The sequence below is a fragment of the Nilaparvata lugens genome, chromosome 3 (assembly GCF_014356525.2).
Source record: "Nilaparvata lugens isolate BPH chromosome 3, ASM1435652v1, whole genome shotgun sequence".
NCBI classification, from domain to species: domain Eukaryota; kingdom Metazoa; phylum Arthropoda; class Insecta; order Hemiptera; family Delphacidae; genus Nilaparvata; species Nilaparvata lugens.
The window spans coordinates 50,604,038-50,748,216 of record NC_052506.1 but is presented as its reverse complement, the minus strand read 5'-3'; the positions used below and the strand labels follow the sequence as shown (position 1 = coordinate 50,748,216).

The following is a 144,179-nucleotide window of genomic DNA, read 5'->3' as shown; positions in this document are numbered from 1 at the left end:
TCCTTTATTAAGACTACAACCTTAGAATGTATGAATGATTACACTGGAAGCCTCATTCATGATTTCAACATTCCCAACAGGTAAGAAATCACGGCTCTAATATAGGTCATACTTCGTTCATGGATATTGAAGAATCTCAAACTTACTAAAATTATCAAAATTTGGCAGGATATTCGTGTTTTCATGAATGAATGGAATTTAATGATAAAATAACCATTTTAATACACCATGTGAAGTAATTAGCTAGTTACTTCTGGAGATTCTTCTCCTGCTGCTATCGAATGGAAAACATTAAGTTGCAACTTCAAAATTCTTAATCAAAGTTGTATACTCAAAAGATATTGTTAGAGAGTTCGTCAAGTTCTGATTCTACTCAATAAAGGAAACAGTATTCTCTTCACATTCTTCATTCTCAGCCTGATAGAGGAAATGCTGCAGTTTTCCAAATGAATTGAATTCGTGGAATAAATGTAATACAGGATAAAGTTTTCTTATTAGTCAGGCGATATATTGATGGAATCTCAACGTCAGTCCTTGGAATACACTCAAACGAACGGTAGAAAACAACTTTGCTCCCGAAAATACAGGAGATTATAATTTGAGCAGAGGCCATTCTTTTTACACGCCTCGTTTCCCTTTTTCTTGAAACTCTGTTTCAGAAAGAGGATAATTGCTGTTTCAGCCGGCCTAGTCGGAAAGAGAATCCAAGGAAGAAGGAGAGTGCGCAGGATATAAGCCCCTGGGAACTCAAGGTAATCTGCCGATACAGCCGACAAAATAGTGGTGCGGAGGGGTGGTTAGCTGTCACCAACATACACAAGCACAGGGTTCAGCACTCGAGAAAGAGAAAGACGGTGAGAGAGTGAGAGAGAGAAGGAAAAATACCGTAATTGAGGCTCGGGTCGTCGCTGTGCGCTGAGAGAAGAGGAATTTGAGAGGAGAAAAGAAAGCCCGCAGCAAAATCTCGACAATTTTCTCTCGAGAGATTAAATTTCAGCCGGAGCGGATAAAGGTCTGCCAACGTTTGATTGACAGAGGTGGAGGCCAAGGATTACCGCGCTCTACCTGGACCAAGGGCACCGAGGGCTCAGTCCTCAACCTCATCCGTATCCTTATCCTTAGCTTCCTGGGCATCCTCGACTGGCCCTTCACCAAAGAGTGGTAGCCGCCAATCTACTCGACGGCGATATCCCATCACCACTGACAGAAGTTCTCTCTCACTCTCTCTCACTCTCTCACTCTCTCTCTCTCTTCAACTCTCTGTCCTCTCACTCTCTCTTCATCTCTTTCTGGCAACAAAATCATTGAGCCGAAACTAAACTACACCTTCCTCTTCTCAACTATCTCACGCATAGTTGGACCGAGCAAATAATCATATTGCAGAAGTAGCCTTGGAAAGAAGAGCATCTACTAATGGCTCAAAATAATGTGCAGTTCCAAGTGTGAGAGTTTCCTCTGATTGTGGAGTGCAGTGTTTATCTCGATCCAAGGTGATGTCGAAGTTGGTTGTAAATTCTCATTCAGTCCTCTCCATACAGTATTTTTATATATACTGTATTTTGGATACTTTTCATTTTATGAAATTGTTGTTATGTTGTCTAGAAAACTTAAATTTGTTGGACAATTTGACCACAGATTGTTCTCATATTCCTCAAGTTTACTAATATAACTATCACCAAACGATTGCCATCAAATGCTTGAAAAATTGCAATATCCATTCAGTGTATTATCACTATTTTCAGTGATTTTTATTACTACATTTCCTTATTTCTTAGTCGCATGCATTGAAAACTGTGATCCTTATAGGTATGTCTCTGTCTGAGATTCATTTTGAAGTGTGAATAATTGATCAGAATACTGAGTAATATAAATTTTATTCATCTTGATTTATAATTTTAGAATGCGCGAATGGTTACTGATCAAATTTACCATTTGAATCATAGTATCCCATTTTGAAATAAGGATCAAAGACCGTAATTTCCCATTACGAAGCAGAGATCATTGAGTATAGTTTCAAAAACCCATTGTTACATTGATGAATGTGACTGGATGTTATTCAATCAGGGAAATTACTTAACTTTCAAATGCTTGTACAGTACTGCATTGCCTCGTTGAAATCTATGAATATATATTACTCAAAAAATCAAATAATAGAATGCCATGTAGGTAAATTTATGTGTGTAGCACAGATGAATGAGTGCAGTAATTGACTTGAAAATGTCTACTGGACTATTTCTCGTCTTTTTACTTTGTAGCAACAGTGTTTATTCATTGTAGATGTGATCTATGAACCATATATGGTCAACGATGAACTAGCCGGTGACTAAAATCACTTCAATGATTTGGGTCGGCAACCGAATAGGCCTGCAAGTAGCAACACTATTTTTTCTGACTTCATTTGCAGTTTTGTAGCCTACACAACCAGTCCTGAGTAAATATGTACACTGAACTTTAGTATTGCAGGCAAGTACGCCTATGTAAATTTGAAAGTGTACTCTCCAACATAACGCAGTTTAAACAACTGTGAATGCAACTGGAAATTCACTGGAAGACTGTGTACATTTACCATGTCATTATTGACTTTGATTTCTTCAATTAAACATAACAAGTAGAATGCACTTCTACCAGTACAGAAATTTGGTTTGTGAGTGGGTAAAATATTCAATTACGTATTACTCCTGAATAATGCAATAATTGATTGAGTCACACTAATTTTATTTATTTATTATTTATTTAATCATTCGTAATTACACAACGTACATAAAAGTACCACAGGCTTATAAGCCCAAAACGGTTCCAATTCTAATTTATATACAACAAATTTAAAATAAAATAATAGTGATTGATGTAGTCAAAAAGTATAGAAATTGTACAATGGATAATTTTGTGTGTGTTTTTTGTTATCACCCGGTCTTGGTGTTGAACATTGGAACGCTACACTAACATGTATTATCTCATTTGAGTGAATGAATTTGCTTGAATGGTCAACACAATGAATTTATTTCCCATTTTCAATTTCTTTTCTTACAGAGTTTTTTTTTAGCTATTACTTCTCTCATGAGTTTGTTATCTTGATTACAACATAGCACAGCAATAACACCTGGATAACTTTCAATTGATACAATATTATCGCTTTTAGAAACAGAGCATTTCATTTCTGACAATTACCACTCATGACAATCAAAAATTATGTCAATAAAGTGATATCAAGTGAATGCACAGCAATAATGTCTGAATAATTTGTAATTAATGCAATATCCTATTATACTAAGCGAGCAATTCCTGTATATCTGTTTATATTCATATATCTGGTTATTTATGTTCAACGGATCTCGAAAACGGCTCTAACGATTTTTACGAAATTTGGAATATAGTAGGTTTATGATATAGGAACTCGATTGCACTAGGTCTTATCATCCCTATGAAAACTCGTTGAAGGACATGGAAAGGATAATTCATCCTTGGAAAAACAGATGATTATTCCGTCGTCTGTCGATAACATGCGTGTGCCTATGTGGGAGATCAGCTGTGTCAAAATCAAATCAATCAAATCAAATATTTTTTATTGCCATTAACAAATACATGTATCGACAACGTCAATGTAACATAGAGCTAAGCTAAAACATTACACATTAAAATTTGTGCACATGACAATATAAAAAAATAAATTAGAAAAGCAGTACAGGCATTCTTACTCAAACCTAAAAGTTTACATTTGTATTTTCAAAGAACTCCTCAATACTATAGAAAGGATTTTCAACCAGCCAAACATCCAATTTTCTTAAAAATACTTTTTGATTATAAGAGTATTTGCAAATGCTATCAAATAGCTTATTATAAACTTTTTTGCTAATTACTATGTGACTCTTGAGTGACTTTTCCAATCTACAGTACTGAAAACTCATTTTTGCTTTATTTCGTGTATTATGTGAGTGGATGTCTTCATTAAGAGTAATGTAAGGCATTTTTTTCAAAGAGTATACAGCTAATTCAAAAATGTACAGATTAATAATAGTTTTTATTTCCAGTTTAACGAATGAAGGCTTGCAATGATCCAAATACTTTGCACTGCTCATAATCCTCACAACCTTTTTTTGTAACTTGAGTATTTCGTCAACCCTAGCAGAGTTACCCCATAAAAGTAAGCAGTATTTGATAACCGACTGAAAAAAGGCGAAATAAGCCATTCTTACACAGTTTGCTGTAACACAATTTCTCAGACGTCCTATAAGATACACCACTCTTGAAAGCCTCGTTTTCAGATAATCGATATGTTTCCCCCATGTCAGCTGATGATCAACATGAACACCCAAGAACTTTACATTATTAACTACACCGTGTTCAATGAGTTCTTTATCATAAGGTCTCAAACTAAAGATAACATTTTCAGTTTTCCTTTCATTTAAAAGGTAACCATTAGCCCTGAACCACACTTCTGCATCCGCCAATGAAATGTTTACAAGATTTGAGAGTTCTGCAAAATTATCTGAGGTATTCAAGAACGTTGTGTCGTCAGCATATGAAACTGTTTTACTCAATACATTGTGAGGCAAGTCTTATCAGAAACTTATACTTATACTTATCAGAACTTAAACTTAAACTTATACTTATCAGAAACAGCAGAGGGCCAAGAACAGAACCCTGAGGTACCCCATATTTTAAATTTACAAGTTCAGACCACTCACCCTTAATACAGACTGCCTGCTTTCTATCTTTCAAATATGAACCAAATAGTGAAAGTGATTCACCTCTGAATCCATAATAATCAAGTTTTTCCAACAAGTCAGAATGGTCAACACAATCAAATGCTTTACTCAGGTCACAAAATGTGACCTGGGTATAGCACCTGTTCTCAAAGGCCTGAATAACATCAGAGACTAGACTCTCCACTGCATCTACTGTTGCCTTACCCTTTCTAAAGCCACACTGGTCTCCAGATAATACCTTCTTTCGTTCTAAAAATTCATTTTCTTGCTCGCAAATCAGAATCTCTATGATCTTGGATATAACTGGTACTAAGGAAACTGGTCGGTAGCTCTCTGGTTTACCTTTATCTCCTTTTTTGAATATGGGGCACACCTTAGATATTTTAAGAATATCTGGAAAAATACCCTCTAGCAGTATTCTATTAATACACAGAGTGAGAGGAGTCACAATGAAAGGTATTATTGATTTTAAAAAACTGTTAGACATGTTGTAATAATCGTCACTATATGAATTACTTAAATGCTTTGCAGCTCTCAAGACATCTTCTTCAACAATAGTTTTCCACTTGAAAGATTCATTTGACCTATTATTTGCTTTATGAAGACAGTTCTTTGCTGACTTATTTGGCTTTACAATGTCACTTTTTACTTTGTCTACAGTACATATTAAAAGAATTTGGTGATATCATAGGCTTTATTCCACCCGACAGGTTACAACTACTTTTAATTAGATCCCAAGCAGCCTTACATTTATTTTTGCTACTATTTATTAATGTACTGTTATAGGAAGCTTTGGCATTAGACATTTCTCTTGTATACTCTTTCTTCAGTGCTATCAGCTGGGCTTTAACTACATCACTACCGGTGCTCTTACTACATCACTACCGGAAAATCGAGAGACAGAATTTTATCTTTAGTCTTAGCAAGGTTTGGGGTGTACCACTTTCCTTTTGTTTTAACTACTCTATTTCTAGTATTGCACTGTTTTGAAACCAAGTAACAATTAAGAATGCTGGTCAAGGAATTAAAAAAATATTAAACATTGTCGACGCATCCAATGAATCATTGAGAGCCAGCAGGCTCCAGTCAGTGTTTCTCAGAGTTTCAATGAGAAGAGGAACGTTTTTAGAAGGTAACATGAGTTTGGTAGTACCACTTGAATTATCGGAAGCGTCAGAATCAACTATACATGATATTTTGGGTGTTATCAGACTCACCAACAATCCATCATGGTCAGAAAACGGAAAATCCTTAACCACAGAACACTTAACTTGACAGCGTTGACAATTTACAAAAACATTGTCTAGGCAGCTATCACCTCCGGTCGGCTGCGAATTGATACAAAAACAGTTATTCTGTCGAAGGATGTTGAGGAACTCCAACGCGGTAGGCTTTGTTGTTGTAACATCAAAGTCCGCGTTGAAATCACCTCCAGCTACAATGATATAACCCTCCCATTTAGATAGGTGAGTTAGAAGACTCTCAAGAGCGCTTAGAAATACAAATGGATCATAACCTGGCGAATGATAGATACAGATTATTATAATCTTAAATCTATCAACTATGATAGCTGATGCTTCTAGGTTGAATTCAGAAATAAAGCTATCTATATTCAAAGCTCTTGCTTCAATGCCATTTGCTAAAAAAATAGTGGTGCCTCCTCTAATGTGGTTGGTTCTACAAAAATAAGAAGAGCAATAGTATCCCTCAGGGTGTGAGTATTCTATTTCATCGTTACACAACCAATGTTCTGTCAGACATAGAAACAGAATAGGAGCCCCTGAACCACTTTTTAAATCTGAAACAAGACTTTCCAAAATAACTGATTTTTTATTCAGCCCTTGTACATTCAAGAACAAAAATCCAATACCTGCCTTCTCAAAGTCGGTGTTATTCAAGCTATATACATCTATATTTACAGGTTCCACCTCACTACAAATCAGACCTTGATGAGGAGATGATATATTCACAAAATAACCATCATCACCTTGACTACAACTATCCACCAGCCTTAGGGTGTCAGGCCTAAAAAAGAATTTGTAAAAGCCCCTAATGGAATGGATTTCTGCTCATCAGCTACTCTATTTACTACTTCCATTATTTTACTACAGACATATTTCTTTCCCCAAGTGTTCAAATGTAAACCATGTGAGGTGTGAAGTCTTCTACCAATGTCACTAATATTAATAAATGAAACATTTCTGAAGTGTTTACATAGATTGAAATTTTCCTCATTAGCTTTCTTAATTTCTTGATTGATAGCAGACCAATTTGGAAGGTCATGCCTGTGAGGCACTGAGAACACAATCACATTTTTTGCCCGTCGATTTTGCAGATCGTATAGGCTGCTGCGAAGTGCTGAGTGAAGCTCCTTCCTCTCATTGCAGGCGATATCGTTTCCACCAGCCAAGAAGACGCTCACATCGTTGTCGCTCAGCTCACCCGACTCCTTTGCCACATTCCTGAATTTATCTCCCGGCTTCACCATGGCAGAGAACTGATGTTTTCTAGCATTGAAGTGCTTATATACGTCCCTACCCTGGCTGCTCGCAAACAATCGTACATTTAAAGACCTTGAGCTAGTAGGCCTAGTCCTGGAATCAGTTCTCTTAGCCGGCAGCAAGGGCTGTGATTCTTTCTCCTCCAATACAGAGAATCTATTTTCAGTCTGTGTAAATGAACTGAAAGCACTAGTTCCAGGTCTTGATGTATGCTTGGGCATGACAAACTCAGATCTCGAATTTGGAGACTTGCAATCTTCTAATTTTTTAATAGAATTTAGTTCTGACTGCAATTTTTCAATTTTTTCTGTAGCAAGTTGAGAGTCGCATTGCAAAATATTAATAATAGCATCTCTCGAGCTAATATCCTCCTTCATCTGTTCTGAATTCTCCTTCGATAATTTTAATTTGTATTTGAGGTCATCAATCTCAGCATTCGCCCTCTCTTCATTGTATATAGAGTCATCGAGATTATTTTTCCTACTATTCTTTTCTTGAAAGAGTTTTAAATGAAGTGACTTTAATCGAAGCATCATATTTGTTAAGAAGGGAGGTAATTTCCGGTATTAAATCAATTACTGCATCCTCTGAGTACGTTTTTGAGATGTATTCAAGAACAGTATGAATTTTCACAGCAACATCCATGATTTGTTCATCAATCAATGTAATCAAATAGCTTACCGTATTTCGCGAGAAATCTAGAAATTTTAATTGACTCGATCAAAATAATCTGATTTGTTGATATGAGATGGTATATATCATAATAATATTCAAAGTTAATCATTGTTTTACAGTGTAACGTTATTTTTGACGTCACATGTGCCCTGCTTGGCCGCAGTCGGTAGAGCAAAGATTTTTGAATAGATAGTCCCTCCAATCCTTTACAATTTGATATTGACTTTACCAGCTTAAGTGCATTTTCATAGATAAAGACCCAAGTGATTTCATTATTAATAGAATTACAAAATCCATAATGAATCTTATACTGGATTGGATTAGGATATCTGTTTATTTTAAATTAACTATATCCATTATGTAGTGTTTCATTCTTATGTTATAAATTTTAAAAGATATTATTGTCATGGCTTCCTTGAATTGGTCTTTTTTAGTTTGTCACTTGCTTGTGATTTTGTTACTTTGTCTTATCGTTTGTAAGTATTGAGATGTAACCTGGTTTCCATAATTTTAGTTATTCTAGTGGTTCGAATAAGCTCTTTTTCTTCCTAATGACATGTTTGCTGTACCTAGTTGTTCGAACTCACTGCCGGCGCACAAGTTTTCTTTGCCGGTAGAGCCATTTTTGTAAGTTAGAAAATTTATTTTATCAATCTGTATTATTTTATGGCAAATAAATGAATTTGAATTTGATATTTTTTGTGACTCCTGAAAGAAAAGTAACACCAGTTCCTTACCAGCTCCTCTAGGAGCTCAAACAATTCTCTGCTTTCGATGGCTGCAAACGTCGGCCGCTTTAACAGTTCACAGTTCTTATGACTGATTTGGTTGACTCCACAAATATAGATGCAGGAGAGGTAGATAGATATAAGGGCTCCGATTCTTGTACCAGACAATATGGTATCGTCACCAATGCCACTCGCCACCATCCGACAAAGGGGTCAGCAATGTAAGATGATACCGAGCGGAATCAAAGGCGATACTGTATCAGAATACCTTATAAATTCTATTAATTTGTATTGCTGCTGCAACTTAATACTATGACCCTTGAGTTTTTTTCCAAATCGGCTGAAATAGTTCTGAATAATTTAAACAAGTCTTGAAAATGTATTATTTCCAAAGATTTAATAATCAATGCTGTATATCACCGATTTATCCAACTTATTCGGTGAAGAATACAGTTGGTTGATAATTTAAATAATAGGTCAATACTGACAATAGAATAGACTATAACAAGATTGGTCATGCATGAAGACAGGGTAATAAATAAAGGGTACACCATTCAACAAACATAAAAAAATATAATTACATGAAATATCAATGAGCAATAATAAAAAATAGAGCAACAAATATAAAAATAATATGAGAATATATATGTATAAAAATTATCACAGATAGCTCACAAAGGATTTTACTTTGCTTATTTGCATCAATTAATATCATGTGCTTCTTTAATCAGCATATATACTATCAACTTATACAGCTCAGTTGTCGACTTGCTGTTGCTTGTCGAATAAAACTTATAAATCTTATTTCCAATAAATATGAAAAATATAATATTAAAATATATATCTCAGGGCTTGGGTTCGGCCTCTGGTGGAAATCATATAAATCAATTCATCTTATGAACATGAGCTTCATAAAACTTCTAATAAATTACTGATAAAAAAGATATATGAGTGAGCATATAATTATAATGAATCAAATATTAATAAATATTCCATCTGTGCAAATTTAAATAGTTAATCTCATAAATAGTTCTTAAGAATATTCCCTTTATGTTTTAAGACTTGCGCAAGTTTTGATATTATTTTTAATATTTAAATAAACCTTCGATGAGCTAGCTTTATTCAATTGTGACTATTTCGTAGCATTGAGGGCCCTCCTTAAAAACTTTTCAAATAAACTCACGTGTCGATTTTTCACAATTACGATGGCAAAAAGAATCCATTTCGGTGTCCTAGGCCTTTTCTGGTGGGCTGCTGCCGTCTTTTCCAATGGAATTATTCAAATTTAATGACTCATTTCATACTATGACTTCACTGAGTCTTATGAAATTCAATTTTTAATTATTCAAACAACTTTAAATTTTTAAACGTAAAAAATTATTTAAAAACGGATCTAGTCTTGTGCTCTCTAAATTGGTGGATGTCTCTGGTGACCTCTGGCAAGCAAGTGGGTTTGGATCTTCCCCTATTCTTTTACAACCACACTTCCGACTTTTCAATTTACATAAAATTTAAATATCCACTCTCATTGGTGGATTTAAAATACTCCACTATGACGTAATTCAAAACTGTCAAATAGTCCAAACAACAATATCATATTACTACCCAATGAGTGAATATTCTATTCTTAAATTCTTATTTTACATTAATTACATAAATCTGTATGTTCTATAAAGATTACAATTTCTTATTGTTTATATAAAGAATATGTGTATATTTTAGATTAATTCGCTTTTACCACCGGTCAAATACTGCATTGTGATTGGTACATCCCAAAACTACATCATGTATCCATGTGCTGAATAAAGTTACATCCCATTTCCTTCATCTTTTTGTTTTGTTTTTTATATTTTGTTCATGCTCGTTTGACATAATAACTATTTTTGTGTTTTCTTAATCGCTTTTCGTTTACATTGATTTGGCATGCTTGCTTACTAAACCCTCTGATCATAGTTTAAGCGAATGCTATTTATACACAACTAATTTGCCACAAAAGGTGTCTACTAATTCTCAAAATATACGGCTCGACCGATTACTAAGGTCGCCGACTAATAAATACCAAAGAACCTAACCTCAAAATAATATATATTCTATATTATTGAATAAATAGCAATAATACTTTTATTTTCATTTGGCTGTTCAAAATAATAGCCTTGAGAGCCGTTATTATCTAATCTAGACCGTTGACACCGTATCTGGTGATAACAATACAGCTGCTTGCTCGAGACCTATCAATTTCCTTTCATTACAAGATTTTGGGGAATATCCAAAATTATATTCTTACAACAGTTTCAAGTGATTAGTGAGTGTTATTTTGTTATTCAATTTGGTTTGTAAACAATCTAAATTAGAACTTTTATGTTTTCAAATATTTGGACTGAAAATTTGACCTGAATTCAAATGTATGGAACACAACCTACTTTGTGGAATATTTAGTGTATAAATCAAAATTCGGGGAAGAAACAATTTGGGCTGTGCCTGTTAGTCCTTTTCCAATTATTTTAAAGAATTGATTTCTGTTTATCAATAAATAAATAACGAGCTAAGCTCGGTGCCCCGATATTCATCTCCTGGAGCATTTTCTTGCTGACTACTTCAATCAAGTGACTCATTGATCGAATGATCATTTCAATCGAGTGATCAAGTGGTTATGTCGATAAATAATTTCTGAGGCTATACTTAGTTTGTTGTAGATCACTAGTACAAAATAAAAATTAATATTAGGAGAATATACTCAGATATATCTATTGTTCAGTTTTGTTTATCAATTGATGGAACTACAAATTTCTAGAGATTGCATAGGGGACACCATAGTATCAATAAGGTCATATGAGATACGAGAGGAACAGTACAGATGCTGGCAGATGCTATGCAACACTGGAACTGGAAACTTTGACAAATGATTGATTCGAGCCAGAAAAAGGCGGTTGTCAGGGAGAATGAATTTGCCCACAGGTGACCTTTGCAATGAGTGCATGCAGCTAGCTCATCAGTTCTGTTGCTATTCAAGGGTTCCATTGGAGGGTATAGCCTTGAGCAAAGAAGCCCGAGTACACATACAATGATTGGAATTTGGAGTGAAAATGTCAAACAAACAATGTTGTTGTCCAGTCAACAGGTAAGGTTCGCATGATGTGAGGCTGCAGCCTCATTGAAGCGGGGAAACAGACAACCAACAACCGACTGATCACCAGTAATCAACACTAATTAACTGCGTGCGCCAAAGTTCAGTTAGGTATCGGCTGATACGCTCGCAAACGCGTGCGTGCGTCACGATCGGCCATTATGCACAGCACAAAGCACTGGCTGGCAAGTGCATAGTGCATCCCTCGGGTGCATTCTCACCCAACAATGAACGGTATCAATTATTTTTGCGACCAGCAAATAATGTTGAAGCCGCCGGCCCCAAACAGCAACTCATAAAATATTCTTGAACTTGGGCCTTGCTCTTGCAAAATTCCATTCCATTTGAATTAGCATCTAAAAACAGATCACCTTCCTTATTCACGAGTTCAGGGGACCTGAATTATAATTATGATGCAGTTACAGTAGTAGCTTCGAATGATTATTCTGGGATGATATCAACTAATTATCTAATGAAAATTAATTAGAATATATCTGACAATAAATTATTTTCAAACGGTCAAATAATTTTAATAAAGCTTTTTTATCAACAAATGTGACATGCTCATGTGTAAGTATCAGTTTGTAATCATAGTAATACAGCTTTGCAATCTCCATAATAAAAATTATATAAAATAGTGATAATAATCTGAATATTAATGTCAAAATGAAAGAACTCCTTACTTTAACAAACTCCATTCGTCGAATAGACTTAGGATTTATCATAAAGTTAACCATCTATGTCCACTTTGCTATTCAGGGCTAATTGTGTGTACAACAATCTCCACATTTGAAAATGACTAAAGAGATCGGAATATGTTATGTTCATATAAATATTAGAAAGGTGCTATAATTTTGAATTTATATTTTACTGTAATTAACAATCTAGTATCACCACTCTCTGGATTAGGATAGGTCCAAGCGAACCTCGCTCGCACTGTATGTGTATGCAGCTACAATAATTTAGGAAACTTTTCGATTATGATGAATTTGTTCGATTTTCAATAATGAATAGGAGAGTAATGTTAACAATTCAATGTGCCATTACTGTATCAATCTTGATAATATTGCTTGATAACAAACCTGTTCCCTAACTTTTTCACTGATCATGCTACGCATTTACTATGCTCATCAACCTACTTTTCAAAGTAAATCATTTGCATATCATCAAGATTTATGCGTGTATAGCAATATTACACAGTATAGCAAAGATGTACAGTATTATTCGCAGATCACAGGTATTCTGTGTTTTTTCGGTAAAAAACGTCCATTTTCAGGTCACACAACAAACTTCGCCGGCCCAAACAAGAAGAGCACGGCCATGTTTGTCTGAGAGAGAAGAAAGTAATGAACCTATTACAGTCGGTAGCCAGCGGAGACAGAGATGGAATGTATGTACTAGAAGAGTAGTAAGAGATTAAAGAAGAGGTGATAGGAGAGGAGTGCAAGTGATGGGTGATGGGAGATGGGAGAAGGGAAACAGAAGAAGAAGAATTGAGAGAAGGCAATCAAGAATAGTGTATAGCATCCTTGTATATAGCATCCATAATGTATATACCATCCTTGGAAGGCAATGACCCACGACGGCCTCTTCTCCACACCAGTGCAGCGTACGGCAGGCAGCTCCAGCTCTATTTGCTACATCTTCATTGCTGCTTCTTGCCAATTGCCACTCCTCTAGAAACACACAGATCCCCGCAACCAGCAACAAAACACATAATCTCATGCAGAAAATGCTCCAAAAGCTTTCGGTTGAAGAGTTGAAGAGTTGAAAGCAGCATGACTGTTGCGAAGAATTATATTTTGTTTAATTATTGTTTTTTTTTTAATTTTTGTTCCCTTCTTGACTACAGACTCAGGGACGAGTCTTTCAGCGGGATGTGTGATGTGTCACCTGGTCATATGGAACATATATATTAATCATATATTTATCTCATATTGATCAGGATTTTAGAGCAGGACGGTAGCTTCTCTCTGTTTTTAATAACAAACGTGTGCTTGTGCGATAGATAGAAGAATATTATCATGTATTCGAGGTGACGTTCATGTTTGGCATTGACTGATAGTTTATTCATACCCCAAAATTATATTTTGGGGCAGAGTTCGTTTTGATAGGACTGACAGTAAAGTCCGGCTGTTCTGGTAAAAAGGATAGATATTGCTCTTGTTTTATATTACAGTTTTCCTGTCGCAGTTCGGGCAGTTTAAAGAGAATTGTATTATTGAATAAGACGGGATCTAAACCCATTTCACTAGATCAGTTATTTTGATTTCTAAATAATAATTAACGTCGTGAATAATTATCAGTGATTGCCAAGCAGGAAACCATCTTCGGAAAGGTAGGTGTCATCCTTTCGAGTTTTCTTTTATATTTTTTATTATCCACATTTTTTCATTCTTTCCACAGCTACAAACATCATCAAAATTTGAAAAACTATTCAGCACTATAGTCAGTTATCGGGGATTTGTCCCAATAAATAATTGCTACTGTTTTATTATAGTAGGCCTACATTAAAATTTACATGATAATAGTTGATGTTGAAACACAATGAGAGTTATCAAGTAGATATGCTTTTTTTATTGCAACATAACTAGTTTCAAGAGTTCAAGAGCCAATTTAAGTGTAAATGTAGCTACACATGTAAATGGTTCTTGAAGAGTTGAAACTAGTAGTGATGCAAGAAAATAGAGGGTACTTGATCATTTTTATTGTGTTTTATAATTTGTAGCCATTGAAAGAAGAGAGAATAGTTGATATTGTTATTCCATAAAACTTCCCAGAGTCCAATATCAGCCGAAAAGTCAAGTCAATTATATCATATGCATTTTTCTCAGGTATAGAAAATTTATTGAAAATAACTTTGAAGTTATAAGTATTAGAGGAGTACTTCATCAAGTAATGACCAGAATATCTCCTATATTTATTAATTTCATTAGTGATGCCATTTCATTTCTAAAAGGTTGGGATCACAAGGTAATTGATCCGCATTTTATTCTTCTATTTAATAATTCTGTCTGTAAAAATAGAGAATCGATTCATCATTAAAATTGTAATAATAATATATTTTATCCGTCCATGTTAGAACTCTACAAACATGCACTGCTTATCTGAACATAGATAGTTTCCGAAATCTGGGAATTTCGTATTCCCATTGATCAAGAACAAGCAATCTTCAGGTTTTTAGGTGTAATCTATGATTTTTATACTCTTGAAATTCATTACTAATCGTGATTAGCCACTGCAAAGTTTTGATTGGATAATCTGTTTTTGGAAAATACTGAATACATACAGAGTCCAGATATTCAGTTTTTTTTAGATGTGAAGATTTCTATCAAGTTTTCTCTACTTTTAGAACTTGATAATTTAAGAATTCTCTACACAATAATGTATAATATGAATTTGAAATCATTGTAGAATTTATTTTTTCCGTTGAGAATTCCAGATGTGACACTGAAATAGAGAACCTTCTACTACAACTGAAAAAAACAGGTACGCTACGCCTCGTTTTCGCTGCATTGTTTCTAAACTCAGGAATTGAGTAATTCTATTGTTTAAAGGTGAAACCCTCGAACTTTTTACTGTGCTAAAGACAATGATTCGGGGGGAATCCTCGTTTTTTTGGTTCTTCTCAGGTATAGAGAGTCGAAAAGAAGTGCGTATCAGCTCTACTCACTACTACACCGTAAATTGTCCATAACAAATTGGGTTTCGAGCAACAACTGCTGAGAGAGATAATTACATATGCTTTCAAAATAATAACAACAAGTAAATCGATTGGTCTTGCCTTCACACATCATCGGATACTCAGAGTTTTTTTCTTTTTCATGTTGATGTAGAGGAGCCAAGATGCGTAGAGAGTATGCGTCGCTAGTTATCTGGATGCCAATTTGGCCCGAGTACCCTAAACCAAATAATATACAGACTATAGTACATTAATACGTTATCACGTCAGTAATATCTCATTGTCATGGATATATCATCTATCAAGATCAATACATTCTATCAATATAACCTTGTTTCAAGTCACTATTATTTAACCTCTTAAATTTTATCAACATACAACTCGCAATAGTGGGACAAGTTGAGAAAAGCTATGAATTTCCCATGATGAAATACTTGGATCAACATCTATATTATTTCTATTATTCAGGTTAATGAATGGCTTCTTTGGATTATTTTGTAGACTACACAAATTCATGAGTCCTACATGTTAAGGATAATGAGATTCTCCTTGAAAAATAATCATATTTGAATACAAGAAATATTCTAGTATCGATAAGATTTTTAGTTTATTTGGAAAACATTGGAGAAAGAAACCAGTGCCCAATATTCGTTCATACTGTGATCGAATGATTTGATCAATGATGTGATCATGTTTCCAATGGAGGTGCACTGCGGTTTTCAAATAGATGGTTGATTATTTTTTGAATAGGGCATTCATAAGAAGGCAGTTCGTGATCCAAACATGAGATGATTGAAATTGGTCTTCAATTCAAACTGCATCCACTATATGCAATGCACCCACCAATTTTCACTGTTACTTCTCATTCTAAGCTTATTTGGAATACTCAGAAATATTCGAATCAATTGAAGATTTCTTCGTATCTGTTGCGCGAAATTCAAGGCCTTTGCAATCTTATCTCTTTTCAAGCATTTCTAACAAAATTTGTATCATAGTATCGACCTCCTCCGCCCTCAATATGTAGAAATCAGCAAATTGAGCAAGATCACTTGACTTCATACTGACTCAGTTCTATTCTTCATGTGCATAACAGGTGTCTTATTGAAATCTCTTTCCATGATAAATTGATTTCTCGAATGAATTGATATTCTGTTCTAGATTTCGAGGTTTTCACCCTTTTCCAAGCTCTATACAATTAGAATAATCTCTTATTAGTTGAAGTTATCACAAGAATGTAGGTAATCAGATTAAATTATTAAATTCTATGAATGTTGATTTCATCAATAAAATTATTTCATCATGCAACTTGGTAGAACATGAATTCTTAAGTATAATTGTTAACCAAATCTTAAATCAGTATTTTTGTGATTGATTTGAAGGTTCATTTTTCAATTGATATAAGTTATGTGATAAAATACCAATAGTTCTACAGTAGTTGTTACCAAAATCTACCAAATACCGAAATACCAAAATCTACAGTAGTTGTTATTTCTCCTCATATTGTATTTTAAAATGGAAGGTGGCTATATAATTTTAATAAAAATAAAGTTCACATAACAGACTTTTGGTTGAGAATTTTGATACTACCATTATATTCGATCACATACTTGAACTTGAATAATTTGATAGATATTATATTGGTAGGAAGAGAAGCTGATCTTACTAGGCGGTGAATCTGCGAAGACCCTAGATTCCAAACTGAGAACCAAAAACAATTAAAAACACTATCAATATTCATAAAGGGATTATTAGACAAAATTCATCACAATCTCTTCATCAATGATTATCGCAGATCACAGGAAATGGTTGCCAAATTGGTAGCATGAGCCGGAGTGGAGTGGGCATGTATTGTTGTGGTGGACCTCATCATTGAACCAGTTCAGCGCCCCAAGCCATCGCGTCTCATTGGCCGCTCTTGAACGAATTTCTAATTGCAGCCAAAACAGCAGCAGCAGCAACAGCATCATCACCAGCAGCGGATGCGACAGTCACGGCGACCGCTCAGAGCTAGTACTTCTCCTCCTCCTCGTCATCATCGTCCTCCTACTTTTCTTCTTCTCCTTCTTCTTCTTCTCTTCTTCTTCTTCTTCTTCTTCTTCTTCTCTTCTTCTTCTTCTCCTTCTTCTTTCACGCTGGCGCCAAAGGGTCGCTCTCATTAACTGAGCCCAGGACTTCACTCAATCACACCACTAGATCCTAATAGTGATGAATTTGTTGATTATAAAATATCAATGTCGTTACGAGTCAAAACTAGGAATCTACTGTGATAGTATCCCACAACAATAATATGTAATATTACAAAGAAACGAATTGGCTCATACATGCGTACGGGATAAGATATACACAAATGACGCATCATCACGTCTGAACTACTCAACTGATTAAATGATAAACTTGAAATTTTGCATTAAGATTCTTAATTTAGCGAGGATGGAACTACAGTGTAAAACTGAATTCAATCTATTTTTGTTTTAAACAGGGCCTTGCGGAACACGGGTTGCCTGCTAGTCTATGATAATTGTGATCAGTTTTATGATTGTATGAAAGAAATCAAGGTTTCTAAAAATTTATAAGTCTCTCTGTATGGTAATCTGAGGCTTAGTAGAGCTCATATTGGATATGGTTTTTGGATTCAGTCAAAAGTTTAAAAACTACTTCTACTGCATTATTGAAAGGTGGTTTGAAAGATGATTATCTGATCAGATCCAATGTAAGTTGAGGCTAGATTGTTATTATTATGATGAAAACTTTGTTTTTTAATCTAACTGGGCAATCATTGCTTTTGAGCCGCTAAGCTAGATGGTACGCAGAAATACAGTTTTCTGAATCTTCATGAAAAATTAAACATCACGAAAATACTGTTAGTTTAGGTTAAAATATTGTATGTTGTGCTGTATACACTGTCCGTACTAAGATACTGAGTGTATCTGCAATCTACAGATGCGAACATATTTGAAAATTATTGAAATATCTCAAATAGATGAAGATTCAAGAGAGCATAATTAGATTTGGAAGTTGAATATCGACTATGTATTCTCTAATTCAGTATTGTATTGTTATCAAATCAATACCGAGGATGCGATTGTACGTGACGAAAACGTAATACAGCCAGTCACCCCAATTCATTGAACACATTCATTTTTCATCCCTCTGTCTAATCCCATGTCTGTCAAAATACAGATACCTAAAGCCGAATTTCTTGAATGCAGAATTTTTTTTCTTTTTATTTGGTGGGGTACTTATGATAAGTATATTTTCCACTACAATAATATAAGATGTACAAATAAAAAATCATGTCAGTATTCTGTTATTCATTTTGCATTGTCTGAATATAATAGATATGTGAAGCTTCCATAATCAATATTTCAATCATAGATAGATCAGCAGCAATCATAGAGCAAATCCCAATCTATATTAGCAAATTTCAAAATTAATGTAGAGTCTTCAAAAACATTGATTTAGATTTTTGAAAAATCATCCGAAATCACATAAAAATAGATTCAGATGTTATTGCTATTGGGGATGTATAAAGTGCTGGCAAAGGTAATTATCATGTACAATGAAAATAAATATAATTATTTAATATTGGAACTGTGACTACCACAATGTAGAAAAGTAATGAGTTTTACCTTTGCTTTTGAGGTGGGCTCACTAACCAGTTGCTGAGAACGAGGTCAATGTTCAGTTTTAGAGCCTCTCTCCAAATTTAAGAGACAATGAAATAGTAATTACAACTATCCTAGCTGGCAAGCTGTCATGCTTTCTCTGTCATTACTGGAACAGGAAGCAAGTTTCTGAATTGGAAGAGGATGAAGATGGATAGAGCAAGAGAAAGAAAGTAGAAGACTGAGTAGGAGAGAAAAAATATTGTGGAAGATAATTTACTTCAACTACCACTTGGAACACCTTCCAAATGAGTGAGAGATGGCTTTTTAGTCTATTACCAATTCTAGTTATTGCAAAACTGGCTGTAAACGTGCATGAATCACACTTTTGTACCACTAATAACAAAACTCATCTGCTGCAGCTTCCTGACTGTTTCTAAAGTTTTCTACTATTCACGCTAATAAGTCACACATCCCGTGTCATTCATTACCATGTTTTGCAGCTCTGAAACTTTCCTGAGTGCTGTAACCCTGTCGTTGAACGCTGTTTCATTCCAATAACTCACTACAACTGAGTTCATGAGCGAATCAATTGTAAACTAATGAGATCGTATCATCATTGTTTCTGGAACAAGATAATATTCATTGTGTGCGTCTAATTAATCAACTGGACCCATATACCAATCAACCAATCACTCATTATTCAATGAAAATAACTCAGAGCCAATTATTCACTGTTGTTCACTGTTCTATAATAATTTACTCATTCACTTCTGTAGAAAGCAAGAGAGCGTTTTTAAAAACACAGTTTCCAAAGTGTTATTAGAATTTAAAGGCTCTGAAGATTGATAGGATTAACTGGATCAATTAACTCATCAACTATAGACGGATTATGGTTGGATTAATACAATTCTTTTCAATATCTTTCCCCACTAATTTTTATCCTGGAATTGGTGTATAGAGTATAATGTATCCAATTCTTTTCAATATCTTTCCCCACTAATTTTTCTCCTGGAATTGGTGTATAGAGTATAATGTATCTCATTGGTTTATTGACCGAACGAAGTGAGGTCTAAGATTCAAGTCGACGGTTTAGCATTTACGGCGAAACGCGGTAATAGATTATCATGAAATTTGACAGATATGTTCCTTTTTTAATTGCGCGTCGACGTATATACAAGGTTTTTTTGGAAATTTCGCATTTCAAGGATAATATAAAAGGAAAAAGGAGCCTCCTTCATACGCCAATATTAGAGTAAAAATCAGACTATAGAATTATTCATCATAAATCAGCTGACAAGTGATTACACAGATGTGTGGAGAAGCCAGTCTATCTTCTTCTTCTTCTTCTCTTCTATATCTATAAAAGACTAAGCCCCGACAGACTGAAATCACACCACAGCCCAAACTAGTAAGCCTACAAACTTGAAATTTTGCACAATTGTTTATGATAGCCTCAAAACATTCACTAAGAATGGATTTTCAGAAATTTGCCCCCCTGAGGGAGCTGGGGCCCCCCAAAAATTTTGTACTTTTCAACCGCTCATTGCACAGCAAAGTCATGAGGAACTTTTTTGTTCAGCTATGAAAAAAAAATCAGATTTATGCAGAAAAATCTGTCCAGGTGCAGAGTGGGGGGTCCAGGAGAGGGAATTTTTTGAAAATTTTCATGTAAAATCACTAACATACATATATATTCTAACATATGTTGTAATCATTGAAAAGCTTAAAATAATTTTATCAATCAGCTGATCGAATTTAATTTTCTGTGGATCGAAAGCGCGAGCTTATTGCCACGTGTTTGTTCCATTGTTGTATGCTTATGCTTGGCCTTCTGTGAGCTGTATATGGAGTCTCATACATTCCGATTAGAACTGAGCACAGAGATTTTCTTTGGTTAGGAGTTTGTTGATGATTCTTTTTTCAAATTTAAATTTTATTTCAAACAAAAAAAACATTGGAAAATTTCTTAATAGACAACAAGATTACAAAAACAATATGTCAAACATAAACCTACATTCATTTGTAGCACGGCCAGAAAAAGACAATTTGAGTACTATAGGCGTGAGTTCATTCAATATAGCTTATATTTTTGTGTTAATATTTTGTGAACAAAAAGTACGAGTTGATGAGAGATGTGAGTAATTTCTTTTATTTGATCTAAATGGTTATTCATATTCTAGTAGTCTGGGTCACTTCAATCAAAGTTTTTCATTTTGTAGCTAATAAATTTCATACCCGTATTGATTGTCCATAATGTATCCAGTGTCCATAATGGAAGTGATTGAGCTACTCAAAATTATTGGCTTACTGGTCCTTCATAGAATTTATAGTATTCCTGGTGATTGAGCTTGTCTTTTTCCAGCGTTGACTATTAATAATAAAGCTTTATTTACAACTAGCTTACCTGGCGAACTTCGTACCCCCAAAAAGTCAATGTATCTCATGTCACACTTTACTTTATTATTTGGTGAATCATGAAATTTATCAACTTAGTCATGCAGCATTCATTATTCCCAAAACATATTCAAAGATGAATTCAATGTTTTCATAGTTGTTGATTGTCAAAAAGAAATATGCTATGTACGATGAATCTCACCGAATTACATATTCTTCCCATCTTCCATTTTAGGATGAATATAAGCTAAGCTGAATTTAAAAAAAATGGAAATAAATTATTCTGCATTAATGAATGCAATATGAACAACTCTCTTCATCAGGTGAATAATTTTTTTTTCAACATTTTCCGGTTACTCAAAGATAGGGGAGTGATAATAATTATTATTTGTAGTATTCTAAGGAACCATTATCTACAGCTGGTACCAATCAACTACACTTCAACTCCGAACTACCGTTGTAATACCAGTAGCCTACACAATTTATCATAGGGTGACGTGTTTATTACAGCTGGTAACTTTAGATGCTAAATCATATTATCTCAATATGATCTTGAATCATGATCATCTTTCCGTTCTTCGGTAGCCGCTAGGCCGACAATTTTGAAAACATAGGTCTGTAGAAAATGGATTTATAAATAATCATTATTAGCCACCCTATTAAAATTTCTGGTCAGAAACCATCCCCAATACACAACATATTCCCAAAGTTTCATGCCGTTATGTCAAATATTTTTCAAGTCATAGGGAACAAACACACAAACAGACATTCATTTTATATATATACTAGCAAGAACCCGTGCTTGGCAAGGATCTATTTTAAAACTTGACAAAATGAAAACTAGACGTAATGAAATTTTGAAGAATTTAGAATAGGCCTATAACCATCCTTGGTTAATTAAGAATCTATAAGCAAAATTTCAAGTTAATTAGTCCAGTAGTTCAGACGTGATGATGCGTCAAACATAATTTTACTATCCCGTACGTGCATAAGCCAGCTCTTCACTTTATATAATTATTATAGATATAGTTAACGACTGCAAGAGATAGGACTGTGGAACAGAATAGTGGTGAAACTATGATAGCGCCAGAAGTGTCTCAAACACAATAGTAGGTACTACATGAACTTTTTGAAAGTGATTTGAAAAAATGTGAAAACAACAGAACTGAATCCTTATCATTCTACCTTCATTTAGAGAGGCTTTTGTTTGAGCCGAATGGAAATCTATTTATAAAAAAATGAATGTCTGTTTGTGTGTTTGTTTGTTCCCTGTAGACTTGAAAACTACTTGACATAACGGCATGAAACTTTGGGAATATGTTGTGTGAATATTGGGGATGGATTCTGAACAGAAATTTTAATAGGGGGGCTAGTAATAATTATTTATTAATCCATTTTACAGACATATGTTTTCGAAATTTTCAGCCGAGTGGCTACTGAAGAACGAAAAGATGATCATGATTCAAGATCATATTGTGATAATATGATTTAGCATCTAAAGTTACCAGCTGTAATAAACATATCACCCTGTGATAAATTATTGTGTACTGGTATTAAAACGGTAGTTTGGAGTTGAAGTGTAGTTGATTGGTACCAGCTGTTGATAATGGTTCCTTAGAAGACCTATACAAATAATTATCACTTCCCTATCATTGAGAAACTGGAAAATGTTGAAAAAAATTATTCACCTAATGAAAGAGAGTATATATATATTGTATAGTATATATGTATAGTATTCATATTGCATTCATTAATTACTGAAGAATGAGAGAATAATTTACAATTTATTGAATTTAGCTTAGCTTATATTCGTCCTAAAATGGAAAGAATATGGAATTCTGTGTGATTCATCATACATCGCATATTTCCTGGACCATATATCGACAATCTACAGCTATGAAAACATTGAATATTTTTCTTTGAAACACTGATATAACCTTTTTTTTAATTGAAAACTTTACTGATAGATATTACTACCGATTGATTGAGAAGGATAATATGTTTTCGGAATAATGAATGCTGCATGACTAAGCACATAGGAAGTCCGTATTGAGATGTAAATGAACATGTTGATTGTCAGATAAATTTCATGATCCACCAAATAAAGTCAAGTGTAACATGAGATACATTGGCGGTGCGAAGTTCGCTGGGTAAGCTAATTGTAAATTAAGCTTCATTATTAATAGACAACGCTGAAAAAGACAGGCTCAATCACCAGGAATACTATAAATCTGTAGAACGTTTACCACGTAAAACACGTGGTAAGCTCGCGCTCTCAATCAACGCAAAATCAATTCGATCAGCTAATTGATGAAATTGTTTTAAGCTTTCCAATGATTACAACATATGTTAGAATATCATGTGTCAATTATCTCAGTTCCATATGGAGTTCACCTTACCATAAGCTTACTATAAGCTTAATAGTATCCTTACTATAAGTACCTTATAGTAAGGTATCCTTACTATAGTATCCTTACTATAGTTCACCTTACTATAAGCTTAATAGGATCCTTTTTCATCCTTTGAAACCCTTAGAGGCAAAATATCTCAAAATCCGTTCTTAGTGCGCGTCTAGCATGTTTGAAGAATATTTGTGCAAAGTTTTAAGCTTGTAGGCCAATATTAGTTTGAGCTGTAGAGTGATTTTACATCAAAATTTTCGAAAAGTGCCCTCTCCTTAACCCCCCTGTGCTCCTGATTGGAATTTTTCTGCATAGATCTGATTTTTTTCGTACCTGAACGGAAAAGTTCCTCATGACTTTGCTGTGCAATGAACGGTTAAAAAGTGAAAATTTTGGGGGGCCCAGCTCCCTCAGGGGGGGGGCAGATTTCTGAAAATCCTTTTGTAGTGGATGTTTTGAGGCTACAATAAACAATTCAAGTTTTTAGGCTTAGTAGTTTGGGCTGTGGTGTGATTTCAGTTTGTCGGGGCTTAGCCTTTTAGATTGTAACGTTTTGACTTTCGGAGTGATAAATAAAAATTCCTATTTGAAGAAATTTATAGGTCTAAGTGGAATAATAGGCTAATATCGCCAAAGATGATAATGTTTGATGATAATGTTTAAAGATTAGATAATATCAGGCATCATGGCTAAATTTACAACGGCCGAATAGAAATGAAAATAATTTTTTGCTATCTATATAATATTATATAAAATATTGAAAATTTGAGGTTAGGCAGAAAATATCTATTGATCGGCGACCTAATGATCGACTGAGTCACATAACGTAGAATCTTCCAAACACCTTGGCAGGAACTTATTGTAACGAAATAGTATGCAACTTGAGGAACCAAAAGATCCAAGTGGCTAATTGTTGTAATATGAGAATCAATCTATAACCTTTAAAAAATTACTTTGCATGTAAAAAACGTATTAAAAAATCCAGACGAAAATAATTTAATGTATTAAGGAAGTAGGAGGTTCCTAGGCGCATGTATACTATAATAATTTGCATGCACCAATCAAATGGTAGCAATTGATAGGCGGTAATTGTGAGCCGATTCAAATATATTTGTATATATTTCTATAAATGTTAAGAATTTATGAATTCTGGTTGTACAGTTTATGTTTTGTATATGGCCCGAAGGCAGACAAATTATCAAAGATGTAACATAAGTAATAATTCAATAGATCTGCACGAACTATTTGAGCCAGGAATGGCGGAGGAACAGATTATTTAAATTTTATGTAAATTTGGAAATCGGAAATGAAAAATTGTTAATTATAAAAGAGAACTTCCCCACTTGCCTGCCAACCACCACCATGAGATGTCACCAAAAATTATAGAGCGCAATATCTTACTGTACCTTTTAATAACTTAAAGTTAAATCGAATTACTAAATTTTCTCATAAGACTTTGTGATGCTATTGTAAAGCAAAAGTCATTTAAATATTTTTAATCCCTTGGAAAAGACAACTTCGGCCACAAATAATCCAGGACCAACAGGAGTTTGGATCGCCATCAGCAGTTCATAGAAAAACCAGCACGTGAGTGAATAATATTGGAATAGTGATAGGGCGCCCTCAGTGCTTCGAAATGAAATAAGAAATCAAAGCTAGCTCGTCGAAAGGGTTTTATAAATTAAGAAATTGGTAAAAATACTTGCGCAAGTTTAAAGATTGTATAAGAGGTATTTTATTGGATAGTAATGAGTCAATTCATATATCAAAAGATACACCAATCAAAAGAATACTAAGTTCTAGGCTGATAATACAAATGTCCCTATGATCATTAATTTTTATAATATAATCTGCGATAACATAATGTAGCTCTGATTCACTAGATGAATTGATCTATCTATTTCCGTCAGGTGCCGAATCTCGCACCCTGAGATAAATATATTTATTATAAAGAAATCTATTGGAAACCATAAAAATTAATATATATTTGGATTATTGATTTGTCAATTTATCATGCTCTGATTTGAGAAGTTTATATTTGAAATAGAATTATCCAAGTCGACAAGCATCAGCAAGTTAATGTCGAAGCTACATGCAGATAAATGCATATGATCATGAAAGGAAAGCACATGGTAGCGTTTCGTGCTATGGAACTTAAATAATAGTAGGCTATTAACCTGTGATATTTTATTGATTTCGTTTCTTGTTATATTATATAGTTTTTGTTGCTCCATATATTTTTGCTCTGGTTTATTTTTGGAGATATTTGTTAATATATGTATCAAATTTTTTATGGTGTATTATTCATTTTATTCCTCAATACTATAGGATATAAGCTTATATATATATATATATATATTTTTTTTTTTATAAATTATCAGTATTATTGTGAAAGCTCATGTCTGGGCCTATGAAGATTTTAGTGAGATTATATCCTAGTAAAACCACGACCAAATTTTATAATTATTAAAATAACTCTCATGCTCTACCGATTGACGCCAAGCAAGAGGCTAAACGTACTCCACCAAAAGTACGTGACAAGATATAGGTAGAAGAAGAAGAAGATAAGAAGAAGAAGAAGGAGAAGAAGAAGAAGAAGAGAAGAAGAAGAAGAAGAAGAAGAGAAGAAGAAGAAGAAGAAGAAGAAGAAGAAGAAGAAAAAGAAGAGAAGAAGAAGAAGAAAGAAGAAGAGAAGAAGAAGAAGAAAGAAGAAGAAGAAGAAGAAGAAAGAAGAAGAAGAAGAAGAAGAAGAAGAGAAGAAGAAGAAGAAGAAGAAGAAAGAAGAAGAAAGAAGAAGAAGAAGAAGAAGAAGAAGAAGAAAGAAGAAGAAGAAGAAGAAGAAGAAGAAGAAGAAGAAGAAGAGAGAAGAAGAAGAAGAAGAAGAAGAAGAAGAAAGAAGAAGAAGAAGGAAGAAGAAAGAAGAAGAAGAAGAAGAAGAAGAAGAAGAAAGAAGAAGAAGAAGAACCACGCAGCAAACCGAGCATTCCTCCGAACATCTTGCCTTTCAACGAACATGCGAACATGAATACAGAAGTATGGGCAATTTTTTATTTGATTAAATTCATGTTTTGAAGAATTCATTGTTACGAATGATAAATTGATAGGAGCTTATAAATATTTTCTAATTCAAATGAAATAACTTCTGAAAAAAAAATGATTGGATAAAAAATACCAATATTGAATTATTGTTGACCAAGAACTCAGTACATCGACAATATTCATTCAACTAATTCTGTATTGATGAAATTTTAATCATTTTCTCTATTGATAATCAATTTCATCAACTAACTGAAAAAAGTACTTCAATTTCCATGAATTTATTAATAGAATTATATAAATATAAAGTGTAGGTCATATCTAAATTCACAAAGAGTTCGATTCTTGTTGGCAAGATACATGTTATTCAATGCAGAAATCATAGTTATTTTACTAAAAGATAGGATAAAATGGATAGTTCTCTTTCAGGGGGAGTTTTGACAACCAACAAAACTCATTTTTCATTTGAAGAAATAATATCAAAAAGGTGCATAGGACCTTACTTTTTTGTTCAGCTTGCCAAAATACCCCTCATTTCAATATTAAAATTTTCGACTGACTGTACAGTGAGTCAATCATTCTATCAAGGCTTGAATAATTTTAATTAAATAAAAATGGTAGAGAATAATTATCATGTAGTTATCAACACCTTTATTTAAAGACATATTAACTGCATGCGTTTTCATATTTCCGACACAGCATTGATAAAACTGTAGACGTTTATTTAGCAGTCTCAAAAAACTGTTCTAGCTGAAAAATTAATAATACATGCCACGTGTAGGCTCATAAGGTGCGTACAGATATACGCGCTGCGAACATGAGCAATTCACTTTTAATCAGCTGACTATATCTGTATTTTTACAGAAACGGTAAGATACAGATATAAAAAGCTTGGCATCAGCTGATGTTTTTGAGATAATTTCTTTGATGCAGCTGTTTCAAATTCACCATTATAAATTATACAGAGTTTGTGAAAATAAAAATATTTATTGATTACCAAAACAATACTATTATTATATTAATGATAATAATTAATTATTAAAACAATACTTTTATTATATCAATAAAAATAATAATATTATTAAACATATTTATCAATTATCAGAACAATATTATTAAGGTTGAGTGGAATCAGGTAGAAAGCAATAATAGAACAGATGTTTGAATTTCTATCATATTATTTTGTTATTTCCAATGATTACAACATATGTTAGAATATCACATGTCAATAAATAAATATTATCTCATTTCCATATGGCACTCACCTTACCATGTACATAACCTTACTTAATAGGATCCTTTTTCATCCTTTGAAACCCTCAGAGGCAAAATCCGGTCTTAGTGCGCGTCTAGCATGTTTGAAGAATATTTCTGCAAAGTTTCAAGTCTGTAGGACAATTAGTTTTAGCTGTAGTGTGATTTTACATAAACATTTTCGAAAAATGCCCTCTCCTGGACTCCCCTGTGCTCCTGATCGAAATTTTTCTGCATAGATCTAATTTTTTTCCGTAGCTGAACAAAAAAGTTCCTCATGACTTTGCTGTGCAATGAGCGGTTAAAAAGTACAAAGTTTTGGGGGGACCCCAGCTCCCTCGGGGGGGCAAATTTCTGAAAATCCTTTCTTAGTGGATGTTTTCAGGTTACCATAAACAATCGTGCAAAATTTCAAGTTTGTAGGCTCAGTAGTTTGGGCTGTGGTGTGATTTCAGTTTGACTTAGCCTTTTATAAGTATATATATCTATATCTATATCTATATATATATATATATAGATATATATATGTAGAAGATAGAAGATTTCATTCGGCTCAAACAAAAGCCTCTCTAAATGGAGGTAGAATTATAAGGTCATTTTCAAAAAGTTCATGTAGTACCTACTATTGTGTTTGAGACACTTCTGGCGCTATCATAGTTTCACAACTATTCTGTTCCACACTCCTATCTCTTGCAGTCGTTAACCGTTAACCATAGACTATCTATAATAAAATAAAGAGTTGGCTTATACACGTACGGGATAGGAAAATTATGTTTGACGCATCATCACGTCTGAACTACTGGACTAATTAACTTGAAATTTTTCATGTAGGCTAGATTCTTAATTAACCAAGGATGGTTGTAGGCCTATTTTCAATTCTTTAAAATTTCATTACGTCAAGTTTTCAGATTATCAAGTTTGAAAATAGATCCTTGCGAAGCACGGGTTCCTGCTTGTCACTGTATATTTGTATAAGGTATATAGAGTTTCAATCAAAGACATTGAAGTATGCATCTTTAAGCTGGGTTTACACCAAAGTTATTAAAAAAATGGTTATAACTTAATCCTTATAGATTCTATTAGATTAAACGGAAGTTGACAAACACATATGTTCATCATGTTAAGTTATGTTGATAAGTTATGTTCAATCTAATATAATCTGAAAGGATTGAGTTATTAACATTTTTTTAATAGATTTGGTCTAATCGCAGCTTTAAGGTCTTTGGTTTCAATATTTTGTTTTGCATATATTATTATGCATGCCCATCAGTATCAATATTCTCACATTCGAAAAAACTAATTTAATAGGTGAATAAAAATAAACAAATGAACTAAATAATGCTGGAGAAACTAAAATATTTTTGATTCTAAAAAAATAATTTTCATCAGATAGAAAGATCATCACGGAACTGGATGAATTATATCATATGGAATACAAATTCAAACGTGAATTGAGTTTGTTAACATTTAAAACAGTTGACATCTGGTACTTGTGGATGAGAATACTGCGTGAGGTCTACTGTTCACAGAACTACTAGTATCATGTATTCATATTTAAATGAGGCAGAAAATAGTGGAGCAGTAAAGATAGGGTAAAGAGAAGAAGAAAGAAGAGACATTTAGATACTTCATTCAAAAACTGTCAGCTTCCTTCTCTGATACACTCCAACTTCGCCGCTGTTCTGACTGAGAAATGATAGAAGATTTTAATTCAATAAAAATCATTCTCATTCATGAATTTCAATGTGAAGATATATTCTTATTTCAATATTTGTTTAATGATTCCTTTGTATTCAATTAGATTACAGAATGCTGCATTCAGTGAAAGTAGATGTCAAGCATGTGACAATGTGAAGTTTTTATCTGGATGGATCTGGCTGTTGATTTGTGTTTGCAATATGTGATATCCTGCGCTGCGCTCCGATTTGACAGGTTATTGTAAGTGACATTGATGGGCAAACACAGCGGATCATGTGTAGGCCTACCCTTCAACCGACAGACGGATCTGTTTCTAAATGACAGGTAGTAAGTCATTAAGCTCACTTGTCTCATCAACAAGGCAATACAATTTCAAAACTATTATCTCACATTAATTGGGCGTCGTGAGTTGGGAGTAGCGAAGAAAAGGTTGGGATGGGATGAAGAGGAAAGGAAGATCGAGGTGGAGTGAAAGAAGAGAAGCGAGAAAGACGTGAAGCATTGTTTCCAGGTTTCTTTCAATAGAGCACATTTAATAGGGGATTACAGTTGACAAGAAGGTGTGAATGCCGTAGCTTTTGTCTATTTTCGACCGAAGAAACAAGCTAGGTGTGGGTGTGAGGGGAGACGCCACCAACCAAACCAAGTCCCATTCACTAGCACAAGCAAGCAAGTACGAGGCGTCTATTCTTCACCTCACAAAACCACACATTCAGCACCGATGAATTGAAAGAAAATTAGGAAGACTTCTCTCATTGCAAACTATGTACAATCTGAATGACTTGTTTCAAACTTACCTGGCGTTCCTTTTTATTGAGGTGGATAGTTTTGCATGTGCACAAAGGTCTTATTATGATGCTCTTCTCTTCTTTTCTAATACTTTGTTGTATAGAAATCTCAAGTTGTATTGTATGTGCGTTTTTAACGCAAGTTCTTGTTTAGTTGTACGTTTGATGGCACCCGGGTCACATCGCGTCAGTTCGGGTACTCTAGCTTGCAATAGTTATGTTTTGATAGCAGTAGAGTTAGGCTGTAGATAGCCTCAATCACTTGATCGTTCTTATTTATTTCGAATAATATGATTAAACTTCCATTATCATCTTTCAAGAGTATTTGCTGTGGTTTTTATTCGCTATAGTTTGAGTTTATTGATTACAAGTTGAGGGATTAGTCTAATTTTTGCAATTATAATTTTTTAGATGATATCAATAACTTTTAACAGGGTGCATCATACGAAAAGTGATTCTGAGCTCTTACAGTATCAATAACTAGAAATTATACAAGATCAATAGATCAATTACAATTGATTATATAGTGGTGTGTCTGGTGGATAAATTGGTATTTTGACGCGGGGATGAAAACGTCCTCTTGTTGGAAATATCTTTTCAGGTAACATCAGTAGCTATGATTATTACTTATCCATTCCACTTATATCACTTATCCATATCTTTCCACGCTGACCACACCAATTATAGAATCAACTTTCCTTGCTCTATCCAAAGAAAATCTAGACTGCATGACGCAATCAAAAACTGCACCCGGAGTTCTTTGAGAAGTGAATTATTTGACATTCTGGATCCGCACTAATTCAGAGCTTTGAGACTCTTGTTTCAAAATGGAATATGATAACATTACATTCCTCTCAATAAAAATAAAATTTCTAGTGTTTTTTCTAAATTTAGGCTGGTACTATTCAGTTTGGATATCTCATTTATTATTCCATTCAAGATGTAATTATTTAACAGAGCGGTGCAGTTACAAACAGTATTTGTGTAATTTGTGTTGGAGTTGTATTCAATTGTGAGTAATGTTTGGTGATGAAATAATACAAGATTATGCGTTGTTATCTTCCTTGCATTATCAATATTTCTTTAAAAAAAATCCTACTACATTATACATTGTAATACACATGAATGTCTCTCATAAAGTACTAAATCTTAAACCAACACGAAAAATGTTGATTGTGAACAGCTTGTATAATGTTGTAATGGTGAAACGTACACCACACGTGTGTTGTGTAACCCAATGTGCAGTAGAAAATGGCGACCAGAGTGAGCAGTGTAGGGCATTGGACGGAGCACCATGTGTGTCTGTGTCCATGTGTGTGTGTGCTAGTGCTGGTGTACAGGAAATGGGACCACAGGGCGGGCTGGCAGAGGCAGAGGCTATCTCACCTGGCTATCCTGCCAGGAAATGAGATGCTCCCATGGGGACCCGATGTTGGGGGGGGGGATGACGTTCAAGTCGGAAGCTCCTATCTCGACTACCCCCTCCTCGTCCACCCCTGGAAATGTCAATGGGATTATTATTAGCGCGCCGTGTTCGTAAAACTGACACACAACTGCAGCATGTGCCAAATTTCCTCCTCTACGAAAGATAGTGACGAAGCTGCTCGACTTTGCTGTGGTCACAATGACACCTCCGGGGGTGGCACCGGATGCCGCCCCCACTGGCCGAAAGGCGGAAGGCGGCAACGCACCTTCGAGGAAATTATTGTCACCCCGCTGGAGCACCTCTCTTATCGTGTCCTGTTGAGAAATTATTGTTCCATGCAGACTGCAACCAATGTCATGGAAGCAATTATTTGACCGGCATTCCAAAGCACTAATAACTACTACTAACCTATATTGGTAACACAGTATGAAACTTTGCAGACAGATAGCAAACTAAGAATCATTTGATTGACAGTATATTTGCCAGAATTGGTGTAATCGATTTAGGATTTTGGCTGGGCAGTAAGACATTTTCAGGTGGAAGGGGGCATGATTGATGAAGTTATCTCATTCATACAGTACATTTTCTGCCTTAATCAGTAGGCAATATTCAACTGAATATTTCCAGCAAATCAGTGTTCAAGTATACTATAATCTTGATAGTAGATAATATTTAATTAGGCATTCATGCGGCAAATGAGTAAGTAATGGAGTTGGTTATTCCCTTGTTATGTTCTGAATTAACGCTAATGACAAATCAATTGGAAACTAGCTTACTAACTACTACTTTGATTGTAGGCCTAATCAAAGAATTAATAATCTCTATAAACTTTTTTAGAAATGTACTTTAGTTGGAAAAGCTATCTTAGGGTGTTAGATGCGTTTATGCAGATATTAGGAAATAATTATTTGAAAGTGAATAATACACTACACAAGTCTAAGATTTTCTCATATATTTTGTTTTTTTTTCTATTCAACTGCTTCCATATTCTTTACTTCGCATCCCATGTAGTATTTTCGAGCAGATAGCATTGATAGTGGGCGACAAAGGGTAGAGATGTTGCGAGAAGGTAGGAGCGCACTTCTTTTTCTGTACACCTTGGGGATATAAAAAGTTTGGAGCAGTCAGAAGTTGTGCTACAAATTGCGACGCGGAGGGTGATGGGGCATTGAGGCATCAAGGGCAGGGGGCATGAGGTGGGGGGGCAGGAAAAGGCTTTGCCAGGTCGGCTGCTGCCAACAAGATCAGGGAAGTCGTGTATGATGTAATGGAGGATCACAAGCGACTTCCGTCGAGCGGCGCTAGGATAATTTAACGTTTTACGGTGTCGCAGACGTCACAATTTGCATAACTCGGTCGTCGCGACGCTGCTTTTACGACATCGGCTCTATCATTTTTATGTTTACGACGCATGTGAAAACCTTCCCCGGTTATTTAGTGAGCCGAACGTCTTCCAACCTTTCTCTACAATTGTTACCCCATTGTTGTTTCTGCACTTTGCTCTACTCAACTGCTCACACGTGATTCTCTCAAAGAACTGCATATATTTTCAACAGTCTATATATCCTGGCTGCATGTCAACTATTCCGTAAAGCCGCTCCAACTGAATGTGGGATCTCCTAATCTACCATCACATATCACATCAATAGGGGATGTAGTTAGTAAGCTCAAGGAAGAGCTTGTCGTCGAAAAAAATATCCTGATCCATGGCTACGTTTTGTTTTTTTATATAAGAGGATATTTTGTACTCTTTGTAGAACACCTTTATTTTTTGCTTCGGACGATGATTTTCTAATTCTCTGTAGACGTTCTTGTCTTCTAGTAGGTCTTCTACAGTAGTAGCAGTCTTCTACTATAACTGGAAAGGAGAAAACATATTATTGGTTGTGAAAGTTGACCCCCAGACATAAAACATGGTATACAAATTGGAAATATCGAACTGGTTGAAGAGTGGAAGAGATAAAAATCTAGATGATTTTTTGATTATTGTAAGAACTTGTTCACTGTAATGAAAAACGATTTACCTCAATCTAAGTTCATTATTACTAGGTTGCAATCGAGAGAGAAAAAATCAAATCTATGTTCAGATCAAATCAAATTTCATTCTCTCTTCGAAAAAGAAACAGTTCACAAAGTAAAAAATATAGCCTACATATACAAAAAACAAACAATATCTAACAAACAAAAACAGTTCATCATTATCACGAAATCAGGAAAAAAAACATTCAGCACACTAGGTTTACTTGTGGAGGGAGTCGTAAGTAGACAGGTAAAGTGAGAAAAAAATAAAATATTAGGGGGTTTTTCAAATTCTTGTTGATTTAAATTCAGCTCAACAACTGAACTTTCCGAAGTAGCTAGTAAAATTTCACAAAACGGTCAAATCAGTAACTCCTTGAATTTTTTTTAACCATTTGTTTCTTCTAACACTTTCCTCTCAGTATCCTCACAATACTCATAGATTATTGTGAGTAATACCTGATACACTTATTACTCTATCTGATTTCACTGTTTGAATGAGCGAATGTCCTTCGATTTTTACTCATCCAATTTTCATGGTTATTTTTCAATCATAAGAATGCAGCGTTAGCTTTTCCTAAAGGGTAGATGCTCTATTCTTCAAGTATCATATTTCCACAGTTTTGAACTTTCAAGAAGCAGACTCATTTTAAATTTTATATACTTCCAAAATTCTTCAATGTACTTACTCATTGTAAATAGATTATTTATTCAGTATTGACAAATACCATGGGATACTAACAATATTTCTATGATTTTTTCAGGATACTCGAATGGATAACTCTCTCTAATCATTTAATTAAAGGTAAGAAAGGATACTTCATTCATAAATTATTATTTTCAGTTTATCAGTTTCATTCTGCTTGTGCCATTAGACAGACTAGGATTAGAAGCATTTGAAGTTTTATTATATGAAGCAGCCTATCTAAAAACTACTCGAGTTTTTAATTTCGTTCTCATTGCATCTGTAAAATATCTTTGATACAGTAGTAACTTGAGAAAATAATAGAAAATAATACAATGCCTACTCCCATATTTTCGGGTTGATTTTTTCGTTTTTCTTTTGTTAATATATGGCGCCTTCAATTGTTAGAAACAATTGAAATGCAGACTCTATTGATACTATGATCAGGGAAACTGATAAGAAGTTTTATCTATCGATTACAAACAATTCTCAGAACAATTAATTTTAAAAGAGTGGAGCAACAACCATTATCACTTTGAAAAAAGTTGAAGATAATAGTGGAGTTACAAACGTAATACACTAAGTCATCTCGCATGTGTTAATAACAGCATTTGAGCCTAAAAATTGCAATATATTTTCATTTATATCATTAGGGCTGCTAAGCTATGCAATGTTATCTTATTCTCTGTGAAAATTGTGCTTAAAGCATAGCTGATAAGTGACAAATTATAGATTGTGAAATCTCATCAATCTTTGACTGGAAGCATATTATTATCCTGTTAGCATTCATAATTTCAATGTTGACGCTACTTTTGGATCTTCACATTCAGCCAAATCTATTCTGCAATTGGATTTCGTGCAAACGTATTCTTGAATGAGGAAGAGTGCTATGATGCAATTGTGATGCAGTATTTACTTGAGAAGCGCTGGCAGGCAGCAAGCCGTTCAGGAAAAAATTATTAATGTCTCTGTTTTTAGTGGAGACGGACTGCGTGGGCATGCACGACTGACGACGCCTACGTGACGTCATGCATCGGCTTCCATCTCTCTATTCTCCTCCCTCAACACCTTCCCCCCCAAACATGGGGAGACCATCACCAAATATATAATTATTTCGAAATCCACTATCATGTAACATCATCAGTAATGAAGGTTCCAATGAAGCAGCTTATTAGTTCTCGATTAGGTGCTGGGAAACCAATTAGCGAAAATTAAAATGTTGTTAGTATTCAATGTTTTGCAATGTTATGTTGATTATTACTTACTCGGTCATTTGCAAACTCATCAAATTTAATAGGTACTCCATGTCCCGAACAAAATGGTTCAAACCACGAGGTGAACTCAATTATCTAAATGAAACGTTGCTAGGGTTACTGTGTGAAACTAGGTGTCTGTCGTCGAATTTCGTTAGGCTGCTATGAGATTCTATACATTACTTTTGTTCTGTTAGCCTATATTGAAAAGTTGCCGCTAAAGAGTTTGTAAATATGAATAAATAAATTACAAAATAAAATATGAGGATGATCTTATTGATTTAGTTCGGTGTTGTGTAAGGATAAGGGTGACAATAACATAATAAACATATGCATTGGAAATTCTTGAAAAATTATATGGCTCTCAAGTAATTTGGCTCAATGTGAGATCTCTTCACTAATAAAAATATCCAAGTTTCTAATACATGTTGAGTATGTAGGAATTTCGGGTCTGATGACCACCATTGGCACCTATAGTACGGTCCACGTTATAATGGCAGTGGGAGAAGAGTACAGCGTTGCTGATTCTCTGCCTTGTCACTGCCTTCTATAGAAAGGTGATATCAGTATACTCCATGAAATATTAACTGTTCATTCTTGTTAAGAATGATCAATTAAATTTTATAGTTGAGAAGAAGAATTTTTCAATGATTAAATAATAAATTTTCACAATAAATTGATTTGAAATATTTTGTTCATTTATTATATTTCTACATTGTTGTAAACGATCTAGCAACGTTTTAGAGCTAAAAACGGATAGCGCTATCTGCTCTGTTGGATAATAGACAAAGGTAAATATAATCAAATACTGCCATTATAACGTGGACTTCACTCAAGTGTAAGTTTATATTGATGAAACATCTTTGAATACAAATAAACTTATAGATGAGCACAGTTGAAACTGAATAACAGAGATAATAATGTGAAAAATACAAATCAGAACTGCATTCAATTAATAAATCGTATAGATAACAAATAACATGATGATTACTGAAAATGATTATAACTTAATAAAAACTATATAATTCATCAGCATCAGCATCACTGTAATCCCACGTTTATGCCTAGAAAAAGCTAATACTGGTGGAAGATGGATAATATTTCGGCATACTATTGTGCTCTTATGGGAATATGAAAAAAATCCGTCTGAATCGGACGTTCCCAAACTCAAGGCCAATAAGATGAGAAAATACGTCATCTGAATCATTGTGTGTCAAAAAATCGGCTCGTCAATATCGTGTCGGCAGAATCAAGATGTCCACCTCTGTGAAAACTCAGTCAGGTCTTGGGTAATAGTCTGCAAAGACAATCCCACCGCTCGAGAACTGTACAAGAAGCACTTTGGAAAACTAATCTGTTTTTTATCTCTTTTTTCATTGCACACTCAATTTAGAATTAGCCTGCTCGTTGCGTTTTTCGGTCTACCCGGCATAATTTTACACTCAATTACGTCGAGCTCCAATTCCTCTTTCCTTCCTGTTGTTTATGCGCTTACGGCGAATTGTTCTTCACTTCCCCTCCTTTTTCTCATGCCAACTCTTCTGCAGTCTCCTATATATGGGCATTATCTCCCATGAGCATTCATAATATCATTTTCATATTAACTGTAACTTGAGTGCAGTCCACTGTACATGAGCGAAAGAGCATTATCAAGTATACATTTGAATCATTCTAAACATATTCATAAAATGTGGGTGAGGAAATTGAAAGGCGCACATCCTATTGTGATATTCACTTCTTGGGTGGGAAGAGGAAGCATTGATGTTATTTGGAAGAAATGCTGGCAGTTTGGACTGAATCTCACTATTGTAAAGCAATTAAATAAACCTACAAAATAATCTAAAAAATTATCGTGGAAGATAATTTTCTTACAGAAGAAGATTCTCATTGCAACTCAAATAATAATGTGGAAGGGAACAGAAAATTTTTTTCACCTATTTTATCTTCACCTACTGTAATAAACTACATATATGTATTCGATACATTCGCTTACATTAAATATAGTAGAAAAACTTGATATCTGTGTAAATCCTGAAGTAATTCAATTATCTTATCACCAACTTCTTTTTAATCATACTCCACGACATTTTAAACATTGTCCTTTCTTCGTTGCAACTATGGTCAATTCCATGACAGCACTAGTATTCAATCTTCTTTTAAACATAGATGAGACAGTACATATTATATAAAAAATATCATCTTCCACCTTCTCAGCTTATTCATTTTGAAAACTATTTTCAAAAATAACATACTTCATTACAGTCGGAAGCTATACTCAATCAATCACATTATTATTTGAGTTGCAATAGAGAATCTTTTTCTGTGAGAAAATTATCTCCAATCAATCATTGAAATTCATCATAAAACTACAGGTATAGACTTAACCTATTTCGGACTACGTATAACTTTATCTAAATTTGGGAGAGGAATAGCACAAGGTAACTTATAACCTCATTTTTTCTCTCCCTATCATTTTGATGATGTACTTATTGTATCAGTCAATAAATCAATATCGATCAATCAGTCAATCACAATGTTTACTCATTCATTTTGGGGATGTGTGGCAGAGAGGACCTAGAGTCCTAACTCCGCCCTTAATAAAGGCAATTCAATTCATTTGTTCCTTATTTGAAGAAAAAATGAAAGAATCTACAAAATGAAACGAAAAATATATATACATGTCCAATTTTACTTGAGGAGGTTTTGCTAGTTATTGATTGCACACAACCTTTTTTCTCAATTATTATTTGAAAAATCAGAAGGCTCAAGCAAAAAAACATGAGCAATCTCTCTCACCACAAGGAAGTTATTAAATTCTGATGACCTCGGATAGCCTTCAGCTACCATAGCAGTATATTGTATTTATAGATAAAGCTATATACAAAATAAAAAAGAAATACAAGCATTTGAACGCCTCCGGATGTCATTTTGTGCCAACGTGCGAGGAAGTGTTCAAGGGAATGATTCTAATAAGATGAGAGAAGAAGAGAGCAAGAGTGAGACAATAATATGTATGTGTGTGTGTGTGTGTGTGAGAGAGAGAGAGTAAGAGATAAAGAGAGGGAGTTAGAGATGAAGAAAGAGAGAAATGTATGAGAGAGTGAGTGACAAGGCGAGTAATGCAGCATCAAGCGTGTTGATTCGCGGAGCTGGCTGGCTGGGTCCGTCTCCCGTCACGGATGTTTCCACCCGTTATTAACTCCACTTACTTGTTTCCCAATTCTCCTTCTCCTCTACCATCTTTCTTCTTCTCCTGTACCATCTTACTTCACTTCTTCTCTTATCACATCCATCGTCTTCATGTTTGTGGGAACACAGCTTCTCTCGCTACTTCTCATCATCGATCATCGTTCTTCCCCTAGAGAGAAGCTTCTGCTTCTCCATCCCTTCCTCGGCTCAGCTCATCCGACAGGATTCGGTTTCATTCTTCGTATTTGTTTTCTCACCTATGTGCTCTTGAAACGATACTATTTTGTTTCTTTGCCCGGTCACGAAAATGAATCACGGCAGAAAAAGGCGAATGTGGGAAAACACGAGTGAAACTTACAACTAACACTTTGATTTGATATATCTGGGATCAAGACTATTTTCTTGTTCGAGTGCAATTCTAAAGAATCATCACTCAATTAATTTTTTTTGTTATGTCTCAGTTGGTCGGTCTCTTTCCAACAGCACAATCTTCAATTCCAGAAAATTTATTAGTCAGACCAGGCTGAATGTTCAGGCTGAAGATTTCAACTGAAACCTAACTATAGAGAAAATATAGCATTAAAAATTGGTGCATAAACGTACCATGAGATATTTTCTATGATTTTTACTGTCAATTCTTCAACCGAATGATCGCCGGCTAAAGTGATCCCCCCTTATCGGCCAACAGCTTCGGGTGGATGAGCCGCTAAGAGAAGAGCACCCTCTTGCCCTGAAGTTGGGAAACTGGCTCCTTAAGGCAGATGAGCTGCAGAATGCGGCCAACGGCATGAGGATGAGAAAGAGTTTTCGGACAAACCACCTTATTATAGATCCAGATTGGATGAATCCTAGTAAAACCATCATGGCAAGGCTGACAACAAAACAAGTCCTGAATAGTTCCTCGATCGGATCTCCGGGAGGAAACGTTTTAAGCAGTGATGCAACGGCGAAACTAACCGAACAAACTTGAGAATAGCAACCTGGAACGTAAAAATCTGGTAAATCTGGTATGGCGCACTCACACAACTTTCCTTGCCGTTACGAAAATTGATTACCTGACGCTAGTGTTCCCGCGCATCTGAAGTCTACTAATTCAAAGATCTGAGCCAGCTGGTGTCAGGACAATAACGCTGTAGACACACGAGATCTGCTATCTCTTCATAGTGGATGATTTAATAGAATCAATATCAAAAAACCACTTTTTTGGACTCAGGGGACCTCGAAACGTATAGAAATTTACAAATTGGGGTACCTTAATTTTTTTTCGGAAAGCAATACTTTCCTTACCTATGGTAATACGGCAAGGAAAGTAAAAACTCTGAACACACCAGGAAAAACAGACAACGATATCAAAGAAATGAAGCGACTTCACATAGATATCCTTGGAGTGAGCGAAATGCGATGGCTCGACTCAGGCGAGGTACATTTGGAGGGATTCAAAGCATTCTACTCAGGAAGAAATGATGGAAAACAAGAAGATGGAGTAGGAGATTGTGACCAGAGAACTAGCAGCATGCATCAAGACGTTTACACCCATTTCAGAGCGGATACTGGTTATACAATTGGAAGGAAGTCCGGTAAGCATCAACATCATCCAAGTATACGCCCCAACTCTGGATAAACCAGATGAGTAGGTAGAAGAAATGTACGCCTCCATCAACAATGTCATGAGTAAACTGAGGAAGAATGACATAAATATCGTAATGGGAGACTTCAACTCCAAAGTGGGGGAAGGGATAACCTCTGACGCTCTTGGCCCGTTTGGACTTGGAGAGATAAACAAGAGAGGAGACTCACTGGAACTGTTTGCATCAACACATGACTTAGTTGTAACAAGAACATGGTTTGAACAACCCAAGCGCTGGTTGTATACCTGGAAAAGTCCCAGTGACAAACCAGAAAAGGTGATCAGAAATCAGATTGACTTTATCATGATCAACAAGAGGTTCTGAAACAGCTGCATGACAATGAGGACTTGCCCAGGCACTGATATTATATCAAATCATAATCCCCTGGTGGGAGACTACAGAATCAGAATCAAGAAGATCAAAAAGAAATCACTCCCACCTTACGATTTGAGAAAACTAAGAGATGAGTAAACAAAGGAAGAGGTGATAAGGACTCTTAATGATCAGTATGAAGGGACAGACAGAGCTGATGTGGAAATGGAACTGAAAGGTCTACAGGAAATAGTACAAAATATAAAAACGGATATGCTGAAACCAGATAAGAGGAGGAATAAACCATGGATGACCAAGGAATTATGGATTTAAGGATGATCCTTGAACTTATGGAGGATAGAAGATTGTCAAGGGGTAACAAAGGTGAGTACTGTAGGATCCAGAAGATCATTGTGAACAAAATAAGAGAAGCCAAAGAGAAAGAAATGATTGAAAAGTGTGAAGAGATAGAATATTCACAGAGCAAGTATGATGCTCTGCAACATGTACAAGAAAGTGAGAGAGCTTACCGGGACTGGCCGAAGAAAGACGGGAAGAGTGCTATTTTCAGATGAGGGAGATCTAATTCTATCTTTGGAAGAGAAGAAAGAACAGTGGACAAAGTACATCGAGAAACTGTTCCAAGACAACAGAGCTGAAGGCATTCCACATGAGACAGGAGAGTGTGGACCATACTTTTTGGAGGAAGAGGTCAATGCAACAATCAATCAAATGAAGAACGGGAAAGCAGCTGGGCCTGATGGAATAGACGCAGAGTTCCTTAAACTCCTTGGAACCTAAAACATAAAACGGTTGACAAACATTTTTAATCAGATTTACACATCGGGCAGGATCCCAGAGTCATGGCTGAAATCGGAGTTCATCACTTTACCAAAGAAACCAAGTGCCAAGACCTGTGACGACTATCGCACCATCAGCTTAATGAGCCATGTGTTGAAGCTGTGTTGAAGATAATTCATAAACGAATATACAAACTGTGTGAAGAACAGATAGCGCCGAATCAATTTGGTTTCTTGAATGCTGTAGGTAGGAAGCCCTCTTTAGTGTGCAAGTACTATTTCAACGAAGCAGAGATGCAGCGTATTTGCATGCCTTATAGATTTTAAAAAGGCATTCGATCGGGTAATACGCGAGAAGATGGTGGACAGGTGGACATACTCAGAAACATTGGAATGGATGCAGGAACAATTAACATAATAATAAACCTGTACTGGAACCAGTCAGGAGGAGATAAATATTCAACGAGGAGTAAGGCAAGGATGTATTCTTTCACCCATCCTTTTTAATTTATAATCTGAATTAACATATCAGAGAGTTGTAGGAAGTTCAAGACAAAAATGGTTTAGAATTTAAGTGTGGCCTGAAGTTTTGAGGCGAAAGTTTTCTGAGACCAAGACGGTCAGGCACCCATTTTATACAATATACGGTCCGCATAACATAAAACACGGAATTTAATGCGAAGCAAGTATCTTTTCATCTTGTGTCAGTATGAATTGATATCATTGGAAACTCTTTTATTATATCCAGGAAAGATTCAAACCGGTATGACAAAATTATGAAACTCAATGTCAAAATTGAAAATAATTCAATTTCAAAGTGGAAATTAGTGACGACAGTGCTTTCATATTGTGTGTTGCAAATTATTGAACAAAGTAGGTAGGCCTATATTGATATTATGTTTGAATAAAAAGTATTTCAAATGAGCTTAATAAAAAAAATTAATAACTTCAACCAGAAATAAATTAATCATATGGAAATAAGTATTTGTTCATAATATAGTATCAATCAACAAAACTATTAGTAAACATTTATTGGAAATTCATTCTATTTTATAACCTGACGATGGTGTGATCACCAAAACAAGTTTTTTGAACTATTTTAATTTTTTTTAAAAAATAAAGGGTGCTTCAAGATTTTTATTTTGTTTTATTAATTTAAAAAGTAGCCCATGTGGATGAAGTGTTTTTATAAATGAACTTGTATATCCGAGTTCAAACTTTATTATGACAAAATATGCTCAGTATAATAAAGGATCAAATGATTGACAGGATTTGCAATATTCCAATGCAGTGAAAAGTTAAATCAAATCATTTTATTGCACATCAGACATAATTATTTCAATATACAAAGTCATCAAATACAAAATTTGAACAATCCAAGTAGCTAAATTGAAATTTAAAACTAGTGACGTCAGCCTGAGCTAGGTATGTCAACAACGAGTGGTGAGTAGCATGCATACTGTCATGCAGCACACGCGCTACCGGTGAGGGGCCCGAGGCATAGCGGCAGCAGCCGGTGTGCGGGGGCCTTAGCCCAGTGAACATCAGAAATTTATTAAAACCAAACAAGTGCGGAGCTTGACATGAGCACAGGCACCGTTTGTGTTGGAGGCCGATTAATTTTGTTTGCCGAGCGCGATGCATTATTTAGTGAAGCGCCTGCAGAAAGACTGTCATCGCTCCACCAAGAGTAGAGCGGCCGAGCACTCCAAAATGGAGCCGCTAGTCAAACAAAGCGCACGGCCAATCTCTCCTGTCGCATACCCGGTCTCTTCTGTCTCTGTTCCTCCCACATGAACCCAATCACTTCTCTCTCTGTTGCTCTTGCACAGCCAATCTCTTCTGTCGCTTGCTGCTTGCCTTAAATATTGACTGCACCCTGCCCCCTCAAACAACCCACCTCCACCACCAGAAGTTTCTTCCCGAGGCGTATTGCGATAACCTGGCGACATTAACTTCATGCAGGATCTAGAGTTTTTGAAACACCATCAGTTTAGTATCAGATGGGGTGCATGAGTGTGTCAAATATTCATAATGTCAAAATTGAAAATTGGGCCTGTCGCAGTGTGGACTGTCGGTCGGGTTTCGGTGCTTGTTTCATAAAACTTGTCTACAGCAGCGCGAGATTGATCAGAACTGCTGAGGAGTTTTATCATTTGAAAAAAATCAGAAGGAATAATGATTACGAAACTGTGAATACATAAGCTTTGAATATAATTTCCTCCTCTATCATAGAGGAGGATTTTCCATAAACCATAACCATTGAAGATTAAAGGAATAAGGAACAGGCTTTCACAATCTAACATGATGTACGATATAAGAGTTAACATTCTACAAAAAGTCTCTCGATCGAAAAAGTTGTGATATATTACTAGTTCGAATAATGTTATTGCTGTGGACTTTACAGAGTTTTCTGAACACTCAGAACTGGATTTTGTTCAAAAAGAATTCAAAAGACGTTCAAGCATACTGACTGACTCACATAAGCTCGGATCAAGACAGAGATTGGAGGACTCCTACATGAAAATCGTCCAATTTACCTCAATATTATTTGATGTTTGGGAATTAATGATGCTGCTTCATACGACAAAATTTAATACATTTCATTAATAGAAAACCATTCACTTTTAAAGTTAATATTGTTGAATGTTTCAAGAGCTGTGCACAGAAAAACTGTTATTCCCAATAATTCTTCATCTTACTTCAATCATCAATAACAGTACTTCAGTTGTTGAATGGTCACACTGCCACAATAGAAGCTGGTCCAATGCAAGCAGTAGATGGATGAAGATTCTTGTGGGAGACTTATTTTGCGAGGCTGAGTAGGAGTAGCAGCGGCAGCAATTACTCGTCGATCTGGAGCCGTGCGACTTGGAAATCGCGAGCAAGGAGGGCGGACGACACGGCAAGCTGCCCCGCGTCTGCGTTTCTGCTTTGTATGGAAACCGCACTTAGTTAATGCGAAAAACATGTTCGGCTGCCAGTCAAGAACCAACGGCTTGTTGCTTTTAGAATAGTAGTTGGGAATGTTTTCGCCAATTGAATCAATCTTAAGTTCAATTTCACTTTGCTTATTTCGCAGCTCTTTTCGCACCCCCTGGCACTACGCAATGCTTTTCTTAAAACCTCCTTCCCTCTGTTTAGAAAACGGCACTCTCTCAAACATGTCCCAACTTTATATCTGTCTTGCTTTCCTTCTAAGCTTACTTTTCTCATCACTCTTGCTCTTAAAAGGTTTCTCTATTACCACTTCCATCCCAATTAAATTCCCAAATGTATCTCAATGTATCCACTAAAGCTCATCCTGATATCATGTTGGAAATTTTCCCTTCCCATAAAAACTCAACTTTCCTTGCACAAGTTATCAGAGTGAGTGCTACGACGCCGAAGTTTATTTTCGAGGAGAGGCATTTATTTGAAAGCAACTTCCATAAAAGCGAAAGTTGAGACTTTAATTTACGAAAATATGTTATTGATGTTGATGAATCTATTCCAATTTTTTAATAATTTTCAACTGTTACATTATCTTCCCCGATTGATCATTTTACACTAAATAAATAAATAAATATAATTTTATTGGCGCTCAAAATTACAATAGTTATGGACAACGTCAGAAATTATTGTTTAGCAAACATAGTCAGTCACTGATCATTCACAACCCATCAATATTATAATCCCAGTCGTGAGAGACCAGAAAAGACCGTCAAAAATGTGGTGGGAAAGTTTTTTCTTATTCATATACTCAACCAATTTAGACCTTGAATTCTTGTATTATTTATTTGAAATATTTTAAAAAAAAATGTTGATCAACGTAATTCAAATCTACGTTGACTCTCGCTCATCAATAGAAATCCAATTAGGATATATGGTAGATAACTTTATCATATTTACCGACTCTTTTATTTGGCATTCACACTTTTCACAGTTCTTGATGAATGCCTGCTTAGTACGGTATATACTGTGTATGGTTCGTTGGAATTGATATATTACAATGTACCACATAAGGAAAATATACAGATTTTTTACAATAGTTTTTATCATTATTATTCGTCTGTATGGATTTCCATTTGAAACGCTATTATTACATCCAATATTCTTTGTGTTGTGTACCATTTAGGATGACTAATTCATTTTATTTGTTTTGCTTTTACCTCCATAGAGACAAATTGCTTTTCACGTTCCATCCATGAGAGAGAAATCTCTACATCGGAGGCAATCGACTCAGTCACACACAGCTAGTTGACTGGACGATTTATTAGTGTGAGGACCAATCAAATCAAAGTTGATGCCGTGGGTTTGAAATTGATGAGATTCCAAGTGTAGGTGTGTGAGGATGAGATTGCGCATGCGTAGATGTGTGAATGTGACTACAACCCTATCGGCGTGGTGGAGTAGGGGGTGATTGAACATGTAGCTGTCATTGCCAGCACCCTTTGCTAATTGTTATACTTATTGCATCCATTACCACCGTTCCCTGTTCTGGAGCTCACACAGGCACACACACACACACACACACACACACACACACACACACACACACACACACACACACACACACACCACACACTAGACCACATATTGTCTCAGGCGACAGACGCCTGTAGCCCTCAATCAAAACAGTCCCTTTCGCAAACATATATTTCTCCTCCGCTATTTCCAATCTATTATCGTCTCAATGCAATCATGCAGACAGTCGGCAAACGGATGTGAGTGATGTTAGGGGTTCTCAGTTGATGACAGTGCTTGTAGGTGGTTTCAAGCATATTATTACGTGTGGTTGATTTTGACCAGACACCGTTATTAGACGTGATTGGTGGTGAAATTCTTGATTGATTTCTCATGTAGTGAGCCACAACTCAAAATATATACCTCATATAGCCCGTGCCACACTTATCATGTAGCGCTCTGGTCCTACTCATGTCCGATATATCTGTGGTATGGGATAAATCATATGACGGACATGTGTGTCATGCACCATACCAGGCCGTTGTCATCACTGATTTGTGATCATCAAACGTAAAATGTAGTTGCTTCTTTACTAGAAAATTATGCAGGCCATTGCAGCCTATAAATTGAATGAACGCAGTAGTTCTAGATCCAATTGGTTAAAAATTGAAGATAAGTTGGCTTATCTTCAATATTATATTTATGTTTAATGTGAGTGGCAATGATGTTGAAGAACGTTGATACTTAAATCATTCAATTAAAGTATTAAAACGGATTTGAAGTAAAGCGCTTAAAAATGGATTATGGTCGATAGGGTTGTCATTGCATCAATTAATTGATTGAGTGTATAATTATTCCATATACTGTTGACATCACTTTTCTATTTTCACAGGAATAATGATTTACATTCCTTCTCCTAGTGTACAAATTATTTCCCCTTTGTACTCAAATCATACCACTAACTTATTATTTGAATTACAACAAATTTGATAATTTATCAATGAATACCAGAATCTAAATCTCCTCTACTATGAATTACTTTTCTCAAGATTCCAAACTGAGCACAAAGTACCTATATATTCCATTATAAATTCAATTGCTATCCTTGAAATGGTAATCTAACTCACCAACTACGAAACTTTACAATAACCCTCATATCAAAATAATTTGCATAATTCATCATAATCTGTAATGTATCAACGACTTTGTATCAAACTATAATTTATCTACACATCAAGTAAGGCTCGAGATGAAACATCAAGGACGGATCGTGACAATAATACGTTAAAATAAGTAATAAATTACAACGCTCATTGCAATTCTTTTCATTGGCTGGGTTTTCCTGCGCTGCTTCTAGTTGTAAAGAATTAAGTTATATTCCCATCATTAGATAGGACGCCTTCAGAGATTTCCGCGTGAGATCCTTGCCTTGCCTTACCTTGCCTTATTAAGAGAACTCAGTCATTCTGAAGAAAGACGTTGTCTGTTGTTGATCAGTGCTCTGACATCCATGAGTTGAGTTGAAAAAGGAACCAAGTGAGTTATAAATAATGAAAGTAACTATAGCAGAGCTAACTCTCAAGGGCATGGGTTTCAATCATGCTAATTGGGTTATCAATCCTCAAATGTAATAAAAACATGAAGAATATTACAATAACATTCTCAAAAGGATTGGATAAGTTTTCACTTATCTGATGTAAGGAATTATTACAGACAATTTTGATGGTCCTACAAATTGGAATAAACATTATCACAAATTATAATGAATGTTATACTATAATGTTAACTCACAAACATCTTAGAATGTTACTTGTTCAGGTTGTTATTTACCTTTTGAACAAGCTTTTGAATGAATTCTCTTACATTCTAGATAAAAATATGAGTTTCCTGTTGATCTTTCAAATCTCTTTTCTCTTTCCATCATATGTGCAAGATAATCACATTATTATGTATACAAAACATGGAGGAATTATGTGTTATTTGCTGTTTATTGGATTGACCATACTGTTTCTCCAGAGCTTATATGAACTAAGTATGAAGGACGAATTTCGCAGCATGAAAATAGTGCGGCATATCTAATATCAGGTTTCACCAAAATTTTCATTTTTGAAGTGAGCAACTGCTTTTCCAGACTATCCACTTTTATTAATAAAATGTAGGGAGGAGTATTATATTAAAAAGTAAAGGGATTATGAAAGTTTATTGAATTTGAATTGAATTTTATTCGATAGAATAATACAACAGATTACAGATTATACATACACAGGGTATAGTATCGTTACAAATACTCAAATATTTGTTCAACACTCTGATCTAATAGGTATTTTTTGTGGAAAAACTCTTCAAGAAGTTGGAACTGAACTGGTGCTAAAGTACTCCTTTCCCAGCCGAAAATACTATGAATTATTACTGAATTATTGGTTGAATTATTACTGTAGATATTTTTTCACTTGATAAAAAGTTGACAACTTGATCATGAACACTTCATCCACTACATGATCAAATTTTTCCAATTTCTAGTCACTTTCTTGAGTCTCTTATTAATTAAGTTAGCACTGCAAAATGAAATGATATACAACTGTACATCACACTTCAAAAATTGTTGATATCCAACTGTTCCCTTATTTCTTATCCAATTTTATTATTTGGTATCACTTTCTACCCCTTCAGTTTTTCTCGCTATGGAGCACAGAATTCTACAGAATATTTATATTTAAAATGTTATTAAATTCATATCAAACTTATATTGAATATTCAAATTCAAATTTAAATCAAGCAATTTTGTTATGTTAATTTGCTTTCTGGAAATGGCTTATTTGAATTTTAATCTTTAAGAGAATGAGACGCACGCATGTGATATGAGGTAAAGCTGCAATGATATGTGCTTGTGACATGCAATGGACACACAGTGTCTCTGGGTGTTAGCAAGAGACGTCTCCAGGCGTCGAGCACATTCGTTGACAATGAAGGAGGCCAGTTCACTGGCTGGCGTTTGCACGTGGCGTTGTTTCAGGCCAGAGATCGCGTCGGACTGAGCGAGTGGCGAGTCCTGTCCGGAGGCGATCCGTTAAGTCGTCACTGCTGGCGACCTCCTTTGCGTTTTCCGGCCGCCGACTCCTAGTCAAATTCACATTAATCTGGCAGCATTGATGGGTTCTGAAGCATTGATGCTACTTTTAACCAATACTGACAGCTCTCCTCACAATTATCAACAATGTTTCTCCCTCAACTAATGCTGAACGTTTGAAGTGAATCACAAATCGTGACTAGAGCCGCGCTAATAACTACCGGTGCCTGGCAAAGCACCTCACCTATCACCGATAATGAAAACACAGATGCCGGTCGCGCCAAAAAATGAAACTATTGTTCGCATGACACTTTGATGAGATGGGATATTAATAAAGCGTGGAAAATTGCATGGACTCGCTTGATTGCATCTTGCGCCTTGCGCACTATATAATAATAATAAACGCAGATAGAAGACGCTAGCCTAGGCTCTTTCTATTCTGCTAGATAATTTGCGCGCCTAGTGAAATGAAAGCGTTAACTACTGATCTGGCTAGATTAGTTATTATCTGATAGGAAATTTGTAATTAGAATTACTTCCAGGGAAGAGACGTGATGGGAAACTGATACTAGACGTGTAGAAAACTTACATGGATATTATATTACGATCATAATATTCATATCAAATATTACCAAGTGATCAATTCGATTGTTTCTGATAATTTCTCAGATAAGCTATATATTAGAAGTGAAACCTCTATCTACGATTTGAAATTCTAGATTCCATAAAGCCGTGTCCACACTGAACAAACATATCATACATGTTCGGCAAACATGTTTGTTGAGGAGCTCAGGGACAAACATTTTAAAAAGACTCGACAATCATTGTTTGTCAAACAAAAAATTTGCCCAAACTTTTTCAACAAAAATGTTTGTCGAAAATTTGTTCAGTGTGGATACGGCTTTAAACTGAAAGCTATTATAATGAACACACTTGAATCAAATCAAAAATTCTTTATTGGTCTTTCAATACAATAACCATTTAAAAAAAAAAACTTTCAACAAAAATATAAGAAACCAATCACCTGCAAGGAAAATCCTGTGCACAGGTGAGAATTGCTAATACAATTCAATATGAGTAATTAAGAACTTAGAAAAGATGAAATAAGAATTCATATAATATAATATATAATCTCAGTGAGTTTTAACTTTGTTGATTAAGCAAGAAGCAAAGAAAGTAAGTTATGATATGAATTCAATTTTTCTTCATATTATTTCAAAACATATGTCACGTGCTCACGAGAACTGATCTTCAAGATTAGCTAATCATCCAAATGAGATCATGTAACAGACTATTAGAAAAGGGGGCCACCAGTGACATAATTCAGGCTTGCATGGTGCTATTGACAAAATTTATCTTTATTTATCAAATTTTCAAAACAAGTATACTCAACAAATAAACTGAAACGACTCAGAAACCAATGTTTATTATGATAAAATCGTATGCATCATCCACCAAGAAACATACTTTCCGTTTCAGCTATCATGTGGGATCAAATTATTTCACAGTTATTCCTCCAAGCTTTTTGTGTGCGTGGATAGTTCAATCGTGTTGATTAGATGCGTCGATTTCTCTCCTATCTCGAACAGCTCGTAACGGGGTGACAAGAGGCAATCGGAGACTTCCATCAGGTGATGCGCCGTGGAATCGAACCTCGCTCTCAATAGAAGGTCAGATTAACAAGTGTTTCCAGTTGTTCTGGTGCAGTATTGAGTCAATTGTTAGCACAGTTACCGTAATGGTAGATCACGAGTGGATTGGGAGAAATGGAAGGCTAGAGAGATTCAATATAAACTGTCAGCATTGGTTGTAAGGGGAGCATTGATGGCATTTGTAAGGAATGCTGTGAGATTGATCTGAGTCTCAATTGCGTTATATCTATTCAAACTGTCAGAGTTCCTTATGAATAACTCCAATGTTTTCTAATCCAAACGATGGTGACAGTTTGGAAGTGAATCTCAGTACAGTGCTCCCGTTGGGTCCTGCTCTTCTCTCCGTCTCTCAGCCAGAACTGAAAGCTTTCACGGTGGATATCGATGCCGTACGCGCAATTACCTTCCAACAAGATACACTTTTCGTCGACTGGGATTGACCGTCGCGAATCGTTGAGCGCATCCAGAATGTCAGACCACGAGAGCCCTTTATTCTCGTTCGTCTTCACTCTTCACAGCGCAATGCGATGTCATTCCACTTGCCCACTCAGATCACACTCGGTGACACACGTGAACTGTGGTGGGCCACAGTGAGGAGATCAGATGATGACCGATAATTCCATGGAGTGTCTCCGTTCAGATTGAACGCGACCATCAAATTTTACTGTAGAGGATAGTGGTCTCCAGAATAATTTACTTGACAAAATCAACCTTCTATAACAAACCTACTCCATATATAGTCATTCTGATTTCTGATACTGCTGCAATAGTATTTCAACCTCCAATCTCTATAGATAATCATGAATTCATTCAGGCACTTCATCTTTTATGATCTTTTACGCAATGACATGTTATCAAGATTAATGATATAAGATTCTATTCAGCTCAAACTGTATTCATTATGCGAATCATAGAGGTCAGAATTTTCTGTAAGTATCAGCTTACTCAAATTCATTATTCACTTCAAATCAAGTTGTCAATTGAAAACAGTGTTCTTTGCTTGCTTGTTTTCCTGCTAGAACCTTTCAAATGCATAATTATTCTCTCCTAGAATTTTGATACATCCGCCTCACAACATGTCGAATATTAGAAAAGTTTGAATCATTATCATCGATAAATACTCGAATTTGTTTATACACGTTTTCATTACATTGATAAATAATGCTGCTAACCTCAGTTTGGAAGTGCAATTTTATTATATAATGTTATTGTTTCGGAAAATGAGGATATTGTGATAAACAAGTAACGAGAAGCGTCACCCCCGATAGCCCCACACAAATCTGGGAATGTGATGATCAATTGATGCAGGAGAGTTACATACATCAAAACCAATGTGAAGCTGAAGCTTCGGTTCTCTCCTCTGAGGTAACTTGCACTAGAGCAGATATTCCCAAAATACAACCCTGTGATCCGCCTCACATATTTGAGCCATTCACACAGCCAGACAGATCTTTTCCGAGCAAGATCAGCTGAGAGGACAATGGGGGCTCTACACTCCACTGATATCGACAGCAGACAGTTTGAGAGTGAGGTTACCAGTACGCGGGCGGTTGGTGAGTACTGAGTAGAGGTGTTTGATAGATGGTCGGGGGTGGGTGGAGGGTGGCAGAGGAATGTGTGTGTGCCATGGCGTCAGAGAACAATGGCATTGGCTGGGCGCATCGATTGAGTCGCGCCTGCGTACACTAAAACACAAGCCAACCAGAACAATAGGGTGTGCCCCGGCTCCACCTGTTGTGTCTTATTTACTTACTTTACACACCAGCGCCGCACTTGCTTATCATTTCGGGCAAGCGAACCACTTTTATTATCCACTGCACCGCTCCAAAACCCTCCTCAAATCACCCACTATTTGGCGTCCTTGTCAACGAGGACAAAAACCCGCGAAGCATGTCAGTGGGGCGATGACTCAAAAGGCGACTGACGACTGACTACTCACTACGATACCACACAGACGCAAACGCACACGCAAGGACGCGTCGCATCTCATTTCCGTGAAAGCTGAAGTTGACAATATTCAAGTTTGATTCCAACATCAATGCCATGCGTCTTTGGTGAGAGTCGTTCTTTGTAGTCGAGGCATGAGTTCCTCACAATAAACAGTGTGTTTGATAAGTTATGTACACCAAATGTACAAGTTCTTTACCATTACCATGGAGAAAAGATAGCTTATGCCATCTTTTCTGTATTCCATCACCTACTTTTGATGAATCATTCAGGGCCCACTTATTATACTGTTTACAATCTAGGTTATATGTGAAAATATCATGAAATGTCAATGCTCTGGTTCAATCTGATTTATGTTCATCAAACTCTTCACCATTACTTACTATTCTCTGGATCATTTAGGGCCTACTTATAGTATTGTTTACAGACAAGAATGATTATAAAAATATCCTGAAATTTGTATACTCTGGTTTTATTTTTTCCTTAGCTCTATAGCCCAGGGTGGGTTCTGGCTTCCTCAATAACATTGAATTGAATTGAATTGATTTATTGTTTTACAAAAAAAGTCTTATGAAACATAAGTAAATGTACTAATTTAAAGAAAATTATATCTATGTTAAACTATTTCACAAAATAATTGAAACTGTACTCACATGGACCTGTCGGTCTGTTCGTGAGTAAGAGTTCGCATACGTATATTGAAATTCAATTTACACAGATAACTTATCTATGATACAGAGAAGTAATATTACTATTATAGATAGCTACCAATATTTAATAGTATTGAATAATACAATATCAAAATATTTAAATAAAAGATAAAAATACTTATTTAATTTTAATATTCAGGCTCAACTATCAACATTCGCACGGGAAGGGACACACACACACACACACACACACACACACACGCGCGCGCACGCACACACATGAGTGAATAAATTCCAAGGCGTTACACATACATTGATTTGATCAATCAATTTAAAGATGAAGTCATTTAAAGATGAAGCATTCCTCCAAGCCTCTCAATCTTCTCCATCCTCTATGACCCATCTTTATTGATATATCTCTAATCTCATCCTCCCATCGTATTGTTGGCCCCTTTTTCCTATTGAGTGAAGCTTCTCTTTAAGCACTATATTTTGGATTCTGTTTTTATTTGATTTGATGTTACTATCTTTGTTCGATTTTGAAACGTATAAGATACTATTCATTTCCGTATTTACAATTTAATGTGAAATTCATATGCATATGTGGCGAGTTTGAACTGAATATCTCAAGTAATTGGACATACTTTGTTCGAAAAGCAACCATATTAAGGATACTGTAAAATTGTATCTTGAAAAGTCTCAGTAGAAACAGTAATAGTGAAAGTCTCATGTAGGCAGAATTTTTGATTTCATAATTCGTAGCTTGTCAAAATATTATATTGGATATTATAATATCAGTTTCAATCTCACAGAAAACCAAACGTGCAATTTTTAATACAAGTCCACTTTCTATTTAATTGTTGATTTTTTTTTTACAAATGTTTTCTTTTCTGGTTTATTCACTATTGAATATAAAGTCTACAAATTCATGAGAAATATGACAGTGTGCTACAGACAGTTTTATAATAGAAAAATCTATCTCACACATCATGTGTATAATGATACAGTGGAGGTACTGAATATATCCCCTAGTTTTTGGAAAGGAACTGGGGAAATATGAAAAGAGTGTGTGAACAATGGGGAAGCAGAGAAAACGTTTAGGGTGTTTTTGACCGAACGAAGTGAGGGTTAAGATTCAAGTCGACGGTTTGGCATTTCTCTTAATGTAATAAATGTTTATATGTTTATATATTTATATGTTGCGCATTTACGGCGAAACACGGTAATAGATTTTCATGAAATTTGACAGGTATGTTCCTTTTTAAATTGCGCATCGACGTATATACAAGGTTTTTGGAAATTTTGCATTTCAAGGATAATATGAAAGGAAAAGGAGCCTCCTTCATACGCCAATATTGGAGTAAAAATCAGACTATAGAATATTCATCATAAATCAGCTGACAAGTGATTACACAGATGTGTGGAGAAGCCAGTCTATTACTGTATTCGTATAAGGTCTATAGTTTCAATCAAAGACATTGAAGAGGTATGCATCTTTAAGATGGGTTTACACCAAAGTTATTAACAAAATGGTTATAACTTAATCCTTATAGATTCTATTAGATTGAACGGAAGTTGACAAACACATGTGTTCATCATGTGTATGATGAGTTATGTTCAATCTAATATAATCTAAAAGGATTGAGTTATCAACATTTTTTTAATAAATTTGGTCTAATCGCAGCTTTAAGGTCTTTGGTTTCAATATTTTGTTTTGCAGTCATGGTATTATTATGCGTGCCCGTCAGTATCAATATTCTCACATTCGAAAAAACCAATTTAATAGATGAATAAAAATAAACAAATGAACTGAATAATGCTGGAGAAATTATAATATTTTTGATTCTAAAAAAATAATTCTCATCAGATAGAAAGATCATCACGGAACTGGATGAATTATATCATATGAAATACAAATTCAAACGTGAACTGAGTTTGTTAACATTTAAAGCAGTTGACATCTTGTACTTGTGGATGAGAATACTGCTTGAGGTCTACTGTTCACAGAACTACTAGTTTAAAATGTTCAATTAGTGGAGCAGCAACTGGGCGTTACTGGGAAACGACGAATATTGAATTCTGTATTGGGACCAGTAGTTTGAAATACGGAATGCTATATTCATTCTGCTTATAGGGAAATGATATTTAAAAATCCCTTATTCTGTGTACAGCTATATTCTTCTCTCCACTCTACCCTTTTCTTCCATGATATACAAGAATGAACTTGTATTTAAGAGATAACTGCATAGCATTGGTATCTCCAACGATCTATATAGGCCTAAACTAAGTTAGTATATATAGATCGTTGGGTATCTCACGTTGTAAATAAAACTACATTACTTTAAGCTTATTCGTGCCTCCAGTCCACGTATAATTATTTGATCTACGAGCATTCTTTTCTAGAATCCACGATTATTGTATTTATTACAGAATTGATAGAATTTTAAATATGATCAGCAGAGGGAAGTGTGAGATGTATGGAAATTATCTTCTTATTATATCCAACTTCAATCTTTTAAATTTGAGACTTTGACTTGTTCAATGCTAGAGTAACTTCTTTTTTTCAAGAGTGGTTCAGGAAATTTATTTTCCAGAAGTAGAAATCACTCCCAGATCGACGTTGGAGTTGGAACAGGAAAGGTTTGAGGGTTGAAACCTGAACAAAAGATTTCATCCATACTTCTTCTATGAACATTCAATCAAAATTAACAGGGATTGATTATCTATATAGTGACATAATGGAATTATCCTATTCTCATTTGAAAAAAAATAATAGGAATTTAGCTGGCATTGTCATTTAGTATTTGTTGCTAGCATACGAATAATTTCTTTAGTTCAAACAACCGAATTGTTTTATGTATATATCAGCTTCTCTTATACGATGAAAGAATTCTCAACAAATGGATTAGTACTTGATATTCCAATGCATCCACACATCTCATCTTCACATCATTCTTTGAAACACAATCATCACTCAAAATTTACAGCTCATACAAAACTTTGTCTCTGAAACGATTTCACGTGCCGGTGTTGGTACTGGAATGTATCTTTACTAGGTAGACAGCCATGTGGAGCGAGCATGCGGTTGTTTTGGTGGTGTCTGCTGAGGGTGGAAGGCGGCGTGGCTGGAGGGGAAGGGGAATGTTGTGTAAGATAGGGTTTGGGGGTTGGAAAGGAGGACAGGAGAGGGGAACGGTCGATAATGAACCGCAGTCTCCAGGCAACCAGGCCGGCCCAATCACGCAAGAGACCCGCGTTTGCGCATTTTGTAACATCCCTTGATTATATAAAAACAAAAACGAAACCCCGGAATGAAACACCTCGCTCTTCCCCCGCTCGCCAACCACCCATCTTAACCCTCTCGACTTTTCTTATTCGTTCTCGTCAGAAAAAACTCTCTCACGATTCCCACCTGACTTGCTCCTCCTCATCCCGCTAAACTTCTCTTCCTTTTGTGCCTCCATAAATTGTTTTCCAACTAATACTCCAACACTTCGGATCGGGCCCTTAAACTGTTCAAACAAAAGGCCAGATAAAATCTGTTGCCCACTATTCAGCGCCAAGCCGTAACTTTCTAACCTATTTCCACTACTACACTACGCATTCACTGTGTTTATTTCATAGTATATGTGTTTAATTTTGACATCAGACATGAACTGACCTTTGCTTCCGCTTCCTCATTTATGACATGATTTTCACTAGCATTAGGTGTGTCCGTGTGTGTGTGTGTGTGGTGTGTGTGTGTGTGTGTGTGTGTGGTGTGTGTGTGTGTTGTGTGTGTGTGTGTGGTGTGGTGTGTGTGTGTGTGTGTGGTGTGTGTGTGTGTGTGTGTGTGTGGTGTGTGTGTGTGTGTGTGTGTGTTGTGTGTGTGTGTGGTGTGTGTGTGGTGTGTGTGTGTGTGGTGTGTGTGTGTGTGTGTGTGTGTGTGTGTGTGTGTGTGTGTGTGTGTGTGTGTGTGTGTGTGTGTGTTGTGTGTGTGTGGTGTGTGTGTGTGTGTGTTGTGTGTGTGTGTGTGTGTGTGTGTGTGTGTGTGTGTGTGTGTGTGTGTGTGTGTGTGTGAATCATAAATAGTATTAGAATTGAATGATGAGATTGTATTGATTTTTCTTTACAAAGGATTGAAAAAAAATACCAAAAACACAATCTTTACTTAGTGATTTTAGAGATCAGAGATCTTTGATTAGAGTATCAGCGACTTCATAGACTGAAAGTCTTTTTATTCCAAATTATTCCTAGGTTTTTGCGACTACTGGACTATCAAGTTTATTGAGTCTTTTTTACACTTTTCTATAGATAGACACGTCTATCGTTCATCAAATTCATATGTTAGAGCGTTCTTAGATGGAAATGAAGAGGCTAAGTCATTTTACTTGTTTCTTATTCCATTAATACTGATAACGTTGATCCATTTTCACGAAATTCCACGATGAACTACGATATATGTATAAACAAGATAGTGATGTTATCATATAAGATGACTCATGTTATTAGATTATAGATTAGTTATCACCACTACACGTAGATTACCATCAATGATTTTATTATACTTGGTGACGTCATTGCATATCATGTTTCAGTCTCTTATTAAATATTTTTTTATATAAGTGAACTGGAAAATTCATTCCAAGATAGGCTTGAATAATTCTCCAATAACTTACTGTCAAAAAATACGAAATGTCGGCAACTTGATGGAAAGTTGCACCGATGCAACAATGCACCCGATACAAGCAATGCTATGATTATTTTGCAAGTCACATAATTTGATAAGAGGCTTGAACGTTGCCAAAGAGTTTGAATGATGTTGGCAATCGTAATTTTTCAATGATTTTTCAATTTAGTGGCATAGTATTATAATTCATCAAGAGCCTGAATCCTTACTATCAAACACTGAGCAGCTAATACTGTATACTCTGCAGAATGCAGTGAGAATGAAAACTATATTATGCTTTTCAATATCATTCGCAATCCAAGATCGTTGTTCAATCCCTGAACTATTCACATGCAACCGATACAATTATGCAATGGGATTGATACAACTAGTTTACTTACGTGGAAATTAGATCGATTTGGGTTTTCAATAAATCATACAGTACAGTAGGCCTCCAACAAACTAACAATACTCTCATAAATCAAATCCATCATTGTTACACTATGCACTGGTTTGTTGGCAAGTAGCTGGTAATATCAGTTGTAGGTAACGAGAGTGGTAAGAAAATGTATGATTGTCAGATAAAAGCAGTAGCTGCAGTTCAAACTTTTCACCCACGTGCCTTTCTATCTCTCTCACATTCTCTTTATCTTTCTCTCTCTCGGAAATGTTGTTTATATTAATAATCAGGGCAGTGAGCTACTATTGAAAGTACAGTAGTAGCCTATATCGGCAATGACGCCAGTAAATGATTCCGGTCGAATGAAAAATCCTAAGGCCATTATTGCCATGAAAAACGCCCTGAAACAGGTCTAGCATTGTTGTGCAGCACAATGGCACAATAACTCTCGTCGCTTGCCGTTGACGGCAGTAGCCTAGTGTTCTGTGTTCGTATAGTAGTAGACTAGTGATAACTGCTCTGCTAATCACATTACTTTGTTACTCGCCTTCTGCCTAGTTCTCATAACAATCGTTTATGAGTGAGCACTACTTCAAACTTAAAATCGTCTCTCAAAAAGCTCAAACTTCTTTAGCTTTGATTTGATTCCAGTTCAATCATAAGGTTTTTAAAGAAGGAATTCCTATTAATCTAAAAAAATATATTGTTCAATATTATTTTAGTTATCTAAAAAAACTATAAGTAGACTACTTTACCATTCATCAACCATAGGCAACTTTACGATGGATCCATGTATGTTACGATCACAGCAAATTCCTTATAATTTATTGATCGAGTTGCACGAGATCGAGATGTTTTCAAAAATCCCAGTTCTATTTGAGATCTTAAATTGAATTGAGTTTTCTTCGCCAAAATTATACATGATTCTAACATCCAAAACAGGGATCAATAAGGCTTGCAGCACAAACATAACAACATCATAAAGTGAAACTGAACTAGTGATATGAAATGATCAATTCTCATTCGTTACTCAATATTCGAGATAATGCCCCACAATATATAATATCAATATCTGATATCTAACATTGTGTTGTGTCTTCATGGCTACAAAGTAAGCTCAACTTGTCTAGACAAAACGATGAATGGAAGCGACATCAAAGAGGAAAGTGAAGGTTGAAGGAGGAAAGATGATGAGATTAGATCAAACCGGAGGAAGGAGAAACCGGAAGAGCAGTAAAATTGAAGAGAGGGGAGAAAACAAAAGGGCTAAGCGAGGGAGATCTGCTCGTGGTGGAAGGGTTGAGAAGGGATTATGTGACAAAGAAGACATCAGGGATGAGGAAAGTGACGACAACGCAACATGATCTCAACATGTCAGGAAAGAAGATGCAATGAAAGCAATATGCCTCAAATTGTGACATCAAAGCTTGGTGAATGTTCACAGTATTAATTTCTCACCTACCGCATTGGTAATCTACAAACATTCTTGATTCTTGTTTGGATGTGTTGATTGAAAAGAGTTTAGATGTGGATTAGTTTGTAAAGTATTCTGAGAATGAAGAGTAGAGAGTATTCTGTGCAATAATTATCAAATTATTAATATAATATAGTACTAAGAAATAAGTAGTTGTAGATATAAATAAGTACGACCTTAACTAAATGATCTTAGAGAAACAATATATATATATATATATATATATATATTATATATATATATATATTATATATATATATATTATATATATATATATATTTTTAGAATACAGTAGCTCTTCAATGACTGACGGTGGCTCTAAATTTACTTTATTAAATCGAGTTATCCTTTTTTAAAAGATAACATTTAATGGAGTGTGTTGAGTCTGATATATAATTATTTCCATCATCAAAGTACAGTACTACAGTACTACAATATCAGCCTTCAATCAAGGCGCTGGATAGGCAACAAGCCCAACCCTATTGTGTAATAGCACAGAAAATAGGTAATCTACTCCCTTTTGATATATACTTCCTTTATGGTAATAGAGTCCTGACAGATTATTATTTATGATAGGACAACTAAATCATTACTTGAAAGTGCAGATAGTTAGTAGTTGCTGTTATAGCTGTTTTATACAAAAAGAATATACCTAATATTTCATTACTCATTTCCTATTACTAAAGATTATTTAATAATATGCTTAAAATGTTCACCGATTGAAGTTATACACACTTTGACTTTTTACGAAGCAAAATTTTCCTTAATTAAATATAAATAATTACACGTTTTTCATGAAGTATTTTGATAGGGCTACTTGAATGTTTGATAGAAAATTACTGGTACCCTATTCATATTTTTTTTGTACAATTATTTTCAAGTGCTCATGTCATTTTCAAGTTGTGTTTTTTCGAAAGAAGTTGTTTTTATATAAAACATATAAAGTGGACACTAGTAATTTTCTATAACAATCAAATAATCACTCATTTAAAATAGGATAACAAGACTGAGGCCCGGTTGAACAAAAGCCGGTTAAATTTTAATCGTGATTGATTTCATGAGAACTAATCAGAAAATGCGATTTTGAAAAGACGGCTTTTCTGATTGGTTATCTTGGAATTAATCACGGTTAAAATTTAAGCTTTTGTGCAACCTGCACTAAATCATCAATCGTTAACACAATGTGAAAGCCTTCTTTAAAACATCAGCAACGGAATACAGATTTGTTCTATGCAAATGGGGAACACCTATACGATTCTGAACAAAATCATAGAAACATCCAAACATAAATATTGAAATACTATATTGCATAATACTCCCCAAAAAGTCAGAAACTTACTACTTCAGAACAATATAAACTATTCAAACTAGACCGATCCAATCTTATTGATGAGTCAATCAAATTGATTTTTATCATTCATTTTGGCCACAAAGCCCAGCTCTGAACCCTTGACAGCTAAAAGCGACCCTGTTGGCGAGGGATATCAGGGATGGAATGCATCCCACATGAATGTAGAAAAAATCAAATTGATGCAAATTAATTACAAAGGACTACTGGAACCCTTTTATTGTTTTATTCCAAACTAATTTGCAACATTATCAAGCGTCAGAAAAGGGTACTTGATGTTCTTTGTAATCAATCTTTCAAGTAGCCCTATCTAAACATTCAAATAATTTCACATAAAACAAAACTGAACTAACATCAGTTTACAAGAGACAAGAATTGCAATTTTAACATATTTTTTTCATATTGTATAAACAGAATACCATACCAGTAGAGTTAGTACAGTCACTATATACATTTGTGCATGCAATTTATATTGTAGTTCTGATTTTTAATATATTATTTGGGTACATAAAAGAAGTCCAGAACCAATTTCTTCATGCAAAATTTCCGTGTGCTATACAGAGTGGCCCAAGAACCTCGTATTTTCGGCTCATTTTTCAGTTTTCAGCTATTTCTGCCAAATCTCATAATCGGACAGAAAAATTTGCTCGCGCCTTTTTTTATATAATAAAATTCTGAATGAAATGAGATTATTCCGAACTCTTTATCTCCAATGAGTGAGTACTGAATTATGATTTTTCAAACATGAGTGAAATTTGAAGAAAAAATCAATTCTGATGAATTTTAGTTTATATGAGATAGAGCGCTCTACCTGATCTCAGATTGTAGAGCACAAAAATACGGCCAGAGGGATTTTGAATTATACATCTAAGTGGTAACAATCGGAAGATATTGTTGATCAAAAACTAGAATTCATCAAAATTGATTTTTTCTTCAAATTTCACTAATTTTGTAAAATCATAACTCAGTACTCATTGGAGATAGAGAGTTCCAAATGATCTCATTTTATCTAGAATTTTATTATCTAAAAAAATGCGTGAGAAAATTTTTCTGTCCGATTCCGAGACTTGGCAGAAATAGCTGAAAACTGGAAAGTGAGTGGGAAATACCTGGTTTTTGGGCCACTCTGTATGTAGCACAAGGAAATTTTGCATGAAGAAATTGGTTCCGGACTTCTCTTATGTACCCGAATAATATTTATTAAAAAATCAGAGCTACAATATAAATTGCAAGCACACCCCCTTTTTTATATCTATATTGACTGGACTGAGTATATTTATATCAAACAATATTAGTTTTATCCAAATTCAGTTGCGATTGAAAGTGTTTTTAGAGTGTTTTGAAGTCGGAAATCGTTTGTGAGTATCGTTTTGGCTGATTGGAAGCTGGAAGGAGCAGTACACGAGTGCAGCGTATCGCATCGCATAGTGGCCCGGGGTCAGGAGGATGGAGGAGGGAAGCCAAAGAAAGGAGGATTGGGCGTCGGTAGCTCGGTCCACGGTTGACGCCTGATTGCGTCGTCTGATTGAGACATTTGCCGCCGCCGCCGCCGCATTCACATCACTCATTCTCTCACACACTCTCTCTCTCTCTCTCACTCACACTCTCTCTCTCTCTCTCATGTCTCATTGTTCTCTCTTATAATTGTCGGCCGTTTTTCCGATCATGCACCCTCCCCGCACCACAATAATATAAACTGTCTCTGCAGTTCCATCTTATCCTTATTTCTTGTTTTTACTTCTTGTTATTTGTGTTGCTGCTGTTTTCCCACTCTTTGTGTTGATCTTTTTCCTCCTTCGACATCCTTCCTTCTCACAGTCATCTCTATCTCCATGATCTTCTCCTTATCCATCTACTTCTCTTCCTTCACCTCCTTTTCTTCTTTCTCCGTCTCCTTCTTCCACTTTATACTTCTCTTCCCCTTCATCGTCAGCCTGTTTCTCCTTCTGGTTCTTTTCCTCTTTTTTCATCTTGTGAATCTCCTCCTTCTTCTCCACCACTTCCTCTTCCCTCCCCACCTCTTTCAACTCCTCTTTTTCCTCTTCAAGTTCTCCCTCCTCCTTTTCTTTCACCTTCTTTTCCTCCTCCTTTTCTCCGTTATTCTTCTCGACCTTCCATTTAATCCTGGTACTTCTCCTCATTACCCTTATCCTTCTCCTTCTTTTTGTTATTATTTAATATTCTTCCTCCCCACTCTCGTATTACCTTATACTCCTCCCTTTCTTTCTTTTCCACATTCTCCTCAACCCTCTTTCTTCTCCTCACAGTCTTTGCCTTGCGAGTCTACAGCTGATACTCTTCATAATTTCCTAATTATTACTTCTATTCATCTTTCTCTCTTACTCCTCACCATTCTCTTCTCACATTTCTTCTTCTTCCCTCTTTTTCAGTTCTTTTTTTTCTCACAATTACCCCTTCTTTATCATTCTCTCTTCCTTCATCATCAAGTAGTATTCATCTCTGTAATCAATACCGGAACATTGTTGCACGGTAGAGTAGATAACAGAAGTACAGAGGGTTTGGAGCAGTTTTGGGGAATGCCTAATGTTTTACCTGAATTGAATTGTAGTTTTATTGTCTATGAATGAATAAATATTGATTCAAATGTATGAATTCAGTGCTACTTTATGGTATTTATAAAATTAATATAATTGTAGTACCCTTTAAAATTGATAAAATAATAACAAAAGAATACAAGTTATAATAAACTAATAAAGAAACTAATGATAATAATATAATAATATCATTATTACGAAAATTATTATTACGGATTATTATTATATGATTATTATTTGGCTGATATTACGGAATTTACTTATCCAATGTCTGAGTTTGTTACATGTACTATTGATGTGAACATCCCAACGCAAATGTTGATCAATCATTACACCCAAATATTTAACACGATGTTCTCTATTAAGCTTTGAGCATGTACAATTTATCCAATCAGATTCTTTGCAATTTACATTATGGATTTTAATGGAATCCAAACCTTGCGGCTGGCCTATAGAATTTGGAGAGAAAGACATGAAATTACTTTTTTCTATGTTCAATGTTAATATATGCTCATCAAACCAGGATTTTACTATTTTAAGTCCGGATTCTGCTGCTTTTTTAGTATCCTCCCAATTCGCTTCACTGAATAACAATGAAGTGTCATCAGCAAAAGCGATTGAGACACCATTTTTTAATTTTAACTTGAGAAGATCATTAATGTAGATTAGGAAGAGAATCGGCGACAAGACTGTTCCTTGTGGAAGACCGTAATCAGTTAGTTGTTCAAGGCTGGTTTTATTATCAATTTTGAGCATTTGGAATCTATTTTTGAAATAGCTCTTAAATAATTCAAGGGCTATTCCTCGAATACCCAACTTTTCCATTTTTATCAGAAGTTTTGAGTGAGGAATAGTGTCAAAAGCTTTAGCAAGGTCTAAAAATATGGCTATTGTTTTATTTTTGTTATTGAAATTTTCTGTAATTTTCTGTGTTAGAAGAGATATTGCATCTACTGTACTTTTTTTAGACTGAAACCCAAATTGATTTTTGTGAATTATATTATGCTTTAGGAGATAGCTAACTAAACGGTATTTTATTAACTTTTCAATAATTTTGGAAAAAGTACTCAACAAGCTGATTGGACGATAATTTGATGGATTAGAAGCATCACCTGATTTATGTAGGGGTATGATATTGGCCAATTTTAAACAATCAGGGAAAAAACCCTCCGCAAAACATTGATTTATTATCACCTTCAATGGTTTTATAATATGTGGTGAAATAGTTTTTAAAATCCTATTGCTAATATTGTCAATTCCTGGAGCTGAGTTATTGTTTAGAGAGTTTATTGTAGCAGTAATTTCATTTTCATTGGTAGGTGTCAAGAAGAAAGAGTTGTAATGCTCCACACATGAGTCCTTGAAATGATTACATGTTGTTGCAATGGGATTATTTGACTTCAATTTCTCAGCATAAAGTTTTCCTACACGAGCAAAATGTTGATTTAGTGTATCAGCTTCTATTTTGGGAATTGTTTTAGTATGTCTTCTACCTAACAATTCGTTTAAAGTTTCCCAGATTTTCTTAGAGTTGTTTATATTCTGATTAATTTTATTCTTATAATACTCACATTTATTCTGTTTTATTAATTTATTAAGAAGATTTCTGTAATTTTTATACTCATTTCTTAAACGGTCATTGAAAGGCTGCTTTGAAAGTGTTTTAAACAATTTGTCCCGTTTTTTAATGGAATGTACAAGTCCACGCGTAATCCAAGGTTTAAGGGGTTGTAATTTATGCGGAATCTTTACTGTAACTGTTGCAAGTTTAATGTGATTTGATATTTTGTCAGTTAAAATTTGCATTGCTTCATTCACATGTAAATTGTCATCTAATAAGTTATCCAGTTTTCAGTTTCAATGAATAATATTAATTTATTGAAATCTATTTTATTGAAAGAATTATTTTTACTTACAATTTTGTCAGTTGAAAGATCAATGTGGATGCTGACACAAAAGTGATCAGTGATGTTTGTTTTTATTAGTGAACTTAATACATTGTCAGGATTGAAAGAGGAATTCTTTAAAAATATGTGATCGATAATCGATTCAGTGCCGTTTTGAACTCTAGTAGGCTTGTTTATGTATGATTTAAAACTATTCAAGGATAAAATTCCGAAATATTCATTAGTCGCAAGCGTAGACTTATTCAGATGTATATTCAAGTCACCGGCAAAAATTATATTGGGCTTATTTTTGATAGAATACAAACAATCATTCAAACAATTGAGAAAATTGTCTACATTGGTTGAAGGAGACCTATAAACAGCGATAAGTGTTATCTTATCCTTCGCACCTGGCACTTGTACATCCAAAAGAATTGAGTTAGATTCTTTTATTTCGTAATCCAACTCATCTACTATAAAATTACATTTGAAAAAGACACAAATTCCATCACATTTATTTGTTTTACATGGCTTGTTAACCACTGAATAACCATTCAAATTAAAATTAAAATAATCCTCTTCAACTATCCAAGTCTCACTGAGGATAATAATGAACAATAATACTCTAATGAACAATTACTGATAATGTATGACAGCTCATCAAAATTCTTTCGCAAACTTCTTATGTTTACGTGGATAATGTTCAGGTAAGATTGATTATCACTACTACCAAACAACTCAATCTGAGATTGAAAAATATCCTCTATTATAATAGTATTGTGAGTCTCAAGAGAAATATGCTCTTCAGGGTCATTTATAATAACCATACAATAAAAGGAAAAATTAATAGGAAAACGAAAAATAAGCTATTTAAAATCTTGTAATAAAGGAGAAATTTAAAAAGGAATTAAGAAGGAATAGAATTAACTCTGAGAAAAGAATAGGAGAAAGTTAAAGTTAAAGTAGATAAGGAAGTCTATTACTATTAATGAAAGAAAAAAAATACAGAGCACGGTCATCTCGTGACATATATCGCCACATTTAAATATATATATATATATATATCAGTCTTTAAATAATAGAAACCAGTAAATACAGTGTAGTAATACATTTATTCAAATGGTTTGAGGTCCTCTTCGTTAGTTATACGTTTTACCGGAGAGTCTTGTTGTTTACGAATGAGAATCTTTGCATCACTCACCCAGACATAAGCTAATTTATTGTTCTTTTTAAGATCTCTAGCTTTATTCAGTAGAGATTTGTTGTATGCAATGAGATGATCGTTCACATAGATATAACCTGGTGGAAGATTACAGTTCAAGTCTCCATTTTTCAAGTGTCCTTTTGCTTTCGCCGCACATTTCCAATTAATTTTTGCAGTTCTTGACGTGAAGCGAACTATTATAGATTTTGTCTTATTTTTAGAAGAAGGAACCCTATGAGCAACAGAGATATCGTCTCTTTTGAACGGAGTATTAATCGCTCTAGCAACAGATTCTAGGATTGTGTACACATTTTCATTTTTTGTCTCCGGAATCCCTGCTATCTCCAAGTTGTCCAAACGAGTGTACTGCTGTATTTCATTAATGTCTCTTCGAAGTTTAATATTTTCAAATTCAAGCTTCTTACACTGTTCTTTCACTGATTTGTTTTCTGCGCGCACAGTTTCATCCACATTTCTTTTCAGTTTCATTACATCCACAGCATTCTAAGATATCTTTTGAGTTGTTGAAATCCGATTCACACTTGTAACAAACATTAGCCATGGCAAACAAAAAAATTGATTCGAAATAATTAAATAACACAGAAAAATAATTGACGATCGTGTATGAGATGGCACGCTTAACAAACTATCACAGTTGTAGTTATCATACAGATAAGGCAACTCGAAAAGCACGACCGTTCGCTCTGAAAGCTATAGCAACACTGAACACTATAGCAACACTATATAAACTAATATATTTAAAATAATAAACAAGTTACGTTAAAATTTGTATTCTTATTTTATTAATTTTAAAGGGTACTATAATTCTATTTTATGTATAAATTAATATTTTTGATGCTCACAGGAAACTTCTTGATGATGTCTAGTTTTGAATAATCATATGGAAAAATGATATTGTATAATAATAGGTACAAAAATGATATTGTATAAATGATAGTTTGCAGTAAATAGAAGATCGTGGATAACATAATATTGATTTATTGAAAGGTATCGGCAGTGATTGGTTCAAAGATCAAGCTGCAATGCAAACAAAATTAAACACCGAGATTAGATAAGTGAGAATGCCCTGCCCTGATATTCCCGTTGCACAGATAACATCACTAGTTACTTTCCTTGCCCTAGGTGTGTGTGTGTGTGTGTGTGTATGAGTGTATGTGCGTCTGTGTACACGATATCTCATCTCCCAATTAACGGAATGACTTGAAATTTGGAACTTAAGGTCCTTACACTATAAGGATCCAACGATTTTGATCGAATTTATACCTAAAATAGCCATTGATAATCTCTATCAACTGCCACAAGTCCCATATCAGTGAAAATTTCAGGAGCTCTGCCTCATGTATGCCAATTTGATTTTAGATTTCCAATTATCAGGTCTCAGATATAATTTGAACGAAAAATTTTGAATGGAAAAGATTGAGCATGAAAATGTCTAGTAACATTTTCACCTAAAATTAAAAATAAGCTTGAAATTTGAGAAAATGTGATTATTCAATTGCAAACTGTTGGCAACTATTATTCTATCCTATACTATTAAACGAGCAGCTTTTGTTTATATGTTTAGATGTTTAGATGTTTATAGGTTTGTATTTCACCGGATCTCGATAACGGCTCTAACGATTCTCACGAAATTCAGAACATAGTAGGTTTATAATATAAAGATTCGATTGCACTAGGTCTCATCCCTGGGAAAACTCGCTAAAGGACATTAAAAGGATTATTATTATTCATCCTTGGAAGAACAGCTGATAATAATTATTTCGTCGTCTGTTGGCGATGGAAGTGAGTGAGCGAGTTCATGTGTGTGGGACTGTGTCATAATTATGACTCAGCTGTTGAACTTTTGTAATCATTCAATCAGGTACTTAGTACCGGTTGCAAAAAACCGGGTAATTTTCAATCCTGATTAATTTCAGTATATCCATCTTTTTGAAATGGTCTTAGACCATAGACAATTATATCTGGTCTTGGATAGACAATTTCTGTATGAATGTTATGATAATTTTATCTTTCGTAATAAATTTTTTATGCTTTTGTACTCCAGAGGGAAGCTCGGTCCCCGATATTTAAATCATTCACTATGAAGAGATTGCAGATCTCGTGTGTATCCAGCGCTATTGTCCTGTCACCGGCTCAGATCTTTGTATAGTAGACTTGTGATACGCGTGAACACTAGCGTCAGGCGATCAATTTTCATAACGGCAAGGAAAGTTGTGTGAGTGCGCCACACCAGATTTTTTTATTACAGAATTTTGCTCGTTTGATTATTTTTTTTGCTCTCCTTTAATTGAATGGACTTGAGGAGATAAATAACACATCAAAATATTCCACGTGCTTGATAATGACTTTGGACATGCCAAATTATAAATCACTTGACCCTTCTACATGCTTCCATACAAAATTCCACAGCAACTACTTCAAAAATGAACGGTATGAAATAAAATTACAATTTGTTATCAAGTCTAAACTTCATCTGTATGTCACAAAGCTTATGAGACATAACAGTGACTTATCTCAATATACAGATCAAAGAATAATGTAGTAGTGATTTTTCACTCACAACCTTAGCAAATCCATAATATCAGACCAATAAATGAACATTGAACATATTTTGATATTTGTTGGTGAGTCAACAAATATCCGAGCAGTAGCCTATCTCACGAATAATCGCCTTTTGTGATAGCTAATGATTTTGATTTGAATATTAGAGATAATACCCAATATTGACCTGAATATTATACAAATAAAGTCTCTCGGACTTTGAGTTCAGGCTTACCCTCGCCTATGTTGATGAGTTTATCATTCATTTTGGAAAACAAAAATTAGTCAAATAGGTGAATAATTTAGTAGGTTGACACTCTAGTCAAATGCCGAGCGCTGTAAATCTCTTCTCTTCTTTTCTATATCTATAGAAGGCTAAGCCCCGACAGACTGAAATCACACCACAGCCCAAACTACTGAGCCTAAAGACTTGAAATTTTGCACAATTGTTTATGGTAGCCTCAAAACATCCACTAAGAAAGGATTTTCAGAAATTTGCCCCCCTGAGGGAGCTGAAACCCCCAAAAATTTTGTACTTTTTAACCGCTCATTCCACAGCAAAGTCATGAGGAACTTTTTTGTTCAGCTACGAGAAATAATTAGATTTATGCAGAAAAATTCCGATCAGGAGCACAGGGGGGATTAAGGAGAGGGCTTTTTTCGAAAATTTTTATGTAAAATCACACTACAGCTGAAACTGATTGGCCTACAGACTTAAAAATTTGCACAAATATTCTTCAAACATTCTAGACGCGCACTAAGAACGGATTTTGAGATATTTTGCCTCAAAGGATGAAAAAGGATCCTATTAAGTAAGGTTATGAACATGGTAAGTTGAACGCTATATGAAACTGAGGTAATTGACACATGATATTCTAACATATGTTGTAATCATTGGAAAGCTTAAAATAATCTTGTCAAACAGCTGATCGAATTAATTTTTCGTTAATCGAGAGCGCGAGCTTGCCACGTGTGTGTTTCATTGTTGTATTCTTGGCCAGTTCGGTTTGCGCCTTCTATCAGCTGTATATGGAGTCTCATACATTCCGATTAGAACAGAGCACAGAGATTTTCTTTTTTTAGGAGTTTGTTGATAATTCTTTCTCCAAATTCAAATTCTATTGCAATCAGAAATCACATTGAAAACTTTCTTAATAGACAACAAGATAACAAAAAAATGTTGAAGATATATACCTACATTTATTTGTAGCACGGCCAGAAAAAGGCAAACATTAGCCGTGAGTTCATTCAATATAACTTATATATTTTTTTGTTAATATTTTGTGAATAAAAAGTAAGAGTTGATGAGAGATGTGAGTGATTCCTTATATTTGATCTAAATGGTTATTCATATTGTAGTAGTCGGGTCACTGCAATAAAGAGTTTTTTATTATGTAGCTAATAAATTTCATACGTATTTTTGAATTCAAATGAATTACTAAAACGTATTGATTCATTGATTGTCCATAATGTATCCAGTGTCCATAGTGGAAGTGATTGAACTACTCAAAATTAATGGCTTACTGGTTCCTCATAGAATTTATAGTATTCCTGATGATTGATCCTGTCGTTTTTCAACTTTGACTATTAATAGTGAAGCTTTATTTACAACTATCCTACCCGGCGAACTTCGTACCGCCAAAAGGTCAATGTATCTCATGTCACACTTGACTTTATTTGGTGAATCATGAAATTCATCTGACAATCAATATTTTTATTTACATCTCAATACGGACTTCCTATGTGTTTAGTCATGCAGCATTCATTATTCCGAAAACATATTCTACTCAATCAATAATTGGTAGTAATATCTATCAGTAAAGTGTTGAATTAAAAAAAAGATGAAAATAGATAGGTTAAATCAGTGTTTTAGAAATAAATTCAATGTTTTCATAGTTGTTGACTGTCAATAGATGGTCCAGGGAATATGCGATGTACGATGAATCACACAGAATTCCATATTCTTTCCATCTTCCATTTCAGGATGAATATAAGCTGAGCTAAATTCTAAATTCTCCTAACTCCTTTTTCTTTTATCCAACGAATGAACATGAAATAATAAACACAGTAAGGACTCTAAAAGATAATTCTTCACCGGGTATTGACAAATCAGCAATAAATGTTTAAGAAATATATCCAATTATATAGCAAAACCTTTAGCTTTTATTATAAACGAATGTTTCAAACATGGACACTTTCCTCAGGAGTTTAAAGTTGCAAGGGTTGTTCCACTATATAAGGTGGGAAATGTAAATGATCCATCAAACTACAGACCAATAAGCTTACTTTGCAGTTTATCAAAGGTTATGGAGAAGGTAATAAAAATAAGACTTATAAACTATCTAGATAACCATAACATTATAAATAAAAATCAATATGGGTTTCAGGCTGGGAAGAGTACACAAGATGCCATATCACATCTCTTAAACATTGTTACTGAGAATTTTACAAGTAGTAGGAAGACTCTTACAGTTTTTTGGATCTGGCGAAAGCTTTCGATACAATACCTCACAAAAAACTGTTAACAAAGTTGGAAAACCTAGGAATTAGGGGTATAGCTCTAAAATTGTTTGAAAATTATTTAAAGGATAGAACACAAATAATAACTATTGGTGACAAGACAGATCAAACAAATTTATCAGGATATGGTGTACCACAGGGTACGGTGCTTTCTCCGATACTATTCCTCATTTATATAAATGACCTACTAAATTTGAGTACTGATAAAAGAACGCTTATCTCGTTTGCCGATGATACCACGGTAACATTTACAGGTACATCATGGGAGGATGTATATGCTCTTGCAGCTGAGGGATTGAGCATCGTTGAGTCTTGGTTGAATGAAAATACACTCACACTCAATCACAAAAAAAGTACATATATAACTTTTTCACCAAATGCTAGGACTCAGCCTATAAATCTGACCTTGAAGTTGCATTCTCCTTCCTGCAGTCTGCCTGCATCAACCCCTTGCCGGTGTGCAGTACTGGATAAAACAGACTCTGCCAAGTACCTTGGGATTATTATTGATTCACATCTTAGATGGAACTGTCAAATTGATGATAAATGTAAAAAGCTAAAATATTTAATATATAGATTTCACAGAATTAGTTTGATTAATGATAAAAGTATTTCAAAGTTGCTTTATACTGCTTACGTTCAATCCATCTTGCAGTATGGTTTACTGGCGTGGGGTGGTGCGGCGGGTTGTCACATAGGTAGGTTGTTTGTGGTGCAAAAGCATATTATGAGAGCAGCGTTGGGTAAGCCCAGACTCTACCCAAGCTCAGAGTTATTTAGAGAATTTGATGTTCTGACTCTAAGACAGCTATATATTAAAAGTCTAATTCAGTATGCAGTAATTAATGGATGCAATATGAACAACTCTCTTTCATGAGGTGAATATTTTTTTTCCAACATTTTCCAGTTTTTCAATGACAGGGGAGTGATAATTATTTTATAGGTATTCTAAGGAACGATTATCTACAGCTAGTACCAATCAACTACACTAACTTCAACTCCAAACTACCGTTTTAATACCAGTACACAATTTATCACAGGGTGACGTGTTTATTATACAGCTGGTAACAGCTGGTATTATACAGATGTTCAATCATATTATCACAATATGATCTTGAATCATGATCATCTTTCCGTTCTTCGGTAGCCGCTCTGTTGACAATTTCGAAAACATAGGTCTGTAAAATGGATAAAAAAGAATTATTATTATCCCCCCTATTAAAATTTCTCCTCAGAAACCATCCCCAATATTCATACAACATATCCCAAAGTTTCATGCCGTTATGTCAAGTAGTTTTCAAGTATATTGGGAACAAACAAACATACAAACACACAAACAGACATTCATTTTTATGTATATAGATTTACATTCGGCTCAAACAAAAGTCTCTCTAAATGGAGGTAGAATGTTAAGGTTGAAAACTTTCAGTTCTGTTGTTTTAACTTTTTTTTCAAATCATTTTCAAAAATTTCATGTAGTAACCTACTATTGTGTTTGAGACACTTCTGGCGCTATCATAGTTTCACCACTATTATGTTCCACAGTCCTATCTCTTGCATTCGTTAACTATATCTATAATAAAGTAAAGAGCTGGCTTATACACACACGTACGGGATAAGAAAATTATGTTTGACGCATCATCACGTCTAAGCTACTGGACTGAAACTAACTTGCAATTTTGCATGTAGATTCTTAATTAACCAATGATGGTTATAGGCCTATTTTCAATTCTTAAAAATTTCATTACGTCAAGTTTTCAGTTTGTCAAGTTTTAAAATAGATCCTTGCGGAGCACGGGTTTCTGCTAGTCATATCATAGATGTTTCAATCATCGATTATACAGAAGCCTCTTGTATTATTAATCATGTAGTATGGTTTATTAGATGAAGGGACGAGATTGCTCAGTGTGTAGGAGAAGGTGGCAAAGAATCATGGACAATTTGTAAATATATTATTGTAAAGTTTGTTATTTCTAGATGTTTTTTTTAGTAACTGCCAACCAAAAATTACCTCAATTGAGAGGCTTTTGTTCATTTCATGAATGCCAATAAAGCTATTATTATTATGGTTTATTCCCTTTTCCCATTTTGAAGAATTTCCCAAGAACTAAATTTTCAAATGTTAAGTTATTTTAGTAGTAAGTTTCAAAATCTAATAATTGAAAAGCACTCCTTTTCTCCATTGCAAAATCGAACTTGAAATTGTTTTATTTTTCAATACTTTTCAATCCTACATTGAATATAAATATTGTAGAATGATATCACCTACAGTATAACGTCATCATTAAAATAATAATTATTATGCTACTAGAATGAACTCCATGACAGCCGCCAATAAAGTGAGGTGTTATTTATTCATAAGTTAAAAGTGACTGTAAATTTGTTCTGCAAATAAAAATGATGATAGATAATATTAATGAAAACTGATTCATTTGGATATTAAACAAAAAGAGAAAGCTGCAGAATTCGAAAATGCAATGATATAATGGAACTTTCAATGGACGCAATGGATTGGACAGTTATACGTCCCCAGAAACAACAAACATATTGACGAGATGTTGTGCATAATCATGTTCATGTTTCAAGAGAATATATAATATTAAATTTAATGAATACACTTGTTAGAATTAGTCATATACAGAGCTGATGAGATATTATTTGCGGTCTTCTCTCAACATATTTAGCCTACTTCATTTGTTATAAAAAAAATTTTGTTTGAACATCTCATTCAATAACTTTGATAGAAAATTGTGGTTTAGACGGCACAAATCGCTCAGATTAGTAGATTAATGAGATAAAACATGAATGGAGGTAAAAATTTGATGAGAGGTGATAGCTGATGGGGTGGATTACTGACAGACTCAGCTGAGAGATAACGAGTGGGATACATCTCTTGATCAGGGGAGATCCACTAAGTTGCGTTGCGTCTGAGGTTTTGAAGAATTTGTTTACGCTATACCAATTACCTAGGGATGAACAAGATAGTAACAACCCTTCAATTATCGTCGATTGCGGAGTAGGCGAACCCTTCGATGTAACAACGATGAGCATGATCTGTCCATTTAGCTTCAGCCCTTTTTCTCTCAACAGATGCTTGAGGGCTGATCCGACCTCTTTGGTAAATCTAACTCGTTACCTCTCTCTTATCAGCACACGTGCCGAATTTGGCCACATCACAATGGCGCTCATCCTTGATAAGCTGATGATCAGTTACCGTGTTGGACAACACACGCGGCGACATCCTCCTAATAACCATCCCTCACCTCAAATCAAATCACAACCGAAATATTGATGAGTCCACCCTTGGCTCATCTTCAACGCCTGCAGGCTGCAGCCCTCAGTCGTGCTCGGTCAAACATAGCGAGAACTCTACTAGCCCATATCATTTACTTGTATGGAACAAGGCAGTTGAACCTCATGTAACATTATTGTATAAATTCTTGTTTCAATGGGTGAGTTACCTGAGGATTCATATTATAATGACTATCATTCTTATGATCGATGAGAACTCGTCAAACGTATCACATATAAGATTAGTGTCATCAAGTAACCTAGATGACGGAAAGCTTACTTCAATAATCATAACTCGTTAGCACATCCATCTGTGTCTAACACATCTAACACGTTATTGTTATATATTTGCGAGTTCCGAGGATATTAAAGTACTGGTTTTTCAAAACAACAGAATCCATTCAAACGAAACAAAACTGTCTACAAAAATTACATATAAGATGACTCGCTTCCTGGTGATTGGAGGCATTACTATTATTCTTCAATTTTAAGCAATCGAATTGAATACATTATCATGCTTGGAAATGAACATAAGGAACGTTTCAATGAACTTTGATAGCGTCCATAGAGATTCATACAAAACTATGTAACAAGCAGCACTCGAATTCCTCGAGAAGTGAGATTGACAAATGCATTCTAGTATCATATTGGGAGGGGGAATGCATTTGGAGTGATATTAAAGAAATTACTCATCAGAAGACTTATTTCTATCCAACCATAAGGTTATTGGAGTTATCGAAAGATTTGAAATGCATTTTAAGATTTCATTGCATGATTCAAATGAATTTTTTATCCAAAAATATATTATAAATCACAAATTTGGAGGGTCGAGTACGACTTCCAGACTGCAGTACATGGAAACTGTTAGTTCCGGTCAGACATTTTGGAAAGTACCAATAGATGGCAGAAGAATGCAACCTCATAGAATCTCTCATCCTGTGAAAACTGTGTAATAATCATCATTGAATCATGTTCATAAACAGTTACCTAATCAAACCATCAATATCAGTAATTTTTACATCTTTATCCAAATTATCAAATGCACTTTCATAGCAACATTTTGGTCCATCCCGAAATGAGGCTCCACTTCAACCTCAATCTCTTTGAATTATTAATATTTGTTCATTGTATTTTTTTTATTGTAATGTTCTCTTATTTTGTTTGTTTTTGTGTTGAATTGAATAAAATTATTATTGATTGATTACACAAGATATTCACCTTCAGTTTTATGCAATGAGTTTATAATGTTTCAATGCAAGCATGTGATCATGTTTCTATTCTAAGCATGGAGAGATCACATTATAAAATCGCAGTTACTTGATGGATATCATTAACTGACGCACCACCTGCCCCAACAAACGTCATCTCACCCTCCTTATCTCCTTCTGTTCTCCCATTAACAACAATATAACCCACATTATCACACATTTCTAAATACTTTCTTCCTCTTGAATCTATAGTCGAATCTTTTGAGGTTCTTAATAAGTACAATCCTCCTAAATCATAATCAGTGTAATCAGTTACTCTCATTCCTTGCATATTGCCTATTCTAACATCCTTATCACCTATCAACGCTATTTCTAAATCTGAATTTTCCAATATCCCTGAATTGGGATTAATATATACAGGTAATAAATGAACATCCTTATTTTCACTAATCTTGACAATCGCCACTGGTCTACCTTCTCACTCTTTCTACTCTGATACTATCTTTAAAAATGGAGTTTTCTAGCTCTGCCGTAATGAGAAACTCTCACACCCCAATTCCATACAACTATAAAATCTGAGAGATACGAATTAAAATAACCAGCTTCTTTCTCCAACACAAAAGTTTCACTTAAACATATTACGTCGTATTCTCTTAGGATATTAAAGAAACTGTTCTCTTTAAGTTTACTTTTCAGACCACAAACATTATAATACAGAATAGAGTAAAATAAATATGAAGATGATATACTAGACTTCAAGAACCAAACAGAAAGATCTTCACTAGTATAATAAATTATGAAAGCACACTGAGAATCTACTTACTACAATCAAAGCATCATTTAAGCTCACAATACATCACATACTTCAGAATAAGTGTTAAGAGGATTGCTTCCTATCAACATCTGAATGTGAAATTAATTCAGGATCCTAAACTTATGAATATTTTCAATTTTCAGAGAAATTCCTACGAGCATTATCTAATGACAATTGACAAATTCAATACATTAATCAAAGGTGAAATCTGAATTAGTTCAATCAAATTTGAATCAAAGATGGATTAGTTTTAAGAATTGAGATACAATCGTATGGGCTCAAACGTGATCCAATCTCTCATTCTGAGATCCAATTATAGGAAATAAATTAATCTTGTAGGTGGAAAATATTATATGATTGTTGACTTGATGACTTCTAATGTGGTATGTCACTTCCAAGTGTAACTAGACGTGAAGAGAAAAGTAGTCTATTGTGGGCTTCAGAGCAGCACGGACGGTTCTTTCCTCGTGGACCTATACTTAGAGGGGTGGAATTGGAAAAGAGTCGCCAAGTTTTTAATCACGTTGAGGGCGTACTATGTACTTACAATGGTTTCAGGGGTGGTATGTGGTTTGGGAGAGCTCAGAGGTGAGCGCAGCAAACAGTGTGAACTCTTCTCATTCGTCTTGCACACCTAACATGAGCTACTCTCACTCACTAACACTACTAACGTTGACTCACACGCACACGCATATGTGTAGACAAGGGGTGCCCTGTAATTACTGAATCCCAGCATGGTGCCTGGTGCCTCATGTTTTGCGCTCTCAAATCTCATTCCCATCATCCGCATAATAAAGTACAATCGGTGCCAAAAGCTGGCTGGCTCTGTGGTTGGGCTCTGTGCCCTGGGCCGATTTACTGTGGTACAAAGCATGTTTCTAATTCTGTTTTTCTGTTTTCAAAGTTACATACATACGTAATGTGCTTACTGAGAGGTTTGAAAAGTCGAAATATTCCCCTATAAAAATCATGGTACACATTTTCTCACATTGTTATATTTTTCTTAACTGTATTTCATAACAGTACAATAATTGTTATACTCGTAAATACCTTTTCTTAATGATATTTTTTTTGTCTTCCTATCTCAATTCTTTCACAAACTACATCCCTTATCATCCCAAGAGCATATTTTCAGTAAAGCATTAATAGACAACTGAAAAAAAACTTGATCAACATGTGAACGTGGAAGCAATCCAGCTGCTCACCGGGTTGGGTAAGAAGACCACAACGCAGAAAGCCACACGAATTAGTTTAGTGCTAAAATTTTCAACTGGAAGTGCAAAGGCAGAATACTGTATCCTTTTATGCTTACTTACTTTCCGTGTCCAAACAAGCAATCATTAAACACTCAGGTCCCATGTGAAAAAAAAACAAAACAAAAAAAAACAAATATAATAAAAAAATATATATAAACATTGGATCAAACATTATCTTTAAATTACATGTTTCCAAAAATTTGCAACCGATTGGGCTTTGTCATTTGCTTCAAAGAGATCCTCCTTTCTACATTGGACATCAAGCTGATGGCACACAAGCAAGTGCTCCTGCTCCTGAATTGCTCCACACTCGCAGAAGATCTCATGCCAGTTCATGAGCTGGCAATGAACCCCATTTTTGCAGGTTTGTTTTGCACTTGGACACTCCTACCCTTAAACGGCTGAGAGCTTTCCAAGTCAGAAAAGCCAAATCATGACCAGGAGGCAATTCTTTCCGACATGAAAATCCCTCCAACATAAAGACATCCCTCCACTGCTCCACACGATTTTCATCAGGAGAGCCCTGCAGGACATGGGATGTTGCCAAGAAACTCCTCCTTGACTTGAACCGTCCAATCCTTTTATGCTAAAAATAAATAATTGTAAATGCTGGTATAGACAACTTGTAAACTACATTGGCCGAAATTGCAAGAGTAGGAGCTCTTATATTCTACCATTTCCACTCCAATTAGAAATTTTTCATTTGATATGAGTATTTTTCTGAAAGACCAGTGCTTCCATAATTCAATCACGAGAGAAAATTATAGAAATTGCGAAGTACGGTATTGATTTGAAATCAGCTCTCATATCTCAAAACGGGAATTAATTGGCTTAGAAACATATAGATTAGAAATCTCATATTGGTAACACATCAAAATATAATAACAGAAAAGTATTGAGCAGATTCTTTGATAATAGTTCCAGAAAATTATTTTATGAACTTCCTTAGTGATTTTTAAATACTATAAATAGGAATTCTAATAACCGGTATTTGATTCATATCAATGGAAACACAATCACTATCTTTTCTTTAAGATTTTTCACTCTTCTGTTTCATACATATTTTAATTGCTGTGCATCCATGATATATGATACTCAGTGCCAGCATCAGTTAAGAATTCTTATTGAAAATATTACAATGCAGTGTAAACAAACACAGTAGGTTTTGTTTGCTACTATTGTAGAGAAACACTTGAATTTGAATAAACTTTTGTCTTTCAAGTTTTTATGTCTCTTTTTTGTGGTTTGTAAGTTTTATCATCGAAATTAGAATTATGGATTATTTAAAAACATATTCATTTGATGCTATAAACATCTTTGAAATTTTTTGACATTTTTGCAATTTAATTCTTTCTGAGAGTTTCTTATTGTATAGATTCCAGAAAATAGCCAAGATAGTTCCATCGTTATTGGTTTGAAGATTCTCCTTCTTCAATCTAAACTCTACATCCCAAAATGATTGTAGAGGGTCATTTGAATAAATTTTTGGAATTTATTAAATAGTTTTCTAGCCCTTTTCATTGTTTTGAAACCCTTTAACCTAAGCGAATTCCTCACAAGTGGATGTGATAAATATAAAACAGTGTTTCTTCAATTATGGAAAAATTCTACAAAATCAATATTCTCATTAAACAAATTTTATCCAAAGTTTGAGAAATTCTATCAAGATTAGGACTGGGGAAAACAGGAATAACCACTCACATTCATTTAATTATTAGCTCTAGAAAAGTTTGAAACAAGAACTCCATCATTAGAACAACGGGATTCTTTCAGCCTTTAGTTCAATCAAAATATGAAAGGAACTTTTTTATATGATATAACGATTTATTCACAGGTATTCTTTCCACGGTTCAACTGCTCATTAAAATTAATGCATGTGAAATTTCACAGTGCGACAAATTACCTTGTCTCCATTTATCTCTATTTATAATAAATTCATTATTACTGAAAGAATGGCCCCTGTGTTGGGTATCATGATATTTCAATTTCAACTTTCTCACGACTCACCTGACTTGAGATTCCTGACCCAATTATAAATATAGATGCAAGGTACTACCATTCTAAATTTATATACAATTCATACCACCAGGAATATATCAATGTAATAATATTCCTGAAACTTGGTTCAGGTATTAAGATTTGCTGTTAATGATTGATGTATCAATTAGGCTTATATGAATAATCGAGGTCAATTATAACATCTGCTATTGAGTGTCATGAATGTTAATTTGCATTTTGCTCATGTATATTGTATTGCGGTGCAAGTTTCTGTTAGAAATAGGTAAGGAATAATATACATTACTTTTCCAAGAATTATTAAACTCTGTAGCCAAATTATTCAATAAAAACATTTTGTATTAGTGAATGATTATATTTCAAGTTTGAATTATTATTATTATTATTATTATTATATTTTATGGTTTGAGAAGTGCATTGGTATAATGATGAATCACTTTTATCGTAAATTTTAATCAGAAATATTTACTCATATTCATTTTCAAGTTTTTCTGTTTCCTCCCTAGCCTGAAAATGCATGCTATATGACGCAGCTACTGATATTCAAATTTTCTATTTCTACGGGATTCTCAAAATATCTATTTATTTGAATAATATAACATACTGTGAGGCTCTTAAAATATACGTGAGTCATAGAGCAAAAATAGCACAGAATTATGCTATCTTTTCTCAATGCTTGAGCGGAATAAATTCACCAACATTCCATTAGAAACCAAATGTTTCATTCAGCGTTTAACTGAACAGAAAATTTTCCGAACTGGAAGGACAATAATTATTCTTTGTGGCTTTGATTTGCAGGATACCACAGGAGTACTGAGATACCAGTTTTACGGTACACTATGTAGAAATTAGATGTCTTTCTTCATATTCCCTCAAAATTCAAAGGAACTATAATTTAAGAAAGGAATATAATTTCAAGGAACTGAAATTAGATTTCATTCAAACTTTCTAATCATTTGATGGAATAAAGATTCAGAAGTAGCATTTTTCAGTAAAGAACGATAGAATGCATTTATGCACAGATAAGAATTCAGAAATAGCTGGTACATATAAAGATACATACTCTTCAGAATGTTGTTGAATTCAGAAATAGCTGGAAAATATAAAGACTCCAAATATTTTTTTAAATGTTGTTGGACAGTTTCCGGGGTCAAAAATTGCGTTTGTCTGAAGTTGATGAAAGTTTAGGCGGTTTCGCGGGCCAAAAATGGAAGTGAGACTGGCTTGGACAAGGCGGGCAAAATATTGAAGCAGTATGACGGTCGGTGGTCGAGCGAGTACATTTTAGTGCAGTGAAAGGTCTTGGTAGCCTTTGACTGGTGTGTAATTTGACGTCCCATCAAATGACATAAAGGAGAGCGGTTGCCGGCTGCAGTACAGTCCCAAACAAAATCACACTTCCTCCTCATCATCATTCTCTCATTTTGATGATGATGATGATGATGGTAGTGACTACTCACATCATGCCGCACGTTCTCTTCTTCCAGAGACTGTATATTGCATCTCCACATCATCATCATCATCATATATCTTCTCTTTTAGATGTATCTCTTCTCTCTTTTAGTTTTATCTCTTCCCTTTTTTATCCTTATGTCTCATGGAATCTTGTTTGCTCTGAACATACATTCTTCGGCTGTACTCTGTACTCCAAATTATCATCAGTGCTAGCCTTCTCGGTCAGTTGCGGACAATCTTATTGTTTGGAAACAATATTTTTTTTCTCAAAAATATAGTTATTCTCTATAGTTATTATAATAGACGCTTCCTACAAAAATTGCAAGAATAAGGTGAATTATGACTTCCGGGTATGTATTTTCTACTTTAACAATGACATTGTATAGAAAAACTCAAAATGTTGAGATATTTTCAATATTTTACTGACTATTAAGCATACTATGGTATGAAAATAGATTGAGCTACTACGATGATAAACTAAAAATAAGTATTAATATAAAGTCTTTCTCCTTTCCCTTCACAGACTTCTCCACTGTGTGACGCTGTGGCGGTGGATTGATTCACGTTTCCATTCATCTGATTCTCGTCAAATCTTCATGTCGAATAAATTTGATGATTCTCAACGCTTACTCTATAGATTATTCAAGAGAATTTTCAATATTCATGAATCTAATCGCGAATTAAGCTTCTCAAAGTAGTTATTGGTTCTATTTTGATGAATATGTTTCCTATCTCTTGTTCGGTTGGCTTACAGAAGATTGCAGTCTTCAAGATTTTCCAAATATTCCACTTATTCTGATATTTGAGTGTTTAAATGTGCAGTTCATTCATTTTTCAATGGAAATTAATTGGAAAACAGGCCTTGAAACCAGTTATTTATCAGTTATGGAAATTAATTGGAAAACAGGTCTTGAAACCAGTTATTTATCTACGACATGACATAATCGTATCGTGAATAACTTCAAATGTCAATTGAATGAGCTTCAGGAAGCTCACAAAGGCAGGATCCTAATCTTGAAAATTTTTTCCATCGAATTATCTAATAGTTTGAATTGGTTAAACCAGCAGCAATTTCAATAACTTCCACACCACAACACGTTTCATTGAACTATAGTGAGGTCCACTCCACCTTATAATGACAGTATTTGATTAACATTGGTGCTGCTTGTCTATCATTCGACAATGCATATAGCGCTATCTTATTCTCGCTCCACAACGTTGCCAATCTCAATCTCAATTATTAAAATTCATTATTTAATCATTGGGGAATGTATTTTCTTGAGAAATGAGAAATAATTGATTATTTTCAACAAGAAAGAACTGTCAATATTACATCAGATACACCGGTATCAGCTATGTTCTGTAGATGGCAGTGGTAACGCAGAGAATCGGCAACGCTGTTCTCTGATCTTTCTCCACTGCCATTATAAAGTGCACCTCACTGTAGTACTTTTCTTGGCAGGCTCCTTGAAACAGAAGAAATGGCGTTTTAGCAGCGTCATTGGTCTCGCCATCATTGTGTAGTGTGAGTGTGTGAATGTGTGAGTGTGGGTGATGATCATCTTGATGATTATGAGTTTGTGCGGTGTGGTGAGAGAAACAGTGAGAGAGTGATCGAGTGAGTGAGAGAGGATAGAGGATAGATGGTTGAGGGAGCAATGTGCGGCTCGCGTCTTATGCGGAATGCAGGACTCGTGGTATGATATTCAATTACTGGAGGATGAGTAGGCAGAGATATTTCTACTGACAGTAATTAAGAATGCCGTCGAACGTCTGGTGTCGGGGTGTTGATAGCGGATTGATGGCTAGGGGTGAAGGAGAGGATCAAGGGATGCCGAGGGCCGTCTTTATCCCTCACTGTCACTCAGTCGTTCTCTCTATCTCTCACTCTCCCAATCTACTATTTGGAAATTAAATTGACTGCAAGTCGACACCTCTCCGTTTCATCACGCTTCAGTCGATTTCTAGGCAATGTGGATCAAACGGCCAACATCAACTTACTCAGGATCACTTTTGATCTCAATACCTGCCCAGAAAGGTGTGTGTTGTTTGTATAAATAAAACGACACAAATTGTGTTCATACAGCTTATGTGCGAAATAACCCTTTGCAAAAATATGATGGGGAAAAGTCGATATGTGAACTGTTTTATTGACCTTCACAATGTGTCTCATACAGAAATATGATTTATTTTTCCAAGGAAGACCTTCGAAATGTTTATAATGATCATATCATATAATTCATATATTATTTTAAATTTCAGCTAGAAACTTGAATGCAACATGCAAGATACCTTCATAACTATGATAAGGATAGGAAAAATATGAGAGAAAGAAATAATACATGTTCCAAGCTCTTGAAAAAATGAAAAGCCAAAACTTAAACTGGATCTACTGCATGGTATTTTTAAAAAGGTTTCAGTGAATGATCTTTGTTAATTGAGTCTTCATCATTCGTATTTCAAGATACCTGCAGTTGACATGTGACGAGAATGGTATCACTGGAACAATACTTTTGCATTCTTGAAAAATAATAGTGAAACATGTACTGAATGATTATAATGGAACTGTTGATGACAAACTGTCATCGGGTGGACCACACACGTCGATGACTCGGAACTGGTCACAAAGGGAGATTCAGTACTTCAATTATGCGCTCAGCACCAGACTGTTCAATGCAGTCCTGTTCATGCCAACGCTGAGTGCTGAGAGTGCCTTTGGCATGTTGGGCCTTCTCTATTGCGTTTTTGTCCAAGCCAATAACGCCCTTCCTGAAAGCACATATGCCAAAATTAAATGCCTTCATTATAAAAGTTGTTCAAGCACGCTGCTGCAATCAGCAGGTATTTGCAATTCAGTACTCTCTGGATGTGTTGCTGTCTGGTTATGTGTGGTAATTCAGGGGTTTTTCAATCTCTTCTATAAAGAATTTTGCTTCAATTTGCTCAAAATCATGAGTCAAGACAGTAAATTACATTCTTACTGGATAAATGATATTTCATGCTCATAGTTACAGAATTAATTGTACTTGCTAGCATAGCATAATTTAGAAACAAGGGAAAAGCTACTGTACTATCATAGGATTGTAAATATTAAAATGATTCTCAACAGTTAACAAGAAGACAATACTAAAGCATTGGTCAAGACCAGTGAACCTTATAGTTTTGAATAGTATTTTTCTGAGAATCCTGATCATACTGCAGCAAACAATAGAAATGAAACAATACAAGCATACAAGAAACAATAAAAGGCTACCAGAAACAATAGGCATATTCTTCAGTTGGAAGATTGATAGTTTCAGCTATTTAGCTAAAAGGTAAACCCAAAACTGTCCAAAAACACTTTGGGATTTCTGAGAAACGGCTGAACTATGTCGCGGTCAAGACAAGGTAGAAATATATCGTATGGGCGTTAATATAGATATACTTTACCGTCCTCCTGGTTGTCGTTCTGGAGGAGTGTGAATACTGAATAATTAATACTACCTGTCAAGAAAGTATCAAGGAAACCATTGCTTTATTTAGAACTGGAATGGGTTTTCAAGTAGAAAGTGGGTTTGGAGCCTTCCATTTCCTACCAAGCTAGGTTCTTAAATTATAATTTGCATTTCACACGTTGAAGTTGACCCTCTGGATGGGCGATTTTATAAATAGATTACCTGCTTACCTGACACTCAATACTGCAGGGAATATAATTGGATTTTATTGAAATAATTTCCCATGGCCGAAAATAAGTTTGTAAACTCTTAGCAGATAACTTGGATAATAAGAATGTTGGGTGGTATTCAGAAATAGTTTTACCTTATTATTATTATTAATTATTGATTTATTCATAATATTGTACTTCTAGCTCATTCCACAAAGTCCACAATGGATATGCCAACTTCAATTTCCTGAAGTTACAACACAAAAGTAGAAGTCCAGTTACACACACATATCAATGATTTTTGGACGTACGATTTTTTACCGTCCTTATAAACTATATTAAATTTAACAACATATTATGATCACATTATGTTTGTCAAGCTCTATTCAATCTTGTAGAGTTTATGAGTACGGCTAAAAATCGATGTGTGTGTAGCTGGTGGCATTATAGGCCTACAGTAGTATGGCATTTTTTCATCAAAGCTGATTCGTAACCCATATTTCAAATTCATTCTGTCGGAAAGCTATTTACTATGAAATAAGAATGAATCAGTTCATTCTACTGTTATAATGTTTATTTTATGATGTATCTCAATGATAATAATAAACTGCACGACAAAACTGGCCTTAGCAGAGTTGCTGCAAATCTGGTTGGAGGACGCACAAATCTCCTTTGAACGTTGTTTTATTTTTACTGTACTGAAAAAACGGACTTTGGAAAAACGTCTCATGAAGGGAAGAGGGAAAAATTTTTCAGGAACTGTAATATGACCATAATAAACTTTCCATAATCACTGTACCAGTAGCATCAGTACACTCAGAATTATAGTGAATTACTGACTTATGCCATGTATACGATATTCACTTCATCAGTCATGATAGGGAGGCTCCCTCTTCAACCTAAGACAAAAAACCCTGGGAATATTACTATCATATTACTGTAGAATAATTACTTCAAATATCTAATGGAAGCTATGAACTAAGGACTTCTGCTACTTCAAATATTGACCGAAGAACTAAGTAGCAGAAGAAAATTCGGAGGATGAAAAAAAAACAATCAGTCAATATTGGCAGTCCTTATTTCTATTTCAGCAGAAGTCCTTATATCTATTTATATAGTTTCTATTGAATATTTGAATAATTATCATAGTACAGTAATGATATTCCAGCAGTTGGTTAACTGCAATCTTTAATAAATCTTCCATTATCATCATAATTGATTATTATTATTCATCAATTGTCATAGTACATATTTTCGATTTATCCCATCTGTTTCCATATTTTCCTTTCAAAACAGGAAGGCTTTTCAACGAAAAACGCAGAGAATATTATCATCATTATCGATTATTATTCATCACGCAAATGTCCGTGTGGAATCAAATTCCAGAAAGCTCACTCAAAATTGAAAGAGTTGAACTTGATAGCATGCAACATTGTAAGTTATAGTTTGAGCCATAGTTTCACACCTATAATTGAAGTGACTCTTAAGTGAAATAGCGGCAGTAAAGTGTTTGGTTTAACAAGATGAAGGCCGGTGTCTATAATCAGAGAGGCAAATGAGACCGACGTAATTTTAGGGAAGTGAGATAATCATTATAATGATGGGCTAAAAACTATAAGCGAGCTACAGCCACCACCGAAAAAGCTACGGAGGTAAGAGCCTGCGGCTGAAACAGTGACTTGATCATGTGTCTGATTTTTGTGTGGTCTCTGACTGACTGACTAGTCGCTACCAGAAGCTCTGCCCGACGTTTTTCTGGCCCAATTCTCACAAACAGTTGAACCAGATAGCTGCAGGCTACCTGTAAATTTATAGGATTACGTAAATGGTCTATTACCACAGCGACTCGAAAAATATCGAGAAATGATCTGTGTTAACTGAATTAATGAATAAAATAAAAATATCCTCTTTCAGGAAGAGTTGGAATTTAGGAGTGCTCTTGACCTTGTCTTAATTTAAAATGATATATTTTTATTATTGGAATTGGTAGAATTATTTTCGGATGTGCACATTTTAACTTAATCTAGCCTACATGCCCATTGTTAAATACTCTTCTTCTTCTTCTTCTTCTTCTCTTCTTCTTCTTCTCTTCTTCTTCTTCTTCTTTCTTCTTCTTCTTCTCTTCTTCTTCTTCTCTTCTTCTTCTTCTTCGTGGAGCCAATCATTCGTTCTTTATTAGTGAAAAAAAACAAATAGACTACAGTAAAATATCATGAATTGGCATTTACGACGTTTATGGTTTCAGAAAAGTGATGCCCATTCTGAAGTTAGATGCTTTACCAAGAGTGCATAGTTTTGGAACTCGCTGCTGAAACTGATAACATTATTGATTTGGTAGAGTAGCGATATGGGGCCTAGGATTAGCGATCTTTGTACTCTTCATCGATGATAGAATCAGCTAATATTCATAACCTCATGGATATTATCAGAAAATATTATGGGCAAATGAAGTTTGAGATTACGAACTGCAAACAGTGTCCTAATTTAAAAGATTAACGGTTCATTAGGACATCCATAGCATTTCGTAGAAGGGTACAAGTGTAAATTGTATGACTATAGTGTATTTGGCTTATATTCCAGTATTGCCTACTTCAACCATTGCGACTGACTATTTAAACAATAGTTAATTTATCACATTTCTAGAGAATCCATTACAAATTACATTTTTTCACCTTATGTCCGAAATATTCGTTCTAATTATTTGGACTTGAACCTGGAACTTTCTCATAACTCTCACTTTATACGTAAATGAGAATCTCCACTGCCTCAATGATGATGATACAGACCAAAAAAATTGTGGATCAAAGATTGACATGGATAATATTAATATAACAATCAATCTTTTAATTCTATAATAAATCGGGAGTTGAAAATTTTTGAGCCGAGTCTATTGTTTCCTCCGGATCATTGAATGATTTGTATTTCTATCAATCAACTATTGGTTGAAACTCTACTCTGAATTAATGAATCGGTTGAAACTCTACTCTGAATTAATGAATCTTTACTTGGACAGAGGGATGACTTCATGACTACTCTACAGATATTCATTGATTTCAACCAGAAAAGAAGAAATTTTTGTGACAAGAATAATTTTGTCTCTGATTTTCAATTTTTCCTGGAAACCTTCAACACTTGAAATACTATCAATATATTATAATACATAACTCTCCCGGAATCACAATCATTACTATGCAGAACTTCTCATAATATAACAGTATTCGATTTATAATGAATTGAACAGTTTTATAATATAATGAATGATGAAACATTTACATGTAATCTTCTTGGGACTTCTGCTTAACTTTATTGTTAACCTTCTACTTGGTTTGGTCACATGGTGATGGTCTGGTCCATAAACAATTATATTATAGTGATATTCTTTTTCTTGGCCTGCCCTCAACTATATTTTGTTTATTATCTGAGCACTGAAGCGTACACATACTTCCATAACAAGATTACTTGCCTGCTAATTCAATTCCAGCACACGGGAACAAGGAAGTAGAAAATGAGAAAAAAATAGAGGGTCGTGTTGTAAGCTGAAACCCACAGTGCTTGCCTATTCACATGCAGGGAGGAAACCGGTTCTATGATTTTGCAATGCAAGGCAGCCCTGCTTGAACGAGGGGCGTTCGCTGCTTTTCAATGGGGCAGCTAAGCTCACCAAATTACTACACCAACAAAATCCCTATGGTCATGATTCGAAATGACATTCAGTTTCCAAACTCTCACGAGTAACGAGTAGTCACGTGATGCTCGTGTGTAGCCTACACTCAACTTTTTAGTTGGAATTGAAACTCAGCTTGGTTATTTTCAGCTTGGTTCATTTTCACTGCGTTGATTCAGCATTGCAATTTATCAAGATTGAATAAATTCATTATCAGAGATTGAAAATACTAGTAGTTCTGTGAACAGTAGACCTCACGCAGTATTCTCATCCACAAGTAGCTGATTGAAACTATAGAACTTATGGAAATACAGCAATAGACTGGCTTCTCCACACATCTGTGTAATCACTTGTCAGCTGATTTATGATGAATAATTCTATAGTCTGATTATTACTCTAATATTGGCGTATGAAGGAGGCTCCTTTTTCCTATTATCCTTGAAATGTAAAATTTCCAAAAACCTTGTATATACGTCGACGCGCAGTTTAAGAAGGAACATACCTGTAAAATTTCATGAAAATCTATTACCGCGTTTCGCCGTGAATGCGCAACATATAAACATTTGAACATTAAGAGAAATGCCAAACCGTCGACTTGAATCTTAGACCTCACTTCGCTCGGTCAATTAATATTCATCCTCAACAAATCATTCAATATTGACGATTTGTACAAAATCTCTCTATATAACTTTAGAAATAATGCATTATCGGCGAAAAGTGTATATATCAGAGAGAAAATTTCGGAGCTCCATTGTTTGTTTCCATTATGAATTGAAATTGATTCTATATAGTTTATGTCTTTCGTTGATCTCTTTGAAATGAATAGTGTATTCAAACATTCCATCTTTTGGAATAGTATCGGTATATGTTTGTGTACATGTTTTCATCTTCATTCATACATTCTGAATCAATACATCTATTTAATTTTAGAATCGAAGTAAGTATGAAGCCTATTTCATAATTATAATTTCTTGAAAATAAAATAATAGCTTAGTACTACATATTAATAAAGAATCACTAAAAATGGTTTTTAAGTTGCATGATTTTTCCAATCTACAAAGAGAGACTGCAGTTTTTCTATTTTTCAATCTTCTTCATGGAAATTGTTTTTTATTTGAGAATAATAACATTCGGGAGTTTATTTAGAAGTAATGCACCACCAGTTTTCACTTCTTCTTTCACACGTCGTATTTTGCAAAGGAGATGCTGGGACATGAAACAGTTTATCAAGTAGCAATTGCAACACAATGTGATCAAGTACCAAATTATGAATAATACATTTCAAGAGAGTATTTAGAGATTAGAAAAAACAGTTGGCAGCACTGTTTAGTGAAATAATGCAAAGGTGAAGTAGAGAAGACGCCACCGGTGTTTCAAAGAGAAAGAGAAGAGAAAGAAATTTAAAAAGAAAAAAGAGAAGGAAGACCCACGTCAAGACGCGTCACGTCTTGTCTCTTCGTTGCAAACGAAATAAGGCAGCGACTCATTGATGCGCAAAAATTATTTACCTAGGAGTTTTACGTAGGTTCACCCCCTCAACATTTGTATTCTTGCTCTCCCACCCCCTCACCAACAGCAGATATCACCCTTCAGTGAGCGAAGAGCACCTCCACACTAAAATAGGACAGACCTTCTGTAGTAAAACTCACCTGAATCTGTCAGTATTAGTTGAGTGGGAAGCATCAACGTTATTTATTGGGAATGCTGACCGTTTAAAGTGAATCTATACGTATTTACTGACAACTGCCCTTGGCAATGGAGGTTGTCGAGCGAAAAACAGACTGCAGCTGAACTGCTTCACTATAATCCCTTCCAGGGAAGACAGTCCTGAGCTGCGAATACATTTCACTACACACCGGTTTAGAGAAAGGTTTTTAGAAAAAACCCTAGAAAAACAAACATAATACAGTATTATGTGCAACAAAACTGTGCTCAACAAATAAATAATGTTTCTTCAAAAAGCTCTGAAGCCTATATTGGAGTTATTCCATTGTCGTCATACAGATTTGGAAAAAATTAAGTAAAATGTGATGTTAATTTTAGCTCAATGTTTTTTTATATGAAATTTTATATGTTCTATTATCTTGTCTGTTGTGTTTGGTAGATGAAAGATATTAATAAGATTACACTGTTGTGTCATATACTGCCGGAGCATTGCTTCCTTGATGCAGTTCCATATACAGTAATGAATAAGTAAAGTAAAATGGAAAAGGATGTACTTCAAGTTAGCTCTGAAGCATCATTACGTCTTCCTAACATAGATTTCAAAAAATATGAAGTTGTATAAATAATAGGATGGAAGATGGAATACTGGATAGCGATGTGAATAATGTGAACATTTTCTCTATAATTGTAATACACATGACGAAATAAAAAAATGCAATTGAGACCATACTACAACCTCATAGTTGCTCTCTTGCAACTCTCCAATAATTTTAAAGCAAGCTGGTTCAGAAGCTTCCTCTTTGCGCTGCGTAGTTGTAGGTGTTCAGATACTTCAAACTGAACTTATCAAATAATTAGATTGGAATCTATTTTTAGTAGTTTCAGACAGTACAATTTATTAATTCAGAACTTTTCAGAGAATTGGGAAAACCAACTAATAACATGTTTCTCACGTTGGAATCTAATTTTAGTAGTTTCAGACAATACTAGTAAATTCTCAACTTTTCAGTTAATTGGGGAAACCTGTTTAAAATAGGCTAGCATTTAAGGTGAATGTAGAGAATATTATGTGCTTTCCTTCCTCTGGATAAAAATTCATTACTCTATAATATTCCAAATAGACTTGGATTCTCTGGAAGTGCGCTTAAAATACTTTTGCTAAGTCAAAGCATAGAATGAAACATCATAAGTTTTCTCTGTTCAAAGGTAGCCAAGGTTAGTGAGGTAAAACGAAAACTAATAATTATTTTATTGGAGTCTTCAGCCAGTCAGCCAAGCTTACACGGTGGCCGGCTATATTTGTATTTTTGTTGCTTGTGTGCAACTACAACATAGTAATTTATGAAATTTGTACTGTGGCATTGTTTTTGACAGAGGGCACTCCGAAATGTGGTCAGGATAATTTGGGAACAGCTTTGTGATGTCTGTCGGCTCGTCGCCCGCGGGACCAAAGCAGACACGTCTCTAATAATATTCTGTTTCTCGCGCGCGAATATTCGGGAGATTGTGCTTTGGGAGCTCCAAACTTACCTTTGTCTTTCGAGTACAATGTAAAGATGCGTAGTACTTTGTGCTTACTTAGAACAACACCTCAACGGACGCCCAAATTCCAGCTTCTGTGCTTGAGGTGCGCGTGCATTGGCGTGTGTGCGTGTTGGACAAGCCTTCCCTATCATTTAGCCGCCAGTTTTGCGTGTGAGATGCCATTTAATTCAATTAATAGGACGGTGCACGCAACATCAAACAGATTTTGCTACCAAGAGCAGCGGTGGCGGCGGCGGCGGCGGCGGCCCTTCACACTCACACAGCCTCACAATAACCCTCCATTATCTTCCCGCCGGTCTCCTCTGATAAATATTTTCTGACACTAATGTTGGAATTGTTAACAGATTAAGTTATGGTATCACGCACTGTGCCCGATGCGATTCAACAGTGTGATCTGGGCCAGCCGCTCTACAGTCAACACAGTTTCTCTCAATGTAGTAAAACGACAGAAGCTTGCTATTTGAAGAAATAATATTTTTTCATTAGAAGGGTAGAATCAACAATAGACTCAAATTCTAAATCAACTCTAGCACCAATTAAATTATTAAATTTCAAATCCCAAAAAAGTTCCCCAACTTCAGAAACCCTAAAAAATCTCTACTATTCACTTGGACAAATTAGTATATTATTTATTAGTACTATAGTGAGGTTCACGTTCTAATGGCAGTATTTAATAAACATTATAGTCGCTATCCTAGTTGTCAATCATAAAGTCATAGCCTAGTTGTCATACATTATAGTCGCTATCCTAGTTGTCAATGCTATCCTTTTCTACTTCTGCAATCTTCCCAGATCGCTTCACAACAATGTAGAAATACATTGAATCAACAAAATATGCAATCTCAATCATTGAGATTTTTTATAAAAAATCCTTAAAAAATATTTTTCTTGGCGAATACAATATGATTGATTACTACAATGAACAGTTGATATTTTATCAGATATACCGATGTCAGCTACATTCTATAGGAGCAGTGGCAAGGCAGAGAATCGGAAGCGCTGTTCTTCTGTCTCTCTCCACTGCCATTATAACGTGGACCTCACTATAGGTATATTCCATTCACTCGGTAGAAGCTACCCGAGAAATAGACTATGTAGAGAAATATGTCGAATAGGACTTAAAACTAGAACTAGCCTATATTCATAGCTTTATATAGGACTATATTTACGGAATATATATCAGACTTTTTAAAATGTATGAATTCAGGGCTACTTTCTTGTAATTATAATATGCATTCTTATTCTATTATTTTATATATTTCAAAGGGTACTACAATTATATTTTATAAATATTAGACTTTATTTAGAACTTCATTACACAAAAAAAAAAACAATACGAAAAATAATTCTGATAATAAATCAATTTTCATATCTTAGATTTTTCCTTTATTATTATTTATTTTATTTGAATTGAAGGTTCTTTAGGTTTAGTCAGTCATCCTAGTAGTTAATTTTTACATATTATTCGAGAAGTATGATTAATACTCTCAGTCTAGTTGTTTCTCAAGGCCATGTTCCTTGTTGTAGAATGTTGAGTTTCATGATGAAGATGAAGTAGTACTTGAGAACATTGTAACCGTGCAGCACTCCTTCGTCCTTCATACCCCTGAACCTCACCCCCCCCCCCCAAACATGGTTGTTAGTAGGTGGAGGAGACCCACATGAGGTTTCACTCCGTACAGTTTCAAAATTCCCTGTAAATAAAATCAATGCTCCCTATCAAACCAATGCTGACAGTTTGAAGTGAAACCTATCAAGAACAGGGCAAGCAATAACGGTTCTTGCGCCTTCCCTTGTGTTACAAACGCACCATCACCCCCGCCCCCCGTTCAACAACTGCCTGCCAAGCTCTGGGTACGGAGCAACAAGCCACCCTCACCAAGCAAAGCAAGCCTCGTATCGTTCCTTTGTTTTCACACCAACTTTCTACCTACCTTTCAAAAAGCTATTTATTCCTTCACCTCCACAAATTCCTTAACTTTATACCTGAATTTGTCTTTCAGCGACAACCCGGGCAATGAACCCACATTCCTTAAACACATTTATATTATGCGCTTGTATGTCTCTAGTCCACATTTATGTTCAACTGGATAATACAAGACTTCAATAAATAGAATATAACATTTTCGACTATATATATTTCACATATTAAGTTGAAACAACAAAACCAGTGCAATAAAATCAATAATGCACTTCTATAAAATTCAAGGCTATAAGTGTTAGAATACATTGAGACATTATTGTACGACACAATATTGACACATTATTGTGAACTGATAAGAGATTTGTATCCATATAAACTGCAACAAACTCATTAAAATACTCTAGAATAATAATATTATGATAAATGATAATTTATTTATAATAACTTAACCTGCTTCATTTATTATTTTTTTTACAGTATTATATTTCTCATATACCATACTCATGCATTGATTTTCAGTTCATTGCGAAGTTTTGGAGATAAACAAAACTCTCAATCAAAAGATGTCCCTGACATTAAATGAATTACGATTAGTTGTATATAGTTAAAAAAAACTGTAATTTTTGTGTGTGCCACGGTAATGATCCTAGCGAGAGAAACAGTACTACGATGTGGAAGACCATTAGCGCCTAAAATTGGTCAGTTCTCTGTCAAAATGATTTATTTGCTCGTGACCAAAGAATAGTGAAGAAAACTTTCAGAAGGATCAATCCTTTACCAAATTAGTTATAGAGACGAAGCAGTTTATTCTGGCCAAAAGTGGTTGACAGTTCTCTAAACAAAAGACACGAAGGTCGAAGTGTCATTCACCTCTAGAATTTATACCTGCCAGCGACTCCACATCACATGGAGACAGTTCCTAGAGCTACAACTAATGATATACAACGTACAACCTCTGCTGTTCTATAGTGAAATTCATCTGAAAGTGTCAGCATTGGCTGAATGGGAAGCATTAATGTTATTTATGAGGATTGCTGACAGTTGAAAGAAGAGAAAATGTACGGCTATACAATGGTGTTTTGGGGGAAAGGCGAGGCAAGGCTCATGGCTCCAATGTGCCCCGTAACTAATTCTTGGCCTGTTTGTTGACTGAATAGCAAAACGAGCACAGCTGAATGGTGTGAGCTTCAGAATTTAGAGCTCTTGTGTTCAATCCAAGAAAATATACAGTATTGATGAGTAACAACATTTAAATGTATCAATTCATGAAAGTTGTGCCGAAGTAAAGATACTAAAAGTGTGAGATTTGGTGTTCTAAATAATCATCGCCAATATATAAATCATGCTCCTCCACATTCAAAACTGATAAATGTGGAATCAAACATTCAATTTGGAACAATTGAAATTCATGGTTCATCAAGTACCTATTAGGAGTTGCATAATGCCAAAATATCTATCATAATCAAATAATCCAAATTGAAAGCTAATGTGAAATCAAAAATGTAAATTATTTAGAACGTTCAATTAAACGATTAAACAGCTTGGGAGATTCATAGAGGCTTTGCTAATCACATTCACATTCAAATAATACAAATTCAAAACTAATAATGTGTAAACGAAATTGGTAATACTTCAGTATCACTACTATGTATATGCCTGGTTTTTCCCAGATTTCGTAGACTACTCCGTGTATTGATTGATTGATTGATTGAGTACTTTATTTATGTAGATTACAATATATACTGGCTTATAAACTTATATACAATAGCTTACAATACAGCAAAATTATAGATGAATTTACATAATATAGACTAAGAAAATAATTATTGAACTGTATATGATATGAAAAGTAATTTGTAATATAATAACTATAGATAATTATATTGTTATGCATCTACATAAATTGGCGGAGCTTTGGACATATCAATGTCCATTCTTCGGAAAGAATATTAAAAATATCCTCCCCACTAACTCTCTACCTAAATTGGAGAGATGAAAATATTTGTGGATAGAATTCAGTACCAGAGACAAGAAATATAATGCTTATCCTTTATCTAAGACAGTACTAATCCTAAATTATATCAGTTAACTGAGGAAACATTCTCATGTGAAACCAAATCTAATATGAATCACTGACCGAAATTGGAGAAGTACTAGGCCTGGAAGAAAAACAGTTTAATCAGATTAGATAAAAACGCAGATTAGATAAGCGTTGTCCTCTTGGTTATCTTGTCGGAAAGGTAAATCTACAATATGATTGTCTTCTTCTTGAGGAACGCTCTTATAACAGCCAGTTATATGAATTACAAAATCACTCCCCGAATCAGAAATCCTCATAATCCATCATCTTATACGAATTCCTAATGGAAATCAGCTGTATGTCTAAACATCTTTGACTAAGGCTAGGCGCACATCAGTTAGTCAAGACAAGACATGATCAGACACGTTTAGTCACAAAACTTCACATTGTTGCTTATGACGCAACTCACACTGATTAGTTATTGCGATTAGACATGAAAAACTAAGACTATGTGAAATATTGTGACTGAACATGTCTTGTCTTGACTAAGTGATGTGCGCCTAGCCTTATAGCACAGAATACAAATACAGCTTGTTGTATTCTATTCTGTGCTATAGGTATTTCTAGGACTTATGTAGGTATGATCATAGAATAAAAGAATCTTAGTTTTAATGTAAAACTGAGTAAATAGATTGTTTCAAAATGAAACAATCGTATAAGTTTTCTCTGGTATGATCATCTGCAAAATTTTGGATTTATTTATATTCATTCACATCACACAAAAATGTGTTGTGTTTTAAGTAAGCAACTAAAAACAAAAACCAATAACATTATCACGTCTTGTTATTTACTATTCACAAACAGAGCTGTTCTACATTGGTTGCTGATTTTCTTTCATTTGTCTTTTGTCACTGACCAACTGCAGCAGTCGGTCTATGATATTCGTATACTGCACACTTGATTCGTAAGCTTGACCGCTTATCTACTTGAATCTATTGTATGTAACAAGGCTTCTTGTTGGCCTTCCATTCACTACAACTTGTCGCAGTGCAACCTGCTAGCATTCAATAATAGAACTGCACTTTGCGTGACTTTTTACAATGCTGTGTAAAAGCAGGGAGCTTCTATTCAGACGCGCGCGCTATTCAATCTCTTTCTTTGCGTGGCCCGACCCTGCTTACAATCCCGCTCAATGCAATAAACAAACAATCATTTCGGCAATGCAATTCACCAATCTCACTGATTTTCCGCTACCATTCAATCCCAATTACTTACTGTTCCCTATGAACTTTCTATTCACTTGATAAAAATATGACAATCACTTAATGAATAATACTTCAATTTAATATTGTAGATGCTGACTGATTTCAATGTTATTGTTACTTTAATCCACGGTATTTACTTGATCTATTAAGTATTTATTAGAGATTACATTCACTTATCAACCTGAAAAATATTTCGATTGTAATTTGCAGGTGCTAATAGCTAATTGATTACTTTATCATACTTTTTCACTTTATAAGTATAACCACAGATACAAAACGACGATGGTAGTCTGTGGTATAATGTAATATTATTCTTCTATAAAAGTAAGTGATAATTAGTCTCCTATTCACTTGATAAGTACCTGATAATTACTTACTGAAATGAATAATACTTCAATATTGTGGATGCTGACTTGTTATCATAGTTACAGTAGATTGAAGGCTGGTAGATTTCCTCACAGTAAGATAGTTTCTTACTATCTGGAATTAAATTTCAATTAGGTAGGCATTAATGATAATAATTAATGCAGATTGATTTCAATGCTTTTGAGAATAGAAACCTTTAACCCTTATAAGGATTGCTTCCGTTATCATATTGAACTGGATAACTCTTGAATAATAATAATAATTATTATTATTATCATCAAACCATTGCTTATAATATCAAATTTTACTTCCATTAATTCCCCAATGATTATTATAGGCCTAAATTGAAATGAGAATTTATTTTTTTTTTTTTTTAATAACTTTGATTCCAAAAAAATGTGTTTTTTTTCAATACGTTTTTTCGAAATTAAATTACTTTATATTATAATATTGTAGCTGCAGTATCATTACAATAATTTTTATACGGTGAAAGGTATTCAACACTAATATAACATAGGAAATAGTTTCAACTGATTGTCATTAATAATATTTGGAATTTGTGAATTTATTCATTTTCAATTCATCATTGGTTTGAAAATCGTGTTGAGAGGTGTCAATCATATTTTTTTCTTACTTATATAAGGGCTGATACAATTTGCGGTGAATTTACTAGGAACTAGGATTGAAGGATTAAATGAATTTTTTAAATGAAAATTACCCCTAAAGAGCACTATTCTCAAATCTCAATAATACTATTATAAGTATGCTAAGACTACTTTAGATTAATTAATTATTCTCATTCATAAATAAATTCAGTACCGTATCTTCTCAATTACATGTAGATATTAGCATGACAGTATGATTTATTAGAAGAAAGATAATTCAAAGAACATCACTAGAGTCAATCTTGTTTGTTCCTTTTTAGTTTGATTCTGAAGTAGCATTAGAATAATAATTTCAATCACGTTTGTCCCATGGTCAAGAGACTATGCAGCTCATTTCTGTATTTTGTTGTTTTCATCCAATTTCCAACAAGGCTAGTTGGATGGGTAGTGATAGCAGTAGTCCTAGTGGATAGTAGTAGTAGTAGTAGTTGAGGTGAACAGCAGGCGTTTGGAGTTTGTTGGTATGCTAACCGGAGAGAGCGTCAACAAGTAGTGTAGTGAAGACCAAGCAGTAGAGAGGTGAGACGATGCAGAGGAATGTGGGGGTTGGGGGCCCGCCTCCTGTGACGTGGCGCGCTGCGATTGGTTGGGGCGAATGATGGCAGGCGTGCACGCCAATCGATGGGGCTCTGCCAGTCGGCAGTTGCCAGTTTGTTCTCAGTTCTTGTCGGACAACCGAGTAGTCAAGTGGTGATCTGGTGATAGTAGCCGAGTGAGTGTAGTGCCGTCGCCGTGAGTGTTCGTCGGTAGTGTAAACTGTATTTGTCAAACTGTACGCGCCCAGGGAAGAGGATATGCTGACGATGGAGACGGACCTGAAGGGTGGACACATGGCCCCCCATCACCCCGTCTCCTCGTACGCGTCGCTGGTGCACGGCGGCAACCTGATGGGAGGTCTGCCACAGCCACCACCGCTGCAGCACATGCATCAGCAGCAGACGGCTGTCGTGCATCCCCAGCAGCCCAACAACAATAACAACAACACCAACAAGAACCAGAACGCAGATCGTGTTAAGAGGCCGATGAACGCGTTCATGGTGTGGTCACGCGGCCAGCGCCGCAAAATGGCCCAGGAGAACCCCAAAATGCACAACTCTGAGATCTCGAAACGGCTGGGTGCCGAGTGGAAGCTGCTGTCCGAGGCCGAGAAGAGGCCGTTCATCGACGAGGCCAAGCGACTGAGGGCCGTCCACATGAAGGAGCACCCCGACTACAAGTACCGCCCTAGGCGCAAGACGAAGACCCTGCTCAAGAAGGACAAGTACCCGCTTGCAGCCGGCTCACTGCTGGGCAACTCAGCTGCAGCCGATGCAGCCGTGCGTCAGGCCAACGCAGCGCAGAGTGGAGGTGTACAGCAGGTGGTGCATCGCGATGTCTACCAGATGCCCAACGGATACATGCCCAATGGCTACATGATGCATCACGACCCAACCGGCTACCAACAGCACCAGGCCTACAACCAGCACATGGCTGCAGCTGGCTACCCACGCTACGACATGTCGCAGATGCAACAGCACCAGGCCTACATCAACGGAGGCTCCTACAGCAGCATGTACGGCGGCGGAGGCGGTGGAGGCGGCGGCTCACCCTACATGCAGCAGCAGCCCGGCTCACACAGCCCCAGCGGCAGCAGCATCAAGTCTGAGCCAGTGTCACCCGGCTCGAACACGACACCCGGCGGCACGATCACCGTGAAGCGTGAGTACGGTGCCCCGCCCCCGCCCGCCACCGGCGACCTGCGACAGATGATCTCCATGTACCTGCCCGATCCGTCGGCCGACCACCAGCAGCCGCCTCCCAGGCTGCAGCAGCCCATGCATCACCATTACTCGCACCCACACTCCGCCTCCCCCGACCCGTCCGGTGGCATGAACCTCTCGCACATGTAGGAGTCACTCTTCGACTGCCGCTTTCACGCTTCTTCCACGACTGCTGGCAGCTGCAAGGACGACTCCCTCTTCCACTTGTGATCTGTTTCCGGACCCTGTGATCATGATCTCCCCTATCAAGTGATGACACTTTCGCGACTACCTCTATGTGCCAATCCGCGACAACCGACACACCGGAAACATTCTATATTATATATATAAATAGCTGAAATATATATAATTGATTTGTAAATATTGATCCAGGATTTAGGGACTACTGATTATCTTTTTCACTGTAGAGGCCACTTTTTAAGCAAACTGCGTGCCGGCGAAGTGTACGCGTGTATATAGTAAATTAGTTTTATTATCATCATCATTCAAGTTTATAGTTGAAATATGTTTTATGTTACAAAGCAAATGTGGAAGTGAAATATTTTTCGAAACTGTACGTTTTCCAGTTATATAATATTTCATGTCTCATTGAGGCCTAGATTTCAATATTGTTGACGCGATTGCAAAATTTCTTTTACGTTAAAAGACTACTGTACTTCATTGTTCGTATTTTTTCGCTACGATGACAACTGATCGGTCAGTTTTATTAGCAATATTGCCATCGGGATTGGAAAATTTTATTTGACCAAAGATTTATTTAATAGTTCATTGATTGAACGTGAGCTCTTAATACCTCTGGTAGGTCTATATTCGGAATTTCATTCGAATTCAATTCTTAAATTAGTAGAGAACTTGCAATTGTATAGTTAATATAGCTTTTCTTTTGTCACTTGCTTCGAAAAACACCACTCAGCACGCAATATAGTGTATGCTAGTGATTCCATTGGAGATTTTAACGTTCTCAAAAAAAAGAAAAATTTGTTTAAAAATAAATGAACGAAATTAGTTAACGATAATAATAGAAATCAGTAACCTTTTGGCCTACTTAACTTGTATTGATGAATTTCTCGGGAATATGAGTAATTGATTTTATCAACGTTTATTCAAATAAGACAAAGACTGTGTGTGTTTAATAAGAATCGTTTCAATAGAGCATCTCTTCTCAAACTGCATTGAAGACTGGAGTATTATGGTATGCAATGATTTTTCTTTATTGTATTTAAAATTAGTCTTAAGTACAATCTTAACAAGCATGCCTTACTAAGCTCATCCCCCAGCACAAACTAACCCCGTCAATCTCCATTTCAGATAAGTTCATAGATTACAGCATTTAACAATAGTTATGATCAATGCATTCATTTAAAATGAAGTATCTGCGTACTCAGTGGAAAGTCGTTCAAACTTTCAGGGTCTGAAACAATTTTTTTTTTCAATTTCCTCTTTCAGAAAATAGTTCATTATTTCAATATCAATATGGTAACACAAGTTTCGTGCAACTACAGGCATAGTAGATCACTTTTGATTCGTAGATGAAACCATTCAAACAAAAATTAGAAGACTGAGCAGATTCATCATCGGAAAGATCCTTCATCTTTCATCTAATATTCATGTTATTGAAATGATAGAATCGAGTGTAATGTTTAATGGAGTGAAATGAAAACATTATTATCATTTGATACAAGTTACTCTGTGATTGAACCGCTTTGACTTTATCGCATTGCTCTTCCAAGAATGATTGCTATTGATCTTTTCCAATTGCAATGCCTGTCGTCAATTTTGTTTAATGCCTCAATTGCATAGTTGATTCTGATTAAATCTATATAGAATAGAAACATTCCATTTCAATTGAAAGATTAAAGTATAAAATGTATACTTTTGAGTTTTTAATAAACTTTAAACGTAGAATAAGCATATAGGCTAGTATACGCCTATTTCTCAATGCTAATGAAACTCTTCAGGCCTTTGAAGAACCTACCTTCTGATTCTTCTGGGACTGAGAATCATTCTCTCTTGAATACTAAAATTTGATATTATTTCACACTAATATTGTTACATCACCATCCAAAGGAACCGATGTGTCATATAATAACTAATACTCGTTCCAAAAAACTTTACATTCTTGATGCAGTAGTATTGGGATTTTCCCATAGCCTTCATATGTTCATAAGAACTCCTTTTTTCCAAGAAATGCCCAATTACTGTTCTGGATCAGACAGACTATAAAATATCCTGTACCGTAATTAGAAGTTAATTACTGTCATCCAATATGATTTCTAATAATCTGTAGACAAATAGATCAAAAATGTATTATCTGTTTGCTCAATGGACTGTTACTATTCAATGAGATTTTTCCTTCAATATTTTGCATTTTCGATCTATGAAAGAATGAGCTTAGTAAGGGATGATTATAATGTATGTCTAGGGAATGAACTTGTAATTGAAGTTTAGTTGTTGACATTCATCAAACTTAGGTATTTGATCCCTGATGGAAGCGGATGAAATTGATTGAAACTCATATTTTTATTATCGATGAAATGGTATTATCCTTGAATAAAATTATCACATCTACAATATCATTCTGATTTTTTTATTCAGGGATGAAAAAGAAGAAAAATTTCCAGAACAGTCCCATTTTCATATTCTATCTAGCAGATTTCAAGTAGTTTAAACCGTGAACTTGTTCCATTTATATAATTTTTTTCATCATCGATATTTCCCACTACCTACTGTTATAAATTACTATTAACTTCTTGATCACCTTCTTGTAACATTTTTCAAAACTATTTGAGCAGTGTGGGGTCAGTAAATGCAAAATCTATTTTTGTTTTGGGAAGATTGTTTATATTAGAGAGCTACTATTTATCCTTGTACTAAACCTAGACTATGTCTTGTGCCCTGCCAGAATCTGGTTTCGGGAAGTAATGAAAAGTAATTCATCTATAAACCATTGTCATCAAGCCAATTTTTTTGTTTGTTTATATTTTCAATAGCGGTAATTGAAGCTACTATGCAAAGATGATGATAAAGTTGTGCTTACATTTCACACTTCCAGCCCACCGGTCTTGATTTATCGCTAAAGTTGAATTCGATACCTAATAAAAGGCAATAGTTTCAATAGTAAAATCTATTCACAAACAAACGACTATCATTTTCCATTTCTCTGGTTTTAATTGAACTATCATTCAGTTATGTTATTGCCGGTACCATAGTGATAGATCATTAGTTACATCAACTTAAAGTATATTACTTCTTGCTAGAGGTAAATTTTTCAAGCTCGAATTCTTTCAATTAACGTACCGTATACGTTTTATTGTTATTCGTTTTTTTCTAAACCTTCATGTTCTTGATGTAAGGTAAGGTACAATACAGGAGACATGCTTGGTACCTTTTATGAGAAGTTATGTGTAGGCTAAGCTAATTGAGACCGTTGATTTCACAACACTGTAGTAGAAGCTTTCATTGCTCAAATAATGTAAATACTATTATATTATAGGCCTAATTGAGTACCGAACTATCAGAACTACGCTATATAAGAATGTTTCAAGATATTGACCAGCTTCTATTGATTTTTTCTATTCAAAAATTCAGGTTTTATAGAAATTGAGAGAATGGAGTTGACTCAACTTGAAATTTGCTAGATAACAATGAGGTTTGGTTAACTATTAATACAGTAGTTAATAGTTCACTTTACATCCCTACCTCTAAAACTTCCATTTAATTTCCTATTTTTCGCTCTATAGACAGATATGAGTTTCAATCGACGACAGTTTCCATTATTGATTCTCAAGAATAGACAAAAAAGTCGGAGAAGTGAATTAAATTTCGATTCAATCCAGTACCGCAATTATGTTTTTTTTTCAGTACAGTAACTATACGGTATAACTAACTAGAAATTCACTGATAATGTGTGACTTCTATTCTTCAATACGGTCTGATTTTTTTATTGAAATTTTATAATGTAGGTACTTTGATACAAACGTTAGATCATTTATCTATTCTTTATTTGGTTGTTGAGAGACTTTGAATTCTAGCTCTAATATATACCGTATAAGACTTTCATTTTGTTACACATGATGGAACGATTCATTCAATATTTGTTTCGGTTTTTATTAGGATTAAAACTTAATTTTCTCAATCCATTGAGATATTTTTAGGTTCAAATGTCACCTAATGGAAGAAATATCAATTGAATACTTATTCCCTCTGTTCTTATTTCTAGCTATTAATATTAGGGTATAAACTCAGTACCGAGAAAGATTATGTTGATCATACTATGGTTATGATTCTAAGGAGATTTGATTATCTTGTTATAATTCAGTTCAGTGAACTTAGTTAAAATTCCTAGATGAAATTTTAGTAATTTATATGGCAATTATTTCATTAAATATCAATTTTCATACTATATCCTAGTAATATAGAGTACTGCTCTCCAATTACGTACCGAAATAACGAACAATGTTTCACCATGTTGTCCAATCCAATCGTTGAACTATATTATTTGTTAAATTATTATTTCAATTGTACTATTTCGAATTTACTATCGATATCTTATTCAAATAACGTATTGTTCTATTACTTTTGTGAGAAATGCCATTTAAACAATGTTTACCTGTGTTTATATAATTATTGTTTGTACAAATCAAATTCTTTTGCTTAATTATATATGAAAACTGTACAGTCAGTGTTGAATAGTCAGTGGCTATAATTATGTGAATAAATTATAAATAAGTTTATAGTCTAAAAAATGATTTTGTTATTCGAGAGCCTACTATCACTTTTATTATAAGAGGAAAGGTGCTTTCAAGCTTCTCTTAATTTAAAAAGATTTATTTTAGTTAGGCCATCATTTCCATTGATTGTGGAAGTAATAAATTTACTGAGTTGGGCTGCAGCGATTCCAGTATAATTTTTTTCAATTCAAGAGTTCCATTCAGGAAGAATCAAAACTTCAAGAATGTATCAACAAAGTGCCGGGTGCACAAAAGCCGGTTACATTTTTATCCTGATTAATTTCACCAGAACCAATCAGTGAAGCCGTCTTTTCAAAAAGGTCTTCTCTGATTGATTCTGGTGAAATTAATCACGATAAAATTTATCGGCTTTTGTGCCACCGGGCCTTAGAATGTGACCCATCAATCCTATTTTCAGTTCCCATAAGATCTACAGTCAAATGTTGAGAGTATTTTTTGAGCTCTAATATTAAAACTAATGGTTCTCCCTGATAATAGATTTTGGAATTATACAGTTTATTGATGATAATGCCTTGTTGAATCTAAATTCACTATAAATTACGTTATATTGATAAAAACAATAGTTGTAGAATGAATGAAATATGAATATAAAGACACGAAATTATAATGATTAACTATGTCCGATCGAATTCTTCAAATACTCTTGATCACAACTATTGTGAATTCTCAAAAACGTTTCTGCCAAAGTATGAATTTTTATTCTTGAGTTGGAAGTGACTTATTAGAAAATATAGAAAAAACTTCTAGCAGAAAATGTGAGTAGTAATAAAAATGATAAATATGAGTTATAAATTTAATTCTGCAAGTCTTCTAATATTTCAACTAAGAGCTACAAGAATTCATGTTCATAAACTATACTATACACAGTTGGCAGACTGTCTAGAATAATTCACAGGAACTGTGAGATAGTAATACAACATTTATTTTGCTATATTGCTGGTTGATTCAGGTTAAAAGATTCACATCTTTGAAACAAACTGTATTGTAAATTGCATATTGTTTCAAAATGGATCAAATCAAAAGTTCCTCTTTGGAAAGAAGTATAAAGGAATTTTTTAAACTATATTACTTTAAAAACTTTTCAAATTGATTATAAAATGTCATGTTGGATGTGTATGTTCAAAGACTATGCAGACTTGTATTATTGGTCTCCACTTCTAACTAATTATTGTTGACAAGCTGCCTAGTAACTACTGTTAGTTCAGTTGTTAGTTCAACCTGCAATAAATTACAACAGAGAAGACAGAGTTCATCAGTTTGTGTTTCACTTTTTTTCAATAATAAGATGTTACACAGTTTTCTATTTGTTTGAATAATACCTAAGTAGTAGCAAAGCAACGCATTTTTTGTTAACTGTCATAAGCTCGTCACTTGTGCGTTTTTGGATGAGATGAGACCAATAAGAGCTTGTCTTATGTTTGGTGTGGCTCCAACCCAAGATATTTAACAGTTTATGAAATGACAATTTCAAATCATTTTAATGACTAGCAGGTAACTTGTGCTTTGCACAGGATAAAATTTCGTGTTCTAAATGCAATCTCCTAATGTCCAGGGAACATAAAATAATAGTTTATTTATTATAATATACAAAATACGTGGCAATCTTTATCAGAATTTAACCTTTGATTCACGAACCACGTGCACTACCAACTGAGAACTAAGCTCCAGTTTTTTACTATTAGTTTTTACTATTAAATTAGAATTGATTAATTGCTTGATTGCAATAATAATTTGTTGATTAATAGCAATGAACATAAGCCTATGTCCATCCTCAGTAAATTCAGAATATTCAGTTATACTTGCAAGTTAATCAGTTCATAAGTGATAATGCGTCATTCGTGTACATTCTATCCTGTACACATGTGCAAATACATCATCTATAGTATTTTAAAGGAAGGTGCTCCTACCTACTCCTAAGGAAGGTGGGAGTCCTTTAAAATCCTGTAGAAGATGTAGGCTTTCTCTCAGGCTGAGCTACCAGAATTAAACAATAAGTAAGTTATTCCATTTCTGGCCAGTTTATTTACTTGTTACTGGTATCAAAGGATAAATGGGATTTCGATATAAACTGACTATTATTAGTCCACATTTGTCTTTCGTTCATAATTCGATTCTGATACGGTAAATGTCCAATTTCGATACCTGTATTGACTAAAAAAAATATATTTTCTGTACCTTTCTTGAATCACCCGCTTGACTATCCATATGCATAAGAATTCGACGATCATAAGATTATGCATAAGAATAAAGTAGTTTCACCATGTTATTTGCTATAAGTTTTCTGAATTCATCGATGATTTTACGTAAACTAGAAGCTTTTAGGATGTTCATACTGTAAGCCTATATACGGACGTTTTATGAGTCGAATCTCCCCTAACTCAACTCTACATGCAAGTAGAAACGTCATAGCCAGCTACAAAAAATACCTTTGTCATCGTGATGACGAGTTGTGTGCTGGGCTGGCTGCGTGAGAATATCACCACGCATTTTCAAGCCGGCTTCTCCTCATCCTCATTCCTATCGAGGGGAGAAAGTGACGCATGCGCATACCTTGATTGTCCTGCTGCTGATGAGAATAATAGGCACAGTACAGGATGCATTCTTTCTCTTTGCTAAACTTTCATATGTGATGAAAAATTTCAGACATTCAGAGTTGAATCTAGGTCCAATAAAAATTTACATTTAAAAAAAGTCCATGATAAAAAATTAGTAGAGATAGTAAGTATTGAACATTAAGATTAGAGCCTTCAACATTAGAAAAATCAACATACATGTCTAGTGGTACTAGATATATACAAGTCAATTTAAAATAGAGAATAGAGCCTGCTTCCAATGGTGAAATTGATACAGGGTATTGGTGGAAAGAGAGAAGTATTCAAAGAGAGTTAAGAGTAAAGTCTTTCTCCAAAAACAAAATGTTGATGATTTGGAAAAATTTTTTTCAACTACAAAAAGAAATTTCCAGCCCTGTTCAAGACGATGCGTAATCTAATCAAAGCTAAGGTATAGAAAGATAGTTCCATACAAATATACATGGAATGTTCTCCAAATATATATGTGCGTATGGTGCGAGCAGCAAAATACAAGGATACACTATCCATACAATCATAATACATCTAACAAGAATAGAACAGAAAAATAATCAGTGAGCTGAAACACATACTTTGTTCTACGTTTAGCAAACAATATTAGTTCTCAAACTGATACAAATTGATGATATAGTTATTAAGGCTGTGCAAAGGCTGAAAATAAACTTTTTACTCGTGATATTTTCAAAAGTTTTTTGATTCGTATATCATCAAGCTATCAAAATGACAAAGTTTTCTCAGGAAAACATTTTTTTGCACAGCCATAATAGATTTGCACTCGATTAGTGTATCTATGAACTATACTTGTTTTGTTAATTTTCTTAGACGTAAGACTGCTTTAGAATTATATTCTCCATTACAGAATAACAATACTAATTAGATAATGGTTGGATTTTCCAAAATTAAATTTAAGTTCAATACTGATTTTCATCATAGAATGAATAAAAATTACATTAAATTTCTTATCATACCATTTCTATGTAATATCACAATTAAAATATTTAAAAATATTTGAGTTCGATCTTAGTTACATATTCATGATTAGTAATGTCACAATGGAAAATGAGGGGTAATGAGAATGATAGCTTACAGTAAATTTTTTAAATCCTGTATTCAAAACTTGAAATAATGGCAGGTCCCGGTTATATCGTGAAGATATTGTGTTGAAATAAGACTTAATTACACATGCATAAATCAATCACAAATGCATTATGATAGATAGATATGAACTTAGGCAAATATTTGAATATTTAGACCAGAGTTTGAATCGGAAGCGGAACTGAAAAATAAGGGTTCAGGTGATGTTCTCTCATTTATCGAGCACCAATGAGAGACTGCCTTTGCTTTGGGGTAGAACCCATCGATGTTGCAAGCTGCAAAGGGTTGAGAGGAACCCCTCTGCAGAAAGGTATGATGGCATCCCCTATTGCCACTCACAGAGTGGTGAGGGGCGGGAAGAGGACATGGCAGATGTTCCAATGTGGTCAAATCTCGGTCCCCTGCTTGCCTCTGCATACGCGCATGCGCTATTAATTTTGATTTGCTCCAATGGAGTGCTTCCTTCAAAAACAGATTTCATCTGGAGTTACTTTTTCAGATCAGTTTTAATTATGTTACTACTTTATTATCATTCAAATGTTGAGAGTATTAACAATGGAATGAATTCGCTTAGATTGAATCATGGAGCTCCTGATCCAACTTGAGTTTTTATGTTCTGCACTATTAATACTATCAATAGTATAATACTATTAATATTCTACTGTAATATCATAAAGACGGATATTATTCCAAGATTGATAAACGCTTGATTGTTGTTAAGTTCAAATTAGGTACACAATAAATTGTAGTCATTTCACATCTCTCAGTATGTCATAATCTTGATCATAAATTGATTTTCCATTTGTTATAATTATATATACTTTACCTGATTATTTGGGCTCTCTGATAATTATGTTGGTTATAGTATAATACTGTTGGTACACTAAAATATGAAAGATTATACAAAAAGTATTCAAATATAAATGCAATGAGTAGGTAAGTAGATATCCCATGATATCCTTTGTTTCTCTATGGTAATACTCATTGCATACAGTAAAAGTTGCGACATAAACGCCCTATACCATGGGATATCTACTTATGCTATTGTTTCTGTATGGTTTTACTGAACTTTCAATCGTGGTACCAAACAGAACTTTCATAATCAATATTGAAGGCACAAGGCAGAATAATAAAGATGAGTAAATCATGATAATAGATTATCTAAAATTATTATTATCATTCTAGTTTTGGCAGTAAGAACGAGAACAGTGAAATAAGGTATGCGTGTAATGAGAATTCTACCTAGCCACACTGCCAAAACAAAAATCTTGTTAGTAAATTGACAGTCCTCAAACTGTTGTTAAATGAGCAGAGGTTGCCCGTACAAGTAATTACAGTTTTATCATCACACTGGAGCAAAGCTTGTGGCAAAGAGTAGAAAAATTCATTGAAATGGTACGTTAGGGACTGTAATCGAACTGCATTTAGTTCAGGGTTCATAGAATATAAATATATTATACATTGATTGATTGTATATGGTGAAGGAGAGAAAAACTTTCATTTCTCAACCATAGAATAAATTTATCTATAATTTAGCTCCTCCATTCCAACCAAAACATGGAAGCACAGACTCTGTGAGTTTGAGATGGAAGCTACACCTGAATATATTTTTGCTTGTTTCTGAAGAATATCCGTGCCAAGTAGGCCAACCAGAGTGACTGCTGAGCTTGTTTGCAAGGGGTACAGCGTTAAGTGACCCGTAAAAAGCTACTAAAGTGTTGGTAATGGGAGAACTTTGTTTTATCCCCTACGGGGCAATTGCTCAACCCTCTATATTTGGGCCCACCTTGTTATTGTAAACCAGCATACGTTGTTAGTCCCTCGAGCAGGCGTGGTAAATCGACTAGACCTAACATCCCCTTCTGTTTCAGATAATTGAATCACTCAGCATCGGATTCGTTTAATGTTATACTCAAACAAATTCTAGCTTGCCCCATTACTGAGACGTTTGTGGTTTCCATATCCTCTACTTGTGTCAGTAGGTTAAATGAATTACATATACTGTAGGCCAACAAGTCTATCACAGAGTTAGAACTGATTTAAAAAGTTTGATAACATTCTGTGGTAGCATAGATCTATGAAAAAACGTTAAAATCAAAGTCTCATCACTTTTATCTGACTCCATTACTTACTTTGAACTATTTCATGATAATATTTAGAGTATATGGAGTATACAGTAGTATTGCAAATCAACTTATTGCCATCAACAATAACGTAGTAATGTACATTCTAAAAATGTTATTGCAATATTGTAAATATGTGTTATAGATCTAGGAATAGGATTAGTTGTCAGACGAAATCGAAAGTAAATTTTTATTATTTTTGTATGAGTTGAATCACTGAAACATTGAATAAATCTGTAAACAACTAATACATTGATAAAATATTCATATTTCTTCAAGTTTCCATTTGGTAAGCACCAATAACTTTAATTTATGATTTATGCTAAAACAATATTTCCCCCCTGGAGTAATAATACATTTCTTATACTCTCTTTTGTTGCTCATGATGGTAAAATTGAACTACCATAAAATGGTACTATGGTAATATAAATGATTTACCATTGAATCAAAATAGTTAATTTTAATCATCTGGAGAAGCAGTGAAAACGTAATTACAACAAAGTATTATTATTAAATCATTAAAATTCGAAAGAATCAATCAACCTGGAAGCCACGCGACGATTGTCAAATTGATTCCCTTTGCCCAATAGGAGACCTGTTTCTAAATACAGTAGTGGGGATTCCCCAGTCGAGAGACCAGATTACGTTTCGGAGGACACTTTGCTAGGAGCACTACGAGAGTAAAGATGTAGTCATTATGTTTCGCCCTTTTTGGGCAGGTTTATAAGTTTATTTCATTAGTTAATGTAGGAGCTAGTTTTATTTTTTATTAAAGTTTAAATTTTCTAGTAGTGCCATGTCCTGAAAAGTTTAATTGTGTTTCTTCATCATGTACGAATAATTGTTTCTTCAAATAACCGCTAAGGTACGTAAAATAAGGTTAAAATATAATTTAGGGAATTTAATTGATTGAAACTTCCATAAGAGTATTGAATTAATTAAGCCTGTTATTTTTCAAGTTAATAATATTGATTGAGAATAATCCTTTTGATTTTATTAGTGATGGAAGATAATTATAAATTTTTTTTCTAAAGAAGTATAGAAAGTTTTCAGTTACGTTACATTTGAGTTATTGTTTCTGGAAATATATTATCGTAGAGTATTGCTGAGAGTCAGGAAGATAGCCTTTAAATTGGAATGAAATTTTTAAGATTATGTTCATATTGAGTTTATGACATTTTATATTTTTCAGACTCTGTTTTCTTATGTCATTAAGGCTTTTGAATAATTTAGTAAATTTTTATGATAGAAATCTTAATAGACAGAGAAGAAAGTTTTTCTTTTCCATGAAATTAATATTAATAAATGTTGGCTAGCGCACAAGTTTCCAATAATACTAGTCGAGCTACTATATGAAAAAGTATATTTGATTTTGCAAACCAAACGAAAAATATCATATAAGTTAGCATCATTTCAATCTGAATTATTCCTTTCCTAAGAGTATTATATCAATTTATATTAAAGTTAACATCATAATTAATGAAGTATTCATTTTCTAAAAGCATTATATTAATTTATTACGAGTGTTTTCATAAAGTTGCATTGTATATCAATGACACTCTGGCAAGTAAATCCGTTTTAATTCAATTTTGAGAATGAAATCAGAACGTCAGGATAAAATCTAAATTAAATAATTGAATAAACTCCTGTTTTAGCTTTTGATGAATTGTAGGAAGAGTTAGAAATTAATGCTGTAATACATTTATTTACAGCGGTTCATGTGTGTCCCCAAACCAACTTCTTGTACTACCACCCCTTTGGTTCCGCAACTTTATGTAACACCGCTTCAAGACACCCGTTCAGACGACAGGTCTAGGGACGTAAGAGGACGTCGCCGTCAAGCCAAATTCAACCGGTAAAAGCTCACCGCCAAAAACAAGGTACTGTAACCCCGACGATAAAGCAACGTACAGACCAACGAAAGTGCAGTGTAGTGAAACAAAGGTTCATTCGAGAATGTCAATCAAAAGTGGGGATTCAAAATTATTATGAAATGGGTTATATGGGTTACTATCGACGAAACTTGGGTTCAACGGGCTTTTCTTTCTTGAGTAATTCCATGTTGAAATTAACTTGTTATTTGATGACTGATATTGTTTGGTTTTGTGACGTATTGCTATCTAATCGGGGATAGTAATGCGCCCCCGAATCAGATGAAGAATGTCACCAAAGTAACATGAAATTGTTGTTTCTGTTGTTCGATTTTAGTTGCCAATGTTTATTGAAGCTGTTTGTATTTTTCGAATATTTCAAATTGTAGTGTTATTCTATAGTATAAACCTATTAAATCAGGCATGGCAAGATTAATTGAAGTTTTCTTGACTCTAGCCCGTTCACCTGCATGAATTAGGTATAGACTCAGGTATTTTCTAGATGTGTCGGCCTATTTCTAAATTCTAAATTTTATTCAAAATTATCTTTTTTATCATCTTTTAAACAGGTAAAGGCACAGTTTGAAGCAAGAATGTCTCATGCTTCTTATCTATTAATTTGCATGCACTCTCGAAGGCATTGAAATCACAATATATCTATGTTCTTTTCTTAAATACTCATAGATTTTAAATTTAGCTGAACGAGCGTTAGCAAGTTCCTACTTTTGAATCAAGGCCGAAGTCGTTGTCCGGCTGTGTGTATGTTCGACTATAACTCTTGAAAGATTTGATCAATCAGCTTCAAATTTTGAACACATATTCTTCGACCTTTTTACAGTAAAGTTTGTTGGAAAACAAAATTTACCGACTCCTTCGTCCTTTTTCATGATATAACAAACAACATTGAAAGTGTATAAGAAAAAAATATATTTATCATTTAATCAGCTGGAGTATTCATTGCATGAACTTACTACAGTATTTCCATTCATTCATTCATAACTTCATGTGAGGCTATTTGCGAGCTATCACACAGACAGTCCTTCATGCGTTGACAGATGATTTCAGCTGGTTAAATTGCAACATGATTATTTACAACAACAAACTAAAACGGTTTGAGTTATCAATGTGCGGTTTTCGTCATTCATTTTGTCTTGGAACTTTGTATCAAAATCATGTATCACAAAAACCTCTCATCTAAAAAAATGAATTTGGATTGATATGAGGGACAAAAATGTTGACGGGACAGAGTAATTTTTTTAATAGTATTTTTTAATTTCAAATTGGATCCCCAATGAATCCTACTAGCAAATTATTCTTGTGAATGGAATATTTAGCTGTTTCCATAATTCTCACCAATTCTGTATAATTGAAAGTTGCTAGTTTCCAAGATTTCAATACAACAGTTCATGAGCGAGTTCTCCAACCCAGGGGTTCACTAATTAATAAAATGCAGTTCTATATTATTAAATGTATAATATGCATTACTAGCTTCACTTTAGCATTTTCAAGAGATTGTGCTTTATCATTGTGTATTTTCAAGAAATCAGAATACTTCTCATATTTGTATGACCTCGTTCTTGTTTAGATGTGTCTGATAAATAATCAAATAGCACGCATCTACATAGGCCAGTTCACCTGCAAATGATGATGTATTGTATCGCGATTGATAATAATTAGTAGGGGCAACTTTTGAGAACATTCTGTTGATGTTGTAATGACAAGTGGCATAGGTGAACCTAACGATGTGTGATCAAGGATTGTATGTATGATGTATGTTGATCGTTACGCTTTGTAATTATTGTTCTTCATTAAGTCTAGTTAAACATTCGTGTGGAACACACCGGATCACTTGCATTTCACAAAGTTACACATCTATATTACAGCTTGCTTACAAGTTTCACTAGATTTATTATTTTCTGTATTGTAATTTCCAGACTCAAGTGATTTTGACTCAACTTCCTTATTTTTATTTGTTATGCTCCCACCACTTTCATGGAAGAGCAGACCTCGCAGATGAGTATGTTTGGAATTTACAAGTCAACCATTTACATCTAAACTTTCCTTTTTAAAAATATACAAAGATGTATGTAAATAATAAATGAACGAGCTATGAATTGTGAGTATGGAATGTGGCTATGAAGGAGAAAGAACTAGTTTAGAGATGGAAATTAATGAAAAATTGTATTTATTTGAATGCTGATGTATTAATTATCATTCACCGAGAATATAATGGTTTACAGCATATGAATTTGGATTTTCGTTTACTAATGAATATTTATTCATTAGCATTTGAACAAATAGCAATTTCTCATTGATTCCAATTTCCATCGGTAGACTGGCTGGCCACTTAGTACCGTTTAAAAAGGGCTCTGCTATTCAGAGATTGTTAGTTCCATGTAATTGGTTGAAGCCTGACCAGCAATTAGGAGGTACCTGGTTCGATTCTACGTTTTCGTACGGGCATGAGATGGCATAATCCCACGTCACACTCCGACCTCGGTCGGCAAAGGCTAGAGTCCCATATGAATTATTACATAGAGAACACTGCGTCAAATATAAACTCCTCACATAAAAAACTGCTGTATTCATAAAAAATACGAATATTCTATTCAATTCAGAAAGAAACTATTTTCAATAACCTCTGTTCCTAATATTCTCGTCTGAGCATATTCTGCTATACATGATAGTCGCAATATTACTATCTTATGCTTGCAATATTACTTACTCCATATTTTATGCTGGAGTTTAGGCAGCAACCCAGCCGGGGTCAGACTCCAGACTTGAGAGTCTGCTATGCACTGGTTACTTTCACCGCACATGGCCAGGCCCACACGCGCGGACGCCTACAGTTGCCGAGTAGCTCCAAACAGTATAGAATGCTCTTTGACCATTCTCTGTGAGCAGCGCAGGAGCCAACAGAGGCGTGGGTTGCCTAACCAGCGTCAGACACCGTGGCGCCGACGCCCGTCGCGGCGTCTGTTCAAGGCTCTCAACCGTCCGCTAGTTTTCGAAAATGGCGCGCTTTGATAAGCAGTGGCGCCAAATAACACGTGTGTCGTCCGCGTTGACAAAGTGTGACTGTTATCACTAAGCTGAATAATAACAGTTGCTATTCAGCCTGTTATCTAGGTCCTAGACGAAACTAATTATAATGTAATAATATGTTGCATGTAATCTGGAGCCTACTACACACTTTTCAACACACCTGACAAAAGCGATTTTTATTAGTTTCTAGAGTAGAAATTCGCCTCCGAATAGCTAACATTCCCTGGCGGCTCTGACTTCGGGTCAGCCCTGTCTAGGGCTTTACATTTGAATATGATATTTTAATGTAATGCTTGTCACATTACTCCGTCGAAGGTCATCCAGGTTGGAAGGTCTGGTCTCCTCATTCTCCATGCATGACTGTTGATTTTTAGGTCTGTGTCTGTTGTGTGAACAATGTAAGAGAAATTGAAGCTGAATTTAGGTCCATATTCAGTGGCATTACGATTCCCGACCGTCCCCCGCAATAATATTTCTCCTTAAACCTTATTAATGGCCTACTATCACCAAAAAATCAATCATTTACAATGTAATGGGAACTTGGGTCTATACTTTTTATGAGTAAATACCGATGCTATGGTGAAAATATGTGTTCGAAAAATAAAAGGGAGGTTCAAAGGAAGAGGGACTAGACCCTGGCTTTTAGTTTCCTGAAACCTGAAGAGTTAGGTTAGGTTAGGTAATTAACTATTATATAAAATTATTATAAATATGTATGGAGTTATAAAAACATGCATTTGATGTTTTCTACAGGCTAGTCAATTATGCTTTGCAGCCTACCACATCGACTCCTTGTTTTAAAGAAATTGGAACAATTGAAATGAGTTTGAATTAGATAAAAACGTTTATATTAGAAAAAAATATCATTCGACGCATTATTCAAATTCAATATATATATATATATAATATATATATATATGATGAAAACGACGGTTCGGTGTAGTTGTTGGCTTCATGATGTGAGTTTTAATTGTGTTTGTTGGATACTGATTTTAGGGTTCGGAGTAAGATAAGTACGCAGTAGTCCGTACGTAGTATGGGATAGTTCAGATAGTGAATTCTATATTATATTATTATAGATGTATAGATTGTAACTGGAAATAGGTCTGAATCATAACATTCAACTGATGTGAACTCAATATTGTAGCACAGAATACAGCATTAAAGAAGTTTTCTCTGATTGTAGTTTTAAGTGTCGTGTAATGGTCCTTTCGAAATTATTCATTTCTTTTCCCCTTCCCAGTACTTATCCCCCACCACAACCTACATATCCCATATACGTTAATTGATTGTTTTTCTAGAATCTATATTTACTCATTCTCCTTATTTCATGATCACCACATGCAGGATAGTTTTTCCAGGAACAGTACTCTCCCTATTCATGAGGCTTTCATTAGTGAATAATATTAACGTTAAGTCGTTCACTAATCTCATCCAATTGGATTATTGGAAAGTTTTACACGTCCAGGATCACAATTCCATTATATCACTGTTTACAATGAGCAAAGAAGATTTTTCAGTTCACCAATACAGTCAGGATGGATGACCTACTCATTTTTAATGGCTTTTTAAAAAGAAGCCATTACTCTACTCATACTTACTAAAGTTACTTACTCTACTCATTATTAATGGCTTTTGTCCAACAATATCCCGCTAAAATCTTGTATCTCTATTGGGATCACTCTGAAAATCTCTGTAACCTACCGCCTTCATTCATGACTTTTCGATTGAAAGAGCCAATACAAGTTGTGAATTAGGCCAGGCAGGACATGAATAGGGTAGTGGAGAGGGGTGCAGACGTGTAGTAGTAAAAGTTGGCGGGCCAACACCGGTAGGATTTCAGTCTGATGAATGAGGTGCTGGAATGAATGAGACGGCACTTGCCTCTGCAACCACAACTTTACAATACAATACAATAAAGAGAGATTATATATTGTTCTGGTAGTCAATGATTGTTGTAACACAATTGTATTGTACTAGACTTACGTTGGCGGGCAGGCAGGCAGGCGCGCGCATCGCATTCTTTGTGAGCGACAAGAGAGATGATGCTAATTCACTTTTGAATAAAAACTAATTCTTGTTTTCAACACAAAGGCGCCAACTTGTTTGTTTACATTCCATTTACGAATTGACTCTATAAAGAAATGATAACAGTACTCGTGTCCTTGACCCTCTAATTTTCATCTATTGCAGATGTAGCGTAAAAAAACTTGAAAATGTGGTTTTGATTATTGTACCCTGCTTCTCTGCCTAGTAACATAGAAGAACTACCAACTACATTTTATTTCATAAACAGTATAGACATAGACAGTAAAGTTATGATATTTACAGCTCCACACACTTGAAAATGGCATTCATATATTGACATATGTTGGGAATTAAAGTTTTAAAAAATGTGTACTTGGATTTTTTATGTTAAGATATATGCAGTAGTTTACTGATTGCTGAATATAGTGTTAGTCTATGCTGGTAAGTATAGTCTTATGAAGATTATAAGGAGGTACGTTTATATGACTAAGAATATACTTTATTCTTCTCACTATATGAGTACGTATTGTACCACAGCCAAGAAGGACTATCCTATTATATTATGCGAGCAATTTCTCTATATCTGTTTATATTTTTATATTTGGTTATTTATGTTCAACGGATCTCGAATACGGCTCGAAATCGATTATCACGAAATTTGGAACATAGTAGGTTTATGATATAAAAATTCGATTGCACTAGGTCTCATCCCTGGGAAAACTCCCTGAACGACATTAATCGGTTTATTCATCCTTGTAAAAACAGCTGAGACTTTCGTCGTCTGTGGATTGTAAAAAAGTGCATCTGTGGAAAATCAAAATATGGCATCCCCGAAATTCATAAGCTGATGTATAGCCAGCTGTAAAATATGAACAGGATCATTTTAGAGAATTGTCTTCTGTTTATCAATAAATAGAAATGACGAGCAAAGCTCGATGCCCCGATATTCATAATAATAAGTTAGCAATAATTATATATTGTAATGTTGCAATCACATGAATGGTTAATCTGTACATGGCTCATATGATTTAACATCCCAATATAAATTAAAAAAGAAGAAGATGAAGTGATAATTCTATTATGTGTTGATGTTAAAATAAACAAGTAGTTGAAAATAAAAGTGGATGGAAAAACTTCTAGAAAAGAGTCTCATTGCAAATATGGCGCCCAACTGAAAAAGAACCTGAAAAACCATAAAAAATGAGTAGGACACTACGAAGTGGCAAACAAACTATGGATATACCTAACACGGATGACCTAAACAATTCCAGTTGCGAAATAGAAGAAAACACGGAGGTGAATTCTGCAAATTATGAAATGGTCGAACCAACTGAGTTACTGAACTGAACTATGTAAACTATGAAAACAAAGACGAAAGTGAATCGTGCAATGAAGAAAACGCAACTTTGAAAACTTTGATGATTATGATGTGTAAATTGAACAACAAATTCACAGAATTGGATGATAGACTCTCAAAGAAAATAGACAAAGAATTCGCAGGAATTGCAGGTAATATGAAACAACTTAAAAAATATATCAATAGATCTAAAGAAGAGATAAGAAAGGAAATAAGTGAGAGAATTGAAGAGCAGAACAAGAAAATAGAAGATAACAGAGTTAATATAGATAGTTTTGAAACTAGAATAGACAATAATGTAGATGAGATTGAAAAATAAATTCAGGATATTGAAGCTGTTAGTAATAGAAATAGTAATAAAAAAACACAAATCATGAATGAAATAGAAATAAACAGTGATCTGTCAGTGGGCTTCAGGACAAAATCAATAAAAAATTTGAAACAATAGAAAGAAAAATAATGCAGAATGATAATGATGTCGGTATATAGCTAGTAAAAAGTAAAAAACAACTTGTAATAAGTGAACTGCAGTTTTGGGGAAATGAGAATAACCCTATGAATTTTTTTAAAGAGTTCAGAGGAAGGTTAGAGATTAAGGGAGTTGACTTTGAAAATATACGCCAGATTAAATGGGAAATAAATCAATGTATGGCAGGAAATGCAGCAGAATGGTGGGCTGTAATAAAACAGATTATAGATAACTTCAATGATTTTGAAAGGGAGTTCATAAATATGTATTGGAACGATGAAATAAAAATGAGAATGAGGAGGAATCTTGAGGCAGGAAAATATGACCCATTTCAAAAATTAAAAAGAACAGATTATTTAAAAAAAAATTGTGTTTGGCAAAAATATATATACAAATTAGAGCGAGGATGAACTAATATTCATATTATCCCAACATTTCGGAAGGGAATTGAGGATAAACAGAGTAATTAACAAAATCAAAACAATCAGTGAATACTTATTATTATTAGGTAGCTATGATGAAGGATGTATGGAAGAGAATAACAGCAACAACCATGAGAATAAACAAGGGTATAATACAAGGATTAATGATCAAAACATCGACAAAGAGGAAAGGACAAATAAAATACATAAGTATAACAGGGGACAACAATTTTTTAACAGCAATGGTCATAGAAGAAATTCTGATAATTATAAGAAATATCAGAGAGAAATACACGAGAACAAAGAAGATTGACCTGACGTGGGTGATGGGGAAACATCAAGAGAAATCAACAACTATTCACAATATTATTATGACAGATATGTTTCATGAATTGATTGAGGAGGAAGAACCAAAAATTGATCAAAATAGAGACTGTAGTATAGCTGAAATAATGTTCAAGATTGGAATTAGTACAGAAAGGATTTTGATAGATACTGGAAGTGAAATAAATGTAATATCGAAAGCCAAACTGGAAGAAATTGAAAAAAAATCTGGTGTGGCGCACTCACACAACTTTCCTTGCCGTTATGAAAATTGATCACCTGACGCTAGTGTTCCCGCGCATCTCAAGTCTACTATTCAAATATTTGAGCCAGCAGCTGGTGACAGGGCAATATCGCTGGAGACACACATGAGGTCTGCTATCTCTTCATAGTGAATGATTTAATAGAATCAACAATAATTTGCAATTGAATAATCACATTTTCTCGAATTTAAAGCTTATTTTTAATTTTAGTTGAAAATGTTACTGAACATTAATTGTAGAGATTTTCATGCTCAATCTACTCCACTTGATTTGTTTTGTTTCAATTGTATCTGAAGCTTGATAATTGGGAATCTATCTGCATTGATGGGGCGGAGCTCCTGAAATTTTTACAGATATGGGACTTGTGGCAGTTGATAGAGCTTATCGATGACTATTTTAGGTATAAATTTGATCAAAACCGTTGGAGCCGTTTCCGAGAAAATCACGAAAAACCCTGTTTTTGACAACATTTTCGCCATTTTTGCCGCCATCTTGAATTGCATTTGATCGAAATTGTTCGTGTCGGATCCTTATAGTGAAAGGACCTTAAGTTCCAAATTTCAAGTCATTCCGTTAATTGGGAGAATAGATATCGTGTACACAGACGCACATACACTCAAACACACACACACACACACACACACACACACACACACACACACACACACACACACACACACACACACACACACACACACACACACACACACACACACACACACACACACACACACACACACACACACACACAGTCTAGAAACAAACAAACATATGGGATTTTTTTTAATTGAGGTTAATGAAAATAATAGATTATGGAATGAGAAAATAAATAAAATAATAGAATTAGGACCAACAAAATCAATTAATCTATATATTCAACAATTATGAAAATGTTTTCTCTGATATAGCAAAAAATTTTGAATGTAAACTTGAGATCAAAGGAGGAGCAGTATTCAATAAAAAATCATATCCAATACCATTTTCAAAAAGAACTGCTGTTCAAACCGAGATCAACCAGATGGTGGAATTAGGCATCATAGAGATAAGTGACTCAAACTTTACTAGTCCATTGGTTATCGTGGATAAACCAGATGGAAAAGTCAGATTATGTTTAGATGCAAGACAAATTAATAAAAATATAATAGAAGATAAAGAAACTACTGAGCGAATTGATGATATTACTACAGCGGTTTCATGGATGTAAATATTTTACTAAATTTGATTTAACAGCTGGGTTTTGGCAAGTCAAATTACATGAAGATTCACGGAAATATGTCTCATTCCTATTCAATGGAAAAAACTATCAATTCTGTAGACTTCCATTTGGTTTGATAAATAGTGTAGCAGTATTCATTAAATGTGTTCATCAAGCTCTAGGTCAAGAAGTATTAGAGTTTGCAACATTTATTGATAGCATCTAGAGACTTCAAAAAGCATTCTAAAAGAGTTGAATTAGTTTTAGACAAACTCCATAAGAATGACCTAAAGATCAAACTATCTAAATCTGAATTTTTGACTATTGAAACTAAGTTTCTGGGATATATAATTTCAAAAGAGGGGATATCAATAGATGAAGACAAAAATATGGTGATAAAAAACTTTCCGAATCCAAAAAATCGAAAACAACTTCAAATATTCTTAGGATTCTGCAATTTCCATCGTAAATTTAAACGTAATTTCTCTAAATTAACAGCAAAAATTTCTCACTTAACCAGTGACAAAAATATATGGCGATGGGGTGAAAAAGAAGATGAACCTTTTGAGGAAATAAAAAATAAATTCATCAACTGCATGGTCTTGAAACACCCTAATTTTGAAAAAAACATTCTATATGAGTTGTGATGCTAGTGATAACAGTATTGGTGTAGAACTATATCAACTATCAGATACAAATGAACATGAAGTAGTTGCTTTCAGTAGTAGAAGTTTAAATAAATATGAGAAGAATTTTAGTATTACTGAGAAGGAATTATTATCAGTCCTGCATGGATGCATAAAGTTTTGTACATACATTTACGGACAAGATTTAGTAGTGAAAACTGATCATATACATTAACATTTCTTCAGAATTGTAAGCTAAGTAGTGGAAGGATAATGAGATAGACTTTGGCTCTACAATCTTATAATATTGAATGGATGCAATATTCAATGGATGCATATTGAATGGAAGAGAAAACTTAGTGGCAGATGTATTATCAAGGATAAACATAGAAAAAGGTGATTTAGAAGAAGCTAAAAAGAATTACCATATTTTACAAGTCCTGATTGAGAAAAGTAGGATGAAAAATATACTTAAAAATATTATAGAGGATCAAAAACAGGATCATAAGTTGAATAAAATAATAGAAAATATAAATGAAGGCAATAATGATTATTTCATGAATTTATATCAAATTGAAAATGGCATTCTCTTCAAAAAAGATAATAAAACTAATAAATGGGCTTTGTGTGTACCAGAGCAATTAGTGGATGAAATGATTTTAGATTATCATATCATCAATGGACACATGGGGGGAAAGAGAGCAATAGAAATGATAAGAGAAAACTGCACGTTTAAAAATGTTGACAGGAGAATATTGAAAGTAATTGAAAAATGTGAACTTTGCCAAAAAACAAAAATATGAAACATGAAGAAGAGATGATGAACGAATACAGTAAATATAAATTGGAAAAAGTATACGTGGATATCTGTGGACCATTTCCCAAAGGAAGAGGGGGTGTACAATATATTTTCATAGTAATTGATGGTTTCACAAAATTTTTAAAATTGTATACTATAAAGAGAGCAACTACTCAAGTAATATTGAACCGACTTATAAACGAATATACCACCCAGATTGGAACACCAAAAATTATAGTTAGTGATCATGGAACACAATTCGCTTCACCAAAATGGGGAGAAACCTTATCTCAGTTAGGAATAAAAACATAATTATAAGTCAGCTGTTTATCACCCGGCCAGTAAATCAGCAGAAAGGCCATTAAGGGAGGTGGGAAGAATGCTTAGAAAATACTGCCACAACAATGAATCATGCTAACTGGGGAAAATATGTTCAAGTAGTAGAGGAATTATTAAATATTACGTATCACACGAGTATTGGCATGACTCCTTTTGAGGCCTTATATAACAAAAAACCGAATCGAGAAATAGAAAAAATAATCAAATTTCCCGGAGATCAGGTTGTAAGATCGGAGCAAGAGTTAGAGCAAGATAAAATCGAGATTACATCATGTTATATATCTAAGAAAAAAGAATTATGATAAAAAAAATAAAAACTGAATTTAAGATAGGTGATAAAGTTCTTGTCCGAAATCACCAATTGTCTAACTCCTTTGATAAAATAATGAAAAAATTGTTACTTCTTTATAAAGAGCCTTATGAAGTTATTAAAATCAAATATGGAAATGGATATACCATTGCAGATGGGGAAGAAATAATAGAAACATATGATGTGAATGATCTGAAATTATTCAAGGAATAGAATTGAGACGACATGAATTATATTCATATGTTATATAATACTATATACATCGTTGTATACTTATTTTCTTGTTCAATTATAATCATATTATTATCGAATGTTTGTATATTAATAAAAAAAGTTAGATCTTATGATATTATATACTGTTATATTCTCATTCTCATGTTATATTCTTGATTAATTATATATTATTATTGAAAGTTTGTAGAAAAAACAAAAAAGAATTATGTTAAAGATGTCGAAATTATATTGTAAAAAATGTATTGTATGTTTGGATAGATAGAATAATTATTATTAATAACATATATGCATGTGAAAATGGAATTATCACTTCAAAGAAAAATTTCTCTGAATAAGTAACTTGAATTTTCTATTTGGGAGCGGGGAATTTTGTAATGTTGCAATCATATGAATGGTTAATCTGTACATGGCTCATATGATTTAACATCCCAATATAAATTAAAAAAGAAAACGATGAAGTGATAATTCTATTATGTGTTGATGTTAAAATAAACAAATAGTTGAAAATAAAACTGGATGGAAAAACTTCTAGAAAAGAGTCTCATTGCAATATAGTTTGTTTAATAAGTTTTTCCTTTGGCTATACATAGTAAAAGTCCAAAATAAAAGAGATGTTTTTCAAAATCATTTAGAACTTTGAATTGAAAATAATTGTGATACTGGTTTGAAACACAAATTAAAGAACAATGCTAATGAAAAATGAGTTTAAATTATAAATCAATGTTTTTTTCTTCTTCTTTCATGAGTCGCATATATGTACATCATGCTGTGTATTAGAATAGTCAATTTTTATCATACTGTATCGTGCATGTTGTATGAAGATGGAAATAAATAAATAAATATGTACCGTAGCTTGACCCCACAATTTTTGGTAGCATGTACGACTCATGAAAAGTTTGCGCGTTCGACACCAATGAAACTCTTTTTTTCTTGCTCGAAATTATTACGAAATTTTGACAAATTAATAAAATATCATCATCATCATCATCATCATCATCATCATCGTCATTCAAGGATTAGGCTCTGTTGGCCTGTTCTGGCATCCATTTCTTCATCGGTCGTCCGACGCCTCTTCTCCCATCGGGTTTGTAGTGCCAAGCTTGAATTGGAAGTCTATTTGCTGGCATACGAAGTAGATGGCTGGACCAATCTTCTCTACTTTTCTTCAATATTTGCAATAAAGACTCTACATTCAGTTCGGTTCTTATTACTTCGTTTCTTATGTAGGAATCCAACTTAGTGTAACCTTTGACTGCTCGAAGGAACCTCATTTCGGCTGCTTGGATACGTGACTCTGTTTTTTCATTGACACCCAGGCTTCGCTTCCATAAGCTATTATTGGTACAGCCATTAGTCTATAGAACTTCATCTGTGTGGCTTGTCACTATATTTTAATATTAATAAAATATTTTTCATGTTCCCTGAACAAAAGGAGATTCATAAGGTAAAAGACATTCTACAAGACGAAACTATTCCTGGTGCAAAGCACAAAAGTATATGATAAAACTCTTCTAGTGTTCCTATGGCAAGTATTGTGATGAAATCATTCCAAGCTACTAGAAAAGTTCCTGATTTATTCAATAATTATTTTAACTGGCTCTATTTGAAGATTATATTGATTTGCTCACCCCACTCGAACAGAGCTTTCACTCATCTTCCTGATAATAAATTCTGTATTCACAAGCATAGCCGATACGTTGTAGTTATTCTATTCAAACGTCAACATCAATTTTAATCATTGCTGGAAAAATTATATGAAGCTCATTAATAAAAGAGAGGATTCAGGTGCAATGTGACTGCTGATAAAAATTTTGTGTGTTAGCATTTTGAAATAAGACAGAGATGAGCGGCGAAATAAGAACTATGAGCTTCTCTGAGTAAACATTTGCCTAACAGGTGAACAAAGGTAAACATCATACGTTTAACGTCAAAGCTGAGTAAATTAAATCCTTGACAAGCTCTCGATAAAATGTTAATGGCAGCTTTGAAAAGACTCTGCAGTTTTCACTAGCATATAGGCTGTAGGTTCAAGTTGAAGCTACATCATGCTTGCTATATATCTCATGTGAGACACGAAGTAATAACTGCAATGAATCATTCAACTAACTCTACCTTTCATCGTATTATCATTGGAGTTAATACAAAAAAGAGTTCTATAGTGTGGTGAAGTGAACAGATTACTATAATGTAGTTCGAAGTGGATTAATTATAATTGTACAAAAAGTTGCATTTCAGTATTTTAAGCCAGCTAGTTTACAGAAGGAAAAATTTGTCTTCTCTTGAGATTTGTTTATTATAGAATTGAAAATTGAAAAATTTGGATATTCATGGATTACCCACTTTATATGACAGAATTGCATCGTTATAATAGCTATTAGATTGGATGGAATCTGTTAGTATGTACTAGTAAGGAACATTTTGGAGAATGTTACCGTTTTGTCGGAAAAGTGAAAAAATATTGATTCTTGTCTACACACAGAAGGTGGTAGAACTTACAACAGATCAGAATCCTTGGAAATTTGTCATTTTTTTAAAAATTCAGTGAAACGATGAAGAATTCACTTGACCAAAATAGTTTGAAACAGATTTTTTGTGAACTTCCTTGCTTGCCATCGTACTATTCTCAAAAATTTGACAGTTTGGGAAAAGGACTGTTAAGTTTTTCCCGTTGAGCAAACATTTTAGTATACCTATCTGTGATTGAGATGTCTTTCCAATCCTACAGGGATGGACTTCAATTTGATCTACAAACCTTGTTTCATTTTTGAAAAGCAGTTTTTTACCCCTTTGGACTTTTATGAGGTAACTTATAATTTGAATGTAGAGTATGGTTATTTTATTGTATGTAGGTGTATCTTACAAGTAGTTCTCATTTCATTGAAATTCTCTGTATTTTGTTTCAATACTACAAATTTCAGAGCCATACTCTGAAGAAATTGAATACTACTTTCTAAATATTTAAAAAGCTAATTAGGTTTTATTAATTGATATTGAATATTACCAGTTACGATTCTTCTTTTTCCACTATTCCTGGACAAAACTCGATTGCCAATGCTATTATGGTATTCATGAATTCAAACTACTTATAAATTTGAAATGTACCTATTGAAACAACAGAAATCATTTTCGTTCGATATGGTTGCTTCCTGAACCCTTTTATTAAGGAAATTGTGGGAAAGCAAAGCATTTTGTGGTTGATTTGAATGATAGGCCTCGTTTCCTACCCTAACGGCTAACCTAACAACCAATTTGGAAATTGGTGACTGAAGGATAACCATGCAAGGTGGTCGGATCTCACGTAAACTTATCCATATCCTTTGCATAGTTTGCCAGCCCTCTGGCAATGATAACAATGCTCTAATGACTTTTAACAACAGGTGCTTGGCATTATACACACGCAACTATGATTGCCCCACAATATTGTACGTTCTCCATCACCGTCTAACTACTATTCCGTTCAATAATGTTGTCTCGCTCTATGTTTTCGTCGTCTGTGAGCTATCATATGGGTGTACAATCCCAGAGGCATTTAATTGTGTCCCTTCCCGCCTTAACAATTGCTGCCGAATGGTCAGCTAATTTTAGCTGTCATGAATGTCAACACTGTTGCTGCTTTTCCACCTCCAACCACTCTACTCAAGTCTACGCTCACTAATAGTAGTTGGTAATAAAAGTCGTTGATGCTTTCATTTCAATGAATTTCTCTTTTAGTAAGAAGATTGGTAGTGATAGAATGCAGTTGAACATCCAATAGCATGCTAATATTTTGATAATTTGAAATAATGTACTTCCAAGAGGAGAAATTAAAGTTTTTAATGTCGAAAATGTAACTCAAGTGATCGGAACGTATGATCCACTCCGATTTATTTGTTGTGTGCAGTAGGCTAGTCTCAAATTGATTTGGAATTCTCTGGTACTACTATCATGTACTACTGTACCTTTTATTTATTTCATGACACAGTAGAACTGTATGATAAAGGATACAGCATACTATGGTTTTAATTAAGCACTGTCACAAATTCAATGTGGACACGGGGAACAACAAAAAATACTAAAAATTTGAGATCTCTACAAAACGGAAATTTTTTCACAAGAATCATAGGGAAAAAAGCATCAGTTTTGAAGTACCAAATAATTTAGTGTCAAGACTTTACAAAGTAAAAGACAGGGAGACGTTTTGAAACAGAAAGTGAGATAGATAGATAGAGAGAGAAAGAGAGAGAGATACTTTTTTAAAGACTGAGGGAATCGGTAGCGGCAGCATCAACTAGCTAAACTGAGAGTTTGGCACTTTGGCAGTAGGTGGCTGCAAAGTTGGATCTGACTGAATCCAGTTATCTGCCGGCTGCAAGACTGGCGAGAACAAAGCTTGCTTTGCCTTCAGCAGCGCGTGACTCGCAAATTGGATTGCGGAGATCACTCTACAGGAAAATTCATTTCGATCACACTTGCTATCGCCCTGCCGTTCAAATAATTATTTATGCCTTGCTCGATAAAACCACTCACCAACTACTGACCTCTCAGGAATGTCAATGTTCACAGTTTTGAGTCACTGGTGATTGATGTGTAGTAAATGTTCAATACATACATTGTTGCTTACTTGAAACAAAACTGGTCAATAATATTCAAATTAATATCTACCTCAATAAGCCTGTTCCTTGATAAAGTTTATTATTTTGTCTTCATTATTAGATTTCTTCTCTCAGTAACAAATTCGTTCGAAAACAATTGTAGTACATAGTTCTCATTCCAAAATACTGTAGGCCTATTGATGAAAATTCTTCACCCATACTGTCTTTGATATATTCAAATCTATTTTCTTTCTTTCATCATCACATTTTATATCTAGACCAATATGGATAGCGGAATATTAAACAATGCCACCTTTCATAAAGGTTCTAATTGAATTGAATGTTATAAGTATTGATTTCAACGAACTCACAAGCCACTTCATATGTCGTCAGTATTTCCTTGGAATACAGGTTTTCTGAATTAGATATCGGAGATATTATTAGAGAAACCTCGATAAAATATAGTGTTCTCTCTTATTGAAACTAATTTCATTTTACATTTTCCTATGTTCCAGAAACCAAAAGACTGTTGCTAAGAAGCGGTCACTTGGATGGAGAGTGTCAGGATCAATTAGGACATCAGCTGTAAGAAACAATTAATTTTATTCATTGTGAGTGGAATACTGATAATGAATCAATGTTGGTGGACATAAGTGATATTTTACACTATAATGATATCATAAGAGTCTTAAATATTTATTGGATCGTAAAAATTATCTCACAAATTTCAATCAATGTTCCATAATCTTGTTAATAAAATTTTTTTTGTAAATAAGTCAGAAATTTGTGTCTTTCAATTTGCCTTCGAACGGTGAAACAGTATAGTGGTGTGAATGTTCATTTCAAAAAGCCATCCAGGATAGAACTGAACATCCATGCTTCCACATGCATAGGTGTATATAGTATCCTCCATATCACGTTGAGTGCGGCTGCGAAAAGCAGGCTTCGACTCGTATGCTATACAGATCTCCTATAAAAAAATCGATAAATTTCGATAAAAATCGATGGAAAACAAAGCCAATCATGTTATGAATGGAGCATCTGAAGATCAATTAATGCATACAAACCATTTAGCACAGTGGGAAATTCACATGTATTTAGCTTTAGCATAGCACAGGCTGGAAGTTCGTCCGGGTCCTAAACATATTAAATATATGCTACTCATCAAAGATACAGCAGGTACTGGTTCCAAGTTACTACAGAACTAGATTCACTTCAATAGAGAACCTTATATAAATTAAAATTTATTGTATCCCTTATAATGTATTTACTTTTCTCTTTTCTCCATTCTCAGAAATGACTCAATGATGAGGATTTTTTTTGAAATATTATTATACTATTTTCGATTTGCAACGGTCACCAGCGGGCAAAGTTCATTCTTTTGCTGGTGATGCCATATATAATACGTAAATTATATATACATACGTAAAGAGATATTTATGATTTTGTATTATTATTTTCTTATTTTTAAGTTAACACTTGTATTTTGTTTAAATTTATTGTTCATAATATTTGATTTGCTCTTTATTTGTGATTGTTTTATTAAATGGCGAAATAAATTGATTTGATTTGAGATTGATATTGACATTTTGTCTAGTTTTTTTTAGCAAGCTTGCATGTAGAGCATTGTTATTTATTTCGCCATGTTTCATAATTTGAATTGGTTTATAACTTCTTGGATTGAATACTTTAGTGTACTTGATTTGTGTGGTTCATCGCATATGGATCGTCGCTATTCAGCTAATTTCAGTGTGCTCTGATCATGAATATTCAGTCGTTAAATATTCAGGGATACAATAAATTTTAATTTAAATAAGGTTCTCTATTGAAGTGAATCTAGTTCTGTAGTAACTTGGAACCAGTACCTGCTGTATCTTTGATGAGTAGCATATATTTAATATGTTAAGAACTATTCCGTCGGGACTCAAGTGTAACCTTTTCTTCCTCATTATCACGCTAACATCTTCAAAATCATCATCAGAAAGATATAGTGGATTCTTCAAATAATTATTTACCATAATGCAGTACAATACACAATGCATGACAGAATACATTGAGAATAAAAAGAATCAACCATGAGATTTATGAAATTGTCTATGGAATCAGTTTGCCAAACCATCATAATATCATTTGACTTGTATACTTGTTAGCTCCACTTTAACTTGAAATAGAATTGACCCGTAACTGAACTAGTGCTAAATTGGAGTGGTTAAATTTTATGCAAGACACTATCCTGCTCCCATTGTGGCAACGGCGGAAAGAGGCGTGTGGGAAAACCGTGCGAGAGAGAGAGAGTGAATGAGGGAGACCTCGTTTGTGAATGGTGACCCATTTTCCACGGCGAGCACGGTGATGTGAGAACCCGCCGCCGTTAAACATAATAATTTGCCTAAATGCATTCTGCTGGCCAGGAATCGTCTTCATTTAATTCCGGTGCGGGGTGGGCGGAGCAAGCATGCAACTTCATGCTCGAGGCTTGTGAGGAGCATGCGAAATTCACTCCAAACTGTCAGCATTGGTTGTAAGGGAACAGCATTGATGTTATTGACAAGGAATGCTGACACAGTGAATCTGACAATAGCATGTGAGAGAGTCTGACAGCCACCTCAGTTGGGTGGAGAGTGGAGAGTGGAGAGTAGAGAGTGGAGAGTGGAGAGTGGAGACCTAGTCCAAATGACAGACTCAACTGAGCCTTCTTCCCACTGCACGAATCAATAGAAGCAGCAGCAGCAGCCCATCTGGCGATCCTCAAACACCGGCTGTCTGATATTTTTCTCTGCTACTAATGACCAACCCAATTTCACATCTTTTCCGGCCCATTAGTCCCCTAACATGTCTGCGGTCAGCACAGGTTGCAAAAGTGTGAATTAGTGGTTGTTTTACAACCTGAACATGACAGGGTGTAATATGTCATGAGGTGATCTCTCCCTCCTAATAAGCTCTTTCTTATTTATTATGAGATACCAAGTCAATAAGCAAATAAGAATGTATTCGTCATTTATGTAATCCAACTGACAATCTTAAATACTGTGAATTACTTGACTTGAAATGCTCAATGGAAGAACATGATGTGCAAGAAATATTACTAAAAAATAAAGTATTGGGAATCTAGTCATAACTGAAAGTTGTATTAAGAAGCTTCGGTATTGAAAAGTACAGATTCCTGCAGTTGATCATGGAGGGCAAGATTGAAGGAAGACGCCGGCCTGGAAGAAGGAAAACATCCTGGTTGAAGAACCTGAGGGAGTGGTTCAACATTGATTCAACATCTCTGTTCCGAGCTGCAGTCAATAGAATCCACATTGCATTGATGATCGCCAATCTCGGTCGCGGAGCCGGCAGGAAGAAGAAGAAGAAGAAGAAGAAGAAGAAGAGAAGAAGAAGAGAAGAAGAAGAAGAAGAAGAAGAAGAAGAAGAAGAAGAAGAAAATAAAATGAAAATGGTACGTGAATTATAACAATTCCTACAATATCTAACAATTTATTGAATTGCAATCTACTCATACTCTGACTAGCTTTACCACAGCGAAATTGTGTACCGAAATCTTGTACGAGATGGAAACATTAGACAATCAAATTCAACCGACAGTTCTATTGTTGCTCCCAGAAAATTTATTGATGAAACATTGACATTGATAATATTGTGGAATGATTTAGGCTAGTAGATTATTTTTGGCTATATGTACAATAATAACGTTGTAATTACTTACTGTAATTTTCAATTTCATACTTCCTCTACTCCGTAAGTTAATTTAGTATCTACATTCAAGTAGCTGTATAAGGGCCAGGCATCCAACGATTTCAGCTTGTTGCTTATACAAACTAGTACCATTTGTCACATTCTACTGTATCAAAGTGCTGTATCATTAAACCTTAATGCTGACCGTTAAAAGTGAGTCTCTATACTGTTTTTATCACTTCCAAATTGGAATACAACATATTCCGTATCTTATACGTGTTGTCTTTATTCATTAGGGCTACTTCTAATGTAAATAAAACAAATAAAACTATACTTTCGGATACTAATGACATTTTCAAACTTCAAACTTGAAAATGGCATAAATAGCCGAAACATGTTGTGACGAAATAATTTAAAAGGGTACTCAAATTTATATTTTTACTTAAACGTGTTACTTGACAACAATTTGATAGTTGTAGCAACCAGAGTATAAATGCCAAGTCCAGTATAGTATAGAGGGTTTTTTGCGAACACCGCGACGCACTGTTCCGCCAGCGTCGGTCAGAGCAGAGGGAGCAGAGCAGCAGAGTCCGCGGATGAAGAGGCTTGCAGCTTCCTGGCAGCCGGGCGGAACGGGTGAGTTGCCGCTGTGACGGTGTCGAGTTGCTCGGATCAAGTGCAGGATGCGGGCGACCCACGTCACACTCGGCTGCTTGGCTCGGCTATGCTGCTTGTCATCGCTGCCTGTAGCCTCCAGTGTAAGTCATCCGATCTGCTCCCGGGTGACGACGGCTCTCACCAACTCACTGCCAGCTGCTCTGCCTGGTCGCGTCATATCCTAATCGACCTGTAATCAATTACTGTACAAGGTCGGATTGCATTATTATACACATCAAACATGTCAATAAAATTTATTTATTTCATCAAACAAAGGAACAAAACTATTATCATACATCATGATGATAAAATCACTTCATTAGCATGGGCTACTTTCAAAAATTATTAAAAAACACACAATAAAAAAATAAAATACCCTTTATTTAAAATATTTCAAAAGAACAACTAGTTTCGACCCTTGGCCATTCTCGAGTATGTTGTGAAAAAGATTCTGGTGAGGATTATAAATCACTAGATAGCTAGTTGTACTTGAAAAAAATAAAATAAAGGGTACTTAATGTTTTTATATTGTGTTTTTCAATAATCATGATGATGTACATGATCACACTCACATATTAAAATAGCAGAGATTAGAATATCCAATAAAACGTTTTTTTTCTTTAGGGCTACTTTTGAATATAATATAAAAATAGTCAAGACTTGATAATGGCATTATATAGCCGAAACATGTCTTGACTAAATAATTTTAAAAAGGGTACTCAGATTTCTATTTTTATTTATAAGATTCCAATAATTATATCAGACAAAAAATAACACACATTATTTAAAGACAAGCCGATGCAAGCTGAAATTATCTATGATCAGAAAATGTTATTTTACGTTATTTAGCTTCTTTTTGTTCTGGAAAAGATTCTGGTGAGGATTATAGATCAATCAGTACGAGACATAAAGCAGACGACCAAGTATTATCCAGTTATATAATTTTTCCATGGAAGGTTGGAGATCAAGCAATCAGAAATTATCGCTTGAATGGCATCACATCGTGACGTCAGGTAGATTCAAGTTGGTTGTATGTGTAAGAAACTTACAAAGAATATATATTCTTTTCTTTGTCAATTGGAAACGATATACACTAAAAAATGAATTCAGTGAAAGATGAGATCAAAATAATACATAATTAAAATTGATATTGAAGTATAATGATAATTCTAGTGATGAGTTTAGAACATCAGATCAAATATCTCTATTATTGATATACGATTGGACTTACTTTACATCATACGCAGTATTCGAGAATGCTCTATAAATGTGCTTTGAATACTGTCAGGTATTATTTCACGGAAAAAAACAAAAATGTACATCATGATAATCCAAAATGCATCATCCCAATCACTGTTGATATCCTAATAATAGTCAAGCCTGGAAGTATTCACAGAAATAAGCTACCACTAATCATACGCACGGGAAAGCACACAGATTTTTTGTCGTGGAAAAGATAGGAGCAGTCGATGACATTTGGGCCAATATCGTTACTCATCCATCCCCGGGGAGAAGGAAAGTTGTTACACGAATACGCGTTAGATAAACGATAAAGGCTGATGTAAACGGCAAAATGATGAACTGAGCGCGGCTCCTCGTCCATGGGGAGAATGTAAATTTTAATGTTGTGACGGTTGATTACAACGGGGCTATACTGCGTGGGGGGTTGGGGTGATTAGAACAGGGGACGGGGGATGCTTATCTGGTCGAGCATGCAACAATACCACCTAATGCTGGATTCGCGTGCTGCCCCCCCCCCCCCCTACACACACACACACACATATTCAGGATGGTCATCATCACCAGTCCTCGAACAGGGGTGGCAATCGCATAAAACAACGGCAGTGATTACCACTTGGACCACCCCGACTGTACTGATTCCCCTTCACCCCTCCCCCTAAACCATCATCCCCCAACCTCATCCAATCGTCGGTGATCACTTTTTTACAGTCGTAAACACCCGGTGGACACCGATATAAGTTATGGACACAGTGACAGTCAATAAAACGACTCTTCTTTTGGAATGCAATCCGTGAACGACTGTTTATAACGATTTGTACAGAAGATTATAAAATTATTTTGCACGAATATCCCAAACATTAGTCACAACAGCAATTCGAGTTCATTTTACTGGATAATTGACTGAAAATGACAGATTTCCAATGATATTGGATTTCCAATTGTAATGTCTGTGCTAACCTAATAAATAAATGATCTCCTCTTATCCGTCTTAACTAACGTTTTGGTAGAGAGTTAGTGGGGAGGATATTTTTTAATATGTCACATTACGATAGGGATCTCTCATTTCATCCGAAATCTTCTCTCAAATGCATTTCTATCAATTTTATAGTCCAAATCGAATTTTATAATATCAATTGATACTCCAAATCAATAAAAAGTTAATTTTCGAAATATTTTCCATTTTTCCAAATAATACTACACCAATGTGGGTGTGGAAGTTTATTCCACAATGAATTCAACTGCCATAAACCAAACGTGTGTGTGAAAAGAGCCCTACAGCTTTTATTATTCAACAAGCCAGCTTAGCAGTCGTCTGCAGTGTCGTAATTGATTCTGCTATTCACTCAGAGGCCATTTACTCCATGCACTGATACACCTTATAACCTGAGTTATTAAAAATTTGAAAAAATCATGTTTTTGGACTCAGGGGACCTTGAAACGTATAGAAAACTTGAAATTAGGGTACCTTAATTTTTTTTGGAAAGCAATACTTTCCTTACCTATGGTAATAGGGCAAGGAAAGTAAAAATAATACAGCAAATACTTCTACATTCAGTCTACGTATCACGTAGGAGTGATTCAGAAATATTCTTCTACATTCGAAATTCAGTCTCTCGTAGGAATATGATCGAGAGTAATAATTGAAACAGTTTCAATGTTTAAATGTAACAGTTTCTATTGGCAGAGTTATTAAACGTTACAGAAATCTTTTTCTGGGATTCTACTAGTACAGTATCATCAATATGAAAAGGAGTGGAAAACAGTTTATCAAGAGATAAGCTTCATAGCACACATTCGTCAGTTACCAAGCACTAAAGACATCCACTTTGTTCACCAAGAAATCCAGTAGTTGTAATCGATTTCAATCACGCTAAGCTCTGTAGCTGAGTACAGTAGGACAGCACATTCACCACCTAGTTAAGGAGTGATTCAAGAGTGCTGTTGTAGGCCTTCTATGATAAGACTCATTTTATACTGTCAGTATTCCTCATGAATAACATCACTGCTTCCCATTCAACCAATGCCGACAGTCTGGAGGGGAGGTCACGACGTTTGCACTTGTCTGGCCTTTTGTTGGGATGCAGCATGCAGCAGCTCGTTCCTCGTTGCTGCAACATCTCGTAATGAATTATATTGATGGCGGCGGACCAATCGAATCTGGCTTGAGTCCAGTCACTGAGCAACGCCCAGTATCAACAAAATGATGATTGATGAGCCTCGATAATTGCGGGCGGCCAGGGCTTCATCAAGAAGGAGGAGGAAGAGCACAATGATGAGGAGGAGGTGAGGAGGGAAAGGTTGATGACGTCGAGCAGGAGGCAAGATGATCAAAGAGAGCTAGAAACCACCAGAGGTGCTGGATGCACGTTGGATGACTGAGGAGAGCAGCGACACCAAATTGTTCAAACGAACCGTACCAGTCGTCAGGTTTCTCGTAGTGCCTAGTAACCAGTCTGATTCGATGATGATCAGCTAGCAACTATTAAGTGAGGCTAAACCCTGGTTCAGAATATTATTCAAAGCCATAGTAGCCTAGAGAATGAGGCATAAAAACTACATTATAACATTATAGAAGCAAATTTATAACCTTCATCACTCACTGTATGCTAGTATACAGTGAAATCTGTATACTGTATAAAAAACAGTATGAATCTGTGTCTCTATCTGTAACTGTGTACCAGTGAAAGTGATTTGTAGTATACATACAGTAATATTGATTACAAGTTTTAGATTGTTCAGAGCCAGTTATTATTTATAAAAATAATGAGAAAGCATTTTCTGTTGTTACATCTTTTCCATCTCTAGTGAGAAACTGAGTTTACTCCATTACCAGTTTATGAACTCTAGTAACCAGTTTATGGTACTGAAGTATGATTTAATTTATAATGATATAACAATAAAATCACTTTTTGTGATTCAAGTAAAACTCTCTTAGGTTGATAACTACGCATGTTGATATACATGGTCATGTAATGAATATATTCTAGGTCGGTCTAATAATACCTGTAGTTCCACCACTCACATAGTTCAAACGACGTTTGGTAGAATCGGTGCGCATTTGTCACGACACCTGAACAACGGAAATTAATATGCCATTTGTTTCAATAAGCGATAGTTTCAAGCATTCTAACAATAACAGTCTATCATCATAACAAGCAAACTTGAGAAAAATATTGCTCGAGAAAATCAATTAAAGGCCTAACTGAGCATCCTCTAGTGAATAGAATACAATTGACAAACATTATTATTATTGTGTGATTTTGTCAGAAAATTATCCAGTGTTAAGTAAGAATTAGATTTGCTGTTGTACGTGAATCGTGCTAAAGAAATTAAATTTATCTCTAACTAAAGCAAAGGCTAGGCGCACATCAGTTAGTCAAGACAAGACAAGACATGTTTAGTTACAATACTTCACATTGTTGCTTATGACGCAACTCACACTGATTAACTGATTAGTCATTGCAATTAGACATATCTTCATAAGCAACTATGTGGAGTATTGTGACTATAATTAGTCTTGTCTTGACTAACCGGTGTACGCCCAGCCTAAATATATATATATATATATAATATATATATATATATATATATATATATATATATATATATATATATTATATATATATATATAATAAACCAATGACAACTGAACCCGAAACCTTTTTTGGAAAGAAAAGGAAGGACTGTGATGGTTGGAAAGTTGTAAATGAGTAAAAGATAATTTTAAATCGATTTTCACAAGAGAAAAATATTTTTATCACATTGAATATCAAATTAGAATAAGAATTCACTTCATTTAACCAGATTTATCATGGAAAAGTTGGTTTGCTAATGAAATTCGACTGATGTCATCTGTGGCCTGATCCGGATGTTGCATTTACATGAGTGTCGTCTGCCATTGTCAACATCATAGAGGTGAATAGTTCGCTTTTGTTTTAAAATGAGACTTGACTCTCCTCTAGAGCTATTTATCATTTGTGAACGGAAATACACTCACTTGAACGATTACAGGAAAAAATCATGGATTTAATATTCCACACTTACTAGCTAGAATTGTGGAATACGTATATTCAATAACGTAAATAAAATTCAATTAATATATTTGATTGTTTATTATTCAATAATAAATTTGAAGCAATTCTAATTTAGTTTACTTTGATTCAATTTAGCTGGCAAATCCACATCTTCACTCAGTTAAAACTAAACTTGAAGGTTTTTCAAGATATATTATTTCCTCCAATCAATATATTCTCTTATTACACTATTTTTTCAATCAAACTCGAAAATTAATCCTCTCAAATTGTACTTCATCTTAGATCATCGTGTTTCCGATGGGCACGTCAAGTCGGTCCCGGCTGCCTAAAAATTGTACGTAGGTCATGTCAGAGGCCCTGAAATTGATCAGGTGCGACCTGAAAACTCTAACACCAGACCTGAGCCAGCCAGGTCACTCAATATTGTTAGTATTATTTTCTGAGATTGATGTGAATAATCAATATTTCAAGCTTCACAATATTTTGGCTAAGAAAGTGGGAAGCCATGAAACAAATTTCAGTACATCCTTGTTGCTTGCGCATTCGATAGTAGAAATTTAATTCATATGGCTCTTTGGTGCGGAGTACTTTGCAGGAAGGTCCCACCTCACCTGAATATATAATTTAAGCCATCAATGGACCTTGCTTGCATCTTCTTTATTGATACCACTATCAGAAAGTTGATGATGCAGATAAATTTTTTTCTCCAATTCAACCACAATTTCATATGTAATTTGAATAATATGTGAAAGAGAATGTCATTAAAATTTAATCTGGACTAAATGTTTCCTTTTTTGATTTATTAGAAAGTTCATTATAATAATTGTATTTATGATTTGTCGACAATATTTTTCAAATGACAGAGTTATTGGAGGATTTGGTCTATTGCATTGTTTTTTCATGAACTGATTCGATGATAAATAAATCTATTTCTGTTATAAACCAAACCTTTCATGCTTCGTATTGCTTGTACAGTGAAAAGTACACTAATCTACATTCTGGTGTTACAAAATTTCTACTCCTTGACTGACCACTGGCTCTGAGAACAAGAGCTATGTCAGTGTGAGTGTGTGTGAACTAGCGCAAAGCGTTCGGAAGCTCTGTGTGCTCCTTCATCCCAAATTAATTTAAAATTATAGAGCAATTAGCAGGACACATGCCTCAAACAACTGATACTCCTACTGAGCCCATCGTAGACAATGAACAGCCTATACGAATACGTATCATTACTCCCGCAATTCTCTTTTTATTTCATTCAATTCTCTTCTTGAATCCCTCTTTCACTTCTTTTTCTCTCTCTCTCTCTCTCTCTTGCCTCCGTTTTCTTGTTCGTTTTCCCGCCCTACCCTTCGTTCGCCGTGTATTTTCTCGTCCTGTCAGAGACGGATGGATATTTCGTGATGGAAATTATACCGGTTCGGATCCAAATTAATGTGTTTATAATAACAAGGCTGAAATGTCGTGGACGAGAACCACCTGACGCGGAGACCACAAAGACTCGGCTCATCCTCCCTCCCCCCACCTCACTCCTCCTTCAGGTCTGATCTCACTCACACCAATCTGTCTCACACCAAAACTTTCAAATTCAATGTCCTACCCCTACACACTATATTATTTTATGTTGATATTGTTTCTAATAAGCGATATATTTTTATTCCTCTGCTCTAAGATACTTTATATTGGTACGGACGCCGATGTTCAAATTAATTTTCAAAAAAAAATCAATAAACAATTTACAATGTAGCAACAATAATGCAAAATGGAATTTACTTGCAGAACGATTTTAGAAAAAATCATTTCATACTATCATATTTTACATTTTTGACAATAGGTACATATCACGATGATACATGATGCTTCGACCCTTTGACCAATAATATAGTGAAGAATTATAGGGATGAATGAACATTGAGTGGAGGCTGAATTCTAACTACGGGATCAAAGCAAATCAATAAAGGGAGCCAATCGATTAATCAGTTTGTATATCATCAGTATGAAGAAAGCTATCATTTATCCATTAAACGTGGATGGACATGTTGAACCGGATGCATTGAATTACATTTTTACAAATTACAAGCTTGCCAAAAGAATGTGCAACGAGACAAGAGAAAATTATGACTGTATGTTATAAATTATGAAGAGAATCCCCTGCAGTGACTGTGAACTTCGAATGATATTCTAGTAAAAGTTTATCCATCGTAGTGAACATCCCATGTCTTCTTGTTGGGTTGAAAATAGTATTTTCCAATTTTATGTTTGAATATCCAGTTCTTTATAGCGTCTATCAATTGACATCTATCGAAAGGTGTTGTTGCATCATTGTTGCAATGCCAAATCAAACACAAACAGCATAGGAAGAAACGTTTCTAGCGGAAAGTGTGAGCTTTGTCCTTGAATTAGGAATGGCAGAGTTTCATGTGCTCTGTATTCTTTCACGGTACTGAAGCTGATTTCATGAATAGAGACATAACTGGCAAAATACTTTAAAAGCAGGCTATGCATTCTGAAAATCTAGGCTACGAATCTACAAGTCAATTTTTAAGGGAAATATCCATAGGAGAAGCCACAAAAAACAGTATACTTATGAAGTAGATGATGTCATCTATTGATAGTAGAATAACATCTTTCTAGAATGCTACCTAGACCTCAGATGTGATTAAATTTGATTATTCTAGGTCAAATTTCATTATTTCAAGAATTCCGTGAAAACAATAATTCCTCAAGCGATAAAAGATTACATCGACTCAGGGCTTATCAATGTATTTAGGTAATTCCTAATTGAACTACCATTCACACTTCAGGTTTGTGTTGAGTTGTTATTGATATTCAAATATGGATGAATCAAACTTTTAATTTCACTTAACAAAATAGACAGAAGATTGCAGCTAATGAACGAGAATTAACTGCAGAATATCTATCTCCCAGGGCAGTAAGAATATCTCTCTTTTTTAAGGATTACGTTTTGAAGACTCCAGTTATATCTTAGGTTGAAAGTGAGAGTGAATTAGGAATTCCTTCCCCAGAAACCCAAAAAGTTATGTTGAATTCGTTCACGTGGAATCTGATTGAAAATTTAGAGGGAAACATCACATAGAACTGGTTTCTTACGAGAAATCCATCTCGAGGCTATAGGCCGAATGTCTGAAAATCAAGACCAGAATGAAGAAATTTTGTCAGAAAATCTTGACATACGATGATAATTACAGTTATTAATACAAGAGATTTGCCGAAATCACGCCTGTGACTGCGAACCAGTCATTTTGAGGTTATAATTTGTAATTATAAATAATTTCCTCGAATCTGTGCATCGATTATATTTTATTTGTGTCTGCATCTTATTTAACAGTTATTTGAGTGGACACTTTCCATCGGGATCATTGATCAAATCTTATCCATTGTACCTCTTGACATTCAAAGGATCACTAAAATGATAGAAAAATCATTGGAATTTGGAAACGTGGGTAAATTTATTCACTATATATAATTTTACAATTAGGTATTTGTCTAAATTTTCCTAAAGAAGAATGGAACATTAAAAATATTAGAGAATCGTTCAAATTTGGATACATAGCTGAATTTATTTGCAATATCATTATACGAATAGCTATTTATTTAAATTGTCCTAAAGCAGAATTCGCCATATCTGTCCAAACTGACCAAAACGTTGATCATTCCTCAGTTGATGTTCATGCCAATTATTACTTTTTCATCGTTTATAGTGGACGCAGACTACTTATTAACTTATTATTATTGACATATTTATTTTTTTGCTCAGAGACTTCACTAAAATAACTACGATAATTTCTTTCCTACTCTCTCTCTCTCTCTCTCTCTCTCTCTCTCTCTCTCTCTCTCTCTCTCTCTCTCACGGGCGCCGACATTCAATACGTATTTTTGGGATCCCGGAGAGTGACAAAGAAGACACGGACCTGCTGGCGCTTGATGTCTTCAACAAGAAGCTGAACGTGCCTGTGACTCTGGCGGATGTCAACCGCTCGCATCGCGTTGGAAGGCGTCAACCACCTCAACAAGGGCAAGCTAAACCCAAGGACCGACCCATCATAGTACGACTCTGCAGCTACCGGACCAGGAAGATGATCTTCGACGCTAAGAGGAAGCTGAAGGGTTCCGGCGTTACCATTCGCGAGGATCTGACTGCGGAGCGTCTCAAGATCCTCAACGCTGCGGCCGACCGTCATGGGCATAGGAATGTCTGGTCATCGGACGGGAGGATCAAGATCTCTATCGGCGAGGGAGGATCCAAGAGGGTCCACACAGTCGAGAGGATGACTGACCTTCAAAAATAAAGGTAAATTAAATCATTTCAGGATTCGATGACTAAGGTGCCCTTCACTACAATAATAGGAAATTCGTATTAATACATTTCACAGTAGATATACCTTGGCATTTTTCATGAGCTGGCTTTCTGTTCTATAAATGAATCTTTCCACTGCTATTTATGATTATATATGAGGCAATTATTTCAAACTAAGGAGATCCACATTTGTTAATACTGATTAATAATTTATCTTGATATTAATTCCCAAAACTACGTTCAATGCATCAACTACTATACTCCAGAGGGTACTTAGAGAATCACTATCTCTATTCTTACTAATAATTATTACATCTCTTACCAAAATTATTTCCATAATTAATAATTTTCGAAATGCTGAATTTCAAATAAATTGGATGATTAACATACGTTATAGATATGGATGTAATCTATAGGTAAAGATAGTAATCTCCTATATAATGATATCTTCTACTGTTGCCACAGCTTGAACAATAGAAGCTAATGTGTGAAGAATTATTGATAGAGCAGAGGGGTGGGTAGTCTGTTCATATGCTTATATAGGGGCTGTGTTTCATTTAACGTTATCTTAGACATTCATCACTTAACTATTACAGTTCTCAATTTACTACTTTTATCGTTATTGCAACTCCCAATAGTTAATTATACTTCTAATACTATATAATATTTTTCACACTTCACCGTTTAATACTATTTAAAACTCATCTAAAATAATCTAGCACTTTCTCCATCGTCTCCTCTACTTCTTATTTTTTCTTTCTCGTTTCTCTTCTTGATCTTATATTTATAATGATTACTTGAATATTGTTGTTTGCGATGATGATTATTATTCTTTTCTATTCTTCTTCTCCTTCTTCTTCGTCCTCTTCTTCTTCTTCTTCTTCTTCTTCTTCTTCTTCTTCTTCTTCTTCTTCTTCTTTTTCTTCTCCTTCTTCTTCTTCTTCTCTTTCTTTTTCTTTTCTTCTTTTTCTTCTCTCCTTGATTAATTCAAGATCACAATGCGATGTTCTATTTCT

At 34.7% G+C, this 144,179-nt stretch overlaps 1 protein-coding gene and 1 long non-coding RNA gene across 2 annotated transcripts; both read left to right on the top strand.

Annotated features, from left to right (window-relative positions):
* Positions 1-30,748: 30,748 nt before the first annotated feature.
* Positions 30,749-130,013, top strand: LOC120350481. Its single transcript, XR_005570798.1, has 3 exons — positions 30,749-31,197; positions 34,806-34,846; positions 129,753-130,013. It is a non-coding gene; the product is annotated as an uncharacterized LOC120350481 (long non-coding RNA).
* LOC111062758 (transcription factor Sox-2) lies at positions 99,711-105,569 on the top strand. Its single transcript, XM_039423963.1, has one exon. It carries the CDS (start codon positions 99,859-99,861, stop codon positions 100,951-100,953), a length of 1,095 nt encoding a protein of 364 aa, XP_039279897.1. The 5' UTR covers positions 99,711-99,858; the 3' UTR covers positions 100,954-105,569.
* Positions 130,014-144,179: the final 14,166 nt, after the last annotated feature.

Coding starts and splice junctions, on each gene's coding strand:
- LOC111062758 (XM_039423963.1), top strand. CDS start 99,859: ATGCTGACGATGGAGACGGACCTGAAGGGTGGACACATGGCCCCCCAT.